Source organism: Thalassophryne amazonica, chromosome 1 (genome assembly GCF_902500255.1).
Source record: "Thalassophryne amazonica chromosome 1, fThaAma1.1, whole genome shotgun sequence".
Lineage (NCBI taxonomy): Eukaryota > Metazoa > Chordata > Actinopteri > Batrachoidiformes > Batrachoididae > Thalassophryne > Thalassophryne amazonica.
In genome coordinates, this window is record NC_047103.1 from 16,556,937 (window position 1) to 16,701,115 (window position 144,179).

The 144,179-nt window shown below is 41.8% G+C and overlaps 6 protein-coding genes across 9 annotated transcripts in view; 4 read left to right on the plus strand and 2 right to left on the minus strand.

The window, feature by feature from the left end:
* Positions 1-11,504: 11,504 nt before the first annotated feature.
* On the minus strand, positions 11,505-44,589 carry LOC117506675 (hypoxanthine-guanine phosphoribosyltransferase-like). 2 transcript variants are annotated; one of them, XM_034166222.1, is made up of 10 exons: positions 44,342-44,589; positions 44,076-44,140; positions 29,666-29,772; positions 29,397-29,580; positions 24,049-24,114; positions 20,626-20,643; positions 17,525-17,607; positions 16,030-16,076; positions 14,273-14,349; positions 11,506-12,005 (listed from the first exon to the last, which is right to left on the minus strand). In XM_034166222.1, exons 1-10 carry the CDS (start codon positions 44,364-44,366, stop codon positions 11,958-11,960), a joined length of 720 nt encoding a protein of 239 aa, XP_034022113.1. In that variant the 5' UTR covers positions 44,367-44,589; the 3' UTR covers positions 11,506-11,957. The 2 variants fall into 2 exon arrangements, with proteins under 2 accessions (XP_034022122.1, XP_034022113.1); XM_034166231.1 differs by lacking the exon at positions 20,626-20,643 and having other exon boundaries at positions 11,505-12,005.
* Positions 44,590-45,201: 612 nt separating this feature from the next.
* enkur (enkurin, TRPC channel interacting protein) lies at positions 45,202-53,405 on the minus strand. 2 transcript variants are annotated; one of them, XM_034166250.1, is made up of 5 exons: positions 53,252-53,405; positions 50,621-50,766; positions 50,316-50,533; positions 47,552-47,698; positions 45,202-45,415 (listed from the first exon to the last, which is right to left on the minus strand). In XM_034166250.1, the coding sequence occupies exons 1-5, from the start codon at positions 53,332-53,334 to the stop codon at positions 45,242-45,244; spliced, it is 768 nt and encodes a 255-aa protein (XP_034022141.1). In that variant the 5' UTR covers positions 53,335-53,405; the 3' UTR covers positions 45,202-45,241. The 2 variants fall into 2 exon arrangements, with proteins under 2 accessions (XP_034022141.1, XP_034022134.1); XM_034166243.1 differs by having other exon boundaries at positions 50,316-50,536.
* Positions 53,406-54,031: 626 nt separating this feature from the next.
* Positions 54,032-87,242, plus strand: LOC117506701 (threonine synthase-like 1). Of its 2 annotated transcripts, XM_034166269.1 has the most exons (5): positions 54,032-54,123; positions 60,291-61,679; positions 63,987-64,786; positions 82,413-82,534; positions 87,113-87,242. In XM_034166269.1, exons 2-4 carry the CDS (start codon positions 60,306-60,308, stop codon positions 82,519-82,521), a joined length of 2,283 nt encoding a protein of 760 aa, XP_034022160.1. In that variant the 5' UTR covers positions 54,032-54,123; positions 60,291-60,305; the 3' UTR covers positions 82,522-82,534; positions 87,113-87,242. The 2 variants fall into 2 exon arrangements, with proteins under 2 accessions (XP_034022160.1, XP_034022151.1); XM_034166260.1 differs by lacking the exon at positions 54,032-54,123 and having other exon boundaries at positions 60,091-61,679.
* On the plus strand, positions 80,200-81,124 carry LOC117506721 (patched domain-containing protein 3). Its single transcript, XM_034166293.1, has one exon. It carries the CDS (start codon positions 80,225-80,227, stop codon positions 81,032-81,034), a length of 810 nt encoding a protein of 269 aa, XP_034022184.1. The 5' UTR covers positions 80,200-80,224; the 3' UTR covers positions 81,035-81,124.
* A 475-nt stretch (positions 87,243-87,717) lies between the features above and the next one.
* Positions 87,718-89,206, plus strand: si:ch211-250m6.7 (patched domain-containing protein 3). Its single transcript, XM_034166282.1, is given in 4 exon segments — positions 87,718-87,914; positions 87,917-88,024; positions 88,027-88,071; positions 88,074-89,206. Coding segments are annotated over 4 exon segments (1,104 nt in total). The 5' UTR covers positions 87,718-87,802; the 3' UTR covers positions 88,913-89,206.
* Positions 89,207-112,545: 23,339 nt separating this feature from the next.
* gpr158a (G protein-coupled receptor 158a) overlaps positions 112,546-144,179 on the plus strand; it is a 206,753-nt gene continuing 175,119 nt past the window's right edge. Inside the window, 1 exon segment of the mRNA XM_034166305.1 lies at positions 112,546-113,558. Within this exon segment, the coding sequence (XP_034022196.1) occupies positions 112,687-113,558 (872 nt within the window). The 5' untranslated portion in view covers positions 112,546-112,686.

Consider the following 144,179-nt stretch of genomic DNA (forward strand, 5'->3'; position numbering starts at 1 on the left):
ACTGGAGTGATGGACTAATTCATTTATCTATCTAGCCACTTACTGCATTTTTCAGGGTACATACCACTGATTTTCCAACAAATCAACACAAATGAATAAATGACAAATCAACAATCAAATAAATCTTTTGATATTTCAACAAGTAAGGGCTAACAGCAATTATTTTTGTTTTCCTTCTTGAAAATGTGCAGATCTGCTGTCCTGTATGTGGTGCTGTTTTTGTGAATGACATTCAGATGCAGGATTTCAATTCAATGACACATGATTAAAGCTCCCAGAGGGTTTGTAGTATGATGACTGGGTAATGCCTTAATTAAGGTGCCTGTCATACACTGAATATCATTTAACCTGCATTTCTGTGTTTTATTGCTCAGTGAATGGTTGATTTTGCACATCATAGATGGCACATCCTAGTACATATCATTTAATATTGAGTATCTGCCAGTACCAAGTCCTGGTCCAGTACTTGTATTCTCCTTGATTTTACCCTTACACAGAGCACACTGTAAGTACATTAAAGTCAATGTGATGTATATGCTTTGCAAGTGAACAACACCACAAAGCATAAAAAACTCTCTGCAATACAACCAGAGCTGCATGCGGGAGGTTGAGAGATACCGACTAGAGATAGTCGGGCTCACCTCCACGCACAGCTTGGGCTCTGGTACCCAACTCCTGGAGAGGGGCTGGGCGCTTCATTTTTCTGGCGTTGGCCACGGGGAGAAGCGGAGAGCTGGGGTCACATTGCTTATTGCTCCCCAGCTCAGTCGCCATGTGTTGGAGTTCACTCCGGTGAACAAGAGGGTCGCATCCCTACGCCTTCGGGTCGGGGACAGGTCTCTCACCGTTGTCTCGGCCTACGGGCCACGCAGTAGTGCAGAGTACCCGACCTTCCTGGAGTCCCTGGGAGGGGTACTAGATAGCGCTCCAACTGGAGACTCCATTGTTCTCCTGGGGGATTTCAAAGCTCATGTGGGCGGCGACAGTGAGACCTGGAGGGGGGTGATCGGGAAGCACGGCCTCCCCGATCTGAACCCGAGTGGTGTTCAGTTGTTGGACCTCTGTGCTAGTCACAGTTTGTCCATCACGAACACCATGTTCGAGCACAAGGGTGTCCATAAGTGCACGTGGCACCAGGACACCTTGAGCAGGAGGTCGATGATCGATTTTGTAGTCCTATCATCTGACCTTCGGCCACGTGTCTCGGACACTCGAGTGAAGAGAGGGGCTGAGTTGTCGACCGATCACCACCTGGTGATGAATTGGATCCACTGGGAGTGGAGGAAGCCGGTCAGACCTGGCAGGCCCAAACGTATCGTGAGGATCTGCTGGGAAAGACTGGCGGAACCCTCTGTCAGCGAGGTCTTCAACTCCCACCTCCGGGAGAGCTTCTCCCAGATCCCGGGGGAGGTTGGAGACATGGAGTCAGAGTGGACCATGTTCTCCACCTCCATTGTCGATGCGGCCGCTCAAAGCTGTGGTCACAAGGTCTCTGGTGCCTGTCGCGGCGGCAATCCCCGAACCCGGTGGTGGACACCGGAAGTAAGGGATGCCGTCAAGCTGAAGAAGGAGTCCTACTTATCTTTGTTGGTACGTGGGACCCCAGAGGCAGCTGACAGGTACCGGCAGGCCAAGTGTGCCACAGCCCGTGCGGTTGCAGAGGTAAAAACTCAGGTCTGGGAGGAGTTCGGGGAGGCCATGGAGGAGGACTATCGGTCGGCCTCAAAGAGATTCTGGCAAACCGTCCGACGCCTCAGGAGGTGCACGGTACACTGGACCAGCTCTACACGCTCCATCGGGTGCTCGAAGGTTCATGGGAGTTCGCCCAGCCAGTCCACATGTGTTTTGTGGATCTGGAGAAGGTGTTCGACCGTGTCCCTCGGGGCACCCTGTGGGGAGTGCTCCGGGACTACAGGGTCTGGGGTCCTTTGCTAAGGTCTATCTAGTCCCTGTACGACCGCAGCAGGAGCTTGGTTCGCATTGCCGGTAGTAAGTCAAACCTGTTTCCAGTGCACGTTGGCCTCCGCCAGGGCTGCCCTTTGTCACCAGTTTTGTTCATTATTTTTATGGACAGAATTTCTAGGTGCAGCCAGGGTGTAGAGGGGGTCTGATTTGGGAACCACAGAATCTTGTCTCTGCTGTTTGCGGACGATGTGGTTCTGTTGGCTTCGTCAAATCAGGACCTTCAGCGTGCACTGGGGCACTTTGCAGCTGAGTGTGAGGCATCCGGGATGAAAATCAGCACCTCCAAATCCGAGGCCATGGTTCTTGACTGGAAAAAGGTGCTTTGCCCTCTTCAGGTCAGTGGAGTGTCCTTGCCTCAAGTGGAGGAGTTTAAGTATCTCGGGGTCTTGTTCACGAGTGAGGGACGGATGGAGCGTGAGATCGATAGACGGATCGGTGCAGCATCTGCAGTGATGCGGTCGCTGTATCGGACCGTCGTGGTGAAGAGAGAGCTGAGTAGGGGGGCAAAGCTCTCGATTTACCGATCGATCTACGTTCCGATCCTCACCTATGGTCATGAGATTTGGCTCATGACCGAAAGAAAGAGATCACGGGTACAAGCGGCCGAGATGAGTTTCCTCCGCAGGGTGGCTGGGTGCTCGCTTAGAGATAGGGTGAGGAGCTCGGTCACACGGGAGGAGCTCGGAGTCGAGCCGCTGCTCCTCCACGTCGAAAGGAGTCAGTTGAGGTGGCTCGGGCATCTTTTCCGGATGCCCCCTGGACGCCTCGCTGAAGAGGTGTTCCGGGCACGTCCCATTGGGAGGAGGCCCCGGGGAAGACCCAGGACACGCTGGAGGGACTACATCTCTCGGCTGGCTTGGGAACGCCTTGGGGTTCCCCCAGAGGAGCTGGGGGAGGTGTGTGTGGATTGGGAGGTCTGGGCGGCTTTGCTTGAGCTGCTGCCTCCGCGACCCGACTACGGATAAAGCGGAAGAACATGGATGGATGGATGGATAAACTGAATTTTTTACACTTCAGGCAGATGTGATGATTATGGTGTTTTAATTCTGACTACGAGGTGTCAGCACTGATACGACTCTATGTAGTTAAATGTGTGATAAAATGAAAGAGAAGGTAGTTGTAGTACACACCCCTGTTCAGATGGTGGCAGGAATGAGCACATAGGTTATCAATAAACCTGTCAAAAGAAGGTGAGAGCCCAGAAGAAGGAGATAAGTGCATAAACAAACAAAAATCGACATGGAACCTACAAGGAGTGACGATGCATCCTTTGTAAATAGACTGGGTATTCGAAGCGAACCAGAGCATTGATATGTTTTTGGAAAGCTCTGCCATCAGCAGCTGACGTGTCCCTTCCAAAACAGACCACAGATGGACTGGGGTGACGTTTTAATCAAGCTGATTCCAGTCAGTACAAATACACTTTGACTGGACCCAATACTGATCTTTGAGACTCGCTTGGGGCATTCCTAATTTCTATGCCTGTTGCTTTAAATGGAAGGAAGCAATTAACTCTCCCACTAAGCCTCACTGTAGTTTTGTTTGCTACAGGGGCCGTCTTTACTTCATATGCAACATGCTCACATATGTCCAAATACTTGTATATAGTCACAGTCTTTAGTTTCACTCTGGTCAGATTTTGTTGACTTAAATGTTATTACAACTGTAGTAGAAGTAGCTCATACAAAGTTGACATTGAAGAGGTCAACCACAAACAGTACAATGAAATAATAGGTTTGGGGAATAAACACGGACTTCTGTGGTAATGTGAAATTAAATCCTGTGTCCATCCACAGGCGTCATATGTCAAATGTGTGGATGTGTGGCCTTTCAAATGTACAATTCCCGTTTTGTTCCTTTTGTGTTGAGTGCAGTTTACCTGTAGCCTAGTTTCCGTGGTCGGCCTTGTCCTCTGTTCCCCTGACGCACGACTACAAAGCCACAGCATGTGAAACCTGGAAGGTTTGTTGTTCCTTCTCGCTTTCACCAAACTTTGCATCGCGGCCAAAGACAATGGTCTTTGGGTTCCCAGGGCAGTGTGGGGGGCATTAGTGCTGGGATAAGTTAACCGCTATGGCCAAGTGCTGATATGTTATGATAAGGGCAGTGGAGTTGAAGTCGGAGGTACAATGGGGGTCTTTGTGGTGTTGTTAGCACACAACCTAAAAGCGGTGTAATCGTTTGAGTCTCAGTATTTCCACTCTTTCTGCTCCCACTTCTGTGTTGTTTTGAGGATAAGTGACAAAACTTGACTCAACGGCAAATCCTTCTAAATTTATGACTGAATGCATTCTTTAGCCCTGCAGATGTGAAATATGAGTGCATTCAAACTTCTCACAGCTATTTTCTGTTTGCAGACCCCAGCTGTGGTTTAGCTGAGAATTTAAGTTGTTGTTGTAGAAATCCCTCAGTGTCGAGGAAGACTGTCTCTTGATCAGTGTCGCAGACCGAACGGACCCCCCCCTAAAAATTGTTCCGCCCTGCCTTCATTGCACATGCATCATTTGGGACCACAGCAGCTCGTCTGAGTCTGACTCTCTTTACCCAAAGCGATCAAAGGGATTAATAGGATTATTAACCATCAGATGACAAAGTAAAACCTCTTAAATCATTCTAAAGTCAGTTTTAATTAGAAACGAAGCGATAATTGATGAGTCGCTACTGGCGCTTTGAAATAACGGAGATGCAGTGAACAGCAGCAGGTCATTGCCTTTACTAATCGCAAAATTGCCTGGAAAATCATTTCCTTAAATTACTTAATTTTTTACATATGGTGAAATAGGATAAGTTGTATTAATGTAGATCTTTAACTGGATGCAGTAGACTTAACATAAATACAACATAACCTGCTAAGTTTCACCTTTAAAATATTTTGAAGCAGGTTATGTTTTGCCGGATACGGCAAACACGCACCTAGCGATATTTGACAGGATCTCCTCGCTAATTGGCTAGTTCAAATGACATCAACATGGCGGCGCCCTCGGCAAAGTTGAACTGGACGATATTTCGCTGTACGCGCACCGGCAAAATGGCGGGTTGCGCTGTTTTGCCAGCGGTCTAAATTTATTCACGACGGAACGGACGCGGTCGGGTGGGAACTTAAAGGCGATCGAAGTTTAAGATCTCCTCATTTCATATTCATGATAGTAGTAGCTCGATATTGGTGACTTTCATTATTGAAAATTGGCATATTTTACCAATCACTATTTTCAGGGGTGGACTGATCGAAGGTTTTGCAGACATGACACTGACAGAGAAAAAAACAGGATACGCCGCCATGTTGAAATAACCTCTACGATGACGTAATTTGAACTAGCCAGTCAGCGAGTAGAGGTGGGTGGATCGATCCTAATATCGATAATATCGATACCAACGCTGGTATTGATATTGAACGATCTTCATGTAAAAAGATCGATACTCAAGCTTTTTTCTCTCCCGCATGCACTGACCGCTAAACACGCAGATTCATCAAAGTCTACTCTCTGTCTGTAAGAGCAGCACTGGACTGTGTCACACAACACAGAGCAGCGCACCCTTGTATTGTGGTTTGTCAGCCCTCTACCTCAGGAGATTTTGTTTTAAGTTGTGTTGAGTGATACTTTTTAAATAAAAATGTTGATTGTGATAATAAAGTACGAGGTCTGTGATAAAACTAACGTACCTTTTTATTTTTTTCAAAAACTATATGGATTTGAATCACGTGCGATTACATCAGACAACCTTGAACCCTCGTGCGCATGCAAGAGTTTTTTCACGCCTGTCGGTTACGTCATTCGCCTGTGGGCAGGCTTTGAGTGAGGAGTGGTCCACCCCTCCCGTCGGAATCTCTTTGACAATTTCCTGAGAGACTGACGCTTTGCTTGATCAAAATTTTTTCAAAAACTGTGAGGCACATCGAAGTGGACACCATTCGAGAAATTCAGCTGGTTTTCTGTGAAAATTTTAACGGCTGATGAGAGATTATGGACTGTTGCTGTCGCTTTAAGGACTGCCCATGGAGCGGGACATCGCGACGCACCCTGAGCCGCCCTCGTCTGCCAGTTTCGAGCTGAAAGCTTCCAAATTTAAGCCTCTGTTGACCCAGGACGTCGTGAGAGAACAGAGAACTTTCAGAAGAGGTCGGGATCAGCAGTTTATCCGGACATTCCACTGTTAAAGGAGATTTTATTAATGAAAGACGTGCGGACGGGTCTGCGCATCGGGACGCAGCCGGCGCAGTGCGGCGGCACAGGAAAAACACCTCTGTGTTGATAACCATTTGTAAAAACCAGGCGGCTTTTGATGACTTTCAGTTGAGTGAGTATCTGAGAAATTGTTTAATAGCTGGACATGTTCCAACTTGTCCTTAAGGCTTCCAACGGAGGTGTTTTTTCTGTGGTGGCGCGTGGCGTCGGCTGCGTCCCGACGCGTGGACCTGTCCGCACTTTCTTTCATTACAAAATCTCCTTTAACAGTGGAATGTCCAGATAAACTGCTGATCCCAACCTCTTCTGAAAGTTCTCTGTTCTCTCACGACGTCCTGGGTCAACAGAGGCTTAAATTTGGAAGCTTTCAGCTCGAAACAGGCAGACAGCGGCGGCTCAGGGCGCGTCATGACGTCCCGCTCCGTGGGAAGTCCTTAAAGCGACAGCAACAGTCCATAATCTCTCATCAGCCGTTAAAATTTTCACAGAAAACCAGCTGAATTTCTCGAATGGTGTCCACTTCGATGTGCCTCACAGTTTTTGAAAAAAGTTTGGTCCAGCAAAGCGTCAGTCTCTCAGGAAGTTCTCACACAAAGAGATTCCGACAGGAGGGGTGGACCACTCCTCACTCAAAGCCAGACCACAGGCGAATGACGTAACCGACAGGCGTGAAAAAACTCTTGCATGCCCACGAGGGTTCAAGCTTGTCTGATGTAATCGCACATGATTCAAATCCATGTAGTTTTTGGAAAAAAATAAAAAGGTCTGTTACTTTTCTCACAGACCTCGTATTTTGTTGTCACTTACAATGTTTGGAGAAATTCTATCCTAGGTCTTTTGGATCCTATGGGTCTATGAAGCTTAAATATGAAAAAGTATCGGTATCGATATTGGCGATACTGGGCCTGTATTTACTTGGTATCGGATCAATACCAAAATTCCCGGTATTGCCCACCTCTAGCAGCGAGGAGATCCGGTCAAATATCGTTAGGTGCGTGTTTGCCGTATCCAGCAAAATACACTTCGCTTTTTTTAACTAGTTTAAGGTAACAGGTTTTCACTCAGTTTTCTAGTAAACTAATTCTGTCAAATAATCCAGAGGCAGTAAACAAATTTTGTCCCCTCATCAGTCCGTCAATTAATGAGTTTGGCAATGCTGTGTAATCTCAGACTGCGTGAACTCTTGAACTCAAAACGCAAAATGGATTAAATCTCGGAGCAAATCACTGCATTGCAAAGGAATGCACTGCTGAGGACCAGAGAATATTCTTCATAAATTTGGACTCTCGATGGTCAGGGGTGCAGTAAATAGAATTCTGTATCTCTCCGCCAAACATCAACATGGCAGCCTTATTGGCTCCTGAAGGCCAAGTTCCCTGCTCTTCCCCCAGAAGGATCTACAGCCTTGGTGAAGGAATTTGGTCACCCCCTTCTCATCTTCTCATCTACCCCCCCCCAAGCCTACTGTTGACTAGCAACATCAGACTTCACACACACACATGGACAGAAACTGTCAGACTTTACACACACACGGACAGAAATTGACAGAAATGTAACTCATCTGCACACGATGCATGTCTCCCTCCCTCCATCCCTATTACCCCCCCCCCCCCCCCCGTGTCTCTCCACTTCCCCCCCCTGGCTTCCTCTTTGCCACCTCGAAGGCAGCACAGTTTTTACTGCTGCAGCCTTCAACCCCCAAGCTGGGCGGCGCAGGCCCCTACTGCTGGGGCCTTCACCCACTTTGCCTCAATTTGGAAGACGGACTACTTCAACTTCAGTGCACATAAATAATGTCAAATGTCAAATAATGTGTTGTCTTTAATTTTGATGTGTGCCATTATTACAATAAACAAGTAATAATTGTGGATTAATTGCTGCATCTTGTCTGAGGTAATTGGAGTGTAAACGTAATTGCCCTTTTTTGGGATCAATAAAGTTGTCTGAAGTCTGAATTCAGGGTAAGAGCACAAATTGTTATATGGCTGGGGGGGCCTGGCTGCCGGTTTGTTTCTGTCTTTTGGTTTTCCTCCCAGGTGGCTTGCGTTTGGGACTGAGTGGCTGTGTTGCTGAGGCTGTCAGGACCTCACCCTGATCACCTGCGACTCGTCAGGACTCACAGCTGTGGTGCATCTGGATGGATTGGAACATGTTGGCATTTAAGACTGGAGTATACAGTGTGTATTTGCCAGAGACTTGACCTTGTGACCAGACGGGTGAGATCGTCGTCTCGGGAGCCATCTCATCAGCAGCGGATGCTGAGAACGTCCAGGTTTGATGCACAGTCTGTGAAAGAGGAGGGGGTGAGGTCTCACGCTCGTCAGCACACTTCCTGAGGTACGTTAGATTTTGTGACTAACAGTTATACAGTCAGTAAATGTGGTGTCCCTCACACCTTATTATATTGAGCTGTTTGTTAGTCATGTATCAGCTTCCACTGCAGTGGAGTTTTGTGAACTGGATGTTCCATGCCTGCAGGTTGGGAAGCTGATCAGTAATCAAGCCAGGAAGTGTTTGCTGTTTGTACACCTTTAAGTGTTCTGTGTGTAGAGTGTGGACTCACATAATGGTTCCTTCTTTCACAGACTCGGTTGTTGCGGCCACCTGGGGGGTGTCGGCGGGGTCCTTGGGTCCGAAACAGCTTCTGGCTCCGGACCGTTAGCGCTGCTGGGAGCGCACCACGCCAGGCCGCACCTTTTTGTTATTATGTTATCACTGTTATGTATTAAATTCAGTTAGCCTTTGTACTGTGCTCTGCTTATTTCATACTGGGTCCTTCAAACGCTGGTCGGTTCTCCGAGCTGCGTCCGACACATAACACAAATGTTAATTTTGTTTTATTATCTTTTTAATATTTTTGATGTGATACTGTATTCTTCACCATGCTAGCTAGCTAGCTAGCTGCTGTGTCTTTCTTTGTACATTGATGGCTATGCTAGCTCATGGTGATTATCAAAGCTATGACACAGCACTAGGGTTGCCAACCGTCCCTTGAAAAACGGAATCGTCCCTTATTTGGAAATAAAAGTGTGCGTTCCGTATTGACCTGAAACGGGATGCAGTTTATCCCGTATTTCTGTGAGAATCAAAAAGTCTGTAAAATGTCAATGGAATTGACTGGCGCTTTATATGGAAACCTACAGTAAATATGATCCCAGCCTCTCTCCTGCTCTTCACCAATGAGCTGACAGACACGAGTTGACAATACAGAATCACTCTTATCTCATTGGTTGAGGGACATCTGCTCGCGAGAAGATATCGACGTCATGAGCCGACGACGGTCGTCGGACGACCATAACAAAGTAGCATGGCTGATACCGACACAGACACCGACACTGCAGACACGCCTACGAACAGCAATGTCTGTAATGTCGTTACTCCTCCTCGAAAAAAACAAAACAAAAAAGAAAGCAAAAATACATGGGCAAATGGGAAAAAGGAAAATGGCTGGGTGGAAAAGTTGCACGACAACAGCTATAAGTATTGTAAGTATTGTTTACTTTTTCAGACTTTCACTGTTACATTGTTTTGGATGATATTTTTTTGTTAATTTATACACTTTTAAGTTAAGCAATAACACGACAGAGAAAGATTTATAAAGAAATTTTTTTATACTTTGAAGCAGGACAGGATGCTCATATTGAAATTGTGAGTGAAAATTTATTTTGCACTAAAAATAAATTGCTAAATAATAATTTGTTTTCAATCAATCAATCAATTTTTTATATAGCGCCAAATCACAACAAACAGTTGCCCCAAGGCGCTTTATATTGTAAGGCAAGGCCATACAATAATTATGTAAAACCCCAACGGTCAAAACGACCCCCTGTGAGCAAGCACTTGGCTACAGTGGGAAGGAATGTTCTGCATGTTCATATCATAACAAATGCATGTGTGCATCTACTTAAATTCAGGGTCAAGTCAATAGTCAAATGGTTAAACCCTTTTAACCCTGACTGAGGGTCAAAAGTCATAAATTCTGAATGGCTTTATATCTACTTGTAATAAAATGTTAGTAAAAATCATATATATGTTGTTGTCATTAAAAGACTAGCAGTAATATTACAGTGGAAAAAGCAGCAAGATAAATGAGCACAATGGCAAGGCATACTTCAGATTTATATTTTAATACATAAGGATTTTTTTATCCAGACATGTATGGGTTCGTTAGACCTTTTAATGAGCATGAATACAACTTACAAGCGTCATTTATAAAAATCCATCGAGAATTATGATGACAGGAAAAACAAAATCACAGTAAATTAACAGAATGGAATATTTTCCACAAATTTCCACACTTTACATAAAACATTTTTTTCTACCCAGACATGTATGGGTTCATTAGAAAGAGCAATTAAAGGGCTTTAAAACAAGCCCACTTTTATTAAAATCTGTTAACAAATAGCGACAATAAAGCGAGAAAAGCAGCACAGTTTGTCGTAATTTCCCCACATTTCTGCATTTTACATAAAAGTTTTTTTTTTCACCCACACATGCATAGTTGCATTGGAAAGAGCTTTCAAAGGGCTTTGAAACAAGCCTACATTTATTAAAATCCATTAAGAAATAGTGATGCTAGTGCAAAAAAAAGCAGTCAGTTTATTATTGATGATCTGCACATTTCCACCCTTAGTAATGGCGCCTTCCTGTCCTGAGTGACGCTAATAGATAGAGGCGCGCATGTCCATTCCAGTCTATATTTCCATGGGCTGGTCAGCCCTGCCAGTGAGGTGTCCCTTATTTATTTTTCAGAGAGTTGGCAACCCTACACAGCACCCAGATTATGCTGCCCTACCAAAGTCATCTTTTCTAAAATTGAGTGTTTTAATTTGAACAAATGAAAATAATTTTGTAAGAAAGTTGTAAAATTCAACATAACCACAAGTAACTGCTCATTTATTGTCTGACTTTTGGCTGCACTAGACACCTAATGTGGCTCAAAAATGAGTCTGTTGAGGTTAATGTGTGAACACATCTGTATTATGTTAATAATCTCAGGGTTGGAAAGTAATTTTATTAGTTTAACTTGCAGTTTGAATGTTCTGTATGAAACAAGAAATGCATGTATTAATAGTTGTAATTACTTGTACCTCAAATCAACTGAGGATGAGAATCAGAATTTTGTCTTTTATCCACATCAGATCTTTGTGATGTCATAAGGTGAAAATACAAAATAATGAGCAAAAGGAATTGGAAGAAACATGCACAATCAGATAAGGACTTTTATTTCATGCACTATTACTTGAAACTGGTACCATTTTTATACAAAATATCAATGTCATCCAGCAATTTGAGGTGGAGCGATAAATGGGAGTTAGCAGCTGGCGGTGGTTATGATTACAAGGCTGGTTCATTTGGCTATTTCCATCATTTCCATATGAGGCCTTGTTGTTGAGCTTGTCAGCTGCACCTACTCTTGTTTTTTTCTCTGAGTCAGAGTGGGTGTCATCCTGGCACAGGGATGCCACCCTCCATAAGGTCTCCCCATCTGCCACCAACGTCCTCTCCTTTTCTGGCAGCAGCGCCTTCTTTCATTTGGCCCTTTTTTTTTGTTCCCGTGTGCATCGCATCACCAGAGGAACAGCTGCATCACATCAAACAGTTTTAATCTTGTTGGCATTTTAAGACGATTACTTGAACAGTTATGACCGACTGCATTGAGGTGATCCTGCATGAAAAATAAATACAAGTTGAATGTTCTTTTTGTGCAGGTTATGCAAAAATAAAACAAAACACTTTGCAGCTTGACACAGATGTTGCACACTGACAAAAAATACTTTACTACACCAACACTGGATTCAGGTCTTCTCAAACCTTGTACTTCATCTTTCCAATTTTGCTGATGACACAAATATGCTGAAAGTAAAAAAAAAAAAAAAAGGATTAAAAAATTTTTTTTGTTTGTTTGTTTTTTTTTCCCCTTTTTCTTGTTTATTTTTTCACATGCAGCAGTGGCCTTGGAAATGACAGTAACTGACTAAAACTCACTTCAGGCTACACAGACAATGTAAAAATGATCAAGGTGGTTTCATTGAAAAACAAGTGCAATTAAACTCAATTTCAAAATAAGATTTGTTTCAAAGCAAAAACTCACACTTAAGTTGACACAATGAAAGTTTAATTTCACTGAAAGGATTCACAAACCTGAGTTTGCATGATAATACCTCATGAAATTCAGTTAAAAGTTCATAATTCATTATGTTAAAAGTAAATTAAAGAAACAAGCTACAATGACTTATTGACCATATCTTTTTTTATAGTGTAAATTCAAAATCATATTGAGAAAGAAGGAAGAGGAATGTATTGATCTACTGGGAATTTTCATGCACAACCATCCCTAGGGTTTACAGACGGTGGCTTGAATAAGAGAAGATATCAAGCTGCAGTTGTGTGGACAAAAATATGTTGTTGAAGTCAGAGGTCAGCGGGGAATGGACAGACTGGTTGTTGAGCGACTGCGTGATGCCATCACGTCAATATGGACCAACATCTCTGAGAAATGTTTCCAACACCTTGTTGAATCAATGCCACAAAGAATTGAGGCAGGTTTGAAGGCAAAAGGGGGTCCAACCCGATGTCACTGGTGACACAGAGTCAGTGTATTCACTCAATATATTTTGCAGGGTACACACCTTTTCCAGTATTAGAAACAATAAAAGCAGTAAGATGAATAACGCAAAGTGCAATAGCGCTTGAAGAGACGGCACAATCCTTTGCTTCAATGGCATTACAAGTCTTATTATTCTATGTCTGTAGACTCATCAGCCTGTGATAGACTGGCGTCCTATCCAGGGTGTACCCCAGCTCATGCCTTATGTCAGCTGAGATAGGCTCCTGCCACCTGTGACCCTTAGTTGGAGTAAACGGGTATAGAAAATGGATGGATAGAAGTGCCCCCACGAGTGTGGCATTGCAAAAGCAAGACACGTGGCAAGCGCGTGTCCCCCCCGCACACACACACACGTGGTGTGCAGGGGGACAGCACACTTACATGACATGGTGATATGTATTTACAGACATGATCATACGGGGGGCTGGACAGCCACATCTGAGCGCACACAGCCATGTGCACTCAGCTGATTGCTGCAGCGACTGCACACAGCACACGTCGGCAGGCTGCTGCATGTGAAACGGACCATCAGATCACGCAGCAGGCGATCTGAATGTCACGCATGTCTGGCAGAACACGCGCACCACAGGACTATAATATGACAAGCCAACACCCCCACAAATACTCCACTTTCAGTCATGTATCACCAAAAATACGCTGTAACAAACACCATTTTGTCAGTTATTATGGCACGTTTTTCCTCTCTTTAAAAAAAAAATTATCTCCTTGTTGATTTTATCCATTTTACGCTCCTGTTATAAGATAGTGTTTGTAGCGCAGTGGTAACGTTTCCGTCTAGTAATTGGAGCTTTTGTAAATTGCAGGTTCGAATCCTGTGAGTGGCATTTATTTTTTATTTAACCAGGATTATTTAACTGCAGGGTTCTGTATTGCGTCCCCTTTTATTTGTTATTTATATCAACCCAGTGATATACACTAATTATACAGCTGTTTTTTATTTTATTTTTCTCCACATCAGCAACGCACCACATTCCAGCTGCTCGCACTGTGTTCGTGCACGCACACGATGGGTCGTGGTTCCCCATTTCGTGGTTGGTTTGTGGATTTTCTTCTGGTTTCTGCATCTTTCGTGTTATGTGTTAAGTGGCCCTTAATGTGGAGGTGTTGCTCCTTGAGACACTGTACACTTCAGCTCCAAATTTTGCTTACAGCTGGAAAATTTCAGCATGCGCATTCATAGAAATGAGAGACGGTGCTGATATTTAACATGAAACCCGGCAATACGCAACTTTTACTGGTAAGATCTTGACAGAGCGCAGGTTTCTCATTGAGCCCGTCTCTGAATGAAAGTCTCATCAACACCTGAGGTGAAACCACCCACACAGATAGAAGTGATTGCAGTTGTTTTGCCGGGATGTAAGATCGGGGAGGATACCCGCGGGGTGAGTTTAGGTTTCTGTATTTACTCTCCCCCTTCTGTCTCTTTCATCTTTTTTCTCTGATCTTTTCAAAAGGTCACGCACTGTCCAGCGATGAAGGTAGACTCACTCACATTCAGGTCTCGGAAATACTCATTGTAGTCCAAGGCATAGCCAACCACGAAATGGTTTGGGATTTCAAATCCAACATCTGTCGGGATTAAGAAGATGCATGTGAACTCAAATATACGAAATGATGTGACTTTAAAACAAACTTTTCTGTTTCAGAGAAATAATACCAGTATGTAAAACGAATATAGACTGATTTATTCAGTGTGATATGTGTGTGTCATCTGTGTAAAAATTGCAAGTTGTTTCAAGGAAAATCATCTGAGACACAAGATAAAATGTTAAAAATTACCCGAGCTCTCACTTAAATCAAAATTTGTTACATAACTACAGAGTGACCCCCAAAAAGGCGATTAGATTTTTTTTTTTTTTTTTAAATAATGAAACAGATTAAAGTGCTTGTAAAGCCATTAGAATGGCTGAGCTGCTGGCATATATTCAGACAAGAAAGAGTTCCATAGAGACACATAAAAAAATGTTCTAAAATGTTTAAATAAATATATGAACAAATCACTTTTAGGGAACAACACAAACCAGAAACTACTTTATTTCCTTCTCCTTCTCAATAATATTCCGTCAGTACTTTGGGTATTTTAGGGCTGACCGTGCCAGGGTTGCCAACTTTGGGACGCCGAAAATTTTTGGTAACCCTAATTGAAAAGAAAAAAGTCCTCATTTACTAATAAAAATAATAATAATAATAATAATAATAATAATAATAATAACAGAAGAAAAACTCTGCTTGCTTCTCCTCTCCATATCCATCCTTCTTCCTTTTTCTGAAATATTTCAGCAAGGTCATCTTCAGGCGTGTGAGAGGCAAATGCTTAAAATGGCTGGTGGTCAAGATGGTCCTGGTTGGGGGGTCTGGGGAGCTCTCCAGAAACTGAAGGGTTTTAGCCATGGTAATGCTCCCCAAAACCATTTTCTGCAGTGACTTTGCAAGGAGAGACAGAGACACAACTGTTTATCCAATTCTTTGTATTAATTAATGTATTAATTAATTAATGTATTAGTATTTTCCTGTATTGTGTTACCTTAAAGTATTAGTTTTAGGGCCAATCCTGCCATTTTATTTTTATTTTATTTGTTTCCAATATCTTACAAAACTGAAAATTGTTTCATGTCTCAATTTTGTTTAATCAACGCCTATCAAACTTTGGAATGTCTTTTTACAGTATCAAAGTTGCTCCCGTCATCCACGCTCAAGCTCTGCTCTTTGATCAAAACTCTCTATGCCGTCTGATTGCCCACCCCCCCAAACAAAATACAGATGGCTGTCGAACATCCTGCACAGATATATAAATTAAAGCTAAAATGCAGCTGTTGGCTCAGGTATTGGTGAGATGATGTATAGCTCTATCCTCAGTACTTAATGTTTTACCACAACCTTTAATTACGAAGTCAATATTCAACAGAATTTTGAGTGTTTCAGTGTATGTCGCAGCTGACATTCTCTCATAATGTGAGTAATACTGCTCATTTGAGTCTCTTTAAGTAACCACTTATTTGACAAAAAGTTGGTCCAGTCGTATCCAAAGATCCTACAAAGAAACCGAGCACTAAACACATTAAGTTGTTGTCTTAGGTGACTGGTTAGCATCCAAATCTCACAAATATACAGTAAGACAGAAAGCACAATGGCACTTAATAAGGGCACAACTAATGGATCATGGGCTTTATGTGGTCCCGGGCAGCCAGTTTGGGACCACGGGTTTATAACCTCTCCCAAAGGATCACTGGATGTTGTGTGGATACTTACAGTCCGTCAGACCTCGAACCATGTGAGTGACCCTTTTCACCAGAAGACTGAAATAAAAATTCCACAATGACAGTTTATCTCTCAAACATGTCGAATGACGATTTCATTTCAAAAATACAACCTACAGTACTGATGTAAATAGTAATAAATCAGTCCATTTCAAGGGCGCAGTTTAGAACTAAAAATTGGGGGGACAAAGTTTGAGGCACGCAGGGCTGAAGCACATAGGCCGGGGGACTGGGGGCCGCTTTAGGCCCCCAGAAGCCAACAGTTTCTAGATAAGTTCAGATGCATTCTGAGCATCCAGAACAGTAATTTGAATGTTTTGAGAAGACCATAAAGTGGACACCATTTGACTTATGCAATTTGAAACTGTGGATATAAGTACTTTATTCTGAGAATAGCCAGCATTGATTTTATTAACATCCTGGTGTAAATAATGTATCACCACATGTGTAGAACTCAAAAAGAATGATAGGTTGAGTTTTCATTAAAAAAACAACAACTGCAATGTGGTAAAATGTATTCAGAAATATGAAAGAACAGGCTCTTAATAATTATTAACTATCGCATACTGTATTTTTTTTTCTCAAGATTTGTTTTTGCATAAGTTTGAAAAAACAACAGATCATAAGTTTAGGATAAATTACTTATCATGAATTTAATTTTCAAAGTGGCACTAATGACAACACTCATACTGAACATAATTTTGACTGATTTTGGAGATCAAGCAATAATTGCAGATGGGCTTTCTGAGGTCCCAGATAACTTTTCTGATTTCCTTTTCTAACTTTCAGAATTTAGTAAATTATCATATGGTCCATTGATACTTATGTGTAGACACTAGTCCCTAGAGGCAACTATTTTTGGTTTCAAATCTGGGCAAATGCAGTCCCAGAAAATTCCGAATGTGACAAACAAGAAACAGGTGTAAACAAGTCAATGCTGCTAAAAATACAAACTTGCAGAAACAAAGATACTATTCTGACATGGTTTTGCACATAAGACTGACATGGTTTGCACATAAGACTGGCATAGCATGTTTCAAGTACACACATATATGTCAGAAGGTGTGTGTGTGTGGGGGGGCATACCATATTCTGTCCCCCCTGGTTGAAAAGGTGGGGGGGGGACATGTCCCCCATATCCCCCACCAACTTGCGCCCATGGATTTTTATTCTATGAAACCTCATGAAATACTGTCTTTTTTCCCCCTTTTCTTCATTTTCAAATTAAAAGGCACCATTATGTGTTTTTGAAAGGAAAAAATATCTAACAATAAACATGATTTGGAATTTTCTCTTCCATGTCAACACAGTTATTGTTACACGTAAAGAAGGAAATAAACTTTCAGCACAAACCATGTGCAAAGGAAGATGTTCATCTCATTGCTTTGACAGTGGAATGCATCAGAACAGGACACGGACATGAGATAGTGACCACGCGTGAGTGATATCATCTTTTTTTTTTCAGAGAACTGAAAAAACTGTCTCACCCTGCGACCTTGACCATCTTGGGTTTAAAGGTCTCCACATGTTTCAGAAGAGCCTGCATGGTCTTTCCTGTGTCAACTATCGCCTAAAGGAGGGAAGAGCAAAGGAAAGGGGAGATGAAGAGGGAAGGATGTGAAGACGTGTGAGTGCAGAAAGCTTTCAAAGAAAAGAAAAAACACCTTCGATAAATGCATGACCATAATGGAAAGAGAGGAAACGAGGCAACTTCCTGCAACATCTCCAAGCTCAGAACTTTGCATACATCATAAATAAAATGAACTTTTACATCAGGACAAAGGTTTGATTCTTTGAGAAGCCTCTCAGGTCAATATGAAGCATCTTTTGTGTCGCTCAGTGTGAAGTGTTTGGTACATTGTGCTAAATTTGTACTTGGAGCTGTTTTGTCAGTTTATTGGTATGCGAAAATTAATAAATCCACTTTTACCAAATGTGGTGAGTGTTTGGGTCGGACCTGGACTGGAATACTTTAAATTATGAAGTGGATTCAGGAAAGGGGAGGAGCTACGAGAGTCACTAATGAATACTGTATATACAGTATGAATACTTGCAAAGCTTGCAATTAATTGCATTTTTTAAATTGCTAGACAGCCATAGTACATGGAGGGAGCTCGTGAGGTAGTTCAGGCAGGTGACTCAAGCTGCTTCACTTCACACACACACTTGTCATGTGTCATAGTCCACATAATGTATGACACACTCCGCACCTTCTGCTAAACACTCCCTTCAAATATAACATGCAGATTTCCCAGCTGTCCCCTCTGCCTGTGAACGCCACCACTGCTGAAATCAACGTTGCCTCCTTCTGCCAGTCCCGCCTCCATCCCAACATCCACCAGTGGTCTCTGACTGGAGGAACGACAGTGTGTATGTAATTATCAGTTCCCAGTTTCACAAGTAACAATCTGCTGGATGAGGATGGAGGCCGAGACACCAAACTCAACTCTATGTGCTGCTGTTCCAATAAATAAATATTGGTAAATAGTATTTACATTGCGCTTTCATAGTCACAGCCCTTTACAGTGATGCCTCACATTCACCCATTCTCTCTCTCACTCACTCACACACACACACACACACACACACACACACACACACACACACACACACACACACACACACACACACACACACACACTGATGTCAGATATTCACAAGTGTAAGTTGTCTCTTGGCCAGTGTTGTGTCCCAAGGTTCTTGAAATGGAGCAATATCTCCACCTGGTGGACATTTACCATTAATGCAGTTACATTACTTTGGCATAAGCATGGACTTTGATGAATGCTCCTCTAATCATCGTTACATTTATGAAATATTTTTACACTATGAATAAAAAATTGTGTTATTCTCTCTCTCTCTCTCTCTCTCTCTCTCTCTGTTTGTCTCTCTATCATTTCTGAGTAAAATGTTAAACTGTACTTCATCTTAGAATTGACCACGCTGTTTTTCCCCAGTTGAATCTGGTTATTGCACATGGCACTGTGTATAACTTAAAAACAAAGTTGCACTAATTTGACTGTAAATGCAATGTTTCCATAGTTACAACACACCAGTGGCGGCACCAATGGGGGGCTTGGGGGAGCTTAAGCCCCCCACTCAATAATGAGCCAAGCCCCCCTTGGCCCCCCCAATAATTCTGCCAATAATGTGAATAGCGACTGACATATTTGTGGATCTCAACTGCAGTTTTGCACTTGGGCTAGATTGTATACAAACTTTATAGTGAATCACTTTTTTGTATATTGTTTACAACTAAGTTTCTCAGGCTATATCTTTTACTTACTTTTATCGAATGGTTATGACCTCTGTGTTAAATTGGTAATAAATCTTTGCTATAGACAATTTGTGTAAGGTTGATTCCATGCATTGTCTTGAGCACCATTTCAATGAATTCAGTTTGTATATGTGCAAGTTTACTGAACTTGCAATCATTCTAAGTGATGTGTGTGTGCATTGATACCACATTTTAGAGGAGCACGGGTGACTAAAACATATACCTTGGTATTTATAAAGCAATTTACTATATATTGTTCATTTCGACAACATTTTGTGGAGCCCCTCCAACTTTTACCCCAGCTCCCCCTCAGCCCACCCAACGAAAATTTCCTGGTGCCGCCACTGCAACACACTAAAGTAAACATTTTCTTTCAGACTTAAAGGGGTCATATTATACAACTATACGTTGTTATGCTATGGATTTAACTACACCAGCAAAATTGGATGGAGGTTCCGATTTTATTCCTGTTTGTCTGTCTTCCAGTTATCAGTCAGAAACAAAATGCCAAAAAGCAATGATAAATTGTGCACAGCAGAGATAACCAGAGGAGGTGATGGTCTAGTGGTTAAGGTGTTGGGCTTGAGACCCATCCTGACCCATCCCAGCCTGACTGGAAAATCACTAAGGGCCCTTGGGCAAGGTCTTTAATCCCCTAGTTGCTCCCGGTGTGTAGTGAGCGCCTTGTATGGCAGCACCCTGACACTGGGGTGAATGTGAGGCATTATTGTAAAGCGCTTTGAGCGTCTGATGCAGATAGAAAAGCGCTATATAAATGCAGTCCATTTAACCAATGTTCTGTGAAAATTATCTGAAAAAAAATAAAAATAAATCAGAAACCGAAAAAGTAAAAAAACAAACAAACAAACAAAAAAAAAACCCTGACAACACCACAAAAACACTTTGATTCAAGTGCATGAACTAAATACATACTCCTAACATTTGATCACATCTAATTTAGTTTATGAAAAGCCACTTCACACAGGACTTTGACCTTGAAAATTTTTTCCAAGGTAAAATTTTGTGGAATTGGAAACTAGTGTTGGCAGAGGTTTGTACTCTACGAGGGTGGTGCTCTAGTTTAATTTGGGTAAATAGTCCTGAAGAAGTTGAAGTATAATCTCAAAGAGAGTTTTTATTTGCTCTTTACAAGCACAATAAAGACCAATGTGCGACTAAAAAGAGCTCAAACAAAACACGACGACTCACATATGGTGGTGATTTAATGCAAACACTCGAGTTTCATTTGTTTTTCATCACACAACAACAAGGCTCGTGTAAATAAAGAAATACAGCAGGTTTATTACTCACCTCAACGATGAGAACACTCTTGGTTTCATGAAAGAGAAAACAGAAATAAAGTTCATTACTTCTGAATCCTCGGCATCACAACAATGTTAAAAGTCAAATAAAGGCCAGTTCGTCAGGGACAGTTTCTATAGCAACGACGCTTCTTAACAACAAACACAGACAAGCTCTTTTCTTCTTTTCACTAATGAACATCTGTGTCCACAGCGAGCAGCGGCTCTTTGTGCAGAGTATCTATGGTGTGTGCATGGTGAAGGCAGAGAATGCAGGCAGACAGCCAGTGTTTCTGAGCGCGCACCTGAACACTCAGGGGACCCGCCACCAGGACCAAAACAAAATGCTGCTTTCTTTAATGCTGGGTGATAGCTCTGGTTCACAGTGCTCCATATGAAGAATGCATAAATCTGTAGGGCAGACCGGGACAGCTGGTCCCTCAGTCAGGGATAACTCTGGGTCATGTGAACACTTCTGCCACCTGCTATCCCTTCAAGACCTGTACACCTCCAGTGCCCCGAGGCAAGCAAGCAAGATAGTGGCTGATCCCTCTCACCCAGGACCAGTGTTGCCACATTTATTTTGAAACAGTAATCAAATTACTGATTACTCCTTGAAAAAGTAACTTAGTTACCTTGCTGATTACTCAATTTTAAAAGCAACAAAGTTAGATTACTAGTTATTTTATTAGTTACTTTCAGCAGCTGCCACCTCAACATGAAAATGATAATCTGTTTTTCTAATACTCACTTTCTTGACTTCAATGACCATAAATACTTGTTTTATAAAAAATAAAATAAATTAAACGCATCTTGACCTCATATTTAACTGTTGACACCACTGTAACAGTAAAACATACAATTTCTAACCTACATTGTTCTATTAAATTCTTTCAAACATTTAAATTCTCTCTAAACATTTTAGCTGTTGACATTATTATTATAAGTAGTAGTAGCAGTAGTAGTAAAAAAAGGCTTCAAAAGTGGATCTTTAATCTAGGGGTGTTGTGGGGCGGGGGGGGGGGTGTCCCTGCCCTGCTCCACGCACCCCTTTCCATTTGGATTCGCCCCTGCTTTGGCATCTGAACATGAAGAATGGATAACATTTATTTATGCAGAAAACACGACCAGATTGACAGGTAAGAAAGTTTTATCAGTGTTTTTTACATTATGTTGTCCTCAGAAAGAGAGTTTAGGTGCATTTTGGTGGAAAAATTGGCAAAACGTTGTTAAAACATCGCAGATCAGTTGTTTTTAGCAAGAACACACAGGACGGCTCAGCTCAAAGTTTTAAATAAAGGGGAAAAAAGGTGCTAAAATGTCTTTGTAAAGCTCAGTGCAGGTGTGCTGTCGTCACCGCACTTTGAGAGACTACGACTTTTTTTTTTCAACTCGGAGCTGCTGCAGAAAACTGCAGAGGAAAAGCTTGAAACTTGCTGAAAGTGGGCAGTTCGGTCGAACCCCACCACCCCCCTGCCCACGGGCCAAGTTTAATGCTGTGATCAATGAAAAAATAATAGTAACGGGCAGTAACTTGGAAAGTAACGTTAATCTGATTACTGATTTGGAAAGATTAACGCGTTAGATTACTTGTTACTAAAAAAAGCGGTCGGATTGTTACTAAATCGCGTGTTCCCGGCATCACTGCCCACAACACAAACTTTTTGTTTCCCTCCCCTCTGGCAGATGCCTGAGGCCTATCAGGACTAAAACCTCAAGACACAAAAACAGCTTCTTTCCATCTGCAGCTAGACTTATAAATAATGCCAGAGACCCCATTTACCCTGCCCCCCCCACTCCCATAAAGTACAGACTGATCATCCCTGTACTGTTCATCTGCATGCCTGCACAGCCCCATTCCACCATTCCACTATATCTATTTGACAGTAAACTTAGCTTTGCTCATTTGTCTATTTGGCTCCTTTACTTCTTACAGAAGTTTTTTTTTCCATTTTCTTTTTATTGTTGTTTACGCACCTATTATTTCTTACAGAAGTATTTTCTTTATGCACCAATGACACCAGATCAAATCCCTTGCCAATAAATTTGATTCTGATTGTGATTCTGACTTCTACAAACACCTACCGCCCTGCTACTCTGATTCATCTATAACAGTTAGAGAACATTATCTAACGGCTGAATAGATTCTTGTCATTTGATTGGTGGTTTGTATGTCACGTGATATTGATCATTCATCCCATTTGCCATTGTGCTCCATTTAGCATGCAATTTTGGTTCCATTTAGAGTGCAAATTTGGCTCCATGTGATCTGTACCATTGCATGCTGCAGCCACAGTGCACGCACACTAATGGCTACAGCGATTAGCAGCTAATTGACACTGCTCATTCTTTTACTAACACAAAAGCAAAAGCAAATCCACTACGCCGTAAGCCATCTGGGACATCTCCAGGTGAAGTGGAATTGCTGTCGGATGAGGACCTCAACAAATTTCTGTTGCAAATATTCGCTGAACTGAGAAAAGCAGACGTCAGTGTACATGAAGAAGTCGACATTAGCTTTGGACTACATCATCAAGATTGTTTTTGAACTATCTGACTGTTTTTGCAAGTTGACCGAGAACAATTTTGGATGGGATTGGACTGCTATTTAAAATTCATGTTGGAGTGTTTGGAACTATTTAACGTCAAAGGACCAGCGATGCACACCAAAATGTAAGTCCCTTTTTTCTTGTTTATGAATGAATAAAATATGACATTTTTAGGTGTCATATAAAACAAATAATGAATGTTTTTCATTCGTTCAATGGAAAGAATATTTCATTTGGTAAAAGAGGAAATGTTTCATTCAACGAGGCAAAGCCGACATGGCAACACAAAGGCAACAGCTGATGATCAATCACTAAAACAAACTACAGTGAATAAGAAAAAACATAATTTTTGACCATAAGAGGCACATCAGCCTTATAAAGAAGTGATGAAATATTTAACTTAATATTATTTGGTTCAGGTAACCTTGATGTTTAGAATATTAGTTTTTTTTCCCCAGAGATGCTGTGATTAAATGCTAAATGCATGTATTTAGTTAATGAAGCCATATGAATTGAAGTAACAAAAATCCATCAACTCAATTTTACAAAATTAAAATAATTTGAACAGTTGGAATTAATTTAATAAAGTAAACTTAATTGCTTTAACCCAATTTCTAGACAGAGCCTCCTTCTGTACCATATTGTCCACATGGTGGTGTAAATATTGTGTCTGTAATTAGGATGGGTTACATGCAGAGGACAAGTTTCGTTGTATGACAATAAAGGCTTCATTCTATTCTAAAGCAACTGGTTTCCTCACATTGTTTAAGCTAAACAAATTTTTCACGTTTTATGGTGTATTAGCTGTCAGCTCCAGTGGGTTACAGCTAAAATTGTAAATCTCCAAAATATTTATGGACTGAGCAGTACGTTCTTATACCCACCTTTCCGTGCAGGAAAGACAGATCTGAGCTTCCTATAATGTGAAGGTCCTCTGTTGATTGATCATTCTGGGGAGGAGAAGATGGACATCATTGATACTTTGAAAATATGTGAAAGTAAATTTTTTTTTTTTTTTTTTTACTGTGTGGCTGTTGGACTTCTGTTGACACCTCCTCCTTCCTCATCATGCACTGGATCTACTTCATCCAGCCGTCTGAATAGAAACTTATTTACAAAAGGGCTGAATCCACATTATTAGTGTCAACACAAATCAAGACTCATCCACACCCGAAGAACAGCAACTTTGTGTTAAAATAAGACTGATACATGATTTACTTGAATAAGAGGAGTGACATGAAAATCCCCCCCCCCCCCCCCACCACACACACAAAGATGAACAAAAATGTGACAAGTAGAAAAGAAGTACTGATCTAAGCATCATGGGTCATATGAGTGACCACAGTTACATGTTCCAACCCATACTAGGTAAAAAAAAAAAGTTGGTGGGGATAAAACATTTCTCACCTCAATATTTAATAAAAACAAAATCTCTATTGCAAGACACAACTCACCACAAAATATGTTAAACAAACAAACAAACCAACCAACAAAATAACCAGTACCCACTTGTGTTATTGTGGACACAAACAGAGGATGACAATCACAGAAGGTCATGTCAACATCATATTTTTTTCCTGGTGGAAAAGTACTGAGAGAGTACCCACAAATGCTTTGTCCTAGTGGTTTCTGCATTTTCAGTCAGGGGAAGCCTGCATGCGGAATTTGTTTCTATGACAACGTTAAACAGCTAAGGAATGTACGGTGGTAAAAAGTACTCACCTTCAGCAAGTCCCAAGTGTCTGTCCAGTCTCCTATTATAGATGGGGTTTTTATTGTCTCTATTGTGGATTTTGAGTAAAAAATCAGCACAAATAAACCTCTCCTCCTGTTTTCACAAAAAGACGCTGCAATAACTTTACAGTGTTTTTCCAAAAAATTCAGGGATTTTCAACTTAAAAGTCCTTGGAGTGGCCAGACAAACAACAAAGATGTCTGGTCTGAAAAAAAAAGAGTGCTCTGACAGCACAATACCCCCTGCACCCCCCCCCCCCCCAACCCCCACAAATGCTGCTTTGGTACAAATGCTTGCTACATTCTGATAACATTTTAAGAACTTGTAACAATTTTCATGAACTTCATTCTAAATTTGTGAGGAGTTGACTTTAGAATGCAGGCACCAACTCATGGAACTGACAGTGTCTAGGTTTGTTAATTAAGGGCCATAACTCTGTCAAAATGTGTCAGTCTTGTACAATATTATAATATGTGTATTACCAACCTATAACAAGGAATTGTACCAAGTTTCCGAAAATTCCTACAAAGAATGTGAGAGGAGTTGATTTCAGAATGCAGATACCCACTCATGAAACTGGCAGAGTCTAGATTTGTTAATCAAGGGCCATAACTCTGGAAAAATGGGCCCAACTCGAATGATGTGATAATATGCATATTACCAACCTACAACAAGGACTTGGATCAAGTTTCACAAAAGTCCTCCTAAAAGTGTGAGAGGGGATGATTTCAGAACGCTTATACCCTTTTTGGGACAGACGGACAGACTGAAATCACCATGACATAATTCCCCACTGGGCCTTCGTTAGCGGGGGATAAAAAAGATGCTGGTTGCAGCACTGTTTTTGTTTTTTCTTGAGGCACCTACGTGCGGCTACATACACTCATTTAAAGCAAATGTAAGAAGATGTCATGTGCAGGAAAAAAATGACTATGATCAATGGGCCTAAGCTCCGCCTTCATCTTTCAGAAAAGAAAAAAAAAAAATCTCTGTTGGATGTAACAACTCTGCATTCCTATACTGGGGTGAAAATATAATACTTTTTATGAAATCATTTGTCATTGCTGCATAATCTCAGTGTTGATTGATTCATTTATTCAATGAGGCAAAAACAGTCTGCAGTTCATCTGCCTGCTGGTCTTGTAGTTCCTTAAACTCCTGCTTGGTCTAAAATTAAAAATACTGAACTCATGTGACTTCACGCAGATAAATGTGAATCAGATCATTTGGGATGTGATCTGTGCCAGAACACACAGCAGAAAGTGTGTGTGTGGTGACGAGGCATCAACACCCGGCCTTATCACTGGGACTGCTTTATTATCCCCAAGGTTAATTCCTCAGTTTACACATTCCAGGTGCTAGACGGCACCAGGGGGCGGAGCCAATTATCACTGTGGTTATTTTAATAACGTGTTTTGCACAACATGCCAATTTGTCCTTGAAGTGACCTGCCTTCACTGGCCTTTCCTTACTAAACAAAAGCAACAGTGACACCTGGTGGCGGTGCCGAAAATGACTACACAACGTCAAGATACTGAAGGCAAAGTTACAGAAAAGCGGCATCAAAATAAATAAACCAACAAATTAATTGTGTCTGCATGTGTCAGTAAGGTGTGATGGTGTACGGTTATTGTTATTTTAAAATGACAAAAGAAAGTGACAAAAATGATAAAATGCACATTTGGTTATTAGTATACAATCTTAGATCAGAAATCAGGGTACCGACTGCAATTTAAGAATCACATCCTGGATACAAAGTTTACTTGTTGCAGGTTCCCGAGTCACGTTCACTGAATAGAATAACAAAAGAATGACTTTCCTTTTTCATCTTATTTTATTGTTTTTATTGTTTTAAAAACATCAATAGCTCAGCTAAATAATAATCATGTAAGAAACAATAAAAAGAACACTTGAAACAAATAAACATAATTTGATGTCACGGATAGGACAGGGAATGGGAAAACAGAACAAGAAGAAAGGAGTAAATGCATAAAAATAAGACAAGCAATCAATCAAATAAAGTCTGCAAGGAAGCCATCAACAAAACAAGCAAACACAAATAACACTGAAACAAGGTAGCACACATTAAACCAAACAAAGAGAGCCAATAATAAAAGCAAGAAAATAATCGAGCAAAAAATTAAAAGCAAGGAGGCAACAGAGACAATCAAGGAAACAAAACAGGCAACGAGGCAATCAATGGCAACAATAAAAGCAATTATGCACGCAATCACAGAAACAAAGCAAGAACACGTGATTAAAAAAAAGAGCAGGTAGACAGCAAGCAGCTAAACAAAGAAAGCAAAGAAAATAAGCAAGCAAGGAAAGGAAACAAGGTATCAAGACATGGAGACAATTAAGCAAAGAAAATAGCCAATGACTCAATCAACAGAGGCAAACAAATAAAAGAGTGCAATTAAACAAGAAAAGCAAGAATATGTGCAAACAAAGACAACAAACAGCTAAAATAAAAGAAAAAGGAAAATGAGCAAGTAATCAAAAGGAAGCAAGGTAGGAAGGAAGGAAATAAAGTAAGCAAGCAAATAAGCAACAATACATGCCATCAATGAATCTTAAGCATGGAAATCAAAGAAAGTAGACAACCAACTCATGAAAAGAAGCAAGGTAGGAACACAGTAAAATCACCAGTGTTAAATTAACACTGGCAGTGTTAATTTAACACTGTGATTTTACTGTGAAGGAATCAAAGTATAAAAACAAATATGCAATAATACATGAAATCACAGAAACTTCAGCAGGTATGCAAAGACAGAAAGTACCTACACACAGAAATCAAAGAAAGCAGTAAGCAAGTAATGAAAGGAAGCAAGGAAGGAAGGAAGGAAGGAAACAAGTGATAAAGCAAGAAGCATCCAATCAAAGAAAAGCAAGTAGGCAAAGACATCAAGCAAAGTATGAAAAGAAATAAGTAAGGAAGTATGTAATAATAAAAAAATCAAGTGAGCAAAGCAACAAGGCAAGGACACAAGGTAAGGACACAAAGTAAGTAAGCATCAGAGCACGCACTTAGAGCCACTGCAGGGGAGATGTAATACAGTAATGCAGAATATACGAGGTCTGTCAATAAAGTATAGGTCCTTTTTATTTTTTTCAAAAACTATATGGATTTCATTCATATGTTTTTACGTCAGACATGCTTGAACCCTCGTGCGCATGCGTGAGTTTTTCCACGCCTGTCGGTGACGTCATTCGCCTGTGAGCACTCCTTGTGGGAGGAGTCGTCCAGCCCCTCGTCGGAATTCCTTTGTCTGAGAAGTTGCTGAGAGACTGGCGCTTTGTTTGATCAAAATTTTTTCTAAACCTGTGAGACACATCGAAGTGGACACGGTTCGAAAAATTAAGCTGGTTTTCGGTGAAAATTTTAACGGCTGATGAAAGATTTTGAGGTGATACTGTCGCTTTAAGGACTTCCCACAGTGCGAGACGTCGCGCAGCGCTCTCAGGCGCCGTCGTCAGCCTGTTTCAAGCTGAAAACCTCCACATTTCAGGCTCTATTGATCCAGGACATCGTGAGAGAACAGAGAAGTTTCAGAAGAAGTCGGTTTCAGCATTTTATCCGGATATTCCACTGTTAAAGGAGATTTTTTCAATGAAAGACGTGCGGACGGGTCCGCGTGTCGGGACGCAGCCGGCGCGGTGCGGCGGCACAGGAAAAACACCTCCGTGTTGATAACCATTTGTAAAATCCAGGCGGCTTTTGATGGCTTTCAGTGGAGTGAGTATATGAGAAATTGTGTAACAGCTGGACATGTTCCAACTTGTCCTTAAGGCTTTCAACAGAGGTGTTTTCCTGTGGCGGAGCGTCGCGGCGGCTGCGAGCCGACGCTGCAATTCGTCCGCACGTCTTTCATTAAAAAAATCTCCTTTAACAGTGGAATATCTGGATAAAATGCTGAAACCGACTTCTTCTGAAACTTCTCTGTTCTCTCACGACGTCCTGGATCAATAGAGCCTGAAATGTGGAGGTTTTCAGTTTGAAACAGGCTGACGACGGCGCCTGAGAGTGCTGCGCGACGTCTCGCACTGTGGGAAGTCCTTAAAGCGACAGTATCACCTCAAAATCTCTCATCAGCCGTTAAAATTTTCACCGAAAACCAGCTTAATTTTTCGAACCGTGTCCACTTCGATGTGTCTCACAGGTTTAGAAACAATTTTGATCAAACAAAGCGCCAGTCTCTCAGCAACTTCTCAGACAAAGGAATTCCGACGAAGGGCTGGACGACTCCTCCCACAAGGAGTGCTCACAGGCGAATGACGTCACCGACAGGCATGGAAAAACTCACGCATGCGCACGAGGGTTCAAGCATGTCTGACGTAAAAACATATGAATGAAATCCATATAGTTTTTGAAAAAAATAAAAAGGACCTATACTTTATCGACAGACCTCGTATCTGATCTGCATCAACCTCTCTGCATGAAATGATTCTTGAAATGTTGCAGCACTTTGTGAACACACTATGCGGTCACGTACATACCAGGTAGCTCTTCAGGCGGATGAACTCCACCCGAGTCTCCAGGTACTTGTTGGAGTTGCGTCCAAGAACCTTGATGAATTCCAGCAGATCTGAGCAGAACTTGAAGCCACCCTTCAGGACACACAGCACCATTATATTTTGGTCGGAAAAGTCGTCCACGATGTAGTGGGCCAGGCGTTCCACTCTGCAGCAGCAAACACATCAAACCTGAAGTGACTCTTTCTTTGCAGACACACACGCGTGTGTGTATATGTGTATGTGTTGTCTACCTGTTCATGATCACACCATGTGGAATATAAACACTCTCTATGTCTTCGTGGTGATGCTCCGGGTAGGTGAACAGGTCCAGACTATATCCCAGCCAGTCATCTTTTATCTATGGTAGACAAAAAAAAAGTGTTTAAGCACAGAGGCCTATAGCACGGTGTCACAAAAGGTCAAATCAATACCACAAATTACAATTTGCAAAAGGAATTTGTAGATTTTGAAAACTCTTTATTTTGGAGAGTTGCATCACATCTTTTGGAATTCCTGACATCTCTTCCCGATTTGATGAAAGAGCTGTTGTCAGAACATTTGAATCTACCATGTTACACATTCAGAGTTCATGCAATATTGTTTGAACACCAAGATGCACTGTTCACATTTCACCTCTTTGCAGAAGTGGAAGCTTCCCTTCAGTGCCCAGAATTAAACTTTCCATGCCTGCAGAAATGCTCCTGAACGCATCATAAACCTCAGTCACACTTTATAATTAAGGTCCATTAGTTGATATTAGTTAAAGCAGTAATAAGCATTTGCTAAGAGTGAATTAAGGGTTAATTAATGTATTTAGTAATCATTAATTAATGTTGTTCATGTTAGTTAATGAGTATTAAGCAATAACGACTCATGCTACTGAATTAAGAGTTAAGTAATCACTTATTAACAATGTTTGGTATCTTTCTAAATGATTGAATAATGTATGAATGACTATTTTAGTTAATGTGATCACCTTTAATGAGTACTACAGACAATTAAGTCTTATTTTACTGCTAGTTAATGCAGTAATAAACATCAACGGACAGTGAATTAATTGTTAACTAACGTATGTAATAATAATTGATTTATGGTAGTCAGTGTGTTTATAAACTATTACATAATGTGTAAATGAATGCTTTATGAACATCCTTAATGGATGATTAGGACACAATAGGTCTTAATTAACTGTTATTTAACACAAAAGGCTATTAATGTACACATAGCACAAAATGTGACCCATATCTCAGTTTAACTATGATCATTCTAAAGGAAATCCATACTTCAAATGATTAACATAAATGTGCAATTTCCCAGGAGCAAAAACAGTTTTGTGTTTGTTTTCTTGGCATTGCAGTGATAATTTAGTGGTGAGGTGCCAGAAGGTGTCATAAATGCACAAATCTGCATTTTAAGGTACATTCCAAGAGCCCATTTCATATGTGTTGTTAATTCACTCACACACACACACACACACACACACACACACACACACACACACACACACACACACACACACACACACACACACACACACACACACACACACACACACACATATACAACAGACAGAAGTAACAATCGTAACTGTTGGTTAAAATCATAAAAATCACCCTTCTGAGCGTAATTTTGTTTGTTTTTTTTAACAAGCAAACAATTCATTACCTATTCCACCATACAAAAGTAAATAAAGAACAATGAAACATATCTTGCATTTAATGAGTGGCGTGAAGAAGCTCAGTTGATCCCTTTGCAGTGCATAAATAATATCATATAGTTGCTATGGAAACTGAAGGGTTCAGTCAAAGAATAACAGTTTTGGTGAGCTACTGAAAACATTATTTATTTATTTTAACTAGCAAATTGACAGGTGGGGTTGCGATAAAGAACTACTACAACCCCAAATCAGAAAAACATTGGGACAATACGGAAAATGCAAATAAAAAAACAAAACAAAAAACAGCAGTGATTCTGACATTTAGTTTAACTTTTGTTTCCCTGCAGACAGCATGAAGCCAAGATATTTCATGCTGATGCAGAAAAATACATAGAGAATTTAAGATGACTTCAAGATGACTTATTTTTGAGTCAGAATATTTGTAAGAAGAAGAAACCATGAGCCAGGAAACCAAGAAACAGCAGGTTGTTAAGGACATGAAGGCTCCATCCAGCCCAACAGCCCCGATTCACTGGATGATGACATCAATCAAACTCAGATCTTCGGTAGTGTCCAGTGGTAGAACCTGAAGGACTGCTGACACAGGAGAAGACATTTTTCTTCACAGCCATCAGAAACACCAAGATCTGAAAACATCTCTCTAGAGTGGGAGCAGGTGAAACAGGGAAATTCAATATCATGGAAGGAATGAAAGGACCACAATTTGCAAACGTCACCATCACTGTCCAGGACACTGAGGTCACACCCCTTTTTGTGTGCGTGAGATACAGATGTGTTTTTTTTTTGTGTGTAGTGTTAAACAGTTATATATATATATATCAATTCAATCAATTTTTTTTTTTTATATAGCGCCAAATCACAACAAACAGCTGCCCCAAGGCGCTTTATATTGTAAGGCAAGGCCATACAATAATTATGTAAAACCCCAACGGTCAAAACGACCCCCTGTGAGCAAGCACTTGGCTACAGTGGGAAGGAAAAACTCCCTTTTAACAGGAAGAAACCTCCAGCAGAACCAGGCTCAGGGAGGGGCAGTCTTCTGCTGGGACTGGTTGGGGCTGAGGGAGAGAACCAGGAAAAAGACATGCTGTGGAGGGGAGCAGAGATCAATCACTAATGATTAAATGCAGAGTGGTGCATACAGAGCAAAAAGAGAAAGAAACAGTGCATCATGGGAACCCCCCAGCAGTCTACGTCTATAGCAGCATAACTAAGGGATGGTTCAGGGTCACCTGATCCAGGCCTAACTATAAGCTTTAGCAAAAAGGAAAGTTTTAAGCCTAATCTTAAAAGTAGAGAGGGTGTCTGTCTCCCTGATCTGAATTGGGAGCTGGTTCCACAGGAGAGGAGCCTGAAAGCTGAAGGCTCTGCCTCCCATTCTACTCTTACAAACCCTAGGAACTACAAGTAAGCCTGCAGTCTGAGAGCGAAGCGCTCTATTGGGGTGATATGGTACTACGAGGTCCCTAAGATAAGATGGGACCTGATTATTCAAAACCTTATAAGTAAGAAGAAGAATTTTAAATTCTATTCTAGAATTAACAGGAAGCCAATGAAGAGAGGCCAATATGGGTGAGATATGCTCTCTCCTTCTAGTCCCCGTTAGTACTCTAGCTGCAGCATTTTGAATTAACTGAAGGCTTTTTAGGGAACTTTTAGGACAACCTGATAATAATGAATTACAATAGTCCAGCCTAGAGGAAATAAATGCATGAATTAGTTTTTCAGCATCACTCTGAGACAAGACCTTTCTAATTTTAGAGATATTGCGTAAATGCAAAAAAGCAGTCCTACATATTTGTTTAATATGCACTTTGAATGACATATCCTGATCAAAAATGACTCCAAGATTTCTCACAGTATTACTAGAGGTCAGGGTAATGCCATCCAGAGTAAGGATCTGGTTAGACACCATGTTTCTAAGATTTGTGGAGCCAAGTACAATAACTTCAGTTTTATCTGAGTTTAAAAGCAGGAAATTAGAGGTCATCCATGTCTTTATGTCTGTAAGACAATCCTGCAGTTTAGCTAATTGGTGTGTGTCCTCTGGCTTCATGGATAGATAAAGCTGGGTATCATCTGCGTAACAATGAAAATTTAAGCAATACCGTCTAATAATACTGCCTAAGGGAAGCATGTATAAAGTGAATAAATTGGTCCTAGCACAGAACCTTGTGGAACTATGTATATATATATATATATATATATATATATATATATATATATATATATATATATATATATATATATATATATATATATATATATATATATATATATATACATGTTTTTAATCAGATTGTGTACTCCATCCCTGTTTGTTTTTTTATCTGATCTTTGCTGATGTGCTCTTTAGATCTGACAACAACAAATGACCTCTCAGAGGCTGACCTGGAGGAGCTGCTGAAGCACAAGGAGGAGCTGGAAGATGCATAACGTCACTTCACAGACCAGTTAGAAGTCTTGATGAAAGAACACGACACAGACCTGAAAGCCACAGAGGAAAAAAATACCAAAGCAAGCTGGAAGCCCAGATGGCCAACTCCAGAAAAGATCAGGAAGAAAGAAGCTGAATTCCATAAAGAGCTGGAAGTCCAGGAGGGTCAACACCAGAAGAGAGCAGACAGAACTTGAAGCCAAATTCCATAAAGAGATGGAAGTCCAATGGGATGAAGCCAGAAAAGAGGGGCAAGACCAAGAAGTCCGGTTCTATGAACGGCTGGACGTCCAGGAGACCAGCGTCCAAGAGATGAAGGCACCTGAGATGGGAAATCCTGGCTTTGTGTTGTTAGTGAGGTTACCCTATTGGATTTTTGTCAGCCAAGCATCTGACAAAATAAAGAGATCTGTCAAAAGCTTTTGGAGTGGGAAAAAAATGTTAAAACTCTTTGGTATAATATTTTTTTTAAATAAATGTAAACACGGATAAGGGCCCCGTTACACATAATATGATTGAAGCTGACTGGCACACGAAGGAGGAATTGCATGCCATTCGTGAAAAATCGGCGCTGCCTCCAACGCCTCGCCTGTCGCTAGAACTAGTCACACTCACCAGCAGCGAAAGACAGAGTGTGCCCTGTGAGAGCCCATTTGATCCCTCTTGCGGCAGGTGTCGACCAAATTCCAGGTGACACACGAACATCCAACACTGCTCGCTTGACACTTAGAAAATGTGTGGCCATTCACGCTATTGGCAGGACAACAGTCATCAGACGATCACTGTCAAGCTGGATGTGAAATTTGTCTAAGTGCCCCCATGAGTGTGGCGTTGCAAAAAGCATGTGTCTCACGTGCTCCCCCGCTCCCTCCCCAAAACACATATGGCATATGTGTGCGTCACGCCCCCCCCCCCCCCCCCCTGCTCCCCCTACACATGTGGCTTGCGAGGGAGGCACACTTGCATAAAATGCTTATATGTATGTACAGACATGAGAACATAGAGGGCTGGACAGCCAAGTCTGAGCGTACACAGCACGGGGAGCCGCCTCCCAGCTGATAGGTCTGATTAACTGATTCCATCTGCTCAAAGTGATATTAATCAGTGAAGTCACCTGGTGGAGTCAGTGGCTGCAAAGAAAACCTGCACCCTCTTGGCTCTTTCTGGAACAAGCTGCCCACCCCTGATTTAGACTCCTGTGTAATTCTTCAGTTGACCCCTACCTGGCCTGCCTATTGAAAATTCAAGTGGCCAATCAGTTTTTTTTTTTAAAAGAGTTAAAGTCTATGGATTATTTGTGCTAAAGTTTATGTTTGTATCTCCATTTGCAGGATTCCACTCTAAATTGTTGTATGGCTGGGGGGGCCTGGCTGCCTTTTTGTTTCTGTCTTTTGGTTTTCCTTCCAGGTGGCTTGCATTTGGGACTGAGTGGCTGTGTAGCTGAGGTTATCAGGACCTCACCCTGATCACCTGCGGCTCGTCAGGACTCACAGCTGTGGTGCATCTATATGGATTGGAACATGGTGGCATTTAAGACTGGAGTATACAGTGTGTATTTGCCAGAGACTCGACCTTGTGACCAGACGGGTGAGATCGTCGTCTCGGGAGCCATCTCATCATCAGTGGATGCAGAGAACGTCCAGGGTTTGATGCACGGTCTGTGAAAGAGGAGGGGGTGAGGTCTCACGCTCGTCAGCACACTTCCTGAGGTACGTTAGATTTTGTGACTAACGTTTATACAGTCAGTAAATGTGGTGTCCCTCACACCTTATTATATTGAGCTGTACGTTAGTCATGTATCGGCTTCCACTGCAGTGGAGTTTTGTGAACTGGATGTTCCATGCCTGCAGGTTGGGAAGCTGATTAGTAATTAAGCCAGGAAGTGTTTGCTGTTTGTACACCTTTGAGTGGTCTCACATAATGGTTCCTTCTTTCACAGACTCAGTTTGTTGCGGCCACCTGGGGGGTGTCGGCGGGGTCCTTGGGTCCGAACGGCTTCTGGCTCCGGACCGTTAGCGCTGCTGGGAGCGCCCCGTATCACCACCACGCCAGACCGCACACTCTTTTGTTGTTTTGTATCACATCACTGTTATGTATTAAATTCAGTTAGCCTTTGTACCGTGCTCTGCTTATTTCATACTGGGTCCTTTAAATGCTGGTCGGTTCTCCGGGCTGCGTCCGACACATAACACTAAATATTCTCTTATCTGCTGTACTATATATGAGATGTAAGATGCTGCTCCTCACTGTTTCTCAATTGCCCTCAAAAGTATTGGAACACTTGGTATTTCACACATTTTAATTTGTTTATTCCATTTCAAATACATTTTTTTTTCTAAAATTATCTTCCTTAACTCAAACTGAAAGCAAATCTCTACAACTTGATATAAATGAATAAAAAATATAAAATCCAGCTTCCTGATGAAGTGGTGTAGAGGAGGATTTTTTTTAAAAAGAAGACCTGAAAGTTCAGCTACAATTTGACAGAAAGTACACTTGAGATGAAAGCCTAGATTTGATGTTCTAGTGAAAGAAACTGTTGTATTTCTTCATAATTGATGTAAATAAAGTCCAAGACATAATGTTCATGTTTCCATCCCCTGACTTGTCTAAAGAAAACTGGCAATAAAACTGATTATTATTTACAGGTTTTATCAAGTTTTAGAGATTTGCTTTCAGTATGAGTTTGAGGAAGATAATTTTAGAAATTTTTATTCTTTATTTTTTTGTATTTCTTGTATTTAAAATGGCATAAACAAATTAAAATGTGTGAAATTCTAAGTGTTCCAATACTTTTGGAGGGCACAGTATCCTAACATTATGATGAGTGAAAAATGAGTGTGGTATTATTACTGTTTTAAGAATGTTTAATTTTCACTGTTGCTGCACTTCGTGTCAAATCATAGTCATATCATATATCATACTGATATGAAAATTCAGTAAGGTATATCTTCTATTATACATTCCAAATCTAAGGTGGAACTCTACTAGTGTTTACTAATGTACACCTAAATATCTTTAAAAAAAAAAGAGTCAAGCCACTTAGGTGCCTGGTCTTGAGAACCAGGGATGGTAGGTTGAAAAGCTTTTTTATCTCATGGGAACTCTCCCTACCCACCCAAGTGGCTCAAGAATATGGACAGCACAGTGACGGCTGGTGAAAAACAGTCTTGGTGGGGCTGCTGTGCCAATAGATTCCCTTGCCTTGTCCAGTACAGGCATTCAAGTGAACAGTCAGAAAATTACTACAATTCCACAATAATCATTTCATGTCCTTCTCAAAATCAGCAGTTTTACAGATAAAGTTAACCATTTACAGCTATATTAGGCCCCATTTCTACTTTGGAAAGGAACAGTATCAAATACAACACTCAAGTTCTTGAGCAACGAACATTTCACCATTTGACACCAGTTACACACATAGTACACCAAACTGTACTGAACTGCCATTATCTTCAGACAAACAGATCCTAGGGTTCACAATGACACCTGTTGTGTGGGCCGCCAGAAGAGGAGGTACTGCTGGCCCACCACCAGAGGGCGCCCTGCCTGAAATGCGGGCTTCAGGCACGAGGGGGCGCTGCCGCCACGGACACAGCCGGGGGTCACCCATCTACACTACATCATCTCACTCCATAAAGACCGGACGTCATCTCCACCTCGTTGCCGAGATATCATCTACCTGTGAAGGTAATATTCTCTGCTGTATCTAAAACTGTCATAGTCTGAACTCTTTTTGCAGCCGCTTTCCTGTGGTGTGCCTTATCTGCTGGATTGGCGTATGGTGTGAACAGCGACGGCTTCGCTTTACACCCAAACCAGATAAGTGGTGTAACAGGAGCTGCACGAGTGTGTGATTAGAGGTGGAGGTGACTTTCCACCTTCTGACTGTTTTGTTACTGGGTGTGCACACACCCACATCTCACTGTTTGTGCTCCTCGCCAGCAGTACCAGATCCGACAGTCGGGGACGGTGATCACCTGGGAATTCGGGACTTGGCGGCTCCAGTATTCTCCGGGTTCTGTGGCGGTGGAAATCGTGTGGTTCCGGCTCTTCTCAGGACAGACGTCTTCTATCCTCGAGCCTGCCCACACGTCACCTTTGTGTATTGACTGCTATCAGATTCTGTGATTGTCTGTATAATCGTTGTGCACATTCACAACATTAAATTGTTACCTTTTGGCTCATCTATTGACCGTTCATTTGCGCCCCCTGTTGTGGGTCCGTGTCACTACACTTTCCCCAACAGACACCGACCTTAACAAAATAGAAAATATCACCAAATTTACACTCTTTCAAAATATGGAAAAATTCTTCAATTGACAAAAGAACATTATGTACATACGACAGTGTGTGAGAGAGAGAGCGAGAGCGAAAGAAAGTGTTCGTGTGTGAGAGAGAGAGCGAGAGCGTGAGAGAGTGTGAGAGAGAGAGCGAGAGAAAATTAAGGTAATATTTGGCATGAACATTACTGAGTGGAATGGAGGCAAACTAAAGAAGCTTGAAAAACTTAAATTAAATAACTTGACTAACTAATAACACCAAAACCTTTAAATTAAATTGGTTAAAATTAATTAACAGTGTAGAGGACAAAGCAAATTAAGTATACATATATTTTTGTTGATATATATATATATATATATATATATATATATATATATATATATATATATATATATATATATATGTATGTATTTTGATTAGCTTTTATGGCTAAGTAACTAAAGTGAACTCACTTTGGGGCTCTCTTTAAAAAAGTTCACCCATGAACCCATGTTTGTACTCTACCCGGGCGCCTAAAGGCGACTTCTGCTCCTAACTGGCAATTAGGATGGGTTAAATGCAGTAAACACATTACATTGTGCAGGGAACATGTTCCTTTGTGCATATAACAATAAAATTCTTTTGAATCCTTATGCAAAACTTGTTTGAATATGGGTAAGACTGCACAGGACTCTTGGCTTTCAATAGATTCTTAGCATTTGTAAGACTTCAGCGGTGATTAGATTGTATTGTTGAGTCTCATGCTTTTTCCCTTTTTTGTTTATTTATTATTCAACCAGGGCTCTATATTTTGGAAATCCACCCAAATGCAACAGAGTATAAAAATTTCAAAAACAGTCATCTGTGAACTTTTTTATCAATTCCCCCCCCCCCCCAAAAAAAAAACAAAAACAACAACAACAACAACAAAAAAACATTGATTTTCATTGTTTTTTTGTTTTTTTTTAGCAAAAGCTCATCAGAATATGATTCAGGACTATGGGGTTGCAAAAATGTTCACGCACACACATGCACACCATATTCATTCACAGAATGAAAATGTTATAGAACTATAAATAAATGACAATAAAAGTCCACACAACCCTGGAAATGCACTTGAAGGGTTCATTTTAGCAAGGGTCATAGTTATTGGGGTCAACATTAACAAATTCAATTTTAAAACAGACTGGGATAAAAATATGGCAGACATAGATACAACAGGTAGGTTCTGGAAATGTACTCGCAAGATCAATCATTTGAGTGAAGGTCAAGGTAATTGGGGTCAAAGGTCAGATTTCCAACTGACAATGAATTGTGTTGTTTATCTGGAGATTTTATTAAAACTAGGTATCCACATCCATACAGATGCTATACGTACTTATCCTACAAACTGCCTTCCCAACTTTGTGCGCAGAGGTACAAGTACCATGTAATCTATTTTTGCCTCTTTTTTTGCAGTATATTGCAAATCAAGTTTCTCCACCCTTTAGCTTGACTTCATCCAGTGAACTAACAATTATACAGTAAATCAAAACATTTAACCTCTTGCTTGCCTCTACTGGTGGTTGGCTCTCACTGCGGTATTGTATCACTTCCTGTTCCAGAGCACAGCGGTGTTTTGCTGTATCTGTTAGCTGTTTAATCTGCGCAGTTAGATTGATCTAGTTAACTAGATAACTATTTGTTTCACAGTGTAATCATCACGTGCCTTAACTAAAGCACTCCCTCTGCTGAATCATCTCTAAATTATTTACACATTATTCACTTTGTGTGTTTTTAGGAATCCGCTAGCTTAGCGCAGCTACTAGCTCTTAGCCGGTTTAGCATGGCGGCTTCTCCTGTCTCTCCCGCACTTTTCTGCTCTGGGTGTGAAATGTTTAGTTATTCCTCGGCCTCCTTTAGCAGTAATGGTACTTGTAATAAGTGTAGCTTATTCGTAGCTTTGGAGGCCAGGCTGGGCCAATTGAAGACTCGGCTCCGCACCGTGGAAAATTCTACAGCTAGCCAGGCCCCTGTAGTCGGTGCGGACCAAGGTAGCTTAGCCGCCGTTAGTTCCCTTCCAGCAGATCCCGAGCAGCCGGGAAAGCAGGCTGACTGGGTGACTGTGAGGAGGAAGCGTAGTTCTAAACAGAAGCCCCGTGTACACCGCCAACACGTTCACATTTCTAACCGTTTTTCCCCACTCGACGACACACCCACCGTGGATCAAACTCTGGTTATTGGCGACTCTGTTTTGAGAAATGCGAAGTTAGCGACACCAGCAACCATAATCAATTGTCTTCCGGGGGCCAGAGCAGGTGACATTGAAGGAAATTTGAAACTGCTGGCTAAGGCTAAGCATAAATTTGGTAAGATTGTAATTCACGTCGGCAGTAATGACACCCAGTTACGCCAATCGGAGGTCACTAAAATTAACATTGAATCGGTGTGTAACTTTGCAAAAACAATGTCGGACTCTGTAGTTTTCTCTGGGCCCCTCCCCAATCGGACCGGGAGTGACATGTTTAGCCGCATGTTCTCCTTGAATTGCTGGCTGTCTGAGTGGTGTCCAAAAAATGAGGTGGGCTTCATAGATAATTGTCAAAGCTTCTGGGGAAAACCTGGTCTTGTTAGGAGAGACAGCATCCATCCCACTTTGGATGGAGCAGCTCTCATTTCTAGAAATCTGGCCAATTTTCTTAAATCCTCCAAACCGTGACTATCCAGGGTTGGGACCAGGAAGCAGAGTTGTAGTCTTATACACCTCTCTGCAGCTTCTCTCCCCCTGACATCCCCTCATTACCCCATCCCCGTAGAGACGGTGCCTGCTCCCAGACCACCAATAACCAGCAAAAATCTATTTAAGCATAAAAATTCAAAAAGAAAAAAATAATATAGCACCTTCAACTGCACCACAGACTAAAACAGTTAAATGTGGTCTATTAAACATTAGGTCTCTCTCTTCTAAGTCCCTGTTAGTAAATGATATAATAATTGATCAACATATTGATTTATTCTGCCTTACAGAAACCTGGTTACAGCAGGATGAATATGTTAGTTTAAATGAGTCAACACCCCCGAGTCACACTAACTGCCAGAATGCTCGTAGCACGGGCCGAGGAGGAGGATTAGCAGCAATCTTCCATTCCAGCTTATTAATTAATCAAAAACCCAGACAGAGCTTTAATTCATTTGAAAGCTTGACTCTTAGTCTTGTCCATCCAAATTGGAAGTCCCAAAAACCAGTTTTATTTGTTATTATCTATCGTCCACCTGGTCGTTACTGTGAGTTTCTCTGTGAATTTTCAGACCTTTTGGCTGACTTAGTGCTTAGCTCAGATAATTACAGTGGGCGATTTTAACATCCACACAGATGCTGAGAATGACAGCCTCAACACTGCATTTAATCTATTATTAGACTCAATTGGCTTTGCTCAAAATGTAAATGAGTCCACCCACCACTTTAATCATATCTTAGATCTTGTTCTGACTTATGGTATGGAAATTGAAGACTTAACAGTATTCCCTGAAAACTCCCTTCTGTCTGATCATTTCTTAATAACATTTACATTTACTCTGATGGACTACCCGGCAGTGGGAAATAAGTTTCATTACACTAGAAGTCTTTCAGAAAGCACTGTAACTAGGTTTAAGGATATGATTCCTTCTTTATGTTCTCTAATGCCATATACAAACACAGTGCAGAGTAGCTACCTAAACTCTGTAAGTGAGAGTATCTCGTCAATAGTTTTACATCCTCATTGAAGACAACTTTGGATGCTGTAGCTCCTCTGAAAAAGAGAGCTTTAAATCAGAAGTGCCTGACTCCGTGGTATAACTCACAAACTCGCAGGTTAAAGCAGATAACCCGTAAGTTGGAGAGGAAATGGCGTCTCACTAATTTAGAAGATCTTCACTTAGCCTAGAAAAAGAGTCTGTTGCTCTATAAAAAAGCCCTCCGTAAAGCTAGGACATCTTACTACTCATCACTAATTGAAGAAAATAAGAACAACCCCAGGTTTCTTTTCAGCACTGTAGCCAGGCTGACAAAGAGTCAGAGCTCTATTGAGCCGAGTATTCCTTTAACTTTAACTAGTAATGACTTCATGACTTTCTTTGCTAATACAATTTTAACTATTAGAGAAAAAATTACTCATAACCATCCCAAAGACGTATCGTTATCTTTGGCTGCTTTCAGTGATGCCGGTATTTGGTTAGACTCTTTCTCTCCGATTGTTCTGAGTTATTTTCATTAGTTACTTCCTCCAAACCATCAACATGTCTATTAGACCCCATTCCTACCAGGCTGCTCAAGGAAGCCCTACCATTATTTAATGCTTCGATCTTAAATATGATCAATCTATCTTTATTAGTTGGCTATGTACCACAGGCTTTTAAGGTGGCAGTAATTAAACCATTACTTAAAAAGCCATCACTTGACCCAACTATCTTAGCTAATTATAGGCCAATCTCCAACCTTCCTTTTCTCTCAAAAATTCTTGAAGGGTAGTTGTAAAACAGCTAACTGATCATCTGCAGAGGAATGGTCTATTTGAAGAGTTTCAGTCAGGTTTTAGAATTCATCATAGTACAGAAACAAATGATCTTCCTATAGCCTCAGACAGTGGACTCATCTCTGTGCTTGTTCTGTTAGACCTCAGTGCTGCTTTTGATACTGTTGACCATAATATTTTATTACAGAGATCAGAGCATGCCATAGGTATTAAAGGCACTGCGCTGCGGTGGTTTGATTCATATTTATCTAATAGATTACAATTTGTTCATGTAAATGGGGAATCTTCTTCACAGACTAAGGTTAATTATGGAGTTCCACAAGGTTCTGTGCTAGGACCAATTTTATTCACTTTATACATGCTTCCCTTAGGCAGTATTATTAGACGGCATTGCTTTAATTTTCATTGTTACGCAGATGATACCCAGCTTTATCTATCCATGAAGCCAGAGGACACACAACAATTAGCTAAATTGCAGGATTGTCTTACAGACATAAAGACATGGATGACCTCTAATTTCCTGCTTTTAAACTCAGATAAAACTGAAGTTATTGTACTTGGCCCCACAAATCTTAGAAACATGGTGTCTAACCAGATCCTTACTCTGGATGGCATTACCCTGACCTCTAGTAATACTGTGAGAAATCTTGGAGTCATTTTTGATCAGGATATGTCATTCAATGCACATATTAAACAAATATGTAGGACTGCTTTTTTGCATTTACGCAATATCTCTAAAATTAGAAAGGTCTTGTCTCAGAGTGATGCTGAAAAACTAATTCATGCGTTTATTTCCTCTAGGCTGGACTATTGTAATTCATTATTATCAGGTTGTCCTAAAAGTTCCCTGAAAAGCCTTGTTAATTCAAAATGCTGCAGCTAGAGTACTAACGGGGACTAGAAGGAGAGAGCATATCTCACCCATATTGGCCTCTCTTCATTGGCCTCCTGTTAATTCTAGAATAGAATTTAAAATTCTTCTTCTTACTTATAAGGTTTTGAATAATCAGGTCCCATCTTATCTTAGGGACCTCATAGTACCATATCACCCCAATAGAGTGCTTCGCTCTCAAACTGCAGGCTTACTTGTAGTTCCTAGGGTTTGTAAGAGTAGAATGGGAGGCAGAGCCTTCAGCTTTCAGGCTCCTCTCCTGTGGAACCAGCTCCCAATTCAGATCAGGGAGACAGACACCCTCTCTACTTTTAAGATTAGGCTTAAAACTTTCCTTTTGCTAAAGCTTATAGTTAGGGCTGGATCAGGTGACCCTGAACCATCCCTTAGTTATGCTGCTATAGACTTAGACTGCTGGGGGGTTCCCATGATGCACTGAGTGTTTCTTTCTCCTTTTGCTCTGTATGCACCACTCTGCATTTAATCATTAGTGATTGATCTCTGCTCCCCTCCACAGCATGTCTTTTTCCTGGTTCTCTCCCTCAGCCCCAACCAGTCCCAGCAGAAGACTGCCCCTCCCTGAGCCTGGTTCTGCTGGAGGTTTCTTCCTGTTAAAAGGGAGTTTTTCCTTCCCACTGTCGCCAAGTGCTTGCTCACAGGGGGTCGTTTTGACCGTTGGGGTTTTTACGTAATTATTGTATGGCCTTGCCTTACAATATAAAGCGCCTTGGGGCAACTGTTTGTTGTGATTTGGCGCTATATAAATAAAATTGATTGATTGACTGAACATCCCCTAAATCTTTTATTGCTGACTTAACTGATGTACTTTGTTGCAGAACACAAGGATTTTATATGAATTTTTCAATATTTCAGATGATGGCCACTGTAATGAACATACCACAATGCCTCTTTTCATGCCTGTATCATCCATCTGTAGTGTTGACAAAGTAAAAATGTTCTTTACTAAAAAAGAAAAAAAAACAGAAAGTAATGGTTACAACAAATAATCAAAGGGTTAATGAGGAAGTATTGAACAGCACACAAACAAAGCACATAAATGAACAATGTGAAGAGCATAAAAGCTTAGCAGAAAACAAATAAATTACGTAACCCTATATATTTTCTACAACACTGCTTTGAAGTTATCACCAAAGTATTACTTACAATGTTGCTGCCGTCTTTTCTGCATTCATTCCCCAAATAAATCTGAAAGTAACTTGAAGCTCTCGACAGCCACATGAGCTCTGGGATCACGCTTAAATCATTTTGTGTGTATAAGGACGGTATTATTTGATTTTAATGTCGAGTCAGGAGGAGGATAAGCAGCAACATGTGACACTGTGTCGCCTCGTGACTACTTCAACACACCACTGCCAAATAAAGCAAATAGTGCACTTTCAAAAAATATATGAGAGAATAAAAAGGCCATTTGGAGAGCGCAAACCTCAGCACAGGTCAATGTTCGTGTCTATGATGTACGAATGTTTTTAGTCTTTTTTTATTCACCCTGTGAAGAAAATGTATTTTAATCCACCGGATCTAAAGTGTTATCTGGATCGGCACTATAAATACTACTCATCTGTAAATATTGTCAACTATTTTTCATCAAGATTTGTGTAATTTTTTTTGGAAGAATTTTAGTAAAACATAAAAAAATAACAAAAAATGCTGTATATCATCATGTTAAAGGTGAGAATGAATTTCTGGATCTACTCCTTAATCCAGATTGATCCCAAAATTTAATAGGTTCTTTGGTGGTGAAGGTTACAGCCACTGAGACAGAACACTTTCACCGAGGCACATTCTTAACTCTGCCAAAGTACCACACGGAACTTTGAAGCCAATGAGACTTCTGAAGCTTCTGACAAAATCTCCAAGGTGGGAGCTCAAAGTCTTGCAAAATCAGTGTGAAATTCGAGGTGATACCATCAATCCTGGTGAGTTATTGCATCTCATCAAAAGAAAGCTGACCATCACAGTGAAGCCCTCCATCATTATTGTTTTTGTTAGCTGATTATTGACTGATGTTATATAATGATGCAGGTAAAGTGACTTCTGTCGGTCCTATTGGCTGGAAATGTAGATGGTCTTGAATGTCTCAAACAGGTTGATGTCTTTCTCCAATTGATTCATTGCTGCATCCAGACGTTCCTTCTGGGATTTCTTCCGCGGGGTATCTATGACAACCGGGAGGCCCTGGTACTCATGATGCAGCTCTTCCCACTTCATTTTCAGGTCCTGGATAGTGGGCATAGTGAGCAAAACCCATCAATACCACAAAAATGTACATGTTTAATAATGTATGTCTAAGGCTTATGCATGTTTTTCAGTAACCAGCCAACTATTGTCAACATTACGGAGAGAAATACAGGTTAAACTGCCCTGGTACTGATGGGATATTTTAATGCTATACTGCTCTGGTTTAGCAGTTTGGCATTATGATGATGATGAAAACTGTTTATTTCGAACATTTGATACAACAACAATTACAAGATAGATCAGTAAAGACAACAACAAAAAAGTTCCTACTGTGTACCCAACATGTCCGAAAAGGGGTAGGGTGAAGCATCAGCTTGTTTATCCCTACCCCTTCTTCACCACAACCAGTAATACCATTTGCCACATATACACACAGATTCCTACACACCTAAACCGATATCAATATATATATATATATATATATATATATATATATCTCAACATACATATACATATATACACACATATACACACACATATACATATATATACATACACATATATACACAAACATAAATATACACCTACACATACCTACTTACATACAAAATACTATATATTTACAAGCCGAAGCAAAAAACAAAAACACCCTAACCCTCATTACCCTTCCTCCTCCCTATACCTAGAAAAAACCATATTTTTGTACTGCTGTTTGAACTGGTTCATGCTTGGACATTGCTTGAGCCCCACTCCCAATCTGTTCCACATCCTCACCCCACAGACAGAAATACAGAAACCTTTTAATGTTGTTCGTGCCCACTGATGCTTTAAATTAAATTTCCCCCTCAGACTGCAATCCCCTGAGCTGTTAAAAAACATATTTTTAATATTTGCTGGAAGTAAATTGTTTATTGCTTTATACACGATTTGTACTGTTTGAAAATGAACCAAGTCTGTGAATTTTAAGAATTTGGATTGTAAAAATAGTGGATTTGTATGATCTCTATAGCCAGTATTATGAATAATTCTTATAGCTCTTTTCTGCATTACTGATAGTGATTGTGTTGTACCTTTATAAGTATTACCCCATACCTGTGCACAGTACTGTAAATATGGTAAAACCAGTGAGCAGTAAAGAATGCAGAGTGAGTTGTGGTCCAGAATATGTTTCGCTTTGTTTAGAACTGAAATGCTTCTTGACAGTTTACTTTGTATATGTTTTATATGAGTCTTCCAGTTTATCTTATCATCTATTATCACCCCCAGAAACTTATTTTCATGTACCCTTTCAATATCTACCCCCTCGACTTGTAACTGAACCTGTATGTCTGTATTACAATAGCCAAATAACATGTATTTTGTTTTACTTAAGTTTAATGATAATTTGTTTCTGTCAAACCATATTTTCAATTTTCCCATTTCTGTACTGATCCTCCTCAGTAACTCCTGCAAATCCCCCCCTGAACAAAAAATGCTTGTGTCATCTGCAAATAATACTAATTTTAATATTTTGGAAACACTGACAATATCATTTATATAAATTAGAAACAGTTTTGGACCCAATACTGACCCCTGTGGGACGCCACAAGCATTGTCCAAGCATGACGATGTATATTTCCCCAACTTCACAAACTGTTTTCTGTTACTTAAGTAGCTTCTCACCCAGTGCAACACCAACCCCCTAATCCCATACTGTTCAAATTTACTGATTAATATGTCATGATTGATTGTATCAAAAGCCTTTTTAAGGTCTATAAATATTCCAACTGAATGTAATTTGTGGTCTATGGCGTTTGTAATCTCCTCAACTGATTCTATTAATGCAAGTGATGTTGAACTATGTGCTCTGAATCCATATTGACTATCAGTAAGTAATTTATGTTTATTTATGAATTTGTCTAATCTATTATTGAATAACTTTTCTAATAATTTGGAAAATTGTGGAAGAAAAGAATTATTAAGAATTATAATATCAATCAACAAGCCTTTCTTGACTAAAGCCAATATCACTTCAGTGTTTAACATTGTTTGGTCATTTAGAACAATTCAAAGCCATGGAACCATAGAGCCATTTACTTTACTACAGTACAGTAAATTTTTGTGCTCATTTCACAGAAATTTTCATTATGTAGCCTGCTGTTTATGTACAGAATTGGGCAGTAGGTGCTCGGCTACCTCCAGGATTGTCTGTCGCTCCTCCGCAGACAGACATTTCATAGCTCCCTTCTCCTTCTGTTCTTTCACGTAGTTGTCATACTCCTCCTGAGCTCTTTGAACCTCCTCATTGAAGTGTTGCAGGTATTCGGGTATTTCTCCAAAATCCTGCATGTGACAAACAGGAAACACATGTAATCATGTTCATCATGGCTGTATTAAGTTTTGAAAATAGAGTCATTTAACTGTAATTTGTTTTTTTAGATTTTTTAAATAAAACTAGCAAAAGTATTTATTATTACCTCCGCTAATGAATTTGGAAGAGGTAATGCTATTGCCCGTTTGTTTAGTTGCTTGTTTGTCTGTTTGTAAACAGCCTGGAGTCCACAGTTTTTCATATATCGTTATGAAAGTTTTACTGAAGATTCCTATCCTGATAGGCAAAAAACAAAACAAAAAAAAACAACAAAAAAAACATTTTCAAGGTCATAGGTCAAAGGGCAAAGTTCGGAAAAACCTTTAACATTGAAGGAATTTTCAAAAACACATAACTGTCAAAAAAGATCAAATTTCTTTCATATGTGAGAGTGTTATGTAGGATGGTATCCTTTACCGACTGACAAAGTTTGATCCAGATCTGATCCAGATTACAGATTTTGTGGATTGAAAACACCATTTAATGCATTTTACATTATATCTTAATCAAACGTGCCACAATCACTCTCATATTTGAAAGTGAGGTGAGGTGCAAACTGGCACTCACTATCGCCTCAGTTGCTCTCATTTGTGACCATGAGGTGCAAAGTGGCACTCTCAATGACCAGACTAAGTTTGAGCCACATGTTATCCCTATTGTGGATTTAGCGAATATTTGATTCTTTTTAACAATGAAAAGCCCTTTTGATCTATATTTTGTATTATATTTTAGCTTATGAAAAGCCATGTCTAACAGTAAATTTTTTTCCAAGGTAAAAATTTGTAGAATTGGAAACTAGTGTTAGTGGAGGTTTGCGTCCTATGAGCATGGTGCTCTAGTAAATGCTGTATTTTGTCAGCCCTTGCTCATATTTGAATTATAAAGAATTTTATAAGACATCTGATTCTCACCCATTTATATACAGGAATTGATTGAACAAATTAGCACTTGTAGGTAAGAACACGAATTTATAAAATTTTCTTTAGTTTTCATGAATACTACAGTGACATTGGGGTTTGACCAAGCGGTTAGCTTCAACGGCCTCAGATGAAGCCCTACCGGAAAATGTTGCAGTTCTTTGACTGGCTGCTTGAGGCTGGCTTCAAAATGGGATCACATTCCCATAGGAGCCCATGTTAAAATGTACAAATTTAGAAGAGAAATAAATATGTTTACAGCCTGGTACAAAAAAAAAAAACATTTTAGTCTCTACAGATAGTTTCCCCCTCCGTGACAACTGTAGGGGGGGATGAATTTTTTTTCTAACTTCTTAGTTAAAGATGTTTTAATCCATAATGTTCCATATAACTGTGGGAATGGTCACTTTGACTGACAGTGGGATCCCAGTGTTTCCGCCTCTTGTAGCATCTGAATGTAACTCAGAATCTGCTGGCAGTGGCTGCAAGCTGTTGTGGAGACTGTGTCTGTAGTTTTGCAGTATTTTATTACAAACCTGGAATAATCTGGCTTGTTGTGTAAAGACACATCTGAACAGATCACCTGAGACCTCTCTGCTATAATATTCAGTTCAATTATTCGCACTGCATGTAATTCTTGTGGTATTTAATGCTGTACGCTAACAGTCTTAGCACTTGTACCAGCCTCATTCATTAGGTCCTGTTAATGCACGATTACTGAGAAAATAAGCAGCTCATAAATTTTAATGCCCACATCAAAGCAAATCATCACTGAAATCGCCATGCAGTCCCCAAAAATATGGTTTAATAAACACCTGAACAAAGGTTAGCCTGTTAGCTTAACTGGTTCAGACTTGAAGATAGGGGTGTGTTCAGGTTTGTATTGTCACATACTGAGCCACCCATGCTGCACCCCTTTATACACTGAGTTCATAGTGAATCAGTGCTGCTGCTGCTGCTGCTGTCAACATGGCAACAGCCAGATACGGGCTTCATATCGGCTTTTCCGAGTCTCCCAAGAAATCCTATTGGTGATGTCACACAGTCCAGTATATATACAGTCTAGGGGTTTGATGACACTAAAGTTATCTACTTGGTCTATTGAAAAGTGGGGCTGGAAACTTGAGGCAACAGCTATTGTGTCAACAATGTTGGGCAAATTACAGACAAATACATCAGGTTACAACTGCTACTCAGTAACTGTGGCAATCTGATGATATGAACAGAATACATTATTTGATGAAAATAAGCTTAATAGGCTCACTTCTGGTGCTGGTAAAATAAGATAGCTAGTTCAGCTGCTAGGCAGTATATAATTTCACAACTATGGGATTGGAGTGTATTTGTACTTTCAGCACGGTCTTACAAATGATCATATTCATATCATATCATAGCTTATTGAGTGTTGTTAGAAGGAAAGATGATGTAACACAGTGGTAAACATACCACTGTCCCATCTTTTTTGAAACGTGTTGCAGGCATCCATTTCAAAATGAGCAAATATTTGCACAAAAACAATAAAGTCTATCAGTTGGAACATTAAATATCTTGTCTTTGTGGTGAATTCAACTGAATATAGGTTGAAGAGGATTTGCAAATCATTGTATTCTGTTTTTATTTACATTTTAGACAACGTCCCAACTTGATTGGAATTGGGATTGTAGATGATTACCTTTTTCTTTATGTATTTAGGAACAAGGCCTGAGTCCTCGAGTCGCTGCTTGTGGCCTCTGCTGGTGTCTGTAAAGGCGGGTTTTAGTTTCTGTGTCATCAGTGGAATTGTTTTATTTGTCTTTATGAAGTCTGTGTTTCTCTGCTGGCCCATAAGTGGACGATCTGCCCTCAGAGGAACAGCTGGTTTCTTCATAGTACAGGTGTCATGGTCAACTTTTTCTGAAAGAATGCAGAAACATGATTAGATTGCAAAATTAAAAAATGTGGAGCAATATTTGTCTATACAATGATGCTGTAACTCACCTTTGAGTGGCCTGGACTCCTTTGAATGCTTTTTGAGGAATTTGTCTGGAGCTGGCACCTCTACTTTTGCTGGTCCCATCGTCTTCTTTGTATCTTTATTTAATTTACTCTCGGCAACAACTGATGTCCTGAACTTGGACTGATACCTATAACAACAGCAAATAAATATGATTTTCAAAAGACATTTCAGTAGCTTTAAAATCAACTCCACAAACAAACAATATAGAATAAAAACAGTGCATCAAAAGTACATTAATAAGCAAACATTCTGATGATTTATTTAGATTTGAGGTTTTTCTCAGTTTTAGTTTTCTCATATTTTAGGAGGAACCGGCCCACCCACATACCCCTCTCCATAGGAGGCACTGCTGTAAAGATCATTCAGAGTACCAAGCTCCTGGGGGTGCACATCTGGACCCGGCACGCATTCTCCCTGACTAAGAAAGCAAAACAGTGACTGCACTTTCTCAGATGGCTAAGGAGAGCTCACTTCCCCTCTTACATCCTCACCACTTTCGACAGGGGCACGGTCGAGAGCATCGTAACACACTGCATCTCTATCTGGATTGAGAGCTGCACAAGGTCATTGGCACTCCCCTCACTCCCATCAAGGACACTGCCCACAGCCACTACCTGTCAAAAGCCACAAAAATCATTGCAGACCTCACACACCCCAATGATGGACTGTTCTCCCTTCTGCCGTCAGGCTGATGTTATCGGGGCATTCAGAGCAGGACATCCAGGTTCTGCAAAAGCGTCTTCACCACTGCAATAAGACACCTGAACTGGCAGCAACTCCACCCACCCACCACCTCCACCCCTCCCCATACTGTGTATGACACATTTATTCGTGCCTGGTAATCTTCATATATGTTCCATATACTGTTTATATATTATATACTTATTCCTAGCTATATTTAGATATACCTTTGTATACTGGCATAGTTCCACCTTAGAATTGGAATATAATATATAAGATATACCTTACTGAATTTTCATGTTTACATTTGAACTGTTTGCACTACTTTTGTACCTTCAATTGCACATTCCAGTATTTATATTGACAAGACACCATGACAGAACTAGGCAGAGGAAATGTGACCCGGCTCGGCGGAAACCCGGGGCCCCCATCTGGAGCCAGGCCTGGATGGAGGGCCTGTCAGCGAGTGCCTGTCAGCGAGCACCTGGTGGCTGCGCTTGCCACAGAGCCCGGCACAGCCCAAAAAGGCAACGTGGACCTTTTATTTCCACCCTGTGGGAGGAACACCTGCAGGGGGAACCACTAGTGTTGGGTGTGCTGTCCCATGGGTGGCAGTGAAAGTTGAGGGCCTCGGCACACCAGGCAGCAGGGGCTAACTCTGGGGGTGTGGAACGTCACCTCGCTGTGGAGGAAAGAGCCTGAGATTGTGCGGGAGGTGGAGCGATACCCATTCTGGTGGGCTTCGCCTCCATGCACAGCCTTGACTCCAGAACCACTTTCCTTGATAGGGGTTGGACCTTATTTTTCTTTGGAGTTGCTCAGGGTGTTAGGCACCAGGTGCGTGTAAGGATACTCACGAGTCCCCGGCTGAGAGCCGCTACGTTGGAATTTACCCTGGTAGATGAGATGTGTTATCTCGGAGGACTCTGGAGGCAGTTGCAAGGTACTGACAGGCCCGAAGGGTGGCACCCTCTGCTGTGGGGGAGGCAAAGCAGCGGGTAAGGGAGGAGTTCTGAATAAGGAGGACTGGAGGACTTTCAGTCGACACCAGTCGACAGTAGGGGCAGAGCTGGAAGCTGATGGAGGATTATCAATTTCCCTGGTGGAAGTCACCGAGGTAGTAATATTAACTTTATTCTCGTAATATTACAAGTTTATTCTCGTAATATTCTGACTTTCTCATAATAGTAAGTCCCTTCGGCTGCTCCCTTGTTTGCACTTGGGGTCGCCACAGCAAATCCAAGGTGGGTCTGCATGTTGAATTGGCACAAGTTTTACACCGGATGCCCTTCCTCACGCAACTCCACATTACATGGAGAAATGTGGCAGGGGTGGGATTTGAACCCGGAACCTTCTGGACTGAAACCAAGCGCATTAACCACTTAACCACCACCCCTGTTCTGACTTTCTCATAATAGTACAAGTTTATTCAGGCACTCTTATGACTTTATTCTTGAGGTCTTTAAAAAAAACCAACCCTCAATATGGCCCTAAAATACCATTGTACTTTTACAAGGTGAGATGGTAATAAAGAAATCTTGAATCTTGAAAATGCCAAACTTAGATTTGAGGCTTTTTTTCCTCAGTTTTATTTAATTACGAATTAAAAACGACATTTTGACTTTTGGTCAGAAAACAAAGAAATATATTTGAAGGTGCTGGCTTATTCTCAAATATTAAAAAAATATTTTTAAACTTTCTTTGAGTAATTGATCAACACTGGGCAACAGTTATTTAAGCTGCAGCAGAGAGTTCAGCAGCAACAAAATGCATTTAGTATCTGAGCAATACAGCAATTTATACCATATATAACATATTTCCTTAGTTTTCCGTGTTGAAGTTTTGATTACTAACTAGTTTACGACTAAGGTCTTGAGGCTACACAATAATAACACGGGCTATGCTATTTGACAAAGATAACTCAAACTTACATGGTCCGGTTTTTAACTTGAGGTTCCTCTGTCGATATTAAATGGCTGTAGATGTTTCCTGGTGGGCTAACACTATCTGCCATGTTGAAGTAGTTCAAACAGAAGGGGGGAGAACGTAAAATATAAATAAATGTTCATACAAACCACTAACAGGAACTACTGCTTCATTTGTCCGCTAGTAGTTGCTAGGTAACGACAGAGCAAATGTTGCATTCATGGACATCGGACTTCAGCAGACGTTGCATGAAACTGCCAATAAGTAAAAATAAAACTACAATAATAATAAAAAAAAATCTATATAAAATTTTCAAACAAAACAACGTGTTAAATTATGACAGGTTTTGTCTCATAATTTACATTTTTGTTAGCTGTGCCACTAATTAGTATGCTTTCACCCATTTGTTTATCTTTATTTGTTTGCACCTTGGGTCAAGGGAGAGTGGCGTTGAGCCAGTTGCAGGTCACTGCTAAAAGCTCGCGCCCCCACCTGCACTACGGCTGGATTAAAAAACAAACAAAAAAAAACACAGGATCTGTTTTGAAATATACACGTGCTTTGTACTTCATTGAATAAAATTCTCTACTAATCTAATAGTAGTTGTTGGTATCTAGCTCGGTGTGTCAGCTGTGCAAAAATCAAGGCAGTGTGAATCCACTGCTGGGTGTAAAAATAATGAACGAGGTTCTTATAAGTACCTGAATGCAGCATATTTGCTACACGTGTGAGTGAGCGAGCGAAAGAGGGAGAGAGAGAGAGAGAGAGAGAGAGAGAGAGAGTCCATGCAGCCCAAATCCGCGTTTCCCAAACATTAATTTTGGCCTTCCGGGAGTCCGTAGGGCATGTTTTCTGAGCAGAGTTCGTTTTCCGTTCAGTAAGTGGAGCTAAATATTCAGATATATTGTCATCAGACTGGCGTGCAAACACATTTGTGTTTATTAAATGTGTGTATTTTTGTGTTTTGTATAGTGCTGCGCTCATGATAAGACGTTACAGATCGGAGACGCTAAATCATTACCTGATACGTCATAAGTCATAACCATGAATGACATCAATTCATAAATATGAGATTAACTTATGAGATATAAGTGGTGCTTATTAGGTGTTATAATTACAAATCATCATTACATGAAACAAAGTCATAATTACATGATAAGAAGCTAAACCAGTACGTGACACTATAATTGGATGATATGAATAAGTACAAGATGCTAAGTCATAATTATGAGATCATATTATGCAATATTAAGTGGTACTTAGTTACAGAGCCCAACTGTTATAGATTTTTTTAGTCCATGGGGCAAGCAGGTTTTCGGTACCACCTAAGGTGACAAAACGACACTTCCAGCCTCCAGGGTGGTAGCTGCAGCCAGCTAGGGGTCAATGAAGAATTACACTGAGGTCAAAATGTAAAAATGCTTCAGTCATGTTGAAACCTATATCACATTATTTGTCTGATCATAATGATTCCAAAAATGTATAGTTTGGGGGATCTATGACTGAATGTTCTGGAGTTATGGGGTAAAAACAACACAAATGGTGACAAAGGTCAGTTTCAGTTCCTACAGGGGTGAAAGTTAAAGTTGCTCCAATTTCAGTAAAGAATTATGCAAGTTATTGTTTGGGTTAATAAGGTTCTAAAAATGAATAGTTTGCACCATCTGTCATGCTTCGTTATCACGTTACAGGATAACATATGTTACAAGGCACAGAATCCCATTCACTCTATTGACGTATCCCATAATCCCTTGCGTGCCAGAGAGTCGCTGCAGTCAAACAACATAGAGAATCCACATGATGACAGTTGTAAATGAATATTATACAACAAAAATGTAATTTTTTAAGCTTTTCATCACGTTAATAAGAGACTGCTGCATGATACCCTGAAAACTTGCTAAAACAATTATAACAAATAATCCGTGTCTGCTACGTTTAATCTGCGTGGAATTTAATAAACGCAAACCGAATTTCAGACATATATATTAGTCTGGAACAAAGAGGACAAACAGTGTTGTAAAGAACAATAATCAAGACGTTAAAGAGCAAACTTAACTTTCCCCCAGAACGACACGATCAGGAAGCGAGCGTAGCTCACAGCAGCTCCCATTGAAAATAACGGAGAGACAGCCTGTGATTCTCACATTTTTACATAAAATAAATGCAATAATAACATCTATAAACCCAGAGAATATATTCATGAGAGTTTTAGGCACAATATAAAAATAGTTTTATGTTGCGATGTTAATGGTGTTGTCCGTGTGCAGCGGTTGAAGTGGAGCCCGATCAGAGCGTCTCAGTGCAGTTCTCAGTGTTACTGAGATCTCGCAGCGTGGCGACCTCTTCGAAGTTTTGCGGGATTTGAAACGTCAATAGGGCGAATGGATGTCAACCTTGTTTGACCTTTATTTTGGAGACCAAACATTAAACACAGTCAAAGCTATTTCATTTATTAATCCTTTTATTTCAACCGTCACCTTACGTGGTACCGATTAGGTCAAAATTGATGACAGGACTATTTGGGCGGCCGATACAATACCGATATTAGAGAGAATTTTTTATTTTTATTTTTTAATTTAGATATGTCTGCCAATGTAAGTACATCCAGTGGCTTTGGATTTTAATAAATACACTGCAACTTTTAGAGTGAAAATCAGCACACAACAATTTCCAGTAAAGATGAGAGCAGTGGCAGAAGGTGCCCCTTTTTGAGTGATTCACCCAAATTTACTTGCCTGAAAAATAGTGGTTCATACAGGTAGTTTCTGTGTCGCAGCTCATCTGCGAAGGATAAGGTGCTTGGGATCAGGAGATCATACTACAGATTCCCACACAAAGAACCAAAAAGTTTACAACTTACAAACCGGAAATTGTCCCTCCGTCAGATGAAATTGTACACCTTGAGATTTCGCAATATTTTTCGAGATGCGAAGCCACTGGATTAAAAAAATGACAGTATTCCTAACATTTCATGATCATATCCTTATGACAAATGTAAATGAGGCTTGATATTTTGTAGTTACACACATTTTATTATACTAGTACAGTGTCGGTAGGCAGTAGCTATGTTTTCCTATAGAAAAGTGGGAGCTTAGTTGACAAACTGTCGAAGCTGGCGCATGAGAATGTTCTACCTTGTCATAATAATAAGACAAGAGGCGTCTGTGTGTCTGTGGCTCGCGTATCTCAGAGACTGTTTGTGTATTATTTATGTCTTTATTTTATTTCTTCCGTCTCTCCCCGGTGAACACATTAGAGACTGGCATCTATTTAAGGCAGACAGTGACTCATCTTTGTCAACGATCTTTGTCAAAGCTGGCGCCTTCCGCCTTGTGCCAATAATGACTTCAAAATAAAGGTTTTGAAAATTAATCCCCAAAAATTTCATAATAAAGGATGCACATCATTGTGCCATGCGCAAGCAATATCCAAAAGCTGTAGCCGATATGCAAACAGAGAGATATATAACTGCTGGCGAAGGCTAAGCGTAAATTTGGTAGGTTTGTAATTCACGTCGGCAGTAATGACACCTGGTTACACCAATCGGAGGTCACTAAAATTAATATTGAATCGGTGTGTAACTTTGCAAAAACAATGTCGACTCTGTAGTTTTCTCTGGGCCCCTCCCCAATCGGACCGGGAGTGACATGTTTAGCCGCATGTTCTCCTTGAATTGCTGGCTGTCTGAGTGGTGTCCAAAAAATGAGGTGGGCTTCATAGATAATTGGCAAAGCTTCTGGGGAAAACCTGGTCTTGTTAGGAGAGACGGCATCCATCACACTTTAGATGGAGCAGCTCTCATTTCTAGAAATCTGGCCAATTTTATTAAACCCTCCAAACCGTGACTATCCAGGGTTGGGACCAGGAAGCAGAGTTGTAGTCTTACACACCTCTCTGTAGCTTCTCTCCCCCTGCCATCCCCCCAATACCCCATCCCCGTAGAGACGGTGCCTGCTCCCAGACCACCAACAACCAGTAAAAATCTATTTAAGCATAAAAATTAAAAAAGAAAAAATAATATAGCACCTTCAACTGCACCACAGACTAAAACAGTTAAATGTGGTCTATTAAACATTAGGTCTCTCTCTTCTAAGTCCCTGTTAGTAAATAATATAATAATTGATCAACATATTGATTTATTCTGCCTTACAGAAACCTGGTTACAGCAGGATGAATATGTTAGTTTAAATGAGTCAACACCTCCGAGTCACACTGTCAGAATGCTTGTAGCACAGGCCGAGGCGGAGGATTAGCAGCAGTCTTCCACTCCAGCTTATTAATTCATCAAAAACCCAGACAGAGCTTTAATTCATTTGAAAGCTTGACTCCTAGTCTTGTCCATCCAAATTGGAAGTCCCAAAAACCAGTTTTATTTGTTATTATCTATCATCCACCTGGTCGTTACTGTGTTTTTCTCTGTGAATTTTCAGACCTTTTGTCTGACTTAGTGCTTAGCTCAGATAAGATAATTATAGTGGGCGATTTTAACATCCACATAGATTCTGAGAATGACAGCCTCAACACTGCATTTAATCTATTATTAGACTCAATTGGCTTCGCTCAAAATGTAAATGAGTCCACCCACCACTTTAACTATACTTTAGATCTTGTTCTCACTTATGGTATGGAAATTGAAGACTTAACAGTATTCCCTGAAAACCCCCTTCTGTCTGATCATTTCTTAATAACATTTACATTTACTTTAATGGACTACCCAGCAGTGGGGAATAAGTTTCATTACAGTAGAAGTCTTTCGGAAAGCGCTGTAACTAGGTTTGAGGATATGATTCCTTCTTTGTTATGTTCTCCAGTGCCATATACCAACACAGTGCAGAGTAGCTACGTAAACTCTGTGAGTGAGATAGATTATCTCGTCAATAGTTTTACATCCTCATTGAGCACAACTTTGGATGCTGTAGCTCCTCTGAAAAAGAGAACCTTAAATCAGAAGTGCCTGACTCCGTGGTATAACTCACAAACTCGCAGCTTAAAGCAGATAACCCGTAAGTTGGAGAGGAAATGGCGTCTCACTAATTTAGAAGATCTTCACTTAGCCTGGAAAAAGAGTCTGTTGCTCTATAAAAAAGCCCTCTGTAAAGCTAGGACATCTACTATTAATCACTAATTGAAGAAAATAAGAACAACCCCAGGTTTCTTTTCAGCACTGTAGCCAGGCTGACAAAGAGTCAGAGCTCTATTGAGCCGAGTATTCCTTTAACTTTAACTAGTAATGACTTCATGACTTTCTTTGTTAATAAAATTTTAACTATTAGAGAAAAAATTAGTCATAACCATCCTAAAGACATATCGTTATCTTTGGCTGCTTTCAATAATGCTGGTATTTGGTTAGAGTCTTTCTCTCCGATTGTTCTGTCTGAGTTATTTTCATTAGTTACTTCCTCCAAACCATCAACGTGTCTATTGGACCCCATTCCTACCAGGCTGCTCAAGGAAGCCCTACCATTAATTAAGGCTTCGATCTTAAATATGATCAATCTATCTTTATTAGTTGGCTATGTACCACAGGCTTTTAAGGTGGCAGTAATTAAACCATTACTTAAAAAGCCATCCCTTGACCCAGCTATCTTAGCTAATTATAGGCCAATCTCCAACCTTCCTTTTCTCTCAAAAATTCTTGAAAGGGTAGTTGTAAAACAGCTAAGTGATCATCTGCAGAGGAATTTCAGTCAGGTTTTAGAATTCATCATAGTACAGAAACAGCATTAGTGAAGGTTACAAATGATCTTCTTATGGCCTTAGACAGTGGACTCATCTCTGTGTTTGTCCTGTTAGACCTCAGTGTTGCTTTTGATACTGTTGACCATAAAATTTTATTACAGAGATTAGAGCATGCCATAGGTATTAAAGTCACTGCGCTGTGGTGGTTTGAATCATATTTATCTAATAGATTACAATTTGTGATTTGGCGCTATACAAGAAAAAAGTTGATTGATTGATTGATTGAATTTGTTCATGTAAATGGGGAATCTTCTTCACAGACTAAGGTTAATTATGGAGTTCCACAAGGTTCTGTGCTAGGACCAATTTCATTCACTTTATACATGCTTCCCTTAGGCAGTATTATTAGAAAGCATTGCTTAAATTTCGTTTTGACCGTTGGGGTTTTTCTGTAATTATTGTATGGCTTTTGCCTTGCAATATAAAGCGCCTTGGGGCAACTGTTTGTTGTGATTTGGTGCTATATAAATAAAATTGATTTGATTTGATTTGATATGCGAACCACACAGAGATGCATTTTGCTTTCTAGATAGAAGTAACTGTAAATATAACCAAAAAGCAACAAACATTCAGTCGGATTGGTGATTGTTATATTGCTTCGCTCAGCATTTTTGGCCTTGCCTAGCTGGCGGTGTAGTGACCACTTATCTCTGGTCGCTGTTTAATGTCCGCCTTAATTGAAAATGAATGGCAGTAGGAGTTATGGGGATCCCAACCATGCCTAGTAGCATTGTAAACAGTGCCGTCAGAGTGCCCTCTGTTGGACAAACTATGCAACAACATTATTTTCAGCAACCGTTATGTCGTTATGTGGTAAAATAAAACTTTTCATTTCAGCAAAAATAATGGTGATATGATATGTTGGTGGAAGGCTCATATCGTTTGGCTCTACTTTTTTATGAGCTGCTAATTCATAATGTCATACCAAGTCGTAATGATGAGAAGGAAATTCATAGTTATGAATTCATATGGGCTGTGATGTGGTACTTTTGAGGTACTGATTCATAGTTTGGTTTATTTTTCATGATAAATTGATTGCTGCTTTCCATAACATGGTATTTAAAGTGTAAAAAATTAGCACATCAACTTTTGGCAGAGCAGAGAGAGTCCATTAAAAATGATGAGTTTGTCCAGCAGAGCAAAAGTAGTTGTTATTAATGATAGAAACCTAGAAAAGAAGCAGATCCTCTTATTTACAATACAGTGACCTTTCAGCATGAGCATTTTTTTTTTTACTTAAGACAATTTGTTCTTTTGTCATTTTAATGATTTTTTCCAGCTCTAACAATGTTTTACTCTTTGCAGGGACACAGGCTGCTCATGGGTTCACAAAACACAAGACACCTTCTTGAAAAAGCTGCCAGATGTCACCTGTACTGCTTTAAACCATCAAAATTATGGTTTTCTACCAAATTCTCAACACTGGGGGACAAAAACATTGTGCTCATTGGTCTCCCTGGAGCTGGGAAGACAACCGTGGGGAGGATAGTGGGCCAGAGACTGGGTTTGCCTGCCATTGATGTTGATGATGATGTTTTGGAGAAGAAATGGAAGATGCCTGTGGCTGCTAAGCTGGCAGCAGTGGGTGGAGAGCGTTTTCTGGAGGAAGAAGGCCAGGCCTTGTGTAATTTCTCTGCATCTGGATGTGTTGTGTCTCTGACAGGCTCAAACCCTCTTCATGATGTGGCAATGCAGTACATTAAACAAAGTGGGCTGGTTGTCTACCTGGACGTGGACTCTGAGGATGTCATGGGGAGACTCGCTAGGATGAAGGTGAACAGGATTGTGGGTCAGCAGGAAGGGGTCTCCATGAGAGACATTCTCCATTACAGAAGACAGTTCTACGAGAAATGGCTTGACGTGCGGGTGCTGTGTGGTACAGGTGACACGGTGGAGGAAGTGGCAGAGAAGGTGTTGAAGGCTGTGGAGCGATATCAGGACCATACTGCAGAAACCTACGTGTCCACTCGAAGTAATGGCACATGCTCACCAAATCACAACACATACTTCAGTGATGTGGTAGTTGAAGGTTTGGCCCCAGATGGAGGCCTTTACGTACCCCGCAGTGGATTCCCAAAAATTGCTGCTTGTGAATGGCAAAGACTAGCTGGGATGACATATGCAGAGCGAGCATTAGTTTTGCTTGAGAAGTGCATACACCCTTTGGATGTCTCGCCTTTGGATCTTAGAGAAATGGTCTTCAACGCATATGGGACAAACTTTTCTAGTGACGCGATTGCACCCGTTAAACACGTTGTTCAAAAACAGTACATTCAGGAGCTTTTCCACGGCCCAACTGCTTCATTTAAGGACCTTTCCTTGCAGTTGATGCCACAAATTTTTGCTTATTGTCTCCCGCCGATGTGTAACTACCTCATCCTCGTTGCCACATCTGGAGATACTGGAAGTGCAGTGCTCAGTGGCTTCAGCAGGCTCAGTGACACTGACCAACAAAGGACTGCCGTGCTCGTCTTCTTCCCAGAGGAAGGTGTGAGTGACATCCAGAAGTTCCAGATGATGAACTACATGGGAAGCAATGCCAGGGTGGTCGGCATCCTGTCTGACTTTGACTTCTGTCAGAGGGCCATCAAGAGGATGTCTGGAGAGTCCGGGCTGACAGGGCACCTGGCTGTGGAGTACGGCACAGTCCTAAGCACTGCCAACTCCATCAACTGGGCACGCTTGTTGCCACAGGTAGGTAATTCAATGAGGAACAGCTGTTGTAAAAAAAAAAAAAAAAATCTGCCAAGAAGATGTTCCAAAATAAATTACTTGCTGTTTTCCTTGTTTTAGGAAGCTAAATTATGTCATTTATATGGAAGCCTTTTCCAGCCTCTTGAAAAGGGGAGGAAAAAAAAAATACAAATATTTTGTCTATTAATTAATGTTCTCAAGACTTTCTCCCTTGACCAGTTTTTGATAGCTGATTATCTTTGATTTTGGGGGGCCTGAAATGGGATCTAATATGTGGTAAAAGTGGCACTGAAGAACATTGTGGACAAAGTTTTCAACATGTTTAAAAAAAGTCAAAATGTTAAAAAAAAAAAAAAATCCATGATGTTGGGATAAATTTTGATTAAAAGGTGAAAACTCATTTAATTGGTGCAGATTGGGGGTAATCTTGTGCAAAAGTAGGTGAAAGTGGACAATTGGGTACAACATGCAGTAATCAGGATCTACCATTCTCTGAGTCAGGCTTCATCCTCCCAGTGCGTTCTTGTCATATACCCAGTACTTGTAAGTTCGCTGTATTTTTTAAATTTGCGGTATTTTGGGATTTTGTGCAGTTTGGCATTTTGTGCATACTTGTGTTTGTTTATTATTAATAAATTATATTTCTGTGAGGTACCATTTCTATCGAAAAGAGGCGAACAGAGGTATGGTAGATCTTTATCAGTAGGTATGAAGAAGAATGGTCACAGATTGGGCAAATAAAAACAAATCTGAAGAAATACGAGGTCTGTGAGAAAAGTATCCGACCTTTTTATTTTATGCAAAAAATATATGGATTTGATTCATATGTTTTTTCGTCAGCCAAGCTTGAACCTTCGTGCGCATGCGTGAGTTTTTTCACGCCTGTTGGTTGCGTCATTCACCTGTGGGCAGGCTTTGAGTGAGCACTGGTCCACCCCTCTCATCGTTTTTTCATTGCGAGGAAATGGCGGAATGATTTGGGCTTTTTTTCCATCAGAATTTTTTCAGAAACTGTTAGAGACAGGCAGCTGGAAACCATTCGGAAAATTCACATGGCTTTCGGTGAAAATTTTATGGGCTTCACAGAGATTAAGGAGTGTTACTACCGCTTTAAGGATGGCCCACAATGGCGCACGGCGCGCCACGCTCCGAGCCGCGATTGACAGGCAGAAACGACCATTTCATTTCTAAACGGAGGGCTGTATGGATCCGGGACCGTCGTGTGCAATTTCTCTGGTTATCACAAGAGCTGGACATCAGCCATTTTCCGGCAGATTTCACTTTTAACAAGAGATTTTGTCATGGAAAGCCGCACGGAGGCTTTGCGCATCATGACGGAGCCGCTGATGGAGCGAGACAAACAACACCTCCGTTTCGGAGTGCCAGAGGACAAGTTGGGACATGCCTATCTCGGTTTTCAGTGGCTTACCAGTCGAGTGAGTATAAGAGAAATTGTGGAGAGCTGGGCATGTCCCAACTTGTCCTCTGACACTCCAAAATGGAGGTGTTCTTTGTCTCGCTCCATCAGCGAATCCGTTGTGACGCGCGAAGCCTCCGCACGGCTTTCCATGACAAAATCTCTTGTTAAAAGTGAAATCTGGTATCTGGCCATTTCTCTGGTAGTCAGACAATGTCCCGGATCAACACAGCATTTAGTTTGGAAATGATCTGGTTATTTCAGCCTGTCGATCGCCGCTCGGAGCGCGGCGTGCCCTCCGCCATTGTGCGCCATCTTTAAACCGGTTGTAACACTCCTTAATCTGTGTGATCCCCATAGAATCGTCCCTGAAAGCCATCTGAATCTTCCGAATGATTTCCACCTGGCTGTCTCTCACAGTTTCTGGAAAAATTTGATGCAGTAAAGCTCCAAATCAGACATTTCAGACATTTTCCTCACAATGAAAATCCGACGAGGGGGGTGGACCACTGCTCACTTAAAGCGTGCTCACAGGCAAATGGCGCAACCGACAGGTGTGAAAAAACTCACGCATGCGCACGAAGGTTCAAACTTGGCTGATGCTCACACATGATTCAAATCCATATAGTTTTTGCCAAAAATAAAAAGGTCGGATAGTTTTCTAACAGACCTCGTATTAACGCAAAGGGGTACTGATCAAGTCTCAGTATGTGATGAGTTGGCAGTGAAAATGTGCAGATAAAATCGATGTGCATCAGGGGAAGTGTCAGTTGACATTTGTTGTTTTTTTGTTTGTTTGTTCCCCTGGTTTATTCTTCCACCATATTTGTCACTTGTACAGATGAACCTACCAGGTCAATTGGGCATTTACTTTTTGTTTTCTCTGGCAGGTGGTTTACCATTTGTCAGCTTATCTGGACCTGTGCAGAGATGGTGTTATCAGGTTTGGGGAGCCCACTGACGTTTGCATCCCCACGGGTAACTTTGGCAACGCCATGGCAGCTGTGTACGCCAAGCAAATGGGCATCCCGATAAGAAAAGTCATCTGTGCGTCCAACCACAACCACGTCATCACAGACTTTATCACCACGGGCGAGTATGATCTTCGTGGACGACCTCTGATCACCTCACACTCCCCGGCTATAGATATACTGAAGTCTTCCAACCTCGAGAGGTTTATCTACCACGCCTCAGAGGGAGATGGTCGCCTCGTGAAGGACTTATTCACATGCTTGGACGGACGTCAGTACTTTCAGGTTCCTAAGCCTCTCCTTGGCAGGATGCACCTGGACGTGTTGGCCGGCTGGTGCTCTGAAGACGACTGCTTGGCTGCCATCCAGAGTGTTCACAGACAGACAGGCTACGTCATGGACACACATACCGCCATTGCTAAAGTAGTGGCTGATCGGCTGCAGGACACCTCCTGCCCAGTGGTGATTTGTTCCACTGCGCACTATGGGAAGTTTGCTCCTGCTGTCTTTAAAGCTCTACAGATCCACAATATTGCAGAAGATCCGGTGGAGCAGCTAAAGGAGCTGGGATGGTTGGCATCCAGACCACAAATGCACCCGTGCCTGATGAAATGTGTCAAAGAAAGCAGCAGGAAGGCGTATTCAGTCTGTCAGGCAGATTACGGCGCAGTGGTAGAACACGTGGAGAGCATGATACATGACTCGTTCCTCAAAGTCAAGTAGGAAAAATTTTTTTTGTGTGTGTCATTGTATTCAGTTTCTTAGGAGAATTTAAATATGATTTCAATATAAATTACAAAATAAAACCAGTATGTGGACTGAGTAATACTTTCTGCCTGTTGCTTTACTGGTTTCAAGAAAAAATGAATAACTCCATCTCCTTCAGTCTAATAAACGTGCTAGTATTTCAGAAGCATTTCAGATGTTTGGAATTCTTATGTTAAAACATGAGCAGCAGTGGGCTTGGTGGCCACCAGAGCTAGGCTTTGGAAAAGAAAAAGTGACAATTTTGTTTCAGAGCAACTTTATAACCACACATATGCCATTGTTGTATTTTATACTTCACATTGTTTGGTTGTTGTTCCACTTATAAAGTGGATGTTACAGAATTCAGTATTACTCCTACCTGTAGACTTTATACGCTGTACAGTTTGGAGATTAAGTTATTATAATGAAGTGTCTGACTCTGCTGCATTCATCCAAAATCCTTTCTGCCACGTTGTGTCGCCTTGTGACGACATAGGAGTTTTAGGATGTAACCGCTTTGAAACAATCACAAAGTATTGGGTTTAATTCTCCAATTTAGTACATTTCTGCATTTTTTTTGCCTCTCTTATCTCACACAGACCTGCTCCTAATCCATCATCAATCCAGCAAGTGGCTGGTTTGTAAGTGTGGGATATGGGATATTATATAGGTATACAAAGTTGCTTGTTGATTGATCTGGGCCACCAGATTTTCACTATTAATTTGTTGAGTTACAAGATGATAGCATTTATTGTGGATTGGAGACTTTAAATTGCCTGTAGATGTGTGTGCGGGTGTGAATGTGTTTTATTTGTCTATATGTGGCACTGCGACAGACTGGTGTCCTGTCCAGGGTGTACCCTGCCTCATGCTCTGTGACTGATGGGATAGGCTCCAGCCCCCAGGGACCCTTAATTAGACTAAGTGGTTGAAGATAAGTGAGTGAGTTATCAACAAAAAGACAAAATATACTTAATCGAACAGGTGAACACATGACAAAGTTGGCAGAGGTAAAATTTGTCAAAAGTATAAAAGCAGATATCACCCATAGTGTACAAAATATTTAACAAGTATGTAATGGTATCACACCCATTTTGGCATCTTTACACTGGCTCCCTGTCTCTGTGAGAGCAGATTTTAAGGTTTTATTATTGACTTATAAGGTTGTTCATGGACTGGCACCGTCTTATCTGGCCGATCTGGTGGAACCCTACGTGCCGGCCCGGGCTTTGCGGTCGCAGGATGCGGGACTTCTCTGTGTTCCCAGGGTGAAGAAGAAGTCAGTGGGTCAAACAGCTTTTTTTTATCCTGCACCTGCTCTGTGGAACGGTCTTCCTGCGACCGTGAGGCAGTTGGAGTCCGTGGACATTTTTAAGTCAAGACTTAATACCTATTTTTATTCTAATAGTTTTAATTTTTTATCTGTTTTATTCTTTTACTTCTGTTTTTAATCATGTACTTGAATTTTTAAATTTTTATTTATTCATTTTAATTTTTATGTTGAACTGTTTTGTGTGAAGAGCCTTGAGACGGTTTTGTTGTGATTTGGCGCTTTATAAGCTGATTAAATTGAAACTGAATTGAATGAAATGGTGCCAGTATTACAAAAATTTAAATTTTAATTACAAAAATTTAAGTAGACTCTTAAAAAAAATTAAAATGGCATAAATTAAAATGGCATAATTCCCACAATAATATTACTTAACATGAAGTTATTGAAATAATACCAGACAGCAAAGGCAAAATTAATAAGAGTACATAACGCTGCCAACACTTCAAGCGCTCTAATAGCAGCAGTGGACACAGCTAACCTAATAGTTAGCTTCGATAATCGCTAACTGAACTGTGATAATGCTAAACTAATAAACCACTTAAACATTTGGATACTGCTAAGCACTCACTTTTATCATATGAATTTAGGTTTGCATTGTGTTTTGGTTCCAATACCATTAAAACAAAACAACAAAAAGCAGACAGAGCTGAATTACCTGTATTATCTCTTGAGAAATTCACAGAATTTTTGAAAATTGTGTTATTTCACAGTTAAAGAACATGGAAGAAAAACAAAATCCAATTAATGGAGTCTTTCCGGGTCCCATTATCCCTGTGCACTCGGAGGGGTCTGGTCTGATTTGTTGGCTGTAAGTCGCAAAAATGGCATCACCCCTCGTTACGCGTGAGGAAAAGAAGCACAAACCACCATGAACTGTAGTCACCAAAGGCACTCACACGTTAAGTTAATGTAGATACAATTTTTTAATTTATTTATTTCAATCCCATAATGAATCCCACCCAGGTTACATGCACATTGCTCTTCCCGTTCCAGAAGGTCCTTAATTTCTCGATAACTGTGAGGAAACATGAATCTCCATGCCACACCATGTATCACACAACCAGATCCCACTCCACACACAACAACAATCATGGGACCCTGAAGTTGTGTATCGGATCTGTTTCAAATGTTAATGGTTTCCACCCCCCACCCTGCCACCAAGTTTCAAGAAATTCCATTCAGTAGTTTTTGCACAATCCTGCTAACAGTAGTCAATACATCATTTCCTCAATGGAGGTAATAAATTAACAAATTCTACTTTGTGACCTTTGTACTTTTAGTACCTCAAATAGAAATACATTTACAAGCTTAAAGTGCAGACAAAGGCACTTCTGAACGGGTGTAATTTGCTCGTCATATACTTGAACAAATATCCAGGGTAATTTTCTAGCTGGCTACGCCGTCTATAAGGGGATAGTACAGGAATGAATCCTGCTCCATGATCATTAGGTGCTGCCTCAGCAGTCGTGGTGAGAGGAGGGAAGATAAAGTTTCACAGAGCTCCAGATTTGCTTATGACTGCAGTTGTTAAAATAGATGGAAAGTCAGGCTGGGATTGACAAATCACTGTGCCTACACACAGATCTCCATCACAAGAAAGGCATCTTCCACTTTAGGCCCCCTCAGACGTCACGGTTCTGAACATTGCTGAACACCAAACACTTACCCAGTGAAGTTATGTTTGACTGAGAGATGGTGCTGGTTTATTATGTTTTAAATTCTCCTCATGGGAACACTGCTGTGTCCTGTTGAGGATCAGGTTGGGTGTGGCAGCACGATACCAATGTGGTAACTGCCAGAATCCACCACCGCATCTTGAGATCACCCCTTCTTCTGGGGTGGTCTTCTTCGTCTGGTCTCACCTCTCAAAAGTAGCCATCTGTCTACCACAGTCCGGAGAAACTTGAGCTTCCCTGTGGCCTTTTCCAGCACACAGGTGTCTTGGTGTTAAAGACCCCTGCAGCCCTATAGTCCATGAGACACTTGACAGTTTTTCATTGTGATTTCACTGATTAATATCACTTTGAGCAAATGTGAAATCATCTGGTGGAGTTGGTGGCTGCAAAGAAAACCCGCACCCTTTTGACCCTTTCTGGAATGTTTCTGGACGCCACTGATAAGGGGACAAAATGACACTTATGATCCAGCCTCAGTGTACCAGGATTAATAAATGGAATTGTTTTCTGACTGAGTTGAATGTTTTATCTTCCGTTATTATATGGTATGGGATTTTGCCAACTTCTGATTGGCCCATTCACCACTTTCTGAGCTGTACCACATGCCGAGTTGACCGCTGGTGGAGCCGAGTAGACCGTGCGTGCGAAAAGAGTACACCTTGCGTGCAGCTTAGCGCCATCGAGCGACGCCTTCTATCTATAACGACCAATCGGATAAAGCGATACAACGCCTACTTTGGCTGTCAGTTTGTTGACAAGATGGCAGAAGACAGGTTTGCATCTGTTAGCGACGCTGACTTACGAATTTTACACGAAAAGATGCGAAGAACACCCGCAGAAATACACAGCAGCTAACCTGTTTCGCAAGTACGTCACTGAAAAGGGACATGCCCAACTTTGAAACTTATGACAAATGGATGCTTGATGGAGTACTCAGTCGATTTTACGCGGAAGCTAGACAGGCGAATGGCGAACTTTATAAGAAAACAATAATAATAATAAAAATAATAATAATACATTTTATTTGTTCTGCACCTTACATTTCAAAGAAATCTCAAAGTGCTACAGCAAGGATTTAAAAACAGATTTTAAAAACAGATTTTGTACAACCATTTCAAAAGATAAAATATCTAAAAGGCCTTTTGAAATAAAAATGTCTTTAGGCCTTTTTTAAAGAACTCCACACTTTGTGGGGCCGTCAGGATCTCTTGGAGGGAGTTCCAGAGCCGAGGGGCCACTGCCTGGAAGGCCCTATCTCCAATGGTGGAGAGTTTCTGTGTAGGCTCTCAGTTGTCCAGGTGGTTTCCATAGTAGAGAAGCTTGAATCTTCGACTGGACTGGGTTGCTTGACGCAAGGACGTTTCGCTTCCAATCGCAGAAGCTTCCTCAGCTAAAATTCTTGCTCTGGTGGACTGACTTCTGTCTTGAGTCTTGTAGAGAAGAATAATCAAGAAGTCACAAAAGCTGGAGTTTTAAACCTAACCAGACCCCTCCTACCGAGAGGCAGACTGCTATAGGCTGGTGACTAAAACAATAGCTTTAATTAGCACCTATTGTGCTCTAGTTAACACCCTCCTAATGACAGGGCAGCTGTCCCTCTCCTGATGGCTCCCTTGACGATGCTGCTGATGACGTGAATGACTCATTACCATGAACAAAAGACTGAAACTGCTTTGACCTGAGTACCCCATTGTAAACAGGGGATAAAGCGTGTCTCAGACCCCCTCCCCGGTTAGGTTTAGGTTTCAAACATTTCACAAAGAATGCCTCCTTGACCCCTCTCTCAAACCATTTCTTCTCTCTAGCTAATATTTTAACTTCCTTGTCCTCAAACGTGTGGTTAGTGTCTTTAAGGTGGAGATGAACTGCAGATGAACTTACACCTTGAGACAGAAATTAGTTCACCCTAAGGACAGGATCCCTAGTTACAAACAGAGCAATGTAGTGTATTCTATCAGATGTCAGGAAAACTGTAACGAACACTACATAGGTGACACTAAGCAACCTTTACACAAAAGGCTATACCAGCACCGCAGAGAGGGCGCCAGTGGACCTCAGTCTGCAGTTCATCTCCACCTTAAAGACACTAACCACACGTTTGAGGACAAGGAAGTTAAAATATTAGCTAGAGAGAAGAAATGGTTTGAGAGGGGTCAAGGAGGCATTCTTTGTGAAACGTTTGAAACCTAGCCTTAACCGGGCAGGGGGTCTGAGACACACTTTATCCCCTGTTTACAATGGGGTACTCAGGGCAGACGGCAGAGCTGAGGGGAGTGTGGGGTCCATTTTGATGTATAACTGTGTGTCGTCTGCGTAGCAATGAAATGAAACCTTGTGTTTACGGATGATTTGACCAAGGGGGAGCATGTAGATGGTAAAAAGGGTTGGACCAAGGATGGACCCTTGTGGCACTCCACAGCTGACAGTATGGGTTTTGGATTTGGATTGTCCGAGTGTAACACATTCTGTCCTGTTCGTGAGATATGAGCGGAACCAGTTTGAGAGTTGTGCCAGTGAGTCCTATTTCAGTGTTGAGGCGGTGGGAGCAGGATGGTGTGGTCACTGGTGTCAAAAGCGGCTGATAGATCCAATACGAGGAGGAAGGAGATGGTGAGCCCTGGTCCGCAGTCATGAGAAGGTAGTTCATGATGCGGACCAGGGCTGTTTCTATGCTATGTGCTGAACGGAAACCATTTCATATAGATTATGGGTGTGGAGGTGATCATGGAGTTGAACTGATACGACTTTTTCCAGGACTTTGGAAAGGAACGGCAGGTTTGAGATAGGGCGGTAATGAGCCAGGATTTTCGGGTCGAGTGAGGGTTTTTTGAGATGAGGGCGAATGATGGCTGATTTGAGAGCTGTAGGAACCTGACCGGATTTGAGTGACTGGTTAATGAGTTCTTTGATTAGAGGACTAATAGCTGTAATGTTTGATTTTAATAGTGGTGTAGGGAGAGGATCCAATGAACAAGTAGATGTTTTCATGCATTTTATGATTCTCTCTACCTCTGTCAGATTGGTGTCCATGAAATCTGAAAAAGTGTGGAGTGGGTTGAAGATATTGAGTTTGAAGTGAGATGGTGGTGTAGCAGGGAGATGAGACCGAATTGTGGCTACCTTTGTTGTGAAAAAGTCCAAAAACCTGTTACACTGATCTGTGCTGGTATCGGTGTCGGAGTGTAAGGGAGATTTGAGGAGAGAGTTGATTGATGAAAATAACTGTTTTGTACCCGTGCAGTTTGAAATTTTATGAGAGAAGTATTGGGACCTGGCTGTGGTGAGTGCTCTAGAATATTGTTTCTGGTGTTCATGGTAAGCCTGTTTGTGTACGTGTAAGCCACTGGAGGCGTATCTGCACTCCAGGGTGCGACCAGCAGTTTCATTTTTCGGAGCTCTGTTGTGTACCAAGGAGCTGACCTGGAAAAAGTTACTGTTCTTGTTTTGATTGGTGCATGTAACTCGAGGATGTTGTGAAGACTAGAGTTGTAATGCCGAACCGATTCGTTAACTGTTGTGAACTGTGTGACTTGTGAAATTTTCTGTATGTCCTGGTTGAAGAGAATGGTGTCAATTGCTTTTAAGTTTCTGAACCGGATTTGACGTTTTGTTTGGAGGTATGTTTCTGCTAAAACAAGCCTGATGTCTCTTCGTCACAGACTTAACAGGCATCTCCAGTCGATCGATGGGATGTCAGTTGGTGCAGTATGACAGTAATAACTTGAGATTGATTTTTCAGTTTTAGTACGTATGTTTGACAAACTCCCAATTTTCTTGTTTACCATATAATAAAACCGTTACAGACTTTTTATTTCGGTGTACCCGTGATTATGCGGACCTAGGCCTCGGTCAACCCCATCCTGACCAAGTCCGCATAATTACGGGTACACCGAAATAAAAAGTCTATAATTGTATAAAGTAAAGGTCAAACAAGGGTGACGTCCATTGGGTTCTATGATATATGTTACCTCATGATGTGATAACTAAACATAACAGATGGTGCAGATAATTCCTTTTTCAAACCTTATTAAGTAAACCAATAATTTTCATGAGTCTTTACCAGAATTGGAGCACCTTTAACTTTTGACCCCTGTAGAAACTGAAAATTGACTTTTGTCACCATTTTTGCTGTTTTTACTCCATAACTCCATAACATTCAGGCATAGATGGCCCAAACTACACATTTTTGGAATCCTTATAATCAGACAAATAATGCTGAGTGGAACATTTTTCAATTTTGACCCCTGTGTAATTTTTTATTGACCCCTGCCTAGGTACAGCTACCACCCTAGGATGGCCACCATACATTTTGTGTTGGCCATAGTACACTGAGGCTGGATTGTAAGGGTTGTTTTAGTCCTCTTAAGTGATACTGAAAACCTGTTAGGTCCATGAACTACTACAGAGGCCACAATGTCGTACCTGGTGGTTCCTCTTTATTGAAGTGATACTTCTTGCCTGATTTTCACCAGGTAACCTTTCATTGATTAAAAAGTCAGTCCAGTGGTGACGAAAGATTCTCCAAAGATACCTAATACTAGTAAGTTTGTCGCCTTAGGTCACTGGTTAGCATTCAAGTCTCTCAGCCGTACAGTAAAGCAGGAAACACCAGGATCCTAAAAACCTGGACTTTTGTTCTTCTGCATAGGTTTCTGCATTGCCAAACACCTCTGCTCAATTAAGAACAAAGGACTTTCAGCACATATAGATACACCTCCAAAGGCCACGTTCTGGAAGTCACTGAAATTTTAATAATCCATGTTTCTAATTTAGAAAATCCTGGCCCCGTGCCGACATCTATACTGAGTTTCTAAACGAATGCCGACCAGAGGTTTTAAGATAACAACTCACCTCGCTTTGACTGTGCACATCTCTCTGCACTTGCAGGATGACTGATTCTTTTTTTTCTCCCTATGCATGCATACATTACACTGTGCATGGGCCTCCTTCTGTGCCGCTCTCTCTGGTTTTCTTCACCGTGACCACTGGCCTTATTAATCAAGCTGCTTGGCAGGTGAATCTGAGGAATGGGCGGGTGTAAGAGTCTACAGGGGGGAGAGCGGTGATGTGCACATGCAGGTTTGTGTGTGTGAGAGAGAGCCAGCTGTTGCTCAGCGCCTCGTGTCCCACGGCTGGGTGAACAGAGATAATTGCAGGTACCAGCCTGTTTCCAGCTGCCTGCAGCAAAATGGAACTTCGAGCCAGAAGGAGGAAGATGCAAGGCTGCAGGAGGCAGTTTGGAAGGAAACTCCAGTGAACTGGGATGATTTGGTGTTCTTCTGAGCAGAACCACTGTTTCTTTTTTTGCTTTTGAAATCTAATGTGAACAGTGTAGTTTGTAAGGTAATTGCTTGAGCAACCCATATTTGTGAGGTCTGGTTGATGTGTTGTAAAACTGGAGCTGAAATAGGTAACAGGCTCTTTCACAATTTGAGCTAATTTGTGGTGAATCTTAATGGGGTATTCTGGGGGTTGGGGAGGAGCTGTTCTTAGGACACTTAGTTTCAGTGCAGAAGGTTCCCAGTTCAAACCCCACCCCTGCCACATTTCTCCATGTAATGTGGAGTTGCATCAGGAAGGACATCTGGCGTAAAACCTGTGCCAAATTAACTTACAGATCCATCTTGAATTTGCTGTGGTGACCCCGAGTGCAAACAACAGAGCAGCTGAAGGGTCTTACATTTTATATGTTATGGGTGATGCAGCATCTCAACAAGCAACTTCTCACTGTTTTATTGCTGTTGTAACAATTCGTAGTGAAGTAGCAGGTCATGTCAGACTCGAGTCTCGACGGTGGATACAGTTTCCCATGATTCACTGTGAATAACCCAACTGTAATTGGAAGTGACCACAACTCTACTACAAAGTCAACAAAATTGATGGAGGTATTGCCACAAAGTAGTCAAGAGTTGCACAATGCCATGACTGTTTTGAGATGTTCAAGGAACAGGAATTACCCCGATATTGCCAGGGTAATTGGATTTTGGCACCTATCGTGACTCATTGTGGCTCAAATTGTGTACCTATAGCAGAGATTTTGGTAATTAATCAAGTGTCAATCAAAACTAGAAACAACACTTGGATAAGACGTTCAGACGTTACAGAGTAAAAATGCTGTTAAATGAGTTCTGCTTCTCCCATAAGTTAACGGAGGAAGATTAACCTTTACATGTCGAGGGGCTACACAGTCTTTGCAATCATTTGGGACTCACATGACTTGTAAATCTTGAAAAGATGAAGGCACAATTAGAAAAACAGATCATTTGGGCCAGATACTGCAAAACAATAAATTATTATTTATTGTTATTATTATCAATCATTCAAAATAATGAATATAAATACAAAAAGACATCTTGTTTACTGGCAATTCACATTTAAAAATTATATTTTTTCTTGGAAGAAATAGTCTGTAGTTTTACAATAAAATCACATTGATTAATGCATTATTCACTAATTATTCATGTTGTCTTTGTGTAATCGTGCACTGGGCTGTAAATCTATAACGTAATTGGGTTTTATTAACCTGAACTGAAATGAATAATATGCAATCACATTATCATGTGCCTATATGAAAGTTTTGCTACCAAACATCCATCCATGCATTTTCTATACCCGCTTACTCCAATTAAGGGTCATGAGGAGCTGGAGCCTATCCCAGCAGTCACAGAGTGTGAGGTCGGGTCAACCTGGACAGGACGCCAGTTTGTCACAGAGCCACATACAAACAAACAAACACATTCACACCCGCGTACACACCTACGGACAATTTAAAGTCTCCATTTCACCTAACCTGCAGGAGGAAGCCGGAGCACCTGGAGGGACCCCACACAAACACGGAGAGAATATGCAAACTCCACACCAAAAGACCACAGGTGGGAATCGATCCCACGACCTTCTTGCTGTGAGGCAACAGTGTTAACCACTAAGTCAGCGTGCTGCCCTGGTGCCAAACAACACCAGACTAAAATGGACTGCTTCAACACATTTGCAAATAATATCCTTTAAATCCTGACTTAATTTATGAATCACTAATTTGTAAATTAAGTCAGTAATTGCAACCAAATCATGTAATTTGAAAGATTTTATTAGGTGTAATATGTCAGTGAACCCTTTAGGTGCTACACAGTACTTAATAATATATTATTAAACATTTCCACCTCACATATTAATCATGTTCAGCAGTCAGCTATATAAAGTTATTAAATTGCAAAAAAAAAAAAAAAAAAAAAAAAAAAATCATATTATGTAATTTAAAAAATCATATTAAGTGTAATATGCCAGAGAAACCTTTAGGTTATATAAAATACTTAATAATCTGTTGTCATTTAATCATTTGAACATCATGTATTAACCATGTTGTGTAGACTATATAATCTTGTTATGAAATTGTAAAAAAAAAAAAAAAAAAAATTGTTACACTGTGTGCACCAGTATTTGGCAAGTGAGTATTCTGACCTTGTCATAATTTCTCTGCATATTTTCAAACTCTAATGCTTATTAACCTGAATGCTTATTGGATTTATCATTGTTGATATGTATTTATGTAATGAGGAGGGTGTGCCCTAAACTGATTATACACCACGTATCAAAGTGTACATAATTATTAGGTGGCTTCGTTAACCTCAGGCCAAATGGACCCAAACAAACAACAAAGATTAAAAGACACTGAAAAGCTAATAATTGTATTTTGCCATTCAGATGGATGCAACATTCTGAATTTATTTTGTATCTTCTCTTATCCAAGGTCAGAATTATACATACAGGCTGAAATACATACTTATACTCAACAAAAATATAAACGCAACACTTTTGGTTTTGGTCCCATTTTGTATGAGATGAACTCAAAGATCTAAAACTTTTTCCACATACACAATATCACCATTTCCCTCAAATATTGTTCACAAACCAGTCTAAATCTGTGATAGTGAGCACTTCTCCTTTGCTGAGATAATCCATCCCACCTCACAGGTGTGCCATATCAAGATGCTGATTAGACACCATGATTAGTGCACAGGTGTGCCTTAGACTGCCCACAATAAAAGGCCACTCTGAAAGGTGCAGTTTTATCACACAATTTACACAATGTTACAATTTGCAGACAAACATACATCAAAACTGGTTGTGGGTTGGATAAAGCAGGTTAATATTAAACCTTCTCAAAGCTCCCACATCAACTCTATTGATAATTTGTGGACTACGCTTAAAAGCTGGGTCTGTACCTGGAAACATGCCAATATAAATGAACTCTACCAACCACAAATACGCCAGAAGCTTGTTGATGGCTACCGAAAGCATCCGTTCGATGTTCAGCTTGATAAGGGCACCTTCACACGAAACATGACTGAGGCAGAATGGCGCATGAAGGAGGATTCGAACGGCACTCGTGGGAAATCGGAGCCGCACTCAAACCCCTCGTACAGCAGTCATCACATCCATTCGTGGCACGGCACATGCATACGTTGGATTAGAGAAGATCCAAAACAAATTCAAACTTGGGCACCCAATTCTTGTTTTTTAAAGTCCATTCATGATGTATGCGTACAATCATTCCACCCTGGCAAAATAAAAAAAAAAAAACAGTTCAAAACATTATTAAAAGCCCAAAACTACCATGACATTTATGATATTTATGATGAATAGTAGAGAAGCTTGAATCTTCAACTGATTGGGTTGCTTGACGTGAGGACATTTCGCTTCAAATTGCAGAAGCTTCCTCAGCTAAAATGTGCGAGAGGAGTGAAGGAAGCATTCTTTGTGAAACAGTTGAAACCCAGCCTAACGGGGAGGGGGTCGGAGACACGCTTTGTCCCTGTTTACAATGGGGTACTCAGGTAATGCAGGTCCATTCTTTTGTTCATGGTAATGAGTCATTACAATCATCAGGAGAGTCGTCAGAAGAGCCGTCAGGAGAGGCGTCAGTCCCATCGTTAGGAGAGACAGCTGCCCTGTCATTAGGTGGGTGCTAACTAGAGCACAATAGGTGCCAATTAGAGCAATTGTTTAGCACTAGCCAATAGCAGCCTGCCTCTCGGTAGGAGGTGTCGGTTAGGTTTAAAACTCCAGGTTTGTGGCTTCTGTTATTCGTCTCTCAAGAGTCAAGACAGAAGTCAGACTACCAGAGCAAGACATTTTTAGCTTGAGGAAGCTTCTGCAATTGAAGCGAACGTCCCTCGCGTCAAGCAACCCAGTCCCAGTCGAAGATTCAAGCTTCTCTACTATGGAAACCAACTGGAAAACTGAGATCCTTCACAGAAATTCATGATGAATGTATGTAAATTTCATACCATAGCAGTACTGACATTTTAATTGTTCAACTTCTTTTTTTTGGGGGGGGGGGGGAGTGGTAGTGTGTAAGTGTTTCATTTAAATTCCCCATAAAATCCCCACTGACACTCTGAAGTGGGTCATCAGCTTCAAAGCTATTGTAAAAGAAAAGAGTCTTTAGGTTGGTTTCTATGGAACTGCCAATGTCCCCACAATGGCCTAATGCTATTTTAGAAGCTCATTCCTCTTCCAACAATGAAAACCCAAAGGGAAATGGTAAACATGTGTTGGCACAGAAATAGTCACATGTAGCTGTAGAAAATTGGTGTAAAATACTGACAACAGGACTGAAATAGAGGTGAAATGCTCACCAGGGTTGAGGTAAGAAGTCAGGGTGTCAGTGCTGCGGAACTTTATTATTTGCAGCCTCAAGATAGAGAGGAAGCACTGTTCAATGGGTTTTATTGTAGTGATAAGAAGGCAGGAACCAACGAGGGTTGCAACTGTAGTGTAGGGGAAACTATCTGTATGATGTGCCTTTGAGCATGACACATATTAAACTGTGAGGTGTGAAGTGAGCCACAGTGTAACGTGCAGATCTCCTGTCTAACTACCAATGTCTCTCTTTCTGTTCATTAAAATAGGTTTACATTTTATTTACAGCATTAACTATCAATTTTATTACTGAAAGTCGAACAAGTAATAATGAATAATGAAGAAATTTATGTACACACATTCACACGTTAACTGTTTGGTAAGGTTAGATCTTACCCATGTGAAGCGCCTCGAGGCACCGTCCTTGTGATTTGCAGTGATATAAATAAAATAAATTTAATTGAAACAAATGTAATTGTTTACATTCTAAATACATTTTTAAATTTTCTTATGTCATGACAGAATCAGTTGCTTCCTCTTGTCTAAACCGTCCATCTGTCCGTTCACCCGTCCATCAATCCGTCCGTCTGTCTGTCCATCCATCCATCCGTCCATCCATCACATTTTACAGGGTACGTGCTTTTAGCCATTTCCTAAATTCCTGCAGTGGCTACAAAGACTCTATTTGACTGGTACCTCCATCGGGACTGTACTGACGGTCTAACACACTCTCCTCCCCTTTGTGATGGTCAAGTCAGGGAGCATGCATTGGTGCTGTACGCCATCACATTCACCACTACAGACCCATCTTAGGTTCTGGATGGAAATCACAGAGGGAACAACTGGTCCATACCCACCTCTTAACAGTAAACAGCTATTTATCACAGCCAGGTCAAATGTGGATGTCCCCTTGGTCTTCTCAGCCACTGGAGTCCGCAACACTGAGGGCCCTTGTGTACTGGATCATGCCCAGGGAATGTGCCTCCTCTTGGCCTTAAGCTAGCAGGTGATATTTTTGACAATGCAAGTGATACTCCTCATCTTGAGTCTGCTTATGCACACTGTTCATTGGAAAGTAATTCCTTCAGTACCCAAGGATCCTCCAAAGAGTACCAAAGACACCAAGGGTTGTCTTAGGTCACTGGTTTTTCTCTTGACATACCAGTAAGACAGGAAGCCACCAGAACACTAAAGATGTGGACTCCAGTGACCTGATGACTCACTCAGCTCTTCCCTGGTGACTCTCGATCTAAGGTTTGACGGATCTAGAGACACGAATGTCACTGCTGAGGTAACAGATGCAATACAATGACGATACAAAGCCTTATTGTCATTGTTCTTACAACGTAATGTGTCCTCTGCATTAACCAATCTAATTACAGTTAGACACAATCCAACCAGTAGGAGCAGTGGGCAGCCAGAGTCTGGCACCCGGGGACCAACTCCAGATGTAGAGATGCTGTCTTGGTCAGGGGCAGAGAAAGGGACAGAACCGAAATAAGCATGTTTTTGATTGTGGGAGGAAACCAGAGTGCCTGGAGGAAACCCACACAGACACAGGGAGAACATGCAAACTCCACAGAGAAAGGGCGGGAAGCAATCCCACAACCTTCTTGCTGTGAGGCGTCAGTGCTAACCACTAATCCACCATGCCGCATTTTACCACATAGATACACTTCTGAAGATTGCGTCCAGGAAGTCAGTGAAAGCCTGGATTTTAGTTTGCATCCAGGACAGTTGCAAACAGACACTCTGATTCTTCACTTAGCTTTCGATCAGCTTTCAATCAGAATCTACTAATTCTGCAAAGATCACAGCATTGTCAGCAAAGTCAAGTTCACTAAACCTTTTCATACCAACAAAGGCTCCGAAGCCACTAGTTTACACAACTCTACCCGAGTCCCAGTCCATGTAAGCATTGAACAGCACTGGAGCCAGAACACATCCCTGAGGAACACCAGTGTGATGGAGGAAAGAATCTGTTTCTCCATCTGACAATGAAAAATCAATGTTCAAATGGAGTCTTGTGAAACTAGTAAGACTTGCAGCTGGCTGATGGATTAACTGCCGGGGTAGTTTGGAGTCTCGATCTTGTACTCAATGCAAATGTTGAGGGTGGAGTTGATACATGATACACAAAGGTCAGTTATACCTGATTACCCAAAGGCCTTCTGGTAATTTATTATTCCAGTAAGCTTGACTCTGTATTAAAAGAATTTACACAACCATTCACACCCCACTGGACTTTATTTCCTTTCATCTGAAAGTAAAAAGGTTGAGATTTCCTCCTTTTTATTACACTGTTGTTTTTTTCAGTATTGACTCAGTCAGTTGCCTTCATAGGCAAATAAAATTTTACAGTTACCCCACAATCATAAAACAGCAAATAAAAAGGCACATCTTTGCCCCTGATTTTCTGTAAGACTTCACAAAGTCACACTTTCTTCTGGGAAGTCTTAGGATGACTTGCACGGCCCATAGTTTTCTTCTTGGAATGCCTCCATCTTTATTGTCCATTGTGTCATGTCTTATCTCTCTCATCACTTTTATAGCCTCTGGTAAGCCAGAAAAAATGTTTGCATTTCTCCTGTGATTTATTTCCTGGTGCAAGACAAACACTGGCTGAAGACGTTGGTCTTCAGGGGTTGGGGGAAGAAGGCGTGTGCTATGTCTGCGAGAATGATGATTGTGTAACTTGTTTGGCCTTTAAAAACGATGCTTCGCAGCGATGCTTCATCTCTTCTGTCTCACTTTAGCCAAAGATGGTGTGCAAACGCACAGACTGCGTTTCAAAGCCTTTGTCACACTTTTTTGAGAAACTTGGATCACTTGTTGGGTCCTATCCCATCTACTTTTTTGTGATTCCACTGGTATTCTCGGCAGCCCTCGGTGGAGGTTTTACTTTTCTCAGAGACCGGGAAGACAATGATCTTGAACGGCAGTTCACACCCAAGAAAGGACCCTCTAAGTTAACGAGAGCTTTTGTGAGAGAACATTTTCCCTACAACCACTCAATGTTTTCCAAAGAAAGGCTGTATGACAAGGGTGACTTTGCGTCACTCATCGCTGTTTCAACTAATGGCTCCAGTGTTCTAGAAAATCCCGCTATCGAGGACATCATTGGACTCAACGACAAGATACTGAACATCACTGTGGACAATGGGACTGGGAGACTTGGATTCAAAGAGTTGTGTGCCAAAGCCAATGGGGAATGTGTGGCAAATGTTATTTTGGACATTCTTCAGTCCAATGAGACCGACTACACCGGCATCACTTTTCCTGTCCACAGTCATGGATTCAGTTCGGTCTTCCTGGGTTCCGTCATTGGTGGTGTCACCACAAACAGCAATGAGTCAGTGTTAAGTGCTCAAGCTGTGACACTCTTCTACTTCTTGAACATAGAAGAAAGCATGGCAGAAGCCAGAAAATTATGGCTAAGAGGGTTCAAGCAGGTCTTATCAGCCGAGACGGAACACAAACACATTGAGGTATGGACTGATTCACCGCTTGCCATTTACAAAAAGACAAGACTGTCAAGCAGTGTAACACACCTACACACCTTACATGTTTGACAACAAGTCCCATTAATTCTTTGTGATTTGGTGGTAATGTGTGACTTTGACATGTCCAAAATTGAACCATTAGATCTTTGACAAAGAAACAACCCTTTCCACCATGTTTAAGCCATATTGCTGCTAAACTGTTTGAGCAAAACACTTATAACCTTATGTTTGAACATTCAAACCGACCCAAAATCAAGTTAACAATAGCAAGGTGATACTTGATTTCGCACTAGTTTTCAGTGGGCCATCTTTAACCCGTTCCTCAGAATAGGCGGTCCAAATATTCACTAAGCATTGGACCCAAATTTTGACATTGACCTGTGACTAAATAAATAAATAAAATAAAACATTTTTAATAAAATAGACAAATGAAAAACAGGTTAAAATCCTCCATAGGCCCTAGACCCATTGGTGTCTGTTCTCAGTCCCTAAATCTATAGCATTCAATAGGTGAGAGCCTACTGTATGATCCCTCCTGGAGGAGATGCCAGTCTGACTCAGGTTACTTCTCCATCCAAGTTTAGTTCCCATTTATAGCTGGGTGGACTGAGACAATGCAGATAAAGTGCTTTATCCAAAGTGCCTTATCCAAGGACACAGATGGGTAGTGTGACTGGGAATCAAACTCAAGTCTACATATTGGCAGCCCAACTTATTATCCCATTGAGCTACCTCATACCAATACGTTTGGTCTAAATTATACCAAAGTCTTTACAGTCTTATTTTTTTTTTGATACACAGGACTGATAACAGCCCCCCCCCCCCCCACCCCCCAGGTGTAATCATACACTACAAGTAAGGGTTTGTTGTGACCTCACAAGCGAATAAATTGGACATACTCTCAAACAAAGTGATTTAAGTGGGTTGTGTACATTAACTTTATTTTCTGTTTACTTAAAATACGTTTTTGAATGAAAGCAAAGTTTTTAGTTTTCAGATTCTGAGAATATAAAAATCATACATTTGTGGAAAAAATCCTCAGTTTTATGAGGGGAAGAAATGTAATTTTATAGTTTTTTTTTATTTTAGCTATTATTTCTCTGAAATTTATTTTCTTACTTCTCAGATATTCTTCGACTGTCATACAATTTCTAGGGGGGAATTGTAAATGGTTGACTCATCATTTTTATCCCCATCATTTTTAAACCACCATCAACCTTTTACACAGTTTCATTAATGCAATATTTTTTGTTAAACCCAGTTTTTTTTAAGTCTGTCCAAATACTCATGGACTCAACTCTCCGTAATATGTGCAGTTTTTTTTTTCCTTTAAGCATTAGGTTTTCATGCCGTCTGATCCTCCTCTACTTTCACATAATCTGGTTGGGAATGCTGAGTGGAAACACTTTTGGACGTATCTCATTCTGTCTGTTGTCCTTCACGGCAGGTGTCTTATTACACATCCAAATCCAGACAGGAGGAGATCAACAGTCACACCACAGATGGTTTCCCGCTGTTCCTCATCACTTATACCGCGGCCATCACCTTCTCCATGATCTCCTGCCTGAGGTAAGAAGCGACCTGAGACTCACACAGTCAGAACTTTCTGTCTGCTGGCCGAACCCTCAGCGTGCACAGTCGCTGATCACCGCTGTGATGAACAGGCAAATTATAAGAAGGCTGCCTTTATTTTGTTTTTGTTTTTTTTTTATTTTATTTTATTCCTAAAGCGTAGTTACTCTTCAGGAGCACGAGCGCACTAAAGGTAACCTTCATCTAACCTTTCTGCACATTCATTCATTTCTAATGACCCTTCCTGTGGTGACGTCATGGTCATAGGTCATGATCATTGTGGAAGGATGCATGCACATGGATAGTGGTTGCATATTATAAAAAGCTGGCAGCTACCCCCCGCCCCCCCGCCTGCCCTCCCCTGTTGTGGAAATTGAAGAGATAACATGGTTATTAGCAGTAAATACGTGTCAACATAGATCCATACGTCTATCTGCGGCAGATAAACACTGGATAACACTGGAAGATGTTTTTTTTTTAAGTTCACTACTACTGAGTTGTCTTTGTGTTACACAATGACCATAGACCACATTTAGGTGAGGTCAAGAGAAAGCATCAATTTTACAGTATGTACAATTTAATTCCATAAACAGGAAAATACATAAATCAAGCTTCACTTTACAAGTTGGTTATCTACAGTTAAATCGGATTATCAGTATATGTCAAGGTCCTTCAGGTTTTAATGCATCAAACGTTGACATGGTTAACAGATGGTGGACCCTAGTATAGAGCAAAGACCAGCACAGACAACGTCCTCAACAGGGTTTACTGGACATTCTGCTGGAATGCAAAAATAGTTATTTAAGAATGGGCTACAATGTACAAAAACAGGCAGGGCCAAGTCATCAAGGCAGAAGAGGACCTAAAAGTAGATATTAACAAACAACAACAAAAAAAATCCCTATCAAGGGCAAAGGAAGAGCCTTAACTCTGATTAATGAGATGAGATGAAGGTGGAGCAGCAGTGTAGGAGGTATGGCTCAGGTAACCTAAGCAACCGGAGAAACGAGGCTAGCAATGAGTCAACTAATTTCACAATAAAAGTCTGAATGTCAAACGTCAGGAGAGACTCTGAATGCAGACATTCCAAAAGGTCAGAGGGAATATGTCACATCTCAGTCCTTATAATCAAAGCCTGATAATTTGTTGATAAAATAGGCAGCAAATGAAGATCAAGGTCATACTGTTTTTTTAAATCTTCTTATTTTTCACCAAATTAAACTACGCAGATATGTCATTACTCTACTTTTAGACAAATTTCAAACTGCACTTTCTGCAAAGCAAGTTGAAGCATCTTTAAAGAAATTAACATACGTTGAAGCTCAAGGTCATATTCCTGCATTTAATGTTCATATTGCAAGTAAATTCTTTGAGTGATGTTGTTGCTCTGTCTTTACAAAAACTCCAAACTATATTTTCCAGAAACAAAGAATTTGTTGGGGAAAGTGTAAGACACGGACCCACACCAGGGGGCGTAAATGAACGGACAATAGAGATGCCAATAAGTACAATTTAATAATGCCAATGTGCCCAACAGGTCAGAATATTGCTTTAGTCTGTCAATTAAGTTTCCACAAAAGGTGACTTGTGGGCAGGCCCGAGGGTAGGAGACGCCTATCCAGAGAAGAGCCGGGACCCACAAGGTTCCACCGCAACGGAGACCTGCAACACACCGGAAGCCGCCAAGTCCCGAGTCCCCAGGTGGCCACCGCTTCCAGCTGTCAGATCCGGTACTGCTGGCAGGGAAAACAAACAGGTTAAGGTGGGTGTGTGTACACCCAGCAAACAGTCAACAAAAAATACAGTTCCTCTCCTGAGGGAATAATCTCCACCTCAAACACAGGAACACAGAGTACGTGCAGTGCCTTATGTATCACTTAATCAAAGTCTGAAGTGAGGAGTGGAGACGCCAACTCCTCCAACTTCCACAAACTCGGCTACAAGCTGCAAGTGTACAAAAGGTTACGACTGCAAAAAGCTCTGCTGCAAAAACGTGTGCGTACGGCACAAAACGGCTGAGTAGTTTACCTGACGGGTAAGCTGATAACTCGGCAGAGTTCTGATGATTCTCCCAGGCTTTTATTGGTGGTGGTGATGATGGCTGATGACTGACAGCTGTCAGTACCGGTGCTCCTGGAGCTCCTGAGAGGCGGCTGCGCCCTCTGGTGCCTGAAACCCGACAACACACAGGGTGCCCTATGGTGTTGGGCCAGCAGTACCTCCTCTTCGGGCGGCCCACACAACAGAATTTTTTTTAAATTTCTGGATAAATTTATCATTATTATTATTATTATTTCTCAAGGTCTGACTCTTATTTTCACTGAAGTTTTTGTGAGTCAGATTTCATAAAAAGATGTTACTGCTCTTGATTTTTTCATCCCCTCATATTTCAAGCTACAATACTTTTCAAATGTTCACTTTTACATATTGTTAAATAAACAGATGTGGCATTGAAGATCAAGGTTATACTCTTATTGTTGGCCTTTTAGCAAAAAGATTACAGAGAGGAAAAATGCTCGTGTTTCTAACTTTAGAAAAAATGTCAACTTACACTTTGCATATCTGAAGCTATTTAGATAACATGCCATTTTCAATTTATTTTCATTTATATTGTGCCAAATCACAACAAAGTTGCCTCAAGGCACTTCACACACAGTAAAGTCTAACCTTACCAACGTTTGATTGCCACACAATCGAACCTCAAGGTTAAACTTGTTTTGAGTACTTTTTTGCAATGTAAAATTTAACAGGTTTGTGTTGATTCTTTGTCTTCACATTCATCCTTAAACACACTTTTAAAACAGCCTTCTTTAAAAAAAAAAGATCTTAATAATTTGGACCCTCCTAAAGCTCAAGGTCTTTATTTTTTACCTTTAAAAAAAAAGAAGAAAAGAAAACCTTTTGTCAAGAATCATGCTGTTGTTATAAAGTGAGAAAAAAATCAAGCTGTTTTTCCAAAGTGCTCATTTTTAAGCATCCTTAAGCACATTGGCATGCTGCTGAAATTTAAGGTCATACTCTGATTTTTGACCGTTTTTGTAACAGAAATTTTGTAGCAAATTATATTAATATTCTATCTTTTGAAGACTACAATGCTTCACTTATCAATGTCCAATATTAAGCATATTTGGATAAATTAGCGCCCAGTTGAAGCTCAGGTTAAACTTATATTCATCTTTTTTGCATAGCAAATTTAATAATGGTTTACTTGTATGCTCTCTCTCTCTCTCTCTCAAAAAAAAATTAAATAAATTAAATAATTTCAAAACACTTGAAATTGGTGCTTTTAATAGTATTTGAATGAATTTGGACACTACTGAAGCTCAAGATTATGCATTTATTTTTTCCTTTTTTTGTTAGAAACATTTTCAAGAAAGAAAGGTCTCGGAGGCCTGTGCATACCCTGCACCCCTCTACACACCACAATATAAATACAAATATGAATGTTCCTGTAATGGTGTCTTTCTGAAGTCTTTCATTATGAAGCCACCCTTGTACCAATAATTTCAAATATTTTACTGATGAATATTTGCTACAGACCATCCATCCAGCCCTCCTTGGTTTTTGAGATATAACCAAACAGGGTGTTTTTATTTGGACCCATATTTTCCTTGATTGTTGACAAAACTACTCCAAAATCTAATCACCTCCAGATGTCTGTCCAAGTAACATACTCACCAAAGTTCATCCATCGAGGGTTGTATACAGTCCTGTAGTTTCTTTTCTTACAATAACATCTATTAACAGCACATATACGAGGTCTGTTAGAAAAGTATCGGACCTTTTTATTTTTTTTCAAAAAACCATATGGATTTGAATCATGTGCACTTGCATCAGACAAGCTTGAACCTTCATGCGCATGCGTGAGTTTTTCACGCCTGTCGGTTGCGTCATTCGCCTGTGGGGCAGGCTTTGAGTGAGCACTGGTCCACCCCCCTCGTCGGATTTTTATTGTTTAGGAATGGCGGAGCGACTGCCGCTTTGTTCCATGAAAATTTTTTCAGAAACTCTGCCAGACAGCTAGATGGAAACCATTTGGAAGATTCAGATGGCTTTCGGTGAAGATTCTATCTGTATCACATGGATTAAGGACCATTAAACTCGATTAAAACGGCCCACAGCGGCGGGAGGGCGCACCGTGCCCCGAGCGGCCATCGACAGGCTGGAATGAGCAGATCACTTCCAAATTTAAGGCTCTGTTGATGCAGGACGTCGTGTGACTAGCAGAGAAGTTTCAGAAGCGGTCGGGATCAGCACTTTATCGGCACATTCCACTGTTAAGGAGATTTTGTAATGAAAGACGTGCGGACGGATTCGCGCGTCGGGACACAGCAGCTCATGGCACGGGACAAACAACACCTCCGTGTTGGAAGTCTCACAGGACAAGTTGGAACATGCCCAGCTGTTAAACAATTTCTCGGATACTCACTCGACTGAAAAGCCACCAAAAGCCATCAAGCTTGTCTGATGCAAGCGCACATGATTCAAATCCATATAGTTTTTGAAAAAAATAAAAAGGTCGGATAGTTGTCTCACAGACCCCGTATGTGTATGTTTTATTGCCTAATATGACAGGTTGGACAACGTGAGGAACAAAGTGTGGGTGGCGGGCTTTGCAGTTGTGTCCATCGGTATGTCTGTCCTCTCTGCTTTTGGGTTGCTGCTCTACATCGGAGTGCCTTTCGTTATTACAGTTGCAAATGCTCCCTTCCTAATACTTGGTAAGAGATGACTTTCGAACTTTTTATTCCATATCTTACAGGCCTAACATTCCTTTGGGCATATTCACATGTTCGTTTCTTTCCAGGTATCGGTCTCAACAACATGTTCGTGCTGGTGTCTGACTGGCAGCACACTCACGTCAAAGAGCCGGTGCCGATGCGGCTGGCTCACACGTTCAAAGAGGCCATCATGTCCATCACCATCACCGCCCTGACTGATGTCCTCAAGTTCTCCATTGGCGTCACGTCTGACTTCCCCTCCGTGCAGTCCTTCTGCCTGTACACCAGCGTCTCTGTAATATTTTGCTACCTCTACACCATCACCTTCTTTGGCGCCTTCTTGGCTCTAAAACGGGAGGCGAGAAGCTTGCAACAGCACTGGCTAACATGCATGAAAGTGCCCGTGCATATGAGAGAATTAACTCGGAGATCTATAACATCTTCTGCCTGGGCGCAACTATGACAAAGACAGCGGAGCGGAGAAAACACAACCAGTTAGCAATTTTCTTTAAAGAGTTACTAACGGCCCTTTTTTGTTAAAACCATGCGTGAAGGGGTTTGTATGTTCTTCTACATGGCGTATTTAGCAGTGGAGCATCTACGGGTGCTTCCACTCCAACAGGGGATCGAGCTTTATGATTTGGCAGCTGATAACTCTCTGTAATCACGTATACCAGAAAAGACAGGCAGTACTTTTCCGATTACGGCCCAACCGTGATGATTGTTGTAAGCAAGGAATTCCCGTACTGGGAGAGCAACAAGCGATCCCACTTCAAACTTGCATGGATGACTTCAAAAGACTCCCCTTTGTAGATGAGATGTCTATACATCCTGGCTGGACTCTTATTTGTCTTATGGGCAAAATGTGCATTTAAACCTTAATGACAAAGATGTTTTCATCAAAAATCTACCCCCATTTTTTGATCTATTTCCATTTTTTAAGCAGGATGTCAACTTGAGTAGGAATGAGATTCACGCCTCTCGGGTCTTCATTCAGACTGTTCAGATTGCCAACGCCAGTACAGAAATCCAAATGCTGGATGGTCTTAAAACCGCAGCAAGCAGATGTTCAGTTACATCTTTATTAGCCTATAATAAAGAGTTTATTTTTTACGACCAGTATGGCGTCGTGGTCAGCAGCACCATTAAGAACGTTGGTGTGATCACCGCTGTGATGCTGGTTGTGTCTTTCCTGCTGATCCCAGACCTTGTCTGCTCGCTAAGCGTGACCTGCTCCATCGGTTCGGTGACCGTAGGCGTGACGGGTTTGATGGCGTTATGGGACATCACCTTAGACTCCATATCCATGATCGTATTTACCATCTGCATTGGCTTCACTGTGGACTTCTCCGCTCACGTGACCTACGCCTTCGTCTCCAGCAAGAAGCAACGTGCTAACGACAAGGTTTTGGATGCGCTCTTCAGTCTCGGCCAGCCCATCCTTCTTGGCTGCGTGTCCACCATGTTGGGCGTGTCAGTGTTGGCGACGTCTGAATTTCACACCTTCAGAACCTTTTTTCAGATATTCTTTCTCGTCATGTTTATTGGGATGGTTCACAGCCTCGTTTTCATTCCAGTTCTTCTGACGTTGTTGAAATGTAACACACATAAAGAGAAAGGTAAAAACAACACGTCTCCCATTAGTAAACTATGAACTTTGTTTAAAACCAGTTATAACTTTTGTTGTTAAATTAGGCAAATTTATTTTTGGTTCTCATCAGTAAAATGTGAAGATAAGCCTCATGTGCTTGTCAAAAGTGTTTTGGACATCACCGCATCAAAAGCACAGAATACAATTTTAGGATAAAATTGTAGTTTTGAAAGAAGTCGGGAGTTTTATATTTCACATGGAATTGGTGTAATGAAGCACTTTTATTTATGGAACAGAATATTTAAGGTAGGTTGTATTTTTCACTGTTATGTTGATTTTATGTCTTTTTTTTAAAATGTGCACATTGTAAAACATACTTATCTGTAAAGCTGGGGTCACCGTGGAGCACACCTGAGCCTTTTGTTTTTTAATACTCTTAACATTTGTTTACAGATGTCATTATTACAAATATCTGTGACATAACTGGACAGGGTCACTAAAGACTACTACAAAAAAGATTATTGCATATTTGACGAATAAACGACATTTCATTTTAAAAGAACTCCGTGATTTTTTCTCTTTTTCAAACATGACTTTTCAATACAGAATTCAATACTGAGCCTGACTCACTGCAGTTGCTCTGATACTTTTTGCAAAATCTTGAATGAAAGCTCCTCTGACAGTGCAGCAGCTTTTAAAAATTGGCACAAATATCAAAATATTGCTGTAGAGTCCAACCAGATACCATTAAATCAAACTGGGGTCCAAACGGACCTCAGGTTAAAAATGAGCCCACAGTATTTAATCAAATATTATCACAATAAGTGAAATTGAAACCAACTAAACTGGCAGAAATTACATAAAATTTCAGCTGAATAAATATAACGTTTCAGAAAATATATTTTAAAAATATACCCCTGGGGTCTGCTTGGACCCCAGGTGTGCTAATTAGGGTTAAATCAATTAATTTGTAAGCATATTTTTGTATTCATTGTCTACTATTTGTATGTGAATTCAACATACTATGTATTGGTACCCACTGGCATGAAGATACGATGCGATACGATACGATACAATACAAGAATTTCCCCTCTGGAACAATAAAGTCTTTATTGGAAACACAAGAGTTGGAAACACAAAAATCAGTCCAAACATTTTGACTGTTTTCAGCTATAATGAAATAAACTATAATGAAATAAACTGGTGGTTGGCTCTCACTGCGGTATTGTATCACTTCCTGTTCCGGAGCACAGCGGTGTTTTTCTGTATCTGTTAGCTGTTTAATCTGCGCAGTTAGATTGATCTAGTTATCTAGATTACGATTTGTTTCCCAGTGTAATCTTCACGTGCCTTAACTAAAGCACTCCTTCTGCTGAATCACCTCTAAATTATTTACACATTATTCACTTTGCTGTTTTTAGGAATCCGCTAGCTTAGCGTAGCTACTAGCTCTTAGCCGATTTAGCATGGCGGCTTCTCCTGTCTCTCCCGCACTTTTCTGCTCTGGGTGTGAAATGTTTAGTTATTCCTCGGCCTCCTTTAGCAGTAACGGTACTTGTAATAAGTGTAGCTTATTCGTAGGTTTGGAGGCCAGGCTGGGCGAATTGGAGACTCGGCTTCGCACCGTGGAAAATTCTACAGCTAGCCAGGCCCCTGTAGTCGGTGCGGACCAAGGTAGCTTAGCCGCCGTTAGTTACCCCCTGGCAGATCCCGAGCAGCCGGGAAAGCAGGCCGACTGGGTGACTGTGAGGAGGAAGCGTAGCCCTAAACAGAAGCCCCGTGTACACCGCCAACCCGTTCACATCTCTAACCGTTTTTCCCCACTCGGCGACACACCCGCCGAGGATCAAACTCTGGTTATTGGCGACTCTGTTTTGCGAAATGTGAAGTTAGCGACACCAGCAACCATAGTCAATTGTCTTCCGGGGGCCAGAGCAGGTGACATTGAAGGAAATTTGAAACTGCTGGCTAAGGCTAAGCGTAAATTTGGTAAGACTGTAATTCACGTCGGCAGTAATGACACCCGGTTACGCCAATCGGAGGTCACTAAAATTAACATTAAATCGGTGTGTAACTTTGCAAAAACAATGTCGGACTCTGTAGTTTTCTCTGGGCCCCTCCCCAATCAGACCGGGAGTGACATGTTTAGCCGCATGTTCTCCTTGAATTGCTGGCTGTCTGAGTGGTGTCCAAAAAAATGAGGTGGGCTTCATAGATAATTGGCAAAGCTTCTGGGGAAAACCTGGTCTTGTTAGGAGAGACGGCATCCATCCCACTTTGGATGGAGCAGCTATCATTTCTAGAAATCTGGCCAATTTTCTTAAATCCTCCAAACCGTGACTATCCAGGGTTGGGACCAGGAAGCAGAGTTGTAGTCTTACACACCTCTCTGCAGCTTCTCTCCCCCCTGCCATCCCCTCATTACCCCATCCCCGTAGAGACGGTGCCTGCTCCCAGACTACCAATAACCAGCAAAAATCTATTTAAGCATAAAAATTCAAAAAGAAAAAATATATAGCACCTTCAACTGCACCACAGACTAAAACAGTTAAATGTGGTCTATTAAACATTAGGTATTGCTTAAATTTCATTGTTACGCAGACGATACCCAGCTTTATCTATCCATGAAGCCAGAGGACACACACCAATTAGCTAAACTGCAGGATTGTCTTACAGACATAAAGACATGGATGACCTCTAATTTCCTGCTTTTAAACTCAGATAAAACTGAAGTTATTGTACTTGGCCCCACAAATCTTAGAAACATGGTGTCTAACCAGATCCTTACTCTGGATGGCATTACCCTGACCTCTAGTAATACTGTGAGAAATCTTGGAGTCATTTTTGATCAGGGTATGTCATTCAAAGTGCATATTAAACAAATATGTAGGACTGCTTTTTTGCATTTACGCAATATCTCTAAAATTAGAAAGGTCTTGTCTCAGAGTGATGCTGAAAAACTAATTCATGCATTTATTTCCTCTAGGCTGGACTATTGTAATTCATTATTATCAGGTTGTCCTAAAAGTTCCCTAAAAAGCCTTCAGTTAATTCAAAATGCTGCAGCTAGAGTACTGACGGGGACTAGAAGGAGAGAGCATATCTCACCCATATTGGCCTCTCTTCATTGGCTTCCTGTTAATTCTAGAATAGAATTTAAAATTCTTCTTCTTACTTATAAGGTTTTGAATAATCAGGTCCCATCTTATCTTAGGGACCTCGTAGTACCATATCACCCCAATAGAGCGCTTCGCTCTCAGACTGCAGGCTTACTTGTAGTTCCTAGGGTTTGTAAGAGTAGAATGGGAGGCAGAGCCTTCAGCTTTCAGGCTCCTCTCCTGTGGAACCAGCTCCCAATTCAGATCAGGGAGACAGACACCCTCTCTACTTTTAAGATTAGGCTTAAAACTTTCCTTTTTGCTAAAGCTTATAGTTAGGGCTGGATCAGGTGACCCTGAACCATCCCTTAGTTATGCTGCTATAGATGTAGACTGCTGGGGGGTTCCCATGATGCACTGTTTCTTTCTCTTTTTGCTCTGTATGCACCACTCTGCATTTAATCATTAGTGATCGATCTCTGCTCCCCTCCACAGCATGTCTTTTTCCTGGTTCTCTCCCTCAGCCCCAACCAGTCCCAGCAGAAGACTGCCCCTCCCTGAGCCTGGTTCTGCTGGAGGTTTCTTCCTGTTAAAAGGGAGTTTTTCCTTCCCACTGTAGCCAAGTGCTTGCTCACAGGGGGTCGTTTTGACCGTTGGGGTTTTACATAATTATTGTATGGCCTTGCCTTACAATATAAAGCGCCTTGGGGCAACTGTTTGTTGTGATTTGGCGCTATATAAAAAAATTGATTGATAATTTGAAAGGTAAGTGTAGTTTTCTGACATATGATACTGTTGGAGACCTCACTTAACAGAATTATGTTACTTGATACCACCCGAATCCTAAATTAAAAGTGTAAAAAATTTTAAAAACATGGTACACCAAATGCTTGATTTTGTAGTTCAGGGAAATGTCACAAATTAGGTTATGGTAATTAAAATTTATGTTTATCTCTAAAATCCAAATGTCTCTCTCTTCTATTACTGTAAATATGAAACAGTAAGTGTTTCTACAGTATTATACCTCATGAATATGCTAAAATAAGAATTTTACAAAGTATTTTTATGACTTTCTAAGTTGATACTAGTAGGTATGGTATAAATCTGTAATACGTATGTGGAAATCACAATTGTCACGATTAATTCCAATTAACTAAATGACACAGGCTGGTATACCAAATATGTCAACCTGCTGAGTAATGCCAGTGGAATTGTGCCCTTTTCAACAGTGCAAAGGTGGAGTAAGAAGTCCCGTGCAAAGATCTCCATTCCATGTCCATGACTCATCCCGGCCTACAATAAACACATGGGAGGAATTGATCTTTCTGACATGCTTGAACAAATGTACAAAACCCCAGCCAAGTCAAGGAGATGGTATCTTCCCCTGTTTGGATACATTCTTGACACATTATGACAAATGTGGGTGTGGAATCCATTATCTTAGTGGGGAAATTAGCACAGAAAATCCACTATGGTGACAGTGCAGTTTATCTGCCAGGGGGGGAAATTCATCAAGTTGAGACTGTGGCCTGTTTCTGTAGACATGCCCATTAAAATTATAAAGGGATATGTTTTGAAAACTTAAAACCCATGACCACGTTGGATGACTCTGAAATTGAGGATTGCCTGTTGGCTGTTCCAGCAATATCAAATATTTTGTGTCTGCTACCTACAACCCACGTGGAATGTCTTAAACCTAAACGTACTTCTAGGCATCTTGTATATGCTACTATGGAACCACCCCTAAACCCAAACAGTGCAACGTTAACCCCACTGAGGTCCTTAGTCTGGGTCTCATTAACATAAGATCATTATCCTCAAAATCACTGTTGATTAATGTGGATGCATTAGGATTTCAGCAATGCATTCAGGACTCAATGCACATTAGTGGAAATACCCTGGACTTGGTTCTCGCATGTGGCTTTGCCGTCACGAATATTAACATCATGCCACTTGCATCAGTGTTCCCTGATTAGGTTTACAGTTTCGCTGCCATGTTTAGTGGAACAACAACCTTATTTATCACTATGGCGACACATCAACTCCACAACTAAGACTGAACTCGAAGCTAGACTGCCTGATGAACTATGAGTTATGCTTGTTTTTGTTGATCAAATCAGAGTAATAGGACCGCTTTGTAGCTAATAATGCATGCTTATAGTCTAAGATAGCATCATGCCACGCAAGGTGGAATACTTCTAATTTTGAACTACAACCCCAATTCCAATGAAGTTTGGACGTTGTGTAAAAGTGTAAATAAAAACAGAATACAATGATTTGCAAATCCTTTTCAACCTATATTCAATTGAATACACCACAAGATATTTAATGTTCAAACTGATAGACTTTATTGTTTTTGTGCAAATATTGCTCATTTTGAAATGGATGCCTGCAATACATTTCAGAAAAGTTGGGACGGGGCAACAAAAGACTGGGAAAGTTGATGAATGTTCAAAGAACTGTTGTGTGGGCCGCCAGAAGAGGAGGTACTGCTGGCCCACCACCAGAGGGCGCCCTGCCTGAAGTGCGGGCTTCAGGCACGAGAGGGCGCTGCCGCCATGGACACAGCCGGGGGTGACAGCTGTTGCTCATTACCTCTTGACAGCTGTCACCCATCTACTCAACATCATCTCACTCCATAAAGACCAGACGTCATCTCCACCTCATTGCCGAGATATCATACTTCATAGGAGGTAATACTCTCAGCCTTTTTGTGAGATTTGTAACTCTGTTATTGTGAGAATTTGCAGGAGAACCGGTCGTTTGTGAGGAGGCTGTGCAAGACGGCGCTCCTTTTCAGCTGAGACCGCTGCAACATATTGAATGAGAGGTGGAGGTGGCATTCCCACCGTTGTTGTTACTGGGTGTACACACACCCACACTTGACAGTCTTTGTTCTTCGCCAGCAGTACCAGATCTGACAGTCGGGGACGGTGATCACCTGGGAATTCGGGACTTGGCGGCTCCAGTATTCACCAGGTTCTGGGGCGGCGGAAATTGTGTGGTTCCGGCTCTTCTCAGGACAGACGTCTTCTATCCTCGAGCCTGCCCACACGTCACCTCTGTGTATTGACTGTTATGATATTCTGTGATTGTCTGTATGTTCATTGTGCACATTCACAACATTAAATTGTTACTTTTTGGCTCATCTATTGACCGTTCATTTGCGCCCCCTGTTGTGGGTCCGTGTCACTACACTTTCCCAACAGGATATCTCGGCCAGCGTCATGGACTCCGAGGGGCGTCACCCGGCTGTTGAACGACCAATGGGAGAGCAGGGAGCGCAGGCGTCTGCAGGAGACGTGATTGGTGAGCTGCAGCACATTCTCACCGCCTTTACGGCTCGGTTGGATCAAATGACTGAGCAAAACATCCTCCTGAATCGCAGGGTGGAGGCTCTCTCCGCACAGATGGCGGCGAGCGCTCAGGGCGCTGCTGCGGCTCGTCCTCCTGCCGACCCTGTGCAGGATATAAACGTTCCAGTGGTGGTTCAACAACCCCTCCCACCATCCCCTGAAGCATACATAAGCCCTCCTGAGCTGTACGGAGGTTGTGTGGAGACGTGCGCGGACTTTCTTATGCAGTGTTCGCTTGTCTTCGCACAACGTCCCGTCATGTACGCGTCAGATGCTAGTAAAATAGCTTATGTGATTGCTCTGCTTCGGGGTAAAGCATGCGCCTGGGCTACGGCGCTCTGGGAACAGAACTCACGGTTGTTATCAGCATACACTGGGTTTGTGGGGGAGTTCAGAACAGTGTTTGATCACCCTAACAGAGGAGAGACCGCTTCAACTGTGCTGCTGTCAATGAGACAGGGACGCGAGAGCGCAGCCGCTTATGCAGTCAACTTCCGCGTCGCGGCTGCGAGGTCCGGCTGGAATAACGTTGCGCTCCGCGCCGCCTTCGTAAAGGGACTGTCGTTGGTTCTGAAGGAGCAGCTGGTAGCTAAGGAGGAACCGCGGGATTTAGATGGGCTTATCGATCTCGTTATATGGTTAGACAATTGGTTGGAGGAACGCCGTCGGGAGCGAGGCGAAGGACGTGACCGGATACGCGCCGCCCTTCTCCCTTCCGGGTTCGATAAGGCGCCGCCCTCCCCACGCTCCACAGCCGCAGCGCTTTGTGGGGCAACAGCTCCCCCTGCTGACGTTGTTAGGGAAACACACAGGGCCAAAATGGGGAGGCTGATCCGTGGAGAGTGTTTTCTCTGCAGCTCAACTGAGCACACACAGAGAAACTGCCCCAAACGGCCAAAACGACAACAACCGCCCTTAGAGACTGGGCTAAGGAGGGGTCAAACCATTCAAGTGAGACACACACAAATTGCCACACGACTCCCAGTCACAATCCTGAGTGGGGATTAACCCTTCAAGCCCGAGCACTGGTGGACACGGGGTCAGAAGGGAATCTGCTAGACAGCAGATGGGCAAGGGAGGTAGGGCTCCCTCTGGTGGCGCTTCCTTCGCCATTGCAGGTGCGGGAACTAGATGGCACCCTCCTCCCTTTACTCACACACAAGACACAACCAGTAACTCTGGTAGTGTCTGGAAACCATCGGGAGGAGATTGAGTTTTTTGTGACTCCTTCTACCTCCCGCGTGATTTTGGGCATCCCATGGATGTTGAAGCACAATCCCCGGATTGATTGGCAGTCTGGGGTGGTGGTTCAGTGGAGCGAAACCTGCCATCGGGGGTGTTTAGGATCCTCGGTTCCTCCCGGTTCACAGGCTAAGGAGGAGGTCAAAGTCCCTCCCAATCTGACGGCAGTGCCGGTTGAGTACCACGATCTTGCTGACGTCTTCAGCAAGGATCTGGCACTCACCCTTCCCCCGCACCGTCCGTACGATTGTGCCATTGATTTGGTTCCAGGCGCTGAGTTCCCGCCCAGCAGGCTGTACAACCTCTCACGACCTGAGCGCGAATCAATGGAGACCTACATCCGGGACTCATTAGCTGCCGGGCTGATCCGGAACTCCACCTCCCCGATGGGGGCAGGTTTCTTTTTTGTGGGCAAGAAAGATGGCGGACTTCGTCCATGTATTGATTACAGGGGGCTGAATGAGATTACGGTTCGCAACCGATACCCGTTGCCATTGTTAGATTCCGTGTTCACCCCCCTGCATGGAGCCAAAATCTTTACTAAGCTGGATCTTAGGAATGCGTATCACCTGGTTCGGATCCGGAAGGGAGACGAATGGAAGACGGCATTTAACACCCCGTTAGGTCACTTTGAGTACCTGGTCATGCCGTTCGGCCTCACCAACGCCCCCGCGACATTCCAAGCCTTGGTTAACGACGTCTTGCGGGACTTCCTGCACCGATTCGTCTTCGTATATCTGGACGATATTCTCATCTTTTCTCCGGATCCTGAGACCCATGTCCAGCATGTACGTCAGGTCCTGCAGCGGTTGTTAGAGAACCGACTGTTTGTGAAGGGCGAGAAGTGCGAGTTTCACCGCGCGTCTTTGTCCTTCCTGGGGTTTATAATCTCCTCCAACTCCGTCGCCCCTGATCCGGCCAAGGTTGCGGCGGTGAGAGATTGGCCCCAACCAACAAGCCGTAGGAAGCTGCAACAGTTCCTCGGCTTTGCTAATTTCTATAGGAGGTTCATTAAGGGCTACAGTCAGGTAGTTAGCCCCCTGACAGCCCTGACCTCTCCAAAAGTCCCCTTCACCTGGTCGGATCGGTGCGAAGCCGCGTTCAAGGAGTTGAAACGACGGTTCTCTACTGTGCCAGTTTTGGTGCAGCCCGACCCTAGCCGCCAGTTCATGGTTGAAGTGGACGCCTCTGACTCAGGGATAGGAGCCGTGCTGTCCCAGAGCGGAGAGACCGATAAGGTTCTTCACCCGTGTGCCTACTTTTCCCGAAGGTTGACCCCGGCTGAACGGAACTATGACGTCGGCAATCGAGAACTCCTTGCGGTGAAAGAGGCTCTTGAGGAGTGGAGACACCTGTTGGAGGGAGCGTCTGTGCCGTTCACGGTTTTCACTGACCATCGGAACCTGGAGTATATCAGGACCGCCAAGCGGCTGAACCCCAGGCAAGCCCGCTGGTCACTGTTCTTCGGGCGTTTCGACTTCCGGATCACCTATCGCCCCGGGACCAAGAACCAGAGATCGGATGCCTTGTCCCGGGTACACGAAGACGAAGTCAAAACAGAGCTGTCGGATCCACCGGAGCCCATCATTCCGGAGTCCACTATCGTGGCCACCCTCACCTGGGACGTGGAGAAGACCATCCGGGAGGCCCTGGCACGGAGCCCGGACCCTGGAACCGGTCCGAAGAACTGTCAGTACGTCCCACCAGAGGCCAGAGCTGCAGTCTTGGACTTCTGTCACGGTTCCAAGCTCTCCTGTCATCCAGGGGTGCGAAGGACCGTGGCAGTTGTCCGGCAACGCTTCTGGTGGGCGTCTATGGAGGCCGACGTCCGGGAATATATCCAGGCCTGCACCACCTGTGCCAGGGGCAAGGCAGTACATAAGAAGGCCCAAGGACTCCTCCAGCCGCTGCCGGTGCCTCATCGCTGCTGGTCCCACATCGGCCTGGATTTCGTCACGGGCCTCCCGCCGTCCCAGGGCAACACCACCATCTTCACGATAGTGGACCGATTCTCCAAGGCGGCCCACTTCGTGGCCCTCCCGAAGCTCCCAACAGCCCAGGAGACAGCAGACCTCCTGGTCCACCACGTCATCCGTCTGCATGGGATACCCTCCGACATTGTCTCTGATCATGGTCCCCAGTTCTCCTCACACGTCTGGAGGAGCTTCTGCAGGGAACTGGGGGCCACCGTGAGCCTCTCATCCGGGTACCATCCACAGACGAACGGACAGGCAGAGCGGGCCAACCAGGACTTGGAACAGACCCTCCGCTGTGTCACATCCGCGCACCCGACGGCCTGGAGTAACCATCTGGCCTGGATCGAGTATGCGCATAACAGCCAGGTGTCTTCTGCCACCGGCCTCTCCCCATTTGAGGTGTGTTTGGGGTATCAGCCCCCGTTGTTTCCCGTGGTGGAGGGAGAGGTCGTGTGCCCTCGGTCCAGGCCCACCTGCGGAAGTGCCGTCGGGTGTGGCGCTCCGCCCGTTCTGCCTTGTTGAAGGCCCGGACGAGGGCGAAGACCCATGCAGACCGCCGGCGATCCCCGGCCCCTGCTTACCAGCCCGGGCAGGAGGTGTGGCTTTCCACGAAGGACATCCCCCTCCAGGTGGACTCCCCAAAACTTCAGGACAGGTACATTGGCCCCTTCAGGATCCTCAAAGTCCTCAGTCCTGCCGCAGTGAAGCTCCAACTCCCGGCTTCACTGCGGATCCATCCGGTTTTCCACGTGTCCCGCATCAAACCTCACCACACCTCACCCCTCTGTGCTCCCGGACCGGCGCCGCCTCCTGCTCGGATCATCGACGGGGAGCCGGCTTGGACGGTGCGCCGGCTCCTGGACGTCCGTCGGATGGGTCGGGGGTTCCAGTACTTGGTGGACTGGGAGGGGTATGGACCCGAAGAACGCTTCTGGGTGAAGAGGAGCTTCATCACGGATCCGGCCCTCCTGGCCGACTTCTACCGCCGACACCCCGACAAACCTGGTCGGGCGCCAGGAGGCGCCCGTTAAGGGGGGGGTCCTGTTGTGTGGGCCGCCAGAAGAGGAGGTACTGCTGGCCCACCACCAGAGGGCGCCCTGCCTGAAGTGCGGGCTTCAGGCACGAGAGGGCGCTGCCGCCATGGACACAGCCGGGGGTGACAGCTGTCGCTCATTACCTCTTGACAGCTGTCACCCATCTACTCAACATCATCTCACTCCATAAAGACCAGACGTCATCTCCACCTCGTTGCCGAGATATCATACTTCATAGGAGGTAATACTCTCAGCCTTTTTGTGAGATTTGTAACTCTGCTATTGTGAGAATTTGCAGGAGAACCGGTCGTTTGTGAGGAGGCTGTGCAAGACGGCGCTCCTTTTCAGCTGAGACCGCTGCAACATATTGAATGAGAGGTGGAGGTGGCATTCCCACCGTTGTTGTTACTGGGTGTACACACACCCACACTTGACTGTCTTTGTTCTTCGCCAGCAGTACCAGATCCGACAGTCGGGGACGGTGATCACCTGGGAATTCGGGACTTGGCGGCTCCAGTATTCACCAGGTTCTGGGGCGGCGGAAATCGTGTGGTTCCGGCTCTTCTCAGGACAGACGTCTTCTATCCTCGAGCCTGCCCACACGTCACCTCTGTGTATTGACTGTTATGATATTCTGTGATTGTCTGTATGTTCGTTGTGCACATTCACAACATTAAATTGTTACTTTTTGGCTCATCTATTGACCGTTCATTTGCGCCCCCTGTTGTGGGTCCGTGTCACTACACTTTCCCAACAAGAACACCTAATTGGAAACAGGTGAGTGTCATGAATGGCTATATAAAGGAGCATCCCCAAAAGGCTCAGCCATTCACAAGCAAAGATGGGGTGAGGATCACCACTTTGTGAACAAATGCGTGAAAAAATAGTCCAACAGTTTAAGAACAATGTTTCTCAACGTTCAATTGCAAGGAATTTAGGGATTCCATCATCTACAGTCCATAATATAATCAGAAGATTCAGAGAATCTGGAGAACTTTCTACATGTAAGCAGCAAGGCCAAAAGTCAACAATGAATGACCGTGACCTTCGATCCCTCAGGCGGCACTGCATTAAAAACCAACATCATTGTGTAAAGGATCTTGCCGCGTGGGCTCAGAAACACTTCAGAAAACCATTGTCAGTTAACACAGTTTGCTATTACATCTACAAGTGCAAGTTAAAACTCTACCATGCAAAGTGAAAGCCATACATCAACAACATCCAGAAATGCCGCTGCCTTCTCTGGGTCTGAGCTCATTTGAAATGGACAGACACAAAGTGGAAAAGTGTGCTGTCGTCTGATGAGTCCATGTTTCAAATTGTTTTTGGAAATCATGGACGTCGTGTCCTCCAGACAAAAGAGGAAAAACACCATCCAGATTGTTACCAGTGCAAAGTTTAACATCCAGCATCTGTGATGGTATGGGGATGTGTTAGTGCCCATGGCATGGGCACTAACACATCTGTGATGGCACCATCAATGCTGAAAGGTACATCCAGGTTTTGGAGCAACACATGCTGCCATCCAAGCAACGGGTTTTTCAGGGACGCCCCTGCTTATTTCAGCAAGACAATGCCAAGCCACATTCTGCACGTGTTACAGCAGCGTGGTTTCGTAGTAAAAGAGTGCAGGTACTAGAAGGGCCTGCCTGCGGTCCAGACGTGTCGCCCATTGAAATGTGTGGCACATTATGAAGCGCAAAATACGACAGAGGAGACCCCGGACTGTTGAACAACTGAAGTTGTACATCAAGCAAGAATGGAAAAGAATTCCACCGACAAAGCTTTAACAATTAGTGACCTCAGTTCCCAAAAGCTTATTGAGTGTTGTTAGAAGGAAAGACGATGTAACAAAGTGGTAAACATACCACTGTCCCAGCTTTTTTGAAACGTGTTGCAGGCATCCATTTCAAAATGAGCAAATATTTGCACAAAAACAATAAAGTTTAATATCTTTGTGGTGTAGTCAATTGAATATAGTTTGAAGAGGATTTGCAAATCATTGTATTCTGTTTTTATTTTACATAAAAACAGAACAGGGCCGACTGTGCTGGAAATGATTAATCTGTCTTTAACTTCTGGATCTGTTCCTAAATGTTTCAAATCTGCAGTGATTAAACCATTACTTAAGAAATCTAATCTTGACCTTTAGTGTACTCAAAAACTATTGGCCGATATCAAATCTATAATTTTTCTTGAAAAAGTGGTGTCACGGCAGCTCGTAGACTATCTTACTGACAATAATCTCTATGAGCCACTGCAGTCTGCTTTTAGAAAATATCATTCCACAGAGACGGCTCTCACTAAAGTGGTGAATGATCTGCTTGCAATAGATTCGGACATCACTGGTGCTGTTAGATCTCAGTGCTGCATTTGATACCGTGGATCATCATATTCTACTTGATAGGCTGGAAAATAATTTTGGGATTACTGGGAATGCCCGTGCATGGTTGACATCATACTTGACCAGTCGTTCTCACTGTGGTTTGTACAATGACACTACTTCTAACCTTAGTGACATGAAATTTGGGATTCCACAGGGGTCTGTCTTAGGCCCCCTGCTTTTCTCCCTTTATATAGCACCCCTTGGACACATATTGCAGTGTTTTAGGATTACCTTTCACTGCTATGCTGATGATACTCAGTCGTACATGCCGATAACTGCTGGTAATCTCGTTCGCATAAAATCCTTAGAAGATTGCCTTGCATCAATGAGAAGCTGCTTGTCTAACAAATTCCTACTTTTAAAATCTGATAAGATGAAATGATGGTTATTGGTTCAGTAAGACATCAACATCAAGTTGATCAGCTAATGCTTAGCCTAGGCTCGTGTGTCATACATCACACTGACAAAGTGAGGAACCTTAGGGTAATTTTTGATCCTATGTTGTCCTTTGACCTCCATATTAGAGAAATTATGAGGACTGCTTTCTTCCACCTGCAAAATATAGCGAAGATTCATCCAATCCTGTCTGTGGCTGATGCTGAGACTCTGATTCATGCATTTGTCTCTTCTAGATTGGACTACTGCAATGTTCTATTTTCTGGTTTACCGCAGTCCAGCATTCGGGGTCTCTCCAGCTGGTTCAAAATGCTGCAGCCAGACTTTTGACAGGAAGCAGAAAGTTTGACCACATTACACACATTTTGGCATCTCTTCACTGGCTTCTTGTCCCTGTGAGATCAAGACTTTAAGGTTCTGCTACTAGCCTATAAAATTGTTCATGGACTGGCACATCCCTACTTAGCTGACCTAATTAAACCCTACTTACCGGCCCTGGGTCTGTGTTCTCAGGGTGCAGGACTACTTTGTGTCCCTAGGGTGAATAAAAAGTCTGCGAGTCACAGAGCTTTCTCTTATTGTGCCCCTGTTCTGTGGCATGATCTCCCTGTGTCAATAAAGCAGTCAGATTCTGTAGAGACTTTTAAGTCCAGACTTAAGACGCACTTATTTTCCCTTTCGTATGGCTAGCATACTGGCATAGTATGTTACAATGCTTTTTACTCTTTCAAATTCATTTCATTAGGAAACAGAGTGTGCCACGGCCTCAACCTTTTCTAAATTCTGGGTCTTTTAGTGAAGCTTAGGGTGTGTCATTGTGTAGCAAATCAGTACTCGGGTGTTTTTAGTAACTTTCAGCCTGTGTCAATGACTGTGCTGACAGGAATAGTTAGGAACCTAAAACCCTCTTCCTGTCCCACTGACCCGGTCCCCCCTCACTTTTTTAAGGAGGTTTGGGACACCATTGGCTCTTTTGTCAGAGAAATTATTAATAGTAGTCTATCTTGTTGAATTGTGCCTTTAAAAAAAAAAAGAAAAAAAAAAAGCAGTGGTTTGAATCATATTTGTTGGGAAAGTGTAGCGACACGGACCCACAACAGGGTGAGTAAATGAACGGACAATGGTTGAACCAAAAGATAACAATTTACTGTTGTGAATGTGCACAACTAAATACAGACAATTACAGATTTAGAATTCAGTCAATATACAAAGGTGACGTGTGGGCAGGCTCGAGGATAGAAGACGTCTGTCCAGAGAAGAGCCGGGTCCCACACGATTTCCACTGCCAATGGATCTGGAGCACACTGGAGCCGCCAAGTCCTGAATCCCCAGGTGGCCACCGTCTCCAGCTGTCAGACCTGGTACTGCTGGCAGGAAGCAGAAACAGTTAACGGTGGGTGAGTGCGCACCCAGCAAAACAGTCAGCAAACAGTCAGTTTCTTTCTGTAGGAAAATCTCCACCTCCTACACAGGAACACAATTCATGCAGAGCCTGAAAGTACTACTTATCCGGTTTGGAGTGAGGGGTGAAGACGTCACTCCTCCACTTACCACAAATCCCGCACCCAGCTGACAGTAGTTAACAGGAACTCCTGCAAAAAACTCAGAAACAGACACGTGCGTTCGGCACAGAAAAAACGGCTGAGAGGTTTACCTGACGGGTAGAATGATATCTTGGCAGGGAGGTGGAGTTGCTGTCCGGCTTTTATGGATGGATGAAATGATGAGATGATGAGTGGCACCTGCCATGCCCGGCTGCTTCCTCGAGGTGGCTGCGCCCTCTCGTGCCTGAAGCCCGCACTTCAGGCAGGGTGCCCTCTGGTGGTGGTCCAGCAGTACCTCCTCTTCAGCGGCCCACACAACAATATTCATATAATAGATTACAATTTGTTCATGTAAATGGGGAGTCTTCTTCATGGACTAAGGTTAATTATGGAGTTCCACAAGGTTCTGTGCTAGGACCGATTTTATTCACTTTATATATGCTTCCCTTAGGCAGTATTATTAGAAAGCATTGCTTAAATTTTCATTGTTACGCAGATGATACCCAGCTTTATCTATCCATGAAGCCAGAGGACACACACCAATTAGTTAAACTGCAGGAATGTCTTTCAGACATAAAGACATGGATGACCTCTAATTTCCTGCTTTTAAATTCAGATAAAACTGAAGTTATTGTACTTGGCCCCACAAATCTTAGAAACATGGTGTCGAACCAGATCCTTACTCTAGATGCCATTACCCTGACCACCAGCAATACTGTGAGAAATCTTGGAGTCATTTTTGATCAGGTTATGTCCTTCAATGCGCATATTAAACAAATATGTAGGACTGCTTTTTTGCATTTGCGCAATATCTCTAAAATTAGAAAGGTCTTGTCTCAGAGTGATGCTATTATCAGGTTGTCCTACAAGTTCCCTGAAAAGCCTTCAGTTAATTCAAAATGCTGCAGCTAGAGTACTGACAGGGACTAGAAGGAGAGAGCATATCTCACCCATATTGGCCTCTCTTCATTGGCTCCCTGTTAATTCCAGAATAGAATTTAAAATTCTTCTTCTTACTTATAAGGTTTTGAATAATCAGGTCCCATCTTATCTTAGGGACCTCATAGTACCATATCACTCCAATAGAGCGCTTCGCTGTCAGACTGCAGGCTTACTTGTAGTTCCTAGGGTTTGTAAGAGTAGAATGGGAGGCAGAGCCTTCAGCTTTCAGGCTCCTCTCCTGTGGAACCAGCTCCCAATTCGGATTAGGGAGACAGGCATCCTCTCTACTTTTAAGATTAAGCTTAAAACTTTCCTTTTTGCTAAAGCTTATAGTTAGGGCTGGATCAGGTGACCCTGAACCATCCCTTAGTTATGCTGCTATAGACTTAGACTGCTGCGGGGTTCCCATGATGCACTGTTTCTTTTTATTCACCTCTTTTTGCTCTGTATGCACCACTCTGCATTTAATCATTGGTGATTGATCTCTGCTCCCCTCCACAGCATGTCTTTTTCCTGGTTCTCTCCCTCAGCCCCAACCAGTCCCAGCAGAAGACTGCCCCTCCCTGAGCCTGGTTCTGCCTGAGGTTTCTTCCTGTTAAAAGGGAGTTTTTCCTTCCCACTGTCGCCAAGTGCTTGCTCATAGGGGGTCGTTTTGACCATTGGGGTTTTTCTGTAATTATTGTATGGCTTTTGCCTTACAATATAAAACGCCTTGGGGCAACTGTTTGTTGTGATTTGACGCTATAGAAATAAAATTGATTTGATTTGATTTAGATTTTACTGCTTGTGTCGAAACTTTTAGAGAAATGCGTCTTTGCACAGTTGCAGCCTTTTTTAGATACAAACGGCATATTGGATCCATTTCAATCAGGGTACAAAGCATTTCACAGCACTGAGTCTGCACTTTTAAAAGTTTTTAATGATCTCCTTTTAACAACTGATTCTGGCAGTTCAGCCATTTTAGTGCTTTTAGACTTCACTGCAGCTTTTGACACAGTTGACCATGCAATTCTTTTAGACCACCTTAGAGACTGTGTGGGTGTCAGGGGGACTGTTCTGGAGTGGTTTAGGTCATACCTGTCGGAGAGGTCTTTCTCTGTCAGGCTGGGGGACTCCACCTCGTCATCAGCCCCTCTTCACTGTGGAGTCCCTCAGGGTTCTATCCTGCGACCCATCCTCTTTGCTCTTTATCTCCTCCCACTCAGAGAGATTTTTAAAAAACATGACATGGCCTACCATTTTTATGCTGATGACTGTCAAATCTACATGCCTATCGCTAAAAACAGCCTTTGCCCCTGGCACCCCTACTCAACTGTCTGTGTGACGTCAGGGCTTGGTGTCACAGAATTTTTTGAAACTTAATGAGGGCAAGACAGAGGTTATGTTGTTTGGAAGTGCCCTCGTTGACTTGGGACCTCTTAAGGATTTTGTACATCCCAAGGTCACCAGCCTTGGCATCACAATAGACAGCGATTTTAAATTTGATAAACAAATCAATGGTGTTTTGAAATCATGCTTTTATCATCTTCGTCTTTTATCAAAGGTAAAACTGTTGTTATCTTTCAACCCTTTTGAACAAGTTGTGCTCTCTTTTATTTCAAGTCGTCTGGACTACTGTAACGCACTTTAATTCGGCATTAGCCAACGGGCTCTTTCCCGTTTGCAGTTAGTCCAGAACGCTGCAGCGTGACTTTTAACTGTCGCCAAGTGCTTGATCACAGGGGGTCGTTTTGACCGTTGGGGTTTTTCCGTAATTATTCTATGGCTTTGCCTTACAATATAAAGCGCCTTGGGGCAACTGTTTGTTGTGATTTGGCGCTATATAAATAAAATTGATTGAATTGATTGATAACCTTCAAGGCAGTCTGAGAAAGCTCTGATTTTAGCTGAAGACAGTAAGGACTATAGCAATCTGACATTTGAGCCCAGTGACCTTGACCTTCACACAAATGACTGACCTCTGGCTGACCTTGCCTGCGCAAGTCTGGTATCCACTTAAGTGTGTGGCACATTTGGTCCAAATTGGGTTGAAAAGCAAATTCCTTAACCTTGACCTTTCCCAAAGTTAATTCTTTAAAGGTTTTGGGGTCAACCTTTACTGACATACTAAGTTTTGTATAAATCAGCAGATGAATGCGGGAAAAGCAAACTAACCAACAATTTCAATTCATTTTCATTTATATAGCACCAAATCACAACTAAGTTGCCTCAAGGCGCTTCACACAATTAAGGTCTAACCTTACCAACCCCCAGAGCAAGAACACAGGCGACAGTGGTAAGGAGAAACTCCATCTGATGATTTGAGGAAGAAACCTCAAGCAGACCAGACTCAAAGGGGTGATCCTCTGCTTGAGCCATGCTACCCACACAGTTGACAATACAGGAAATTATACAGGAGATTTTGAGTCTGCCAACAGACAGACAGGCTTGACCTTGGCCTCAGTGCGTGACATTTGGCAAATTTGACCTTAGTGGGCAATTCCGGTGTACCCCGGCTCTCACCCTATGACTGCTGGGACAGGCTCCAATGTCCCCATGACCCCTCACTGGAGTTAGTCAATGAATGAATCAATAGATGAATGGGCATTTTGAGTATCCGCCAGCGTAAGTGTGGGAAATGTGATGTAAGTGGACACAAAAACAAAAGGTTTGATGTTGTGACCCCAATGATTGGTCTTTGGTGAATTTGATTTCACCTCAGTAATTCCACAACCCACATACATATGTGTGTCACGTTTGGTGGACATCAGTGAAAATAGAGTAAAATAAAAAATAAAACTGTTATTGTTATTATTATTATTGCAGTTAGCATTCAAAAGCACAAGGTGGGGGGGCTTACCAAATATATACAGTGGGGAAAATAAGTATTTGACCCCCTGTCAGTTTTGCAGGTTTTCCCACCTACAAAGAATGGAGAGGTCTGTAATTTTTATCGTAGGTACACTTCAACTGTGAGAGGCAGGATCTAAAAAAAAAATCCAGTAAATCACATTCTATGATTTTTAAATAATTAATTTGCATTTTATTGCATAAAATAAATATTTGACCCCCTAGAAAAACAGAGCTTAACAATTGGTACAGAAACATTTGTCTGCCATTACAGAGGTCAGATGTTTCCTGTAGTTTTTCACCAGGTTTACACACACTGCTGCAGGGATTTTGGTCCACTCCTCCACACAGATCTTCTCCAAACCTTTCAGGTTTGGAGTTTCAGCTCCCTCCAAAGATTTTCTATTGAGTTCAGGTCTGGAGACTAACCAGGCCACTCCAGGACCTTGAAATGCTTCTTATGGAGCCCCTCCTTAGTTGCCCTGGCTGTATGTTTGGGGTCATTGTCATGCTGGAGGACCCAGCCATGACCCATCTTCAATGCTCTTACTGAGGGAAGGAGGTTGTTTGCCAAAATCTTGCAATACATGACCCCATCCATCCTCCCTTCAATACGGTGCAGTCGACCTGTCCCCTTTGCAGAAGAGAACCCCCAGAGTATGATGTTTCCACCCCCATGCTTCATGGTTGAGTTGGTTTTCTTGGGGTTGTTCTCATCCTCTAAACATGGTAAGTGGAGCTGATTCCAAAAAGCTCTATTCTGGTCTCATCTGACCACATGACCTTCTTCCATGCCTCCTCTGGATCATCCAGATGGTCACTGGTGAACTTCAAATGGGCCTGGACATGTGCTGGTTTGAGCAGGGGGCCTTGCTGCCCTGCAGGATTTTAAACCATGACAGCATCATGTGTTACTAATGTAATCTTTGTGACTGTGGTCCCAGCTCTCTTCAGGTCATTGACCAGGTCCTCATGTGTAGTTCTGAGCTTTCTCAGAATCATACTTACCTCACAAAGTGCGATCTTGCATCGAATCCCAGACCGAGGGAGATTGACAGTCATCTTGTGTTTCTTCCACTTTCTAATAAATAATCATAACAGTTGTTGTCTTCTACCAAGCTGCTTGCCTGTTGTCCTGTAGTCCATCCCAGCCTTGTGCAGGTCTACAGTTTTGTCCCTGGTGTCCTTAGACAGCTCTTTGGTCTTGGCTATGGTGGACAGGTTGGAGTGTGATTGATTGAGTGTGTGAACAGGTGTCTTTTATACAGGTAACAAGTTCAAACAGGTGCAATTAATACAGGTAAAGAGTGCAGAATAAAAGGGCTTCTTAAAGAAAAATTAACAGGTCTGTGTGAGCCAGAATTCTTGCTGGTTGGCAGGTGATCAAATACTTATTTTATGCAATAAAATGCAAATTAATTATTTAAAAATCATACAATGTGATTTTCTGTATTTTTTTTTAGATTCTGTCTCTCACAGTTGAAGTGAACCTACGATAAAAATTACAGACCTCTCTTTGTAGGTGGGAAAACCTGCAAAACTGACAGGAGGTCAAATACTTATTTTCCCCACTGTAATACAATATGCTGTCTACACCAGCCAGGATTGTTTCTTCATGTGTACATGAATGTTGTGTTTGGATACAGAGCGAAATAGCTGCCACACACTGCTAAAAAATTACACTTGGATAACTCATGTAGTGTGGGTTTGGAGAAAACTTCTGAAATTATTCAATAACATTTACCCCCTTTATTTTAAAAGAACACTGACAGATAACTCGGAGCTTTCACCACAGAGAACAGGACCAGATTTTACTCTGGCAATGAGCAGGTATTGTTAGAATCCTCGATTTTTTTGATAATGGGAGATTTGCTGTAAGATGTGATTCACTGAAAGCTCAGTGCCATACATCAAATAAAGACTTTTATAGACATTTACAGGTCAGGCACTTTATATCCAGATTTTATTCTGAAATGTGAAGCTTGAACCTTGATATACTTTCATGGTTCAGAATATCCTGGGGTACTTTTGTCCAAATGTGAAATAGATAAAAAATGTGCGGGTTAAGATTTTACAACAGCCTTCCAGAATTTCAATTTGATACAGGCATAAAGAACTACAAGATGACATCTGGCATAATATCTACAGAGTTCAGAACATATAAAGTAAGTATAGAACAGGAACCTCACCAAACTGCCCCAAGTGTAAGTGCACATTATATTTCAGCACTGGAGAGCTCCTTTACCCTATAGTCACTATACCCTTTGGTCATTTACCCTATGGTCTTTTACCCTATGGTCATTTATCCTATGGTCTTTTACCCTATAGTCACTTTACCCTATGGTCATTTACCCTATGGTCTTTTACCCTGTAGTCACTTTACCCTTTGGTCATTTACCCTATGGTCTTTTACCATATGGTCACTTTACCCTATGGTCATTTACCCTATGGTCTTTTACCCTATAGTCACTTTACCCTATGGTCATTTACCTTATGGTCTTTTACCCTATTGTCACTTTACCCTTTGGTCATTTACCTTATGGTCTTTTACCCTATTGTCACTTTACCCTTTGGTCATTCACCCTATGGCCTTTTACCCTATAGTCACTTTACCCTATGGTCATTTACCCTATGGTCTTTTACCCTATGGTCATTTACCCTATGGCCTTTTACCCTATAGTCACTTTACCCTTTGTTCATTTATCCTTTGGTCTTTTACCCTATAGTCACTTTATCCTTTGGTCATTCACCCTGTGGTCACTTTACCCTATGGTCATTTACCCTATGGCCTTTTACCCTATAGTCACTTTACCCTTTGGTCATTCACCCTATGGTCTTTTACCCTATAGTCACTTTACCCTATGGTCATTTACCCTATGGCCTTTTACCCTATAGTCACTTTACCCTTTGTTCATTTATCCTTTGGTCTTTTACCCTATAGTCACTTTATCCTTTGGTCATTTACCTTATGGTCTGTTACCCTATAGTCACTTTACCCTTTGGTCTTTTACCCTATAGTCACTTTATCCTTTGGTAATTTACCCTATGGTCTTTTACCCTATAGTCACTTTATCCTTTGGTCTTTTACAATATGGCCTTTTACCCTATAGTCACTTTACCCTGTGGTCATTTACCCTATGGCCACAGTAGCTATAAGCAATAGCAAGCGACAGAGGCAAAGTGACGACTAGCTTCAATCTGATTTTCCATTCTTCAGTAATGAGGCAATGGCCGCTATGCTACCAGCTAGGCAGGGCCAAAATAGAGCTGAAGTCTGCTGTATGCAAATATTGAGCGATGTGACATGGCAACTGCCAATCTGAGTAAAAAGGCAGTGTGATGTCAAATGGCTGTTTGCTTAAACAAAATAATCCAAAATTGCATAAATGCTCTCAAACAACTATATTTATATATAAATATGTTTCTCATATATTTTGAAAAAGTAAGCGTGAAATAAACGCTTCTAAACCAAAAAATGCTGTTGTTGGAATACCTTTGAAAAGATTTACAAGACATCCTACAGAGATGTTAGAGTGCTAACCACAGACATGGACAAAGCCTGTGTGACATCATTCGTAGGTTTCCTATAGCGACCTGCAACAGCTAATATGAAGCCCGTGACTGGGCCATGTTCTGGGCGTCTCCATGTTGACAGCAGCGGTACGGTAATCTCATTAATGCATAAAGGGGCGGGCATGCATGGCTCCGTGTGAGATGAAAGAACACACCCTTCTCTTTGAGTCCAAACCACCTATCATGGGTTCGGGTGATTATTAAATCATATTTTGAGGACTGTGCGGTGGCTGTCCTCACAATTTACTTTATTGTGTACATTAAAAAAATATGAGCTTCTTATTTCCTCAGTAACCATGTAATAAGTTGACCTAATGGATGAGGCTACCGACAGGTGCTAAAAGTGTTAGCCCTGTTAGCTTGCAACATTAAATCTGACAAGAGCAAATATTGCAGCAGAGACATCGTCTTAGATGATCTATTAGTATGTTTCACCACACAACATGCCAGATTAGTCCAGGTGTTTGTAATAAAATAGTCCAAAATGACACTCCGCTCAGCCACTGTCAATCAAAGCGACCACGCCCACAAACTTACAGAACTTTATGACTTAAAATGTCTTAAACTAAAACGTTAGAAAGAAAATCCATCAAGGAGGAAACTATCTATGGAGACCCAAACCCTTTTTTGTATCAGGCTGTAAACACGTTTATTGCTGTTCTAGAGTTGGACATTTTAACATGGGCTCCTATGGGAATGTGCTGCCAATGTGCGCACTTCTGGAATGGCTTCATGATCTTAAGTTTGCCGCTTGGTGCTAACTGGCGATACAGGAACGTTGCTGTAAAAGATGTTGAAATAAAGCAAATCAAGTGAACTTTGGTTCCGTTAAGCAATCAAGCGTGAATTAAAAAACTCACAGGTTTTCCATCCTTTACAAAATATCATTAAACATTGTGCACAACAGCTGGCCACGCCCTGGAAACCCCGCCATCATTTGTAGCTAATGTGGTCAAGGGGTTACTGTGATTGACAGAGGAATGGGTCTGGAACCCTGTGAGATGAAGATGAAGAGCAGCTTTAAGGTCTCACGGTTTTTGAGGCCCATTTTAGGCTGGCTGTGGCCGGAAGAGGGCGGAGTGGGTTTGCCAGCCTCCTGAGAAGCTCCCTTAACTGGGAGCCTCCTAAAATCTATATAAACAAACCAGCAAAGTGGCCTCTTTTCGCCCCTCCCCTTCCTCGGGCTTTGATTCAGTCGATGTCGCTGCGCGCAAAAGGAGAAACTCCGCCGCGCGGTGAGGGAGAGAGAGGAGCAGAAACAGCTGCAAGCGGAGCGTCAACAAGCTGGATAACGGACAAGATCCTGGCCGAGAAACACTCCTCTGCTTCACGTCATCCGAGCAGAAGCCTGGAGCTCCACGGAACATCCTACAGGTGAAGAAGCGATGGTTTAGCGGAGCCGCCCGCTCCTGTTTTGACGCCGTGATTCTGCGCAGCAGTCACCCTCCTAAAACATCTGAGATGGCTGTTTTCCGCCTGTCGCTGCTGCTCCAAATGGGATTTGTGATCGGATCGAATCACGAATACGCGGGCTGGTCAGACGTGGTGGCACAGGTGCCGATCCACGGCGCGCAGACGCACCATCACCGGCCGCTGGCGCATCTCCGTGCGCCTCCTCACGCTCCGGGGAGGACGGCGGAGCTGGCGCAGAAATTAGAGGAGCATCTCCCCAGGGTTGTCGCGGCGTTTCTGCACACGGGGGACTCCACCACCCTCAAGCACGCCAACTGCTCGCGGAGGTACGAGCTCAGCTCTCTGCGGGGAAGGTCACACGCGACCCCGCATCGGTCCCTGAGCAGCGTGCTGGACACGGTGCTGCACGCCACCAACTTCCTCAACATGATCCTGCAGACCAACAGGTCCAGAGAGCAGAGTCTGCGCCGAGACATCGAGTGGTACCACGCGCTGGTCAGGAGCATCCTGGAGGGAGACGCCAAGATCCACCGGGCCGTCGTCACCTTCAACACCGAGCCGGCGGCGGCCGCGGGGCCGTCCGTGCTTCTCCAAGCCACGAGGGCCAGCGGGGAGATCGTCCTCCAGGACCTGTCCGGCACGGCCCCAAACCACCTGGGCAACCGCACGGCCGACACCAAGTGGTACCACGACGTCAAAGACAGGAAGAGACCCAATTTCCACAAGAAGGTCCTGAGCCAAGACTTCGCCTCTGTGGACAATTCTCTGAAAAGAGGAGAAAGTTTCATTCCGGACAAGACGCACGTCAGATGGTCTGCGCCCTACCTGGAGTGTGACAACGGCAACTTTGTTCCACGGTGGCTTTTGACCTTATCGGCTGCTTTCTATGGCCTGAAGCCCAACTCGGCCCCGGAATTCAGGTGAGGAACTGATCCCAGGGGCGTAGCCACGGGGTGGGTCCGAGGCTTCAACGCCCCCCCCAATTATTCCACACATGACAAACTTGAGAATTTCTTTGGGGGTTACTTCAAACAAAATAAAATTACTGCTTCAGAAAGCAAGTTTGTAAAATACACACCCACAAATAAATAAATTAAGCGATTGCTTCAGCTGCTTCCACGAAATGATAAATTGATTAGAAAAGTTTAAATGACAGTAGCAAGTGTGATATTGATCCAAAGTGGATGTTTCTTGGTTCAGAAAAGGATTCACTGTTTGCAAACACTCAAACGAACAAATAATGACATAATCGCTTTAAAATTTGAACGATTGATTTGATTGGTTTAAATGGTGGACATGATGACAATTTATGACAAAATGTTTGGAAATAAACCAGTTGCTTCAGAAACGGATTACTTCTATTGAAATGCTAAAATACCCCAAATGAAGCAATCAGATTGGAAAATTGTTCACTAATTTGAAAGGTTTGATGGTGAAATCTAGTGGCTCATGAGATTTACTTGGTTTTAGAACACAACTCACCATTTCAACATTTTTTAACGAAAGAAAGGGTAGCTTCAGAAAATGTTTCACTCTTTTGAAAGTTGTGAAACACAGTAATAGTGACACAGTGAACATTGGGGGTTCTTTGGTTTGGTAAAAACAAAAATCACTGGAAATGTGAAACCATATATAAAGCAGTTATTTGAGAAATGACTAATTGTTTTGAATTGCCTGTGATGGATTGACAGCGTATCCAGAGTGAACCATTTGATACAGAAAGTGTTTCATTATGATTGATACATTGCAGTGGTGATGTCAAGTGGGCTTTGGCAAGTTTGGCAAAATGATCCTTTGTTTTTGAAATGCTCATAAAATGTAGTAGAGGATTACTTGAATAATTATTCATTTCAAGCAGTATAACACTATATGAAACTTTTTTCTGAACACGGTTCACTGTTTTGAATGGTTGAAAATGCTCTGAGCAGCAGTGGCCTGGGGTGGGGGGGCACCAGACCTGTTTTGGAAATGATACAAACTCACAAGCTATATGTACTTTCAAAACTACCAATATGTTGAGAGGGATGGATACAAAATCTTTTCTGCGGGGTTGTGTGCAGTTATGACCATTATTTGAGTTTTAAAACATATATCTCCAGATTTATGTAATTTTGTCTCTTGACTTGAATGTTTGGGTCTCTATCTTGTGTTACTGCAGGCAGAGTTGCAAAGCTTACTTTTGAAATGTAATAGATTACTCTTTGTAACTTATTACATAAAAAAAAAATTTATATAATCTGTCAGAGTAATGTCATTTCTTACTTTTCTGTCAAATGTTTTAAGATGTAAAATGTTTAAAAAAAAAAAAAAAAAAACCCCATACGTTTAAACCTGGCTAAATCAACCTGGCAACATTGATTATTGTCCAACTTTTACTCAGTTCTACTCCATTACGATTGCTTGGTCACCTGCAGAGACCATCTGCTCCTCCTCTGCGTCTCCCAGTGCTCCCCTCTTTTCTGTCCCCCAGGCAACAACATTCCAAACAATCCCACTGCTGCAAAACGGACTTGTTTGTGGAGAATAAAAGTTGCCAGGTATGCTAGAGAGGAGTTTTAGTCTCTAGGGAAGGTCAAAAAGTTGCTAAATCTAGACACGAAGGGCCCATCCACACGTAAACAAGTTTAGACGTATCCGCAAAAATTTAGTACGGTATTGGTGTTTTCTCAACGCGGAACCACATTTTCAGATCCCGAAAACACTACATTTTGAAAACAGGTCTCGGAGTGGATAAACCTCAAAATGCCACCTTTGTGTTTTTTGTGTGCAACTTTTGCGAAATGATGATGTTGTCTTTGTCTTCTTGTGTTTGTATACAGCCCACAAGCTTTATGCGCACATTCCACGTCTTCTTCTCTGTTTTTTTCTGGGAGCGATTCAGCACCACATACAGGCCTGGCATATATATTACAGTGTCTTCAGTTGTTTTCAGTGCTTTCTTGTGGACAAAATGATTTCTTGAAACAGTGCCATGTTTATGGAAGACTTTTTGAAAACATTGTACAGGGAACGTTTCATTTTTGTGTGTATGAGGCATTAGTCGCTAGCCTGGCAATACTGAGACAGTGTCCAAACTACCTTATTGGACACCTGTCTCTCATACCCATCAGATTCCTGAGTTTTGTGTTGATCTGAGTTACTACTGTGAAGATAAGACCAATGTCCTGTGTTAGGTGTTTGTAACAGGAAGTTCTTCTTTTATTTCTCAGGTAGGTTTTAGACAAATCAATCATTTTCATAACGTAAGCTCATGAGGATCAGTAGACTGTTTGTACAAAGTTTGGTGTTGATCAGAGTCACGGTCTTGGAGGTGTCTCAAAAAAGTAAGTTTTGCATATTTTGCACTTTTCAAGTGGTCGCTTAACCCCCATTACACAGGATGGCATCCTTTCAGAGTCTGTTGTGCATCCTACAAATTTGCCAGGATGCAGAAGGGACACAAAAAAGCCTTTTTGTGTAAGTGCTTCAGGGACCTGTGCGTTATTGTTACATCCTGTGGCGTTGGGGCACTACAGATGATGTCACATTTCCATGGACATCTGCGCTGAGCAGAAGGATTTTCTTCGTTAATAGACATAGTAGTAGTAATAGTTAATAGTAATAATAGTTAGGGAGGTGGTGGCGTAACAGCTTGTACGTTGGACTGAGATGCCAGCAACTCGGGTTTGCTTCCCGATCGAAGCCACGCTCCCGACTGGCACTCTTAACATCAGTGCTGGGGAGGAGTGAGAGACATGTGCCGTGGGCCCTTCTGGAAATAAGTCCTTCATTGATACTTTTGTTGGTTACCCACATTAAATAAGAGAACCTCAACCTCATGTATGCTGGATTTGAGTGGAGTTTGTTGTGGTCTAACATCATGATGTCATATTTCCTCAATGTTCGCGTGCTAGGACATCAAACAACTCCAATGCACCTCCTCACTGAGAGAGAGATAGAGAGACAGAGAAAGAGAGAGAGAGCTGTCTTTTTCTTCACTTGTGCTGAATTCACACTGGCGCTTGGGCCAATCAGAAGCCCAGAATGAACCACTGGACAGCTGCAGAAAAAGTAACAGATCCAGCTCTCCGCCTGATCTTGGCTCAAAGTTTTGCACATGCATAAAACTTTCTGACAAACTTGGCAGATATCAGCTGCCAAGGAGCTTGTTTTATATTTTAGTCATAAAAATCACAACACACTACCCCGATCATTGTGCGTTCATTCAGTGTCTGTTGGCTGACTGTTGCATCGCCTGCGCATCCTTTGAACGTCCTCTAGCCTCAGCGTCCTTTCTGCATTTGTTTGGAACATGCTTCAAACTTCACGGCAACCGTGGCATCCTGTGTGCTTCCACTGAGCGTTCCTTGTCTGACCATGGCGTGTGCTGTGCATTCTTTCAGTGTCCTGTGGTGTCCTCCACGATTTTCTGGCCATACAAGGGGCGCAGAACAGATTCTGTCCCTGTGTAAAGGGGGTTTTAGCAGACAGGATGTTGCAGCGCAAATTCAAAATAAGGACCAATCACATTGATCTCAGAGGCTATTGATGACCCATGTTCAGAAACGTGATGTGTGCACAGCAGCGATGTAAAGCAACACAGGCCTTATGAATATTCCACACAGATTGTTTTTATTACATACAAATATAACAATTGCCAATATTTTATCTCGTAACTGTAATTCCATGTTATTCCCCAACAGTGATTGTGGATTGATGTGCACGTGTGTCATCCTGACTGTGCAAAAACGCAGTGCATCATCCAGTCAATGTTTGTGGATTTGGGCTCATTTACTAAAAGACTCGAGTCTGTTCCCCGCCAGCCGTGCTGCAGCTTCCAACTGCTCCTTTTATTAAATGAGAGGGGGTTCTTCTCTCCTCCAGTCTGACAAGGCGGCGGGAGGCTAAAAATAACTCTGGATGCTACTGGATGGAGCAGCGGCGGAAACCTCTGGCTGCAGGCCTAATTCAGATTTCCAAAATGGGCTCGTCTGCATGCTTTACTACTCAGGAAATGTGTGCCCTTTCATTCCCCTTCTGCAAATGCTTCAAAGTGCTGTTAGATCCGCAGTGATTCACGGCCGTCTGAAGCTGTGAGACGCTGAAACAAAGCTCCAGCAATTATGACATGATGGAGAAATGCAGGAATGTGGCCAAGGTGCACGTGTGCTGCAGCCCGGGCCTGCTCGTGACGAGATTTTTTTTTTTTACCAGCGGTCCTGTACTCTTAAAGCCACACAGCAACATCATCTGTGTTAATATTTAATCTCGATGACTCCTTGTTGTGTGCGTGGCTCCAATTAATCTTTAACTGATACGCTCAATTTACTCCGAGGCAGCCGCGGACTGTAAATGAGCCCAAACCTGATTGTAATACAGGTTATGCACATTTATCTACACACACACACACACACACACACACACACACACACACACACACACACACACACACACACACACACACACACACACACACACACACACACACACACACACACACACACACACACACACACAGTCAGGTCATTATGTGTTTGGGTATTTCAACATTACACAAATAATTAATAAACCTTTCAGTTTGAATTTGAGGATATTGTATCCAAATTTGATCAACGCTTTACAAACTACCTCATGTTTTCTATGTGCACCCCCAATTTTTAAGGGATCAAAAGCAACTGGACAATCAGCTGCTCATGTGGTTCACATCCAAGTTTTATTATTGTTTCATTATTTCATTGTCCTCAATAAATGAATGTATAAAAGTCATAGTGAATCATGTTTGGAAACCAATGTTTCATTTGGTTATTTTAACATTTTGAAATGAATCATTTTCTGAGCCAGTTGTGCCATTTATTTAGTTTTTTGAAATGGTGGATCAAAACACTATTATTTGAAGCAAGTGGTTATCTTAGTGTTTCAAAATAGTCATTTTCTGAAGCAGTTGGTTAACTAAGTGTTTCAGAAGAGTATCATGTTCTCAAGCAGTTGGTTAACTTAGGTTTCAAAGCAATTTTCTGAAGTAGTTGGTAGTTTGTAGTTCTGAGTATTTTAAACAGGTAATATTTTTTGACTTAAATTGGTTCATTGACTTTATTAAGAGTTTTGAAAATGTGGATCGCTTTCTTTAACATTTGATTATGTCTTTCAAAACAGTATTGTTTTCTGAAGCACTTGGTTGATGTAGTGTTTCAAAACAATACAGTTTTTCCGAAGCAGTTGGCAGTTTATATTTTTGAGCATTTCAAACAGTAGAATTTTTCTGAAGTCATTAGTTCATTTACTGTGTTGTAGCATCAGGAAGAATATAATATGTGTTTCAGGATATTTGAAATGATCACTTGTGGATAATTTTACCTCGAATACTGGGGGCACCACCTATGACTGAATGATATTATAACAAGGTTATAATATCTATGATTTTAGAGTCAGTCAATAGGAAATATTAAAACCAGTCTCTATTCTTACACTCGCAAGTTCTACATGTCAAGTCCGACCCCTCTGTAAAACATACAGAATCACAGAACTTCATATGTTTAAGATATTTATTTAACTGAGACAGGAGTTAAATAACAGGACATATCACAGTAAGCACTGTGAGGATGATGAATTTCACTGAGCAATTATTGTATGATGTTCAGATAATTTGGTTTAGTTGCGGGAGTTTTAGAATGAATTCCAACTTAATCATCAGGGAATTTAGTTTAGTATTTATTAATGGGAGATATTGTTAATGAAAGTGAATAGAATTAAAATAAAGCCACTCTGTTTTTATATCTGACACCGTAGCCCGGTCCTACTTGGACACTGTGCAGATCGGTTTCCGTAGGTCATGTGCTCGGAATCGTCTCGTTTTTAGTCGATGATCCGTCCGTCACACAGCTGCTTCAGGGACCTTGACAAAGAGACCCTGCCGGTCACCCCGCCCGGTTTCGTTGGTTACCGGGGACACTTTCCGTTGTTAGGCTGTGACTTGCGGCGGCGATTCAAATCGCTGTTGACGTCTCAGCTGACCTGGATGTTTTTATCTCTGCAGCGCTTGTAGTCTGGAATCATCAGAATAAAGGCTTGAGTATCTTTATTTTTCTATTCGCCAAAACAATAATTCATCTTTCGTCGTCATCTTTGGAAGCTGGATCAAATCACAAAACTCGATACAAAAATAGTTGACTTTGTAAGAAAAATGTTTGCGGGATGAATTTGGAGTTCAAGAAGAAAAAAGGTTTTAATTTGAAAATTCACAAAAGGAAGTTAAATGCACCTGCGCATTTAACTTTACAAAAATTGAGCAAAAGTTATTTGTAGAAAAAAAGGAAAAAGTAATTTCTTGTTGGTGCACACAAACAAGAAATAAGTTTACACAGCACGTGGTTGCAGACAAAGGGTAAAAAAAAATTCGGATGGCTAGGCAGCGTTTCGAGACCCAAGAAGAGAGAGCCGGAGGAAGAGAGAAGAGGAAGAGTGAAGAAGAGAGTAAGAGCGTTGCATAAGAGAAGAGAGGGATTCCCCAGGGGTGCCTGCTTTTAAAGGGTTAAAAGCTCCACCCCCAAGAATTCTGGGTACTGTAGTTTTCTTCTTTGTTCCATTGTCTAGTTTTATAATAAATCAGTGGCTGTTATTCTCAAATTCCTGCTTACAAACCAAGCAAGTCCTGTATTGCAAAACTCTAGTAAACAATGTCCTTAGAACTACCACCCAGCCCAATTATATATATGAAAAAGCACATTGGATAAACTTTCTACAATCTATGATCAGAGCACAAAATACCAGATATATCAATTTCATGTGTGAGGTTAAGCAATCATGTTTTGTTTCCTTTTCCTCTTTTTTTTTTTCTTCTGGTTACAACAGCAAAGTACACTTTTTAAAGGTGGTTAAACTTTATAATACTGTACAAGTTAGTTACCTGCCCTTCCCCAGTTTGTCCAACAGGGGTCACTCTTGGTTCATGGACTGGAAGGGACTGGGTTTTGATTTTCATTGTAAAATATTATATTTGTCAATTCTGCATCAATTTGAACCAGACAAACTGCAGTGTGATTGCCAAGCTGATGGCAGTTCGTCTGTGGTATGGTTTTACTTGAATCTTGTTGTAAAGACATAGATTTTAGACTTTGGGGAAAAAGTAGGTCTTTCTGGGGTCTGTGTTTTTTAGATGAGAAAGGAGTTGGCAACATCTGGTTTCGGGCTGATAAGGGGATTCACAGCTCCGTGAGGAATGCACTTTAGAGAATCTTAAATCCTGTTAGTGGTGGGGGTTGATGACAGTTGGCCATCCTGTGCTATGGTCAGGAAAGCCTCCTTTTGACAACTTGATATTTCCCATGTCTTGTTTGGAACGGGTTCCTCTTTGAAGAATTTTACAACTTTTGCTTAATGCAAACTTAGGAGGTTGTTGAATGGTGGATGCAGGCTTCTCGCTACAGTGTTAAATGTTTCAAAACCGTGGACCATTATCTGAAGCAGCTGGCTTGGTTTCTGCTTCAGAACAGTTTGACTTTTTGAAGCAATTATTTAATTTAATGTTTTAAACCAGTATTATTTTCTGAAGCAGTTGAAGAACTTAGTGTTTCAAAACAATATTGTCTGAAGTGGTTGATAGTTTTTGGTTTTCAAACACTAAAAGATTTTTTGAATGAACTGGTTAAGTTGCTGTATTGTTTAGGAAATGGGAATCACTATATTCAGCAGCTGATTAAAACAGTGGTTTAAAACAGTATTGTTTTCTGAAGCATTCGGTTGATGTAGTGTTCCAAAACAATACAGTTTCCCGAAGCAGCTAGTAATTTATATTTTTAACCATTTCAAACAGTAGAACATTATCTGAAGTCATCATTTAATTTACTGTATTAACCCGTTTATGCCCAGATTTTTTATTATTTTTTTACAAGTGGAAAAGTTGCATTAGTACCGCTGAGATTTTTTTTTTATTGTGAGTAGAAAATGACAGTGATACACTTCGGCAGCAATTGTTGCCAGTGGGGCAAAACAGGGTTAAATGTTTTGAACCTGTGGACCGTTATTTGAAGCAGCTGGCTTGGTTCATGCTTCAAACAGTATCGCTTTCTGAAGCAGTTGCTTAACTGAATGTTTTGAACCAGTATAATTTTCTGAAGCAGTTGCTTAACTTAGTATTTCAAAACAATATTTTCTTAAGTAGTTGATAGTTTGTAGTTTTAAACATTTCAAACAGTTTAACATTTTCTGAAGTCATTAGTTAATTTACTGTGTCAAGTGTATTGCAACTGTGGACCATTATCTGAAACATCTGAGTTGGTTAGTGTTTCAAACATAGCATCATTTTCTGAAGCAATTCAATAGTGTTGTTTCAAAACAGTCCAGTTTTCTGTAAAAATTGAGTAATTTATTGTTTTAAGCATTGCAAAACAGTTAACCCTTTTCTGAAGCCATTTGCCTTTTACTGTATTGTTTGCAAACATTGGGTCAGTATCTGAAGCACTTCATTAGCTTAGCATTTCAAACCACTATCGTTATCTGAAGCAGTTGACTAGTTTAGTGTTTCAAATGGTATCATTTTCTGAAGCAACTGTGTGATTTGCTGATTTGAGCATTTGAAAAATTTAACCATTTTCTGAAGCCATGGGTTCATTTGCTGTATTAAATGTGTTGATACAGTAAACCATTCTTTCGTTTAGCTTTTCAAAAACTTTCAAACGGATCATTCGCTTTGTGCCATTATAATGTTTCATCCATTTGGAAACACTGACTCATTTTCTGAGCTAATTGTTTCATTTCTAGTTTCAAGCCTTTTTAAACAAAGGATCATTATAGGAGGCTGTTGATTAATTTAGCATTTTGATCATAAACCTCCGTGCTAGTGAGTCCGTATCTCATTTCCATCCATAATTGAGGTTTTTTTGGTCATTTTATATTGCCTCATTTGAAAACGTTCTTTTAATTACTGCTCATCACAGCGATGCAGCTGGCGCCGTGCCGTGAGATCGGCCTTCCTGCAGCGCGCTCACGTTTTAATATTTCAGGCGAACATGTCTTGCAGCCTCTGCTGCCCTTCCACCCTGATGGCTCATCCCGTTCTTCGACGGCTTCTTGACAGCTGTCTCGTCCTGCATCCTCAATGCGCATCAGCACCGAGCTGGAAAAGGAAGCGGCAGAAGAGCGAAACGCCGCCTCAGACATCGGCTCTCCTCCGTTTCCCCTCCAGATGAAAACACAATCAATACAATGATGAATTAATGATGAAAGATGTAGAACAACAAGCCTGCACGAGCCATCTTGATTCCAGCCTTTTAATGCTCCGTTTGCTTCCGGTTTGGTGCGACAGCGTTGCACAGAAGCGAGGTGGCTCATGGAAATGAATCCTGATGCTCTCTGATTGTGGCGATGAAAGCTAACGGGACTTGTGAGACGTGTTTGTGACAGATCGGCCTGTTGTCTCTGAGAAGGTGCTCACTTCATCTCTCCCCGTCTGTTCCTGCAGCTACAGTTGAGACGGCGTAGACGCACGTGGAGCCGTGTTTGAGCACGCAGCGGCGTGTTTGAGTCACTGTGTGCGTGTGATTGTTGGAGCCGGAGACATTTTTCAGGCTTCCTTCCAGGACACAGACTTTAACTCTGAAAGCCGGATCGTGCCCTTGTTGAACTTTATTCAAGCTGTTTCTTCCGCAGACGACAAAAAGACGTCATTGATAATGACAAAGTGTAACACAAAGATTAAAAAAAAAACCCGCTGACATGGTGGATCAATATCCTGGTGTAATAAGATCCTTTCTGCCAGGCCAGTCCATTAAGTTCTGACTTAAACTGACAGAAGACAGAGAGCTCGGTCTTCAGAGGTTTTCTGATTAAAATTTATCATAAAATAAACATTAATCTACTGCAAGTAACTTTTGTTGCAGTTTGGAACAAATTTCATAAATTAATGGCAGGGCATTCAGAGAGCGTGCACTTCTGCGAAGGTCCTTCACTCCCCTGTTTTCATAGTCAGTCATTGATCTTTGATCCTGATCACTCATATTTCATCCTCAAATTTGAGTCTGTTTACTGAAATTTGCTCCTGATCACTTATCTTTGATCCCAATATTTGAGATTGGTGGTTGAATTTTGATCCTGACATTTGACTGTAGTTACCCATCTTTGATACTCATATTTGAGCCTTGTTGCTGTAGTTTGAACTTGACCTTTAGTGCCTGATTACTGAACTTTGCTCCCAATCACTTATCTTTGATCTTGATGTTTGAGATTGGTGGTTGAATTTTGATCGTGACCTTTGACTTTAGTCACCCATCTTTGATACCTATATTTGACCCTCGTTGCTGTAGTTTGAACTTAACCTTTGGGCCTGCTTGCTCATCTTTGATCCTGAGCTTTGAGCCTGATTGCTGAATTTTGATCCTGATCACTCATCTTTCATCATGATTTTTGAGACCGGTGGTTGAATTTTCATCCTGACCTTTGACCCTAATCACCCACCTTTGATACTCATATTTGAGCTTGGTTGCTGAAGTTTGATCCTGACCTATGGGCCTGATCACTCATCTTTGATGCTGATCTTTAAGCCTGATTGCTGAAGTTTGATCCTGTTCACTCAGCTTTGATCCACATATTTGATCCTGGTTGCTAACATTTGATCCTGACTTTGATCCCAATCACTCTCTTTGATCTTATTACTTCATGGGCCAAGTAGGTTCTGTGTATCACTTAAGGTGTCCAAAAGTCCCTGATTATTGGTTGAGGTAATAATCCAAATGATACCTTTTTGGGGTTCCCTGTGATCACATGGTATTCTATGCAGTGTGATTGGAGTATTTTTAAATCTTGACCCCTGTGTAATCCTTCATTGATCTCTCCCTGGCTACAGCTACCACCCTGGGATGGCTGTCATCCATATATTTTTGTATAGACCAGGGTTTACTGAGTCTGGATTATAAATGTCATTTGGGCACTTTAATTGGTACCAATTAGGTCAAAATTGGCTTTTTGCTCAAGTATTGAATGTGAGCCTGTTGGTTGAACTTTGATCCCGATTAGATATCTTCAATCCTGATCAGCCACATTTGCTCCTTATCACTCATCTTTGATCTGGAAGCTTGATCCTGATGACCAAACTCAGATCCTGATTGCTGTGTGTTTGCTTGTTTGTTGGAGGGGTATATCAGGGTACACCTCTGATCCTGATTCCACTGATCCTGTAGTCAGTATTGCTGTAATTGGGTTTATGGTTTGTCTATTAGTAAGTTTGTTTGTCAGCAGGATATCTCAAAAGAACATGAACCAACTTCAGTGAAATTTGATGTTGATACGGATTCAGGATAATTTCTAAATTAATATTTTTACCTCCGCCAACAAGCTTTTTGCCACTGTTTATTTTTCAAGGTGAGAGGTCAAAGGGCAAGTCAGGACAAATCTTGAAAATTGGAAAAATCCCTATCATCTTTAACATTGAACACATTTTCAAAACTTCATAACTCTGTCAAAAAAGATCAAATTTCTTTCATATGTGAGAGTATCATATAGGATGGTATCCTTTATCAACTGACAAAGTTGAGATTAATTGAGATTACAGATTTTATGGCCATTTAAATTTAACATTGAAAACCCCATTTAGTGTATATTTTACATTATATCTTAGACACCGTGCCCCAATCACTCATATTTGAAAGTGAGATGCAGACTGGCACTCACTATCGCCTGTCAAAGTTTGATCCGGATCTTATCCGGATTGTGGATTTTGTGGACATTTGAATTTAATATTGAAAAGCCCATTTGATGTACATTTTGCATTATATCTCAATCAAAAGTGCCGCAGTTGCTCTCATTTGTGACCATGAGGTGCAAACTGGCGCTCTCAATGAATAGACAAAGTTCCACATCTGATCCGTATTACAGATTTAGTGGATATTTGATTTTAATATTGAAGAGCCCTTTTGATCTATATTTCAAACAGGACTTTGACCTTGCACATGTTTTCTAAGACCAAAATGTGTGGAATTGGAAACTAGTGTTGGTCGAGGTTTGCAGTGCTTGAGTTATCTTTAGAATAATTGATTTCTGTTATTTGTAATGTGGTTAAACGACACTTTAACATGTACATGTGCTTACGTCCTCATGTCGTGGTCACACTTGCACTCAGGTCACAAATTGTCAGTTAACTTCAATCCAACTGTGATCCATGTTTTGCTCCGAATTGCCCTGAGGAGGCAACGTATTTGTTCAAATAATCCCAGTACTTGCATCAGGACAGGTTGTAGACATAATGGTAGTTTGAGATGTAGATGTTTGATGGTGCTCCTTGTTCTGTCACCATCTACAGTTAAACAGCAATCAGCTCACTTCCCTCACTTTGCGTAATGAGTAAGACAGTCTGTGAAGTTCTTCGACAAACCTTTGCTATTTTGCACTCCAGAGGAGGAATTTTCTTGGCAACACCATCAACAGCTCAGAATATGAACTCTATATACACTTTCTGCGAGGGCTACTTCGCCTCAGGCGTTACTTGTCTGTAGAGGACGAGCAGCAGTACTTGCTCAAATGACCCGGGTCGCATTGAAATCCAGCCTTGCGCCCAGCGGCTGGACTCACGTTAGCTTGTGCTCGTCCCGTTATCTTAATGCATTTCCATCTTTGCAAAGGCTGCACAGTTCTTTGTCTGATGTCCTGCATGAAGCATGTTCTCTGCAAAAAGCAGAGCCTTTGAGTGACACTGAGGCAGCAGAAATACGCCTGCATGCTCATCTGTGCATGCAGCTCTTCTGGCTACGCGCTGAAGAATAAAAAGGGCCACTTTTCCAGGTTTTCCCCCATTTGGCAGCTATTCTTGGCTTGTCTGCACTGTCACTGTTGCTGGAGATGTCAGACCTCATTCTGCTTGATTCCCCAGAAATGAGTGAATGCGTGTCTTTATTGTGCAACAAGAAAAACAGCTTCTGCAGACTTGAAAATTGTCAAGTAAGCATGAAACCCCAGAGCGTAGCTTTGCAGACTTTAGTTTCATTATTGAGTTTTGCAAGCAGGTAATGTTTTCACAAGAGGTTGTCACTCAAAAGGTTTTCGATTTTGTTCAGTTTTAGATGAATAAAAAATAGACATTTTAAAAGGTTTAATTAATATAGTGATAAATGGAAGTTGTTATACTAATGAATAGATTATTTTTTGCAAAATATAAGGCTGGTCTACACATTCTATCACATTCTGAGGTGGAGGTGTGTAAAGTGGGGGGCACCCCCCAAATCACATAATAAAAAAGTTCAAAGTAGAATACTTTACTTTCACCAAACACGACAAAATTATTTATTGGTCCTGGAATAGACAACAATACGTTTTGGGACAGAGTTGCAAAAGAGGCGGGGCCTGGAAATTTTAAAATGCTGTTTAATAAAATTGGGAGCCTGGCTTGTTTTAGGTTTTGGCAATGGGACTTTTCTGATCAGCATGAAGTGGCGTTTTGGATCACATAAACTAAGATATGTGTGGAAGTGGTTATTAGAAATCTTTATGATATCATAAAGCAAGTATGCTTGCTGGATTTTAAAGAAAGAGGCTGAAAAAAAATTGTTGACAAAAGCAGACCAACTCCAAAATCTAGTCTGGAATTGGAAAGTATTTTATTTTAGAATCTTGTTTAGATATGTTAGTTCTGCAAGAAAGATTTAGGAGGCAAGTTAAAGTTGATCATTTCAGTACATCAAGCTAACGTACAAAATGTTAGTCTTTGGTGTATACAGATTTGGCGCAGGTCCCCAACATGGTACAGAGTAGAGTTGAGATGATCATAAATCCTGCTGATGGAAAATTTTTGAGGATTTCTCAGTGTTTTCAGAGGTATATGCTCTTAGTGCTCCCATTCAGTCAAGGCTATAATGGGCAGTTATATTTACTCATCTGTGGATGAGGTATTCACATCAGCCATTGATAGGCTTGGTCATTACTGTGCGCCCTTTATTGAGAGTTTCATTAAGTTCACCTGAAGCAAAGTCATTTGGGCATCATTGATTTAAAGATGTGTAATATTACACATTTAGTTCTCACATTCATGTCCCATTTGGTTGCAGTTGGGTCAGGATGGAGATGAAAGAAATGTGTGCACCCAATTATGTAAAAACTAAAACAACTAAACAACTAAAGAAAAAAAAGAACAGACATTGGGTACTTTTCCATTCTTTGGTTCAGAGTGAGATAAGTGCGCCCTGTGAAAACAATTTCTGCCAGATCAGGTTTTCTGCTGTATTTGATTCTATGAAAACTACAGACATTCGTCACGAACTGCCCCACGTGCAGTACTATTTTCCATGTAAAGTGCAGTAATATGTACATATGTGGGGTAGGTATTTGTTTGAACCCTCATGTGTTTGATGTAAACTGGGATACACAGTGGAAAAATTGGATTTATTTAGAGGATGTGGCCAACAGTGACCATAAAAAATCAGTAGCCTTCGAACAAATGCAACTGTTGGTAATTTTTTTAAAGTAGGTCAAGGTCACCGGCCTTCAAACCCATGCAAAGTACTACTCAAAGGCATGTACCCACCAAATATGAAGTTTTTGCAAGCAATAGGTGCCGAGGTACATTGCGGCGAACAAATTTCAGGCAAAGGATTTGACAGTTGTGACCATTGGTGACCTTGAAAAGTAGGTCAAGGCCACCAACATTTGAACCCATGCGAAGTACTCCTCCAAGGCATGTAACCCATCAAATATGAAGTTTCTGTGAGCAATAGGTGCCGAGCTACGTTGCAGCGAACGAATTGCGGCCGGACAGACGGACGGACGGACAACCGGATGCCGCGCGGGGCATACAATTGTACAATTTTTTTCCACAGGCCACAAAATCTATCTGAATTTCACAAAAACCGGCATCACCGTCCGAACGGTCCCCCCTAAAAATTGGTCTGCCTTCACTGCTCTCCAGTCATTATCTATCTCAACGACAGATATCTGAAGCTTTTATACAACAATCATTTGGTGCGTCAGTAGCGAAACGAGGTGATTATCACCTCGTTTCTGCTTAAAACTGACTTTAGAATGATTTAAGAGGTTTTACTTTGTCATCTGATGGTTAATAATCACATTATTCCCTTTGATCGGTTTGGGTGAAGAGAGTTGGTCTCAGATGTGCTGCTGTGGTCCCAAATGAGGCATGCACAGTGAAGACAGGGGGGTGTTTTTAAGGGGGACCGTTCTGTCGTCGACATCAGAACAGTTGTTTTTCTGACCAAGCCTCAGAATTCTGTCTGTATTCTGTATGGTTGTTTGATTTTTCAGAGGAGGATGTAAGGTCATATTTCTGCAAGAATCTTTGCAAACCAAATTTGGTACCTGGGCTAGAACCCTAATGTGAGCTGGGTGTCATTTATATCCTCTGCCAAGGACGTAATAAAAACACCTGCATTCATTTGTCTGTCTGTCTGTTAGCAGGATTACATCAAAACTACTGCACGGATTTTGACAAAACTTTCACCACAGATACACATTAGACTATGGAAGACTCCATTAAATTTTGGAGGTGATCTGGATCTGGATTCTGGAGTAAATTTCACTTTATATAGTCTTTGAAGGATTACGTCAAAACTACTTCAAGGATTCTCATCAGATTTTCACCATAGATACATATTAGGCCATCGAAGACTCCATTAAATTTTCAAGGTGATCCAGATCTGGATCCAGATACTGGATCAAGAGTTCACTTTATATAGTCTTTGAAGGATTATGTCAAAATGACTTCATGGATTCTAACCAGATTTTCACCACAGACGCATATTAGGCCATGGAAGACTCCATTAAATTTTTGAGGTGATCTGGATCTGAATTTGGATTCTGGATCAAGATTTCACTTTATATACGCTTTGGAGGATTACGTCAAAACTACTTCACGGATTTTGATGAATTTTTCAACACAGATACATATTAGGCAATGGAAGACTCCATTAAAGTTTGGAGGTGATCTGTATCCGGATTGGTGGACATCGTAATCCCACATGGATGTTTTATAAAATGTTGGTGTGAGTCTGTATGGTGTGTGTGGAATGTTGGCAGGTTTTAAAGTCGGCCAATGGTAGAAATCCTTGCAGGTGCTTCTTAAACTCGACGGTGGAGGCTAAGCCATGAGTTTCCTTCTTTGCACTAAAATTTAAATGCTTATAAACATTATGTATTTCCCTTGTGAATCTGCCTCTGAATGCCTTCTTTCTATGGATGCAGAGAAAGCATTCGACAGGGTTGAATTGGACTTTCTTTTCCAGACACTGGTCAAATTTGGATTTGGAGCGTCTTTCATTGCATGGATTCGGCTGCTGTATTCATCTCCCTCTGCTAGGGTGTTGACTAATAATCTATATTCTGAGCATTTTTTGTTAGAGCGTGGGACTAAACAAGGCTGTCCCCTTAGCCCACTTTTATTTGTTCTGGCTATAGAGCCACTCGCGGTTGCTATAAGGGCGAATCACTCTATTTCGGGTATCCTTAGGGGAAATCTAGTACATAAGCTCTCTTTGTATGCTGATGACCTTCTTTTATATGTATCAAATGCTGAGTCTACAATCCCTCAAATTATTGATACTTTACATCGATTTGGGGAGGTCTCTGGGTATAAGTTAAATTTGCAAAAAAGCGAGTTAATGCCTCTAAATTTAGCGGACCCGGCGTTGGAGCGGATTCTAATCCCATTTAAAGTTACCCGAGAATACTTCACTTACCTTGGTATTGTAATGACAAAGAATTTTTCTGACCTATTTGAAAAAAAACTTTAGCAAGCTTTTAGACGAAACTAAGTGGGACCTTTTAACCTGGTCTGCCCTTCCTATTTCACTTATAGGTAGGATTAATTCAATTAACATGACTATTCTTCCAAAATACCTATACTTGTTTCAGTGTTTGCCCTTATTTATTCCTGGGAGTTACTTTAAAAAACTGGATTCAGCTCTATCATGGTTTATTTGGAATGGCAAGAATCCTCATCTACGTAAGGTTTTTTTTTGCAAAAAAACAAACAAAATGGAGGTGTAGCTCTTGCAAATTTTAGACAATACTATTAGGCTGGAAATTTGCATTCAATGATGTTTTGGGTGCACTGCAAATCAGATGAGAATTGCCCCTTGTGGGTATCCATGGAAAAGCATTCATGTATTCCGGTAAATTTATCTGCCTTTTTAGCTTCACCCATGCCAGTAAATTTGCCTAGAATTCCAGACATAAAATCCATAGTTATGCACTCATGAAAAATCTACGTACAATTTAGAAAGCATTACAAATTACAGCAAATCATCTTTTCCAGCCCTCACTGCTTGACAATACTTTCGCAATCTAAAATATCCAAATCTAAATTAGAAAAAATGTTTCCGCAAACGGACGCTACATGTGATAGGTGCAAAGGTAGTGAGGCTACCCTCCTCCACATGTTTTGGGCCTGCTCCTGTGTTGAAAGAGTCTGGAGGGACATATTTGAAGCATTGTCCACGGTACTGGGAGTCAGGATACCACTTAATCCTCTAATTGCACTGTTTGGGGTCACTTCGGGTGGGGTACTGCCTGGGGAAGTATGGCTCCCAGCGGGTGTTCATAAGGTAATAGCTTTTACCACTTTGGTGGCATGTCGCCTCATTCTTTTAAAGTGGAAAGACCCCGTGCCACCTTCATTGACACACTGGATAAGAGAGGTCCTAGTAAATCTTCGTCTCGAGAAGATTAGCTATGTATTACGTGGGTCGGAGCAAAAATTTTTAAAGGTGTGGAAATCCTTTTTTATCTTCTTTGATAACCCAACAGCACTGGTATAGTCCTTGATGGCTGTTTTTTTTTTATTTATTTCTCTTTTTGTATGTTAATTTACTTTTCAATGTACGGTCTGTTCTTGGAACCCTTATCACTGTTGTATGTGATTTGACTTATCAGTGCAATACCTCTATATGTTTTTGTGGTGACAGCTGGGAGGGTGGGTTTTTGGGTGTTGTTGTTGTTTTATTTTGTAATCATTCCTTGTATAATTATTTACTTCTCTGTTTTATGATGGTTTTGTGAAAACTAGCGAAAATTAAAATTAAAAATATATAAAAAAAATATTAATGCTTATAACGAAGCTGAATTTGAACCAGATTGTACATGTCTCCAGTGCCGTCTTTGGGCAGTGGTTAAATGAGTGGTAATATGATCTCATTCAGTGCTTGATCTGGATTAATTCATTCACTAAACCTTATAGTTTCACAGAACACTTTACCCGAATAATACTTTGCTATGAAACTGTAAGAAACATCACAGTAATATCTCCATATTGAATTTTCAGATTGCTCTTCATGGTCACAATTAGCTGAATTTCAGGCTCTACTGCAGCTCTCCATACTACACATTGAGGCTAAATGAGCGAATCAATCTCCAAGCCCATTTTCTGGGACTCAAATTGAGACATAGAATTGAAAATACATACAGTGGGGCCAAAAAGTATTTAGTCAGTCCCTGATTGTGCAAGTTCTCCTACTTAGAAAGATGAGAGAGGTCTATAATTTTCATCATAGGTACACTTCAACTATGAGAGACAAAATGAGAAAAAAGTCCAGGAAATCACATTGTAGGATTTTAAAATAATTTATTTGTAAACAAACAAGCAAGATTTCGGCTCTCATAGACCTGTAACTTCTTTAAGAAGCTCTTCTGTCGTCCACCTGTTACCTGTATTAATGGCACCTGTTTGAACTCGTTATCTATATAAAAGACACCTATCCACAGCTTCAAACAGTCAGACTCCAAACTCAATCATGGCCAAGACCAAAGAGCTGTTGAAGGACACCAGGAAGAAAATTGTAGATGTGCACCAGGCTGGGAAGAGTGAATCTACAATAGTCAAGCAGGTTGGTGTGAATAAATCAACTGTGGGAGCAATTGTAAGAAAATGGAAGTCATACAAGACCATTGATAATCTCCCTCGATCTGGGGTGCCACGCAAGATGTCATCCCCTGGGGTCAAAATGATCATGAGAACAGTGAACAAAAATCCCAGAACTACACAGAGGGACTTGATGAATGACCTGCAGAGAGCTGGGACCAAAGTAACAAAGGCTGCACACTACACAGAGGGGGACTCACATCCTGCAGTGCCAGGCATGTCCCCCTGCTTGATCCAGTACGTGTCCAGGCCCATCTGAAGTTTGCCAGAGAGCATATGGATGATCCAGAAGAGGATTGGGAGAATGTCATGTGGTCAGATGAAACCAAAATGGAACATTTTGGTAAAAACTCAACTCGTCGTGTTTGGAGGAAGAAGAATGCTGAGTTGCATCCCAAGAACACCATATCTATGTACTATGAAGCATGGGGGTGGAAACATCATGCTTTGGGGCTGTTTTTCTGCAAAGGAGACAGGAAGACTGATCCGTGTTAAGGGAAGATTGAACTGGGCCATGTATCATGAGATTTTAAGACAAAACCTTATTCCATCAGTGAGAGCATTGAAGATGCAACATGGCTTGGTCTTCCAGCATGACAATGATCCCAAACACAACGCTCAGGCAATGGAGTGGCTCTGTAAAAAGCATTTCAAGGTCCTGGAGTGGCCGAGCCTCAACCCCATAGAAAATTTGTTGAGGGAGTTGAAAGTCCATGTTGTCCAGTGACAGCCCCAAAACATCACTGCTCTAGAGGAGATCTGCATGGAGGAATGGGCCAAAATATCAGCTACAGTATGTACAAACCTGGTGAAGACTTACAGGAAACGTTCATTGCCAACAAAGATTATGTTACAAAGTCCTGAGTTTAACTTTTGTTATTGTCCAAATACTTATTTTCCACCATAATTTACAAATAAAATCTTTAAAAATCCTGCAATGTGATTTCCTGGATTATTTTTCTCATTTTGTCTCTCACAGTTGAAGTGTACCTATGATGAAAATTACAGACCTCTCTCATCTTTCTAAGTAGGAGAACCTGCACAATCAGGGGCTGACTAAATACTTTTTGGCCCCACTGTAGGCCTGAAACACGCTATTTCTTCATGTGTACATCATGGAGGGTTTTAGGAGAGTGGTTTGTCTCCCCCCCCCCCCCCAAAAAAAAACCTCAAAAGAAAACGAACCCCCAGTGACACTCATGTCACTGCTGGTCTGTCCTTTAGACCCACAAATAATGGACAACAAGAGCAGAAAGCACTCTTCTTTTTTTTTTCCTGGGGCACCACCGTCTCTGCTAATCCTGTCTTTATACCCAGTGGCACAATGACCAACCTGCCCATCAGGTTGCTCTTGCTTGCCTCTACTGGTGGTTGGCTCTCACTGCGGTATTGTATCACTTCCTGTTCCGGAGCACAGCGGTGTTTTGCTGTATCTGTTAGCTGTTTAATCTGCACAGTTAGATTGATCTAGATAACTAGATAACTATTTGTTTCACAGTGTAATCTTCACGTGCTTTAACTAAAGCACTCCCTCTGCTGAATCACCTCTAAATTATTTACACATTATTCACTTCGTGTGTTTTTAGGAATCCGCTAGCTTAGCGCAGCTACTAACTCTTAGCCGGTTTAGCATGGCGGCTTCTCCTGTCTCTCCCGCACTTTTCTGCTCTGGGTGTGAAATGTTTAGTTATTCCTCGGCCTCCTTTAGCAGTAATGGTACTTGTAATAAGTGTAGCTTATTCATAGCTTTGGAGGCCAGGCTGGGCGAATTGGAGACTCGGCTCCGCACCGTGGAAAATTCTACAGCTAGCCAGGCCCCTGTAGTTGGTGCGGACCAAAGTAGCTTAGCCACCGTTAGTTTCACACTGGCAGATCCCGAGCAGCCGGGAAAGCAGGCCGACTGGGTGACTGTGAGGAGGAAGCATAGCCTTAAACAGAAGCCCCGTGTACACCGCCAACCCGTTCACATTTCTAACCGTTTTTCCCCACTTGGCGACACACCCGCTGAGGATCAAACTCTGGTTATTGGCGACTCTGTTTTGAGAAATGTGAAGTTAGCGACACCAGCAACCATAGTCAATTGTCTTCCGGGGGCCAGAGCAGGCGACACTGAAGGAAATTTGAAACTGCTGGCTAAGGCTAAGTGTAAATTTGGTAAGATTGTAATTCACGCCGGCAGTAATGACACCCGGTTACGCCAATCGGAGGTCACTAAAATTAACATTGAATCGGTGTGTAACTTTGCAAAAACAATGTCGGACTCTGTAGTTTTCTCTGGGCCCCTCCCCAATCAGACCGGGAGTGACATGTTTAGCCGCATGTTCTCCTTGAATTGCTGGCTGTCTGAGTGGTGTCCAAAAAATGAGGTGGGCTTCATAGATAATTGGCAAAGCTTCTGGGGAAAACCTGGTCTTGTTAGGAGAGACGGCATCCATCCCACTTTGGATGGAGCAGCTCTCATTTCTAGAAATCTGGCCAATTTTCTTAGGAAGGACCAGGAAGCAGAGTTGTAGTCTTACACACCTCTCTGCAGCTTCTCTCCCCCTGCCATCCCCTCATTACCCCATCCCCGTAGAGACGGTGCCTGCTCCCAGACCACCAACAACCAGTAAAAATCTATTTAAGCATAAAAATTCAAAAAGAAAAAATAATATAGCACCTTCAACTGCACCACAGACTAAAACAGTTAAATGTGGTCTATTAAACATTAGATCTCTCTCTTCTAAGTCCCTGTTAGTAAATGATATAATAATTGATCAACATATTGATTTATTCTGCCTTACAGAAACCTGGTTACAGCAGGATGAATATGTTAGTTTAAATGAGTCAACACCCCCGAGTCACACTAACTGCCAGAACGCTCGTAGCACGGGCCGAGGCGGAGGATTAGCAGCAATCTTCCATTCCAGCTTATTAATTAATCAAAAACCCAGACAGAGCTTTAATTCATTTGAAAGCTTGACTCTTAGTCTTGTCCATCCAAATTGGAAGTCCCAAAAACCAGTTTTATTTGTTATTATCTATCGTCCACCTAGTCGTTACTGTGAGTTTCTCTGTGAATTTTCAGACCTTTTGTCTGACTTAGTGCTTGGCTCAGATAAGATAATTATAGTGGGCGATTTTAACATCCACACAGATACTGAGAATGACAGCCTCAACACTGCATTTAATCTATTATTAGACTCAATTGGCTTTGCTCAAAATGTAAATGAGTCCACCCACCACTTTAATCATATCTTAGATCTTGTTCTGACTTATGGTATGGAAATAGAAGACTTAACAGTATTCCCTGAAAACTCCCTTCTGTCTGATCATTTCTTAATAACATTTACATTTACTCTGATGGACTACCCAGCAGTGCGGAATAAGTTTCATTACACTAGAAGTCTTTCAGAAAGCGCTGTAACTAGGTTTAAGGATATGATTCCTTCTTTATGTTCTCTAATGCCATATACCAACACAGTGTAGAGTAGCTACCTAAACTCTGTGGGATAGAGTATCTCGTCAATAGTTTTACATCCTCATTGAAGACAACTTTGGATGCTGTAGCTCCTCTGAAAAAGAGAGCCTTAAATCAGAAGTGCCTGACTCCATGGCATAACTCACAAACTCGCAGCTTAAAGCAGATAACCCTATAGTTGGAGAGGAAATGGCGTCTCACTAATTTAGAAGATCTTCACTTAGCCTGGAAAAAGAGTCTGTTGCTCTATAAAAAAGCCCTCCGTAAAGCTAGGACATCTTTCTACTCATCACTAATTGAAGAAAATAAGAACAACCCCAGGTTTCTTTTCAGCACTGTAGCCAGGCTGACAAAGAGTCAGAGCTCTATTGAGCCGAGTATTCCTTTAACTTTAACTAGTAATGACTTCATGACTTTCTTTGCTAATAAAATTTTAACTATTAGAGAAAAAATTACTCATAACCATTCCAAAGACGTATTGTTATCTTTGGCTGCTTTCAGTGATGCCGGTATTTGGTTAGACTCTTTCTCTCCGATTGTTCTGTCTGAGTTATTTTCATTAGTTAATTCCTCCAAACCATCAACATGTCTATTAGACCCCATTCCTACCAGGCTGCTCAAGGAAGCCCTACCATTAATTAATGCTTCGATCTTAAATATGATCAATCTATCTTTATTAGTTGGCTATGTACCACAGGCTTTTAAGGTGGCAGTAATTAAACCATTACTTAAAAAGCCATTACTTGACTCAGCTATCTTAGCTAATTATAGGCCAATCTCCAACCTTCCATTTCTCTCAAAAATTCTTGAAAGGGTAGTTGTAAAACAGCTAACTGATCATCTGCAGAGGAATGGTCTATTTGAAGAGTTTCAGTCAGGTTTTAGAATTCATCATAGTACAGAAACAGCATTAGTGAAGGTTACAAATGATCTTCTTATGGCCTCAGACAGTGGACTCATTTCTGTGCTTGTTCTGTTAGACCTCAGTGCTGCTTTTTATACTGTTGACCGTAAAATTTTATTACAGAGATTAGCGCATGCCATAGGTATTAAAGGCACTGCGCTGCGGTGGTTTGAATCATATTTATCTAATAGATTACAATTTGTTCATGTAAATGGAGAATCTTCTTCACAGACTAAGGTTAATTATGGAGTTCCACAAGGTTCTGTGCTAGGACCAATTTTATTCACTTTATACATGTTTCCCTTAGGCAGTATTATTAGATGGCATTGCTTAAATTTTCATTGTTACACAGATGATAGCCAGCTTTATCTATCCATGAAGCCAGAGGACACACACCAATTAGCTAAACTGCAGGATTGTCTTACAGACATAAAGACATGGATGACCTCTAATTTCTTGCTTTTAAACTCAGATAAAACTGAAGTTATTGTACTTGGCCCCACAAATCTTAGAAACATGGTTTCTAACCAGATCCTTACTCTGGATGGCATTACCCTGACCTCTAGTAATACTGTGAGAAATCTTGGAGTCATTTTTGATCAGGATATGTCATTCAATGCGCATATTAAACAAATATGTAGGACTGCTTTTTTGCATTTGCGCAATATCTCTAAAATTAGAAAGGTCTTGTCTCAGAGTGATGCTGAAAAACTAATTCATGCATTTATTTCCTCTAGGCTGGACTATTATAATTCATTATCAGGTTGTCCTAAAAGTTCCCTGAAAAGCCTTCAGTTATTTCACAATGCTGCAGCTAGAGTACTGACGGGGACTGGAAGGAGAGAGCATATCTCACCCATATTGGCCTCTCTTCATTGGCTTCCTGTTAATTCTAGAATAGAATTTAAAATTCTTCTTCTTACTTATAAGGTTTTGAATAATCAGGTCCCATCTTATCTTAGGGACCTCATAGTACCATATCACCCCAATAGAGCGCTTCGCTCTCAGACTGCAGGCTTACTTGTAGTTCCTAGGGTTTGTAAGAGTAGAATGGGAGGCAGAGCCTTCAGCTTTCAGGCTCCTCTCCTGTGGAACCAGCTCCCAATTCAGATCAGGGAGACAGACACCCTCTCTACTTTTAAGATTAGGCTTAAAACTTTCCTTTTTGCTAAAGCTTATAGTTAGGGCTGGATCAGGTGACCCTGAACCATCCCTTAGTTATGCTGCTATAGACTTAGACTGCTGGGGGGTTCCCATGATGCACTGAGTGTTTCTTTCTCTTTTTGCTCTGTATGCACCACTCTGCATTTAATCATTAGTGATCGATCTCTGCTCCCCTCGACAGCATGTCTTTTTCCTGGTTCTCTCTCTCAGCCCCAGCCAGTCCCAGCAGATGACTGCCCCTCCCTGAGCCTGGTTCTGCTGGAGGTTTCTTCCTGTTATAAGGGAGTTTTTCCTTCCCACTGTTGCCAAGTGCTTGCTCACAGGGGGTCGTTTTGACCGTTGGGGTTTTTCCGTAATTATTGTATGGCCTGGCCTTGCAATATAAAGTGCCTTGGGGCAACCGTTTGTTGTGATTTGGCGCTATATAAATAAAATTGATTGATTGATTGATTTAAAAACTGCAGTTCATTCATCAAAATGCTTCGTTTAAATAAACTAATATGAGCGAAGCTTGCTCTATGGTAGACGAAGGCACAAACCAAAAATGGCACAAAACAATCCGGAAATGGCACAAAAAATTTCTTCCCAGTGGAGAAAAAGCCGCAAACCAGACAACATTGTCGTAATAAGCCACAAACAGATAGTAGACAAAGCCACAAACTGGAAATGGCACAAAAACTCTGCCCATGGTAGACGAAGCCACAAACTGGACAACACTGTTGTAAAAAGCCACAAACAGATGGTAGACAAAGCCACAAACGAAATGGCACAAAAAACTCTGCCCATGGTAGACGAAGCCACAGACTGGACAACACTGTCGTAAAAAGCCACAAACTGAAGGTAGGTTCTGCAACAATTATTCAATTTTAAATTATTGTTTGATATATACACAGATAGTGAAGAGCTTTGCTCATTATTGCCAGCGACATCAAACATATAATGTGGGAAATTCCAAATGTTCCAATACTTTTGGAGAGCACAGTATCCTAACCTTATGATGAGTGCAAAATGAGTGTGGTATTATTACTGTTTTAAGAATGTTTAATTTCCACTGTTTGCTGCACTTTGTGTGAAATCATAGTCACATCGTTTATCATATACCTATAAATTATATGCAATATGACTGGATAAAAACACTAAAGAATAAATAGCAATACACCCTTTTCACGAATGGGTAATATTTTCATACCACCCAAGTAATCAGCCAATCCAGACAGCGGAGCGGGGGTGCCATGAAGAAGAGGCGCGGTCAGAGGAACTATGAAATACTGGTGAGTCACTATTATAATTTCTTACGTGTCCAACCTCGTAGGCTGGATCGTTAAAATTAAATTTGTTAGTTCTAAAAGCCATCATATTTATAGGAAAACAATTCTATCTTTTTTCTACTAGGTTTGTGTGTGAAAGTGTAGGTACACGGACCCACAACAGGGCGTAATTGAACGGACAATGGAGAAAGGTGAATAACAAGTTTTACTGTTGTGAAACGAGCACAACTAATACAACAATCAATAATTTGGGGTTTAAGTCGAAATCCGCTGGTGTCGTGTGGGCAGGCTCGAAGGTAGGAGACGTCTGTCCCAGTCGAACCGGAACCACCCAGATCTCCTCCGCCACCGAACCCTGGGAGCACTGGAACCGCCAAGTCCCGAATCCCCAGGTGGCCACTGCCTCCGCTCGTTGGATCCGGTACTGCTGGCGGGAGAGAGCAACAAACACACAGGTGTGGATGCGACAGCACCCAGTAACGGAGAGGGGAGAAGCCGCCTCCACCTCTTGTCACTATACAGCAGGAAGGTGAGTACTTATCCAAGTAATTAGCTTCAGTAGTCAGCTGTCCTGAAAAGGTTAAACAAGTTTTATCTGGTAGTACAGAATATGCGTGCAGAGAACGTTACCTCAATCTTAAGGCGGTATCTCGGCACTGAGGTGGAGACGCCATCCTGATGATATACCTCCGTGCTGAGTGGAGTCAGCTGTGTCCAGTAATGGGTGACAGCTGTCACCCTGACTGCTCTCGTAAGGCGGCAGCGCCCTCTGGTGCCTGGAGCCCGCACTCCAGGCAGGGCGCCCTCTGGTGGTGGTGGGCCAGCAGGTACCTCCTCTTCAGCGGCCCACACAACAGTTTGAACTTTGAGTGTTTACACAGGAGAGAAAAGTGAGAAAATGTTAATGCCTGTTTGAGAAAAGTGTATAAAGTGTGTAGCGAGGGGTTTTACAGCCTTAAAACAGCTATAATAATTGCAAAAATAACGCTGACTACTTCGCGGATTTTGCCCATCGCGGGTTATTTTTAGAATGTAACTCCCACAGTAAAACGAGGGACCACTGTGTATGATAAAAATCGTTATCAAGTTGTTCACCAATGAATATTGCTTTTTACACCCTTCAGAAAAACATACATTATCATTTATAGGTATATGATAAAATCGTTATCAAGTTATTTTACCAATGAATATGGCTTTTTACAACCCTTCGAAAAACCATACAACATTTATCATTTATGGGTATATGATAAAATCGTTAAGTTGTTTACCAATGAATATGGCTTTTAAAGACCTTCTTAAAAACCCTAGGAACTGTAGTTCCTAGGGTTTGTAAGAGTAGAATGGGAGGCAGAGCTTTCAGCTTTCAGGCTCCTCTCCTGTGGAACCAGCTCCCAATTCGGGACAGGGAGACAGACACCCTCTCTACTTTTAAGATTAGGCTTAAAACTTTCCTTTTTGCTAAAGCTTATAGTTAGGGCTGGATCAGGTGGCCCTGAACCATCCCTTAGTTATGCTGCTATAGTCTTAGACTGCTGGGGGGTTCCCATGATGCACTGTGTTTCTCTTTCTTTTGCTCTGTATGCACCACTCTGCATTTAATCATTAGTGATTGATCTCTGCTCTCTTCCACAGCATGTCTTTTTCCTGATTCTCTCCCCTCAGCCGCAACCAGTCCCAGCAGAAGACTGCCCCTCCCTGAGCCTGGTTCTGCTGGAGGTTTCTTCCTGTTAAAAGGGAGTTTTTCCTTCCCACTGTCCCCAAGTGCTTGCTCATAGGGGGTCGTTTTGACCGTTGGGGTTTTTCTGTGATTATTGTATGGCTTTTGCCTTGCAATATAAAGTGCCTTGGGGCAAATGTTGTTGTGATTTGGCACTATATAAATAAAATTGATTTGATTTGATTTTTACACCCTTCAGAAATCAATACATTTATCATTTATGGGTATATGATAAAATCGTTATGAAGTTGTTTTACCAATGAATATGGCTTTTTACACCCTTCAGAAAACCATGTGTATGGTTTTCTTCAGGGTGTAAAAAGCCATATTCATTGGTGAACAACTTGATAACTGATATCATATTCATATGACTATATTGAGATACAATAATTTTGCCATATTGTACAGCCCTACTGTCAACTAGCTGAAAACTTTGAATATTAATTTACATCTACATTTAAAAAAATGCTTAAAGTGGCAGGGGATTAAGAGGGCTGTAGTTGGGGGGGTCTGTGGAGTGAAGCTCCCCCTCTCCAAAGGCGGGGCGTCGGGGAGAATGCACCTCCCCCCCAGAAGCTGAAAAGTTTTAGCCGTGCTCCAAAAAAAAAAAAAAAGTCTGAAGGACCTAAATGACATAGTGAGATGCTTAAGACCTTGACTTCTTCATGTCTGCGACATATACTGTACATATTATCAACAACATACATAGTAATAAGACAAACTAAAGCATGAAACTGATTCATGCTTTTGTTTCTTCTAGACTAGATTATTGTAATGTTCTATTTTCAGGGTTACCGCAGTCCAGCATCAGGGGTCTTCAGCTGGTTCAGAACGCTGCCGCCAGACTTCTGACACGTAGCAGAAGGTCTGAACATATCACACCCATTTTGGCATCTTTACACTGGCTCCCTGTCTCTGTGAGAGCAGATTTTAAGGTTTTGTTATTGACTTATAAGGTTGTTCATGGACTGGCGCCATCTTATCTGGCTGATCTGGTGGAACTCTACATGCCGGCCCAGACTTTGCGGTCACAGGATGCGGGACTTCTCTGTGTTCCCAGGGTGAAGAAGTCAGCAGGTCAAAGAGCCTTTTCGTATCATGCACCCACCCTGTGGAACAGTCTTCCTGCGACCGTGAGGCAGTCTGAGTCTGTGACATTTTTAAGTCAAGACTCAAATCCTATTTTATTCTCTTTCTTAGGATAGTTTTTATTTTTATTTGTTTTATTCTTTTACTTCTGTTTTTATTTATGTATTTGAATTTTTTATTCATTTTTAATTATTTATTCAATTTTATGTTGACTTGTTTTATGTAAGGCGCCTTGAGACGGCTTTTGCTGTGATTTGGCGCATTATAAGCTAATTAAATAAAATTAAAACTAAAGCTAGCAGCTTATTCCCCTCAATGAAAGTTAGCCCTATTACATATCCAGTGTTCTGGAAGTCTGCACTTCCAAACACTTCTGTCTGCAGTCATTTGTAAGGTAATACTTGAACAAATACATTTGTTTCACCTAATTATTTTTTTTATCTGGTTTTGTGACCATGTTAAACAGCTAGCCACAGTTAGCAAGTCAGTGTAGTGGCTAATCTCACTAGCTTGTGTAGCAGTTATCACATTAGCTGTATGCCACATAATGTAAATTTTGAAAGTAGAAGCACAAATGGTTTTAAAAACAGAATGATGTGACTGCAGTCATTTGTAAGGCAATACTTCAGTGTACAAATACAATACTGTAGAAGTTGTCTTTTGGCAAAAAGACGGGCCGAAACTTCTCACATTAAGACTCTTTTTGTCGCATTTATTAACAGCCTACAAACATGGCACCGCACGCCAACAGAAAAACAGGAAACAGAACACGTCACCCGAACTCTTAAAGGGACCGCTACTATTACATAAATCACAACATAGCACATAACAGAACACTTATAAGAAAGTGAATTATGCCGTCAGTGTTGAGAGCACTACACATGCCCCCCCAGAATTCACTTTAACAGGACACCTGAAAAAAAAAAGGAAATTAAAAAAAAATGTATCAACGGCGTAGGGGCGAATCAAACGTCCAGTGCGACTCCGCCGTATGGGAGAAGGCGGAACCGCCCCCTCAATGTCTGTCTGCAGGGCTCCCCTGCGGCATGGTCGAGGGGCAGGAGGAACAGGAAAAAGGGGCCTAGTCAGAGGCCGTCCTCGTTTTGGGGGTTGCGCCAACTCAACTGGCGTGGCCAGATCTATGTGAGCTGGCTTAAGGCGGTCCACAGATATACACTCCGGTTTGCCCCCAATGTCTACCACAAAGTGCTTGTCCCCAGTTTCCATAACATGGAAAGGGCCCTCGTAAGGTGGACGGAGAGGTCCGCGGTGACCATCTGCTCGAATGAAAACATAGCCAGCAGACTGTAGGCTACTGTGGACGTGAGAGTTCGGCAAACCGTGACAGGAAGTAGGAAGTGGCGCAAACAGCCTGGCGTTATCCAACAGGCTGGAGCACTGGAATGTGGCTGACCAAGGGGTCGTGGTGTTAGGGACGAAATCCCCGGGGACCCGTAGTGGCTGACCATAGACCAGCTCTGCGGAGGAGGCCTGAAGGTCTTCTTCGGTGCTGTCCTGATGCCCAGCATGACCCATGGAAGCTTGTCAGCCCAGGAGCTGTTCTTCAGGCTAGCACGCAGGGAGGCCTTCATTGACCTATGAAAACGTTCGCAGAGGCCATTACTCTGGGGGTGGTAGGCCGTGGTGCGATGGAGTTTAACTCCCAAACTTCCTGCAACAGCGTTCCAAAGTTCAGAGGTAAAGTGAACACCCCGGTCCGAGGAAATGTCTGATGGGGTGCCAAAACAAGACACCCAGGTGCCAATAAATGCCCGTGCCACATCAGCCGATGTTATAGATGACAGTGGAACAGCCTCTGCCCACTGTGTGGTCCTGTCGACCATAGTGAGCACATGAGTGTAACCCTGCAAGGGTGGAAGTGGGCCAACTAGGTTGATGTTGACGTGGTCGAAACATCGTTCTGGCACTTGAAAATGTTCCAGTGGCGCTTTGGTGTGGCGGTGTACTTTGGCACGTTGGCACTCCACACAGGTGTTCGCCCAGTCCCTCACGTCCTTTTTAAGACCATGCCACACAAACGTGGCTGCCACCAGCCATTGTGAGGCTTTGGTTCCAGGGTGTGAGAGGCCATGGATGGCGTCAAAAACAGGTCG

What these genes read in the sequence shown, in the direction of transcription:
- LOC117506675 (XM_034166222.1), bottom strand. Translation starts at nt 44,366, where the DNA reads ATGCAGAAAAGACGGCAGCAACATT. An exon ending in CATGGTGTGATCATGAACAG is followed by an intron (nt 29,581 to 29,665) that starts GTAGACAACACA and finishes TTGCTGCTGCAG; the next exon opens with AGTGGAACGCCTGGCCCACT. An exon ending in AAGATGGTCAAGGTCGCAGG is followed by an intron (nt 16,077 to 17,524) that starts GTGAGACAGTTT and finishes TTTTTATTTCAG; the next exon opens with TCTTCTGGTGAAAAGGGTCA.
- enkur (XM_034166243.1), bottom strand. Translation starts at nt 53,334, where the DNA reads ATGGCAGATAGTGTTAGCCCACCAGGAAACATCTACAGCCATTTAATA. An exon ending in CTAAATACATAAAGAAAAAG is followed by an intron (nt 47,699 to 50,315) that starts GTAATCATCTAC and finishes TGTCACATGCAG; the next exon opens with GATTTTGGAGAAATACCCGA. An exon ending in AGCGACAGACAATCCTGGAG is followed by an intron (nt 45,416 to 47,551) that starts GTAGCCGAGCAC and finishes CCCACTATCCAG; the next exon opens with GACCTGAAAATGAAGTGGGA.
- LOC117506701 (XM_034166260.1), top strand. Translation starts at nt 60,273, where the DNA reads ATGTTTTACTCTTTGCAGGGACACAGGCTGCTCATGGGTTCACAAAAC. An exon ending in GGGCACGCTTGTTGCCACAG is followed by an intron (nt 61,680 to 63,986) that starts GTAGGTAATTCA and finishes TTTCTCTGGCAG; the next exon opens with GTGGTTTACCATTTGTCAGC. An exon ending in GACTCGTTCCTCAAAGTCAA is followed by an intron (nt 64,787 to 82,412) that starts GTAGGAAAAATT and finishes CCTTCACGGCAG; the next exon opens with GTGTCTTATTACACATCCAA.
- LOC117506721 (XM_034166293.1), top strand. Translation starts at nt 80,225, where the DNA reads ATGGTGTGCAAACGCACAGACTGCGTTTCAAAGCCTTTGTCACACTTT.